Raw genomic sequence first — 144,179 nt, forward strand, 5'->3', positions numbered from 1 at the left:
CAAAATTTTTAGATAGCCTTTTTATTCAACGTAGTTGAAAGTTTTGTATATTTGGTCTTTAAGGATGAGAGCCCCTCCCCCCACAGGCCTCAGGGCAAGGGTTTTAAGTTATACCCTGGGGTTATATAAAGTTTTTATTGAAAACTTTGTCGTAGAACCTTCAAAAGGGCTCATTCAATTGGAAATTGAAAGGGCTAATGCCTTTTTTAATAGTTGAAAGTGATTGGATAGTGACTAGCGCCCTTCTCTCGCCCACCATTTTCCAAAACACAGCCAATCAAAATTTTGAGATATCCATTTTGTTCAACGTAGATGAACGTTTTTGAAATTAGGTCTTTTAGGATGATAACCCCTCAGAGCCCTCAGTGCAAGGGTTGTAAGTTATGCCCTGGGGGCATAAAAGGTGTATATAGAAGGCGTTGTCGTAAAAACTTCAAAAAATGCTAATTCGTTTGGAAATTCAAAGAGCTAATGCCCTTTTTAATAGTCAAAAGTAATTGGAGGGCAACTAGCCCCCCCCCCACGCCCATCATTTCCCCAAACACATCCAATCAAAATTTTGAGATAGCCATTTTGTTCAGCGTAGTTGATTTCCAGATAAAAAATATGTTTTCTAGGAGGACACTCCCCCACAGCCCTCAGGGCAAGGGTTTTAAGTAATGCCCGGGGGCATATAATGTTTTTAAAGAAGGAGTTGTCGAAGAAACTTCAAAAAAGCTCATTAGATTGGAAATTCAAAGGGCTAGTACCCTTTTTAATAGTCAAAGGTGATTGGAGGGCAACTAGCCCCCCCCCCACACCCATCATTCCCCCAAACACATCCCATAAAAATTTTGATATAGCCATTTTGTTCAGCGTAGTTAAGTTCAAGATAGAAAACATATGTTTTTGGGGAGGACACTCCCCCACAACCCTCAGAGCACGGACTACAAGTTATGTCCTGGGGCATATAAAGTTTGTATTGAAATCTTTATCGTAGAAACTTGAAAAAGGGCTCATTCGATTTGAAATTCAAAGGGCTAGTACCATTTTTAATAGTCGAAAGTTATTTGAGGGCAACTAGCCCCCTCTCACGCCCACCTTTTCCCCAAACACATACAATCAAAATTTTTAGATAGCCATTTTATTCAACGTAGTTGAAGGCTTTGGAAATTAGGTCTTTAAGGATGACAGCCCCTCCCCCCATAGCCCTCAGGGTAAGGGTTGTAAGTTATGCCCTGGGGGCATATAAAGTTTGTATAGAAAGTTGTTATATAAATTTAAAAGGGCTCATTGATTATAAATTCAAATTGCTCTTTTTAATAGTCGAAAGTGATTAGAGTAATTAACCCCCCTCTTACGACCACCATTTCCCCAAAAACATTCAATCAAAGTTTAGAGATAGCCATTTTGTTCAACGTAGTTGAAAGTTCTGGAAATTATGTATTTACGGATTACAAATCCCCCAGAACCCCAAGGGTAAAGGTTGTAACTTCTGCCCTGGGGGCATATAAGGCTTTTATAGATAGAATTGTCGTAAAGCTTCAAAAGGGGCTCATTCAGTTTGAAATTGAGAGGGCTAGTGCCCTATGTAATAGTCGAAAGTTATTGGAGGATAACTAACCCCCCTCTCACGCCCCTCATTCCTCCAAAAACATTCAATCAAAATTTTCAGATAGCCATTTTGTTCAACGTAGCTGAAAGTTTTAGGAATTAGGTCTATAAAAATGACACCCCCCCCAGCCCTCTGGGCAAGGGCTGTAAGCTATTCTCTGGGAGCGTATAAGGTTTTTATTGATAGTTTTGTCGTAGAAACTTTAAACGAACTCATTTGATTGGAAATTGAACGTGCTAGGGCCATTTTTAATAGTTGAAAGTGATTGGAGAGCGACTAACAGCCCTTTCACGCTCACCATTTCTCCAAACATATCCAATCAAAATCTTTAGATCGCCATTTTGCTCCACGCAGTTTAAAGTTCAGGAAATTATACCTTTGACCAGGACACTCCCCCTACAGGGCAAGGGTTATAAGTTATGCCCTGGGGGCATATAAGTTTTCATTGAAATCTTATAAAATAGAATATTGAAAAGAATAGTCTTCATTCTTTGGGCTGACTAAACGAGTCTGGAGAAGAACCTCCGAAGAATACAAGATGCAAAACCCTGCCGAAAATTCAGTCCAAAAGGAGGTATTTCCAAAGCTATTGAAGCTCCTCTGGGATGAGCTGGAGAAGGATGACAATGTCAACTTTCAAAATAGGTTCACAGCATGCTTTGACAGGAAATGTTGCATCGAAAAGATTCCCGATAGCCGATCAAATGACAAAATCTGTGATGCAGTTGGTGATTTTGTCATAACTTCCCTTGAGAAAAGGCGGTTTGTCACTGTTGGTACTGTGTCGCGAACCCTAAACGAATAGAAATTACAATAAATAACCGAGTCAAACTTAAAACGGGAAGAAATCAACATGAGTAGGGCTTAAACCCCATATGCCTTCCCAAGGCCAGAACAAAATTTGCACTTTACAGAAAAAAAATACAAATGAATGTGAATTGTCAGTTCAATATTTATATACTGATATTTAGTAATCAAAATGTTAGTATTACTTAATTTATTAAAGTTATGAAAGTAAAAACATTTATATTTTTTCAGTAAAGTGCAAACTATGTTCTGGCCTTGGGAAGGCATAGGGGTTTTAAGCCTTACTCATGTTAATTTCTCCTCGTTTTGAGTTTGATTCGGTTATTTATTGTAATTTCTGTTCGTTTTGGGCTTCATTTATTTATCGATGCTGGTTTGTGGTAGTTTTACGCTTGGTAGATAATTTGATTTTATTTTCGTTCATTTTTGGTTTAATGGAGTTCTTTACTTTTGTATTAAAAACTTATTTTGTGGAAAAAGTTTTGTTTAATTAATTCAAGGTAAAAGAGAATGTTCTTCAGCAGAGTGCCTGTTTCTGCAAGTTTATTTCTAACACTTTTGTCCCTGCTAAGGCCAAAATACCATCGAGGTAAAAATTATAAATAGCGAAATAACTCGAAACTATCAAAGATTAATTTGAATAGTATTCTAGTTTCAGAGGCCGTACCTCTGTGTGGTAGAGCATTTATCCCCTACCGTATATCCGGTCTATAAAATTTCAGTGTTTATTATCTAACGTACTAGCCAAAGAAAATGTCCGTCGACGGATGTAAAAAAAAGAAAGTAACCGTAAAGTACACTGCTTTTAGAGGACCGGAGTAAAAAGAATTAACCCTCTTTGTTAAAATTCAAAGTCTCTTTGCTGTCAATATGGGAAAACTTAAATTTTTATATCAATTCCAAACTTTCTAAATGATCTTAAATAGAGCTGTTTCCAAACGTCCTAAGACAACCTCTGTCAAAAGTCAAAGAATTTATGCGTGAAATTTCGGCACAACCTTAACTTTCTGACTATGTGCTGATTCTTTCGGGTGTCAGGAGTAAAGAAAAATTAGCTAGAGTTCTAAGGTAACACGGTCAGAGTAACTGTAACTATAATAAGAAAAACACATGAAGTAGCCTGTAGCACAAAGTACCGGGTCCAAGATCCAAACGCACTCACGGGACCCAATTTCGTGAGGATGTAAGTTGAACTCATGAACACCTTTCATCCTCGTGAAAACAACCATTTGTTTGACAAAAAGGTGGGCTTTTCTCTTCAGTTCTGCTCTGGTCTCAGTGTAGAATTCAACTAGATGTCTAATGAAAGCAAAAACACACAATCATTGAACAAATCCAGCTCGACAACACGGATTCAAGTAGACGCATGACTTTTATCCGGCTCTCTTTCTTGTGAAAATCGGCCCATGCAGTACTGACTGGCAAGCATTTTGAAAATGAATAACGTTGAACTAATGTGTATCAGCATTTTCGCTCTATGTATCTTTATCTTCAGCAATGCTGCTGACTTTAAAATACAGAAGTTAAATCTCGTCTGGGAAAAAGCTTCACAGGTTAGTTAGGGAACAATATCAATTTATGATTTGATATCTTAAGAAGCAATGGTCTTCCCTTTTCTACTAACCTAGGCTAATAGGCTAGCAACTCTCTCCAGAAGTAAGCCACTTGGTACCAAGATCACTGTATATGCTCTTCCTCCACTCTAATATGTGAAAAGCTTCACAATTTATAATTTCTGTGTAAATTTCATCTTCTGAGCTATTATAGCCTATATTGAGTTTAGATCTGAACTCAATCTTCTCACTAGAATGACCAGGTGTTTGGGCTGTGAATGGAAGTGTTCATTCTGCAAAGGTAGCACCAGACTGGTATTAGTGTGAAGCCCAAATTCAGAACATTGTCAGTAAGACACTAGAACCACTTCAGTCCACTATTGCTGCTTTACAGAACTTAGACACTAAGATCAAGGAGGCTAGGAAAAAATCTTTGGTAAATGTTTACCAAATCATATTATTGAGTTACAACTAAAGTGAATATATCTCTTGATGCCTTTTTTATGCTCTTTACAAATATATTAGGGGAATGGGGGTAATTGTATTTCTGATGTAAATGAAAGATAAGTTTAAACTTTCCACCCCCCCCCTAATGTGCAAATACATACCCTGGATTGGTATATATAGGAGTAGGGGCTAAAATTCATTTTTGACAAAAATGATTATTATATTCATAAAGAACATAAAAAAAAGGCATTGAGTAGTATATTCACTTTAGTCATAACTCAATAATATGATTTGGTAAATATTTACCAAATCGTTTGTTAATTTAAAGCTGTGTTAAAGAAAAACATCGACAAGAAATTCATAGATATTGATGCATGTGTTGCTTCCTTAGAGTAAGTATCTAGTGCCCAATTTAATCCTAATATGCTTTGTAAATTAGTTTGATCTGAAGTAGAGGCTTTAAAAAACAGCCTTAATGATCAATTAGAAAGCCAAGTTAAGAGGCTTATCATTGAGGCCAGAGATTGTCAAAGGAGAAAGTTTAATTTTGTGGTGTTTAGTGTTGCTTCAAAGCCAAATGATGAACATTTTATATTTGAGTTCCTGCAGCATAAATACAGTCTCCCAAATGTTAGCATTTTGAATGTGCACTTATTGATAGGCTCTAACAAACCTCCTGTATTTGGCACAAGTACCCAGAACCACTCTCCTATCATGTTCTCTGTTACTGCTTCTAGAACAACAGAAAATTATTTTTCAGAAATCTTATGAAAAAAATAGAGCTGGACAAGTACAGTTCTATAATGATGTTTCTAAGGTAGACCATATCAGAATAGCACTGCTTTATGTTGAACTCCATTCCAGACCAGCAAATGATAAATGTGATCTAGTGATTCAGGGAAATAAGTTTGTCTAAAAAAACTGTCTGCAGCATCAGCTGCAATGCAAATAAACTAGCTGCTTCTCATTTGCCTCTGTATAGCCCTTGTTCTAGTGTAACTTTCTTAGATGTTAGGGCCAGTGTTTATAATGGACAGTCAGAAGAAACTTATTTTGGTGCTAGACCACACACTCCTAATTCCAAAATATCCTTTCTAAATATTTCACTCATTGTCATAACAAATTCCCTGTAGGCCCTTAATGGGACTCTGAAATTGTATTTGTGTTGCCCTCTACAGAGGGAAACTTTTCCTCTAATCCATCTGAAGTTTTAATACAATATAGTCATTAGTAGCCTATAGGAATATCTAAAATTAAAAGAAAAAGAATTTGAAAAACATAATTTTTTCATTGGGGAGGGGGGGGGGGATATAGGTCTAGTTTATTTTAATTTTCAACTTTGCTCTTTACTTCCATCACAAAAACTTGTTGTTTTTAAATCAATTAGCTCAAAAGTAACATCCTAAGAGTAGGCAATAGCCATACATGTGCTAAGGTCTGGCCTATGTAGGTGAGCAGGTTATATTGTTTGTCAAAGAGAAGCAAAGATTACTACAAACAACTTGCCACAGCACCAAGCCATATGAGGCCAACACAGCTACACATGCTCCTCCTCCGTCCCAATCTATTCAAAGTCTCACTTTTTACACCCTCCCACAAAGTACCCATTTCCTTTAAATCTTTCTTTATGACATCCTCCCATCCCGGACGAGGATGACCTGCTTTCTGTTTAGCCCTAGACATTTAGCCAAAAAGAACAATCTTCAGCAATCTGTCATCCTTCATCCACACAACGTGCCCTAGCCATGCCCTAGTTACATTCACTCACATAATGTGAATAATGCATATCATTACCAGATACAAACAAGCAAGCAACCAGGTGAAAAATATCTCTAGAAAGATTTCTGAGCAGTATGAGGAGGCAATAGCTGCATCAGCTGAATCAAATCCTAAAAAAAAATCAGAATTATGCCTCAGATAAAAAGCCTGGAAGACAGTCAGTTACCCATCTGGCACATAATGGCTCTAAAATTGATGATCCCCAAGCAATAGCAAATTCCCTTAGTGATCAATTTGCCTTCATCTTCACACCTGTTGACAGTGCTCCTCTGCCAGGTCCCCCAAATATGACATCTTAAGTGTAATGCCACCTATTACCATCAATAAAGTTTACCTTGAAACCCATCTTAAAAATATGAACCCAAATAAATCAGTTGAACCAGATGGTATTTACCCTCAACTTCTCAAAGAAGTACATGCTGAACTGTCTCTTCCTTTTACCAAGAATTACCAGAAGTCTCTAAATTTAAATTGTATACCTGCAGAATGGAAGTTAGCACATATTACCCCTGCGCATAAAGGTGGTAACAGAGATAAGGCGGTTAACTACAGACCAATAGTATCACCTCTGCTGTGAGAAAAATACTCAAAAGCATAGTCAACTCTGTAGTCATTCAACATCTGACTCAAAATAAGCTGTTGTCCCCGTGCCAGCATGGTCTCTGTTCTGCTAGATCAGTTGAGAACAACCTTATTGATGCATATGAATATGTTGCTGAACATAGACAAGGGTTTCCCAGTTGTCATGATTTAGCTGGACTTTGCAAAAGTATTTGATAAGGTGGGCCACAGGCAACTGCATATTTAAGCTTGAAGCTATTGGTATTAATACATAAACTATTGAGTGGGTGATGCTTTTCCTTAGTAATAAAAAACAAGCAGTTAAAGTGTTTGGGAAAAATGGACAGTCATTTCCTCTCTGATGTTGTGGAGGTGAGATGTGGAGTACCTCAAGGCACAGTCCTGGGCCCAACTTTATTTAATTTTCATTAATGATACACCTTGTAACATCAAAAATAAAATAGGCCTTTATGCAGATGATTCAAAAGTAATTGGTTGAGTTGAATGTTCAGAAAAAATTGAAATCATTCAATCAGACTAAGACTCATTTACTTGCTGGGCAGGGGCTTGGAAGCTGAAGTTCAATGTCCAGAAATGCAAGGTTATCCACTTTGGTAATAAAAACTCAAGACACTAGTACTCAATAGTCAATTGACAAAACAAGGCAACATATTGTCAGTAGTCATGCTGAACATGATCTGGCTAGATAAGTTCAGAACAACCTTATTGATGCATATGAATATGTCACTGAACATAGACAAGGGTTTCCCAGTTGTCATGATTTAGCTGGACTTTGAAAAAGTATTTGATAAGGTGGGCCACAGGCAACTGCATATTTAAGCTTGAAGCTATTGGTATTAATGCATAAACTATTGACTGGGTGATGCTTTTCCTTCGTAATAGAAAACAAGCAGTTAAAGTGTCTGGGGATAATGAACAATCGTGTCTTTATGATGTTGTGGAAGTGAGAAGTGCAGGACCTCAAGGCATAGTCTTGGGCCCAACTTTATTTAATAATTTAATTGATGATGCACCTTGTAACATCAAAAATAAAATAAGCCTTTATGCAGATGATTCAAAGGTAATTGGTTGAGTTGAATGTTCAGAAAAAATTGAAATCATTCAATCAGACTAAGACTCATTTACTTGCTGGCCAGGTTGGCCTTGCTCAAGACACTGGCCTTGCTCAAGACACTAGTACTCAATAGTCAATTGACAAAACAAGGCAACATATTGTCAGTAGTCATGCTGAACATGATCTGGGTCTCTCAGTTGATGAACAGCTGAAGTTTAATTTGCATGCCCAGACTGTGGCAGCAAAGGCTAGCCAGAATCTCAGTATATTTGAGAGAACTTTCAGTAGTCATTCACCCTCAATTGTTTCAAAGCTCTGTAAAGGTTTACTTTGGCCTAAGCTAGAGTTTGGCATAATCATAGCCATCCCAATTAATAAATCTGACCAAGAAACTTTAGAATCAGTTCAGATGCATAAAACTGAATGCATCTGAGGTTTCTATAACATTCCCTACCCCTCCTGGCTTGAAAAATTAAATTTACCCTCACTGACCTATTGTCAAAAAAGAGGGGATATGAGTATGGCATTCAAGCTGCTCAACCATAAAGAACTTATCCTAAATGTCTCTTCAGGGACAATAGGACATGATCAAAAACTTTTCAAGAAGCATGCCAACTCAAGGTTATGTAGCAAATTCTTTTCTAATCAAGTGGTGAATCTATGGAGCTTGTTAGACCAGGAAACAGTATCTTCTGTCAGTATTGAGTCACTCAAATCATCAGTTGACAATGAATGGTACAACAAGCCTTGGCAATTATTTTGGGACTCACCTGATCAGTCAGTACACAATCTTCACTGACTAGCGACTACAGGATCATCCTATCACTGGCAAGTGCCAGCTATCACTGTTGCTATTAAGGTAATTAACAAATAAGCACTAAGCTACTATTCAACTCCATAACCTAGTATTAGTCTACAGTTAGGCCCACTCAGAAGGAAATACTATAAAATTTAGTGCAACAGGACTTTTTGTTCCAACAGGAAAACCTTCTGATGTAGCCTATGCCAAGTGGACTTGTTCTTTGTCACAAGAGGTGAGCTGCTATCATGTACCTTAGTTGTCAGTACCAGATCAAGTCCATGGGAAATAAAAAAGAATCTTAAAGGTACTTCAGACCTCATTTTGGATTAATTAAAGAAAAACTTACAAAACAAAAGTTTTTATATATAAAAGTAAATAGACATGCCAAACTTAAGACCAGTAGAAGTAAAGTCAAGACCAGCTAAAATAATTCCAACTTAAAATCACCAAAATTACAGTTAAAGGTTAAATTAAACCCAAAACAAACAGAAATTGAAATACACAATCATAAAGATGATTGTGTATATAGAGGAATAATTAAAGAGTAAAAAGAAAATTTAATATTCTAGTCAAACTTGAAACAAACAAAAACTACTTCAAGCAGGAGTTTAGTTACTGCCCTATTCTTTGTCCTCTAACCATAAAAGTTTGAAAGTCTATTGCATTGTTTGCGTTTTATTGAAAACTATTTGTATTTTAAACAATGTGCTCTGTTTTTCAAAACATGGACAACAAACAAAAATTAAATCATTATAATAATCAAGATAACTAGAAAGAACTAATTAAATAAACTGAATATTTACTTTATAATGATATTAGTCCCTTGAAAATAAGTCCCTTCTATATAAAGTGCCTCTGGAAAAAATAATAATATAATGTAGCCTAATGGCTCTTTACTATAGGCAACACTGTGCATTGCCTCTGATAAGAAGTTCTATCAATTAAAAATTTTCTTTGTTTTGACTTAGAATCTGACACCATGTTATTTAAATAAATCAATATATTCAAAACCCCAGAAAATTTTTTTACCTTATTTGCATAATTTACTTCACATTCTACCCTTGCATAGCTGATTAACACTACATTGACAAAGGGGATGCAAAGGCAGTCTAAGTGTCTATATGCAATTGGCTCACGCATCTAAAGTGTGAAATTAGCGGCATTTCAATGTTTTCCTCTGAGAAATGTTTGTGCCTTTAAGTGAATAAACCAAAAAAGCAGGTTTTTTCAACTGAAAGTAAGGATCAACATTAAAACTTAAACAAACAGAAATTATTACGATATAGGGAGGATACTCCTCGACAGTACCTTGCTCTTCACGCAAACGTTATTTAGAATGTTCAACAAGCTATCTTATTCTAATTTAACAAACTTTGTGTTTGTTGAGTTGCAACTGCTCTTTCTGTGATTTCATGATTTTATAATTTTTTTTATTAATAAAACTTTTATTTACAATAAAAAGTCTGTGTCATAGTATATTTCGATTTACTAGACGGATCTTCAATACGTAATCGTTTACGCAATGAAATATCTAAATCCAATGCTACCTAATATTTCATTAATTCAATACCTAACTTAACTTGTCTAGGTCATATTACATCATTTGAAAACAAAAGGAATGTAACAAAAGTGAAGAAAGCATAAAAATATGAACTAAGGAGGTGTAAAGTGAAGGCCATTGATAAAATTGCCGAGGATCTGGAAGACGCAGCTATATGGCATATTAGTAAAGTATTTTACTGGCGTGTTAATAAATTGAGAGAGAGTAGTCCATCTGGACCTGTCCCAGTTAAAGATAAGAACGGGGGCACAATTAACGATAAGGAAAGAGTTAAAGAGAAATAGGCAGATCATTTTGAGAATGTGCTAAACAGAGATAGAGTTGCAGGTAAAGATATAAAAGAAAATTAAAAAGAAAATTGTGATACCATGGATGTAAAGAAAGATTTTTTATGTGGAAGAATTAGCAACAGTACTAAAAGGATTAAAAATAATGAGGCTCCAAGTGCTGATAGTGTGGTAAATGAGTTTCTTAAGTAGGGCAGCTCTGAGGTTAGAGATAAGTTACTGAAGACTATGAATATAATTTTTGAAAAAAGGGAAGTGCCTAGCAATTTTAAGAAAACCTTAATTAAACCACTGTAAAAGAAAGCTGATAAGAGTGAATGTGGTAATTATTGAGGCCGTAGTCTGGCCTCTGTAGGTAGCAAATTACTTAGTAATAACATACTTATTAGACTGAGATATGCTGTAGACAAAGTTTCAAGAGAAGAACAGTGCGGTTTTAGAAAAGGTAGAGGATGTGTCTACCAAATTTTCACTCTTAGGTTAATAATTGAGAACTTTCTGAGTTAGCGAGCATTCTATGGATTATGAGCAAGTGCTTGATTTTGTTGAAAGAAGAACCCTAGTAAAGGTTTTATCCTTGTATGGTATCCCCCTTTATATGGATCATTTCGATGGATTTGTTGTAAGAAGCACAGGAAAGGCAATGGGAGACCTTGGAATCAAATGGGGAGGAGAAAATACCCTGGACGTAAATTACTCTGATGATTTAAGCATCTTAGATCGAAATGTTAGCAAAATGAATGAACTTCTAGAGGTTTTGCAAGTTCAGGGTGCTAGAATAGGTTTGAAAATAAATCTTAAGAAGACTAAGTTGCTTAGGCTAGGAATAAAAGAAGATGAAAAGATGACTTTGGGTAAAAAAAAAGACTGATCAGATGAACAGCTTCACTTACCTTGATAATGCTATTATTAAAGACAGTGGTAGCAGTGAAGATGTTAAAAGTAGAATAGCAAAGGCTCAGGTTTTTTTTTACACAGTTAAAAAAATTGTAAGAATAGGAAGATAAGTCTGCAAACCAAGATTGGAACATGAGAAGCTACAGTTATGACAGTGATCAAATATGGCTCGGAAGCATAGGCACTCCAAAAAGTGGATGGAGATTTGCTAGATATTTTTCAGAGAAATTGCCTACGGATTGTTCTGGTGACCCGGCTGGCTGATCATATTTCAAACAGAAGGCTGCACGAAAAGTGGTTCAATCCTGCTTTCTATGGCTATAATGAGAGAAAGCTTGAGAGGGCTAGGGCACGTTCTGCGGATGAAGGATGACAGATTGCCAAAGATTGTTCTTTTTGGCCAACCGTCTAGGGCTGAAAGAAAAGCAGATTCTCCGCGGTTGGGGTGGGAGGATGTCATAAAGAAAGATTTAAAGGAAATGGGAGCTTCCTGTGAAGGTGTACAGAGCAAGGCTTTGAATAGATTGGGATGGAGGAGGAGCGTGCATAGCTGTGTTGGCCTCTAGCGGTTTGGTTCTGCAGTGAGTTGTCAGTAGTAGTAGCGGTAGCATTGAATAATATATATATTTTAATAACAAATGCTAAAATATTGAAAACATCAGTGCTGGCCTAGAAGAATTACGGTTTATGTCAATTTTTCATGTGGAGGTGTCGCAGCGGAATTATCTGGGGGCTATTTTCCGCCCGTTTTGATTTCTGAGAAATAATCTCCACGGAAAGGGGCATTTATGGAGTGATCGAGAAACCAATTAGAGATTAAAGTCTAATTCAAATGAAAGAACGTTAAGGAGAATTTTCAGGTTGAATTGTCTGCAAGCAATTTTACTGGGAGGGGGGATTCTCAGCGAGGATGGATCTGTCTGGAGGGAATTTGACAGGGGGAAGGTTTACTTTACGTTGGCTAAATTTCACCGAAGGAGATTTCCTAGATGGGAAGGGTCGCCCCTACATATATGAAGAGTGTCCCCCTCCTTAATACTTAGCTCTTTATGCTAAAGTTTGACCGTTTGTCCCAAATTTTTAGACTGTTTACTGAAACACGGGGGTTCTTTAGTTAGAATAGGAAGCTTTTTTAAAAGTACTAACAGCTATAGCGCAAAGAGTAAGGTAATGAGGAGGAGGCAACCCTTCATATAAGGAATAAATCTTCCAAAATTAATTTGCAAATTTTTTTTTAATTTTTCATTAAATAAAAAAAGTTTTTTTTAACTGAAAGTAAGGAGCAACATTAACACTTAAATCGAACAGAAATTATTCCGTATATGAAAAGGGGTTGTCCCCTCCTCAACGCCTTACTCTTTACACTAAAGTTTTTATTGTTTAAAAAGTAGAGTTGTGACAAGAGTCAAAATTTAGTGTAAAGAGTGAGGCGTTTAGGAGGTAACGGCTCCTTTTATATACAGAATAATTTCTGTTCGTTTTAATTTTTACTGTAGTTCCTTACTTTCAGTTAAAAAACCTTGTTTTTTTATTTAATTCAAAAAAGAAAAGCCTATTGCCTATTGCTTAAAAATAACATTTGTTATTGGGAAGTAAACAGACATTTTTCGGGAGGCGAATTTTCTCTGGGGAAATTTTCAGTAGTGAGATGTTGGGGATGCCCCCTCTTAAATACTTTGCTCTTTATGCTAAAGTATGAGTTTGTATCCCAATCCTTTACAAACAAAAAGTGAAACGGAAAAATCAAAACGTGAAAAAGCTTAAAGGATAAAATATAAGCAAAAAGAACCCTGAAATCACAGAAAAACCGGTTAAAACTCGACAATTCAAAAACAAAACGTGAAAAAAACCTTATTTAGGATAAAATATAAGCAAAAATAAGCGTGAATTAAAGAAATGCGGGAGTCCTAGCAACCAGTTTCAGAGGGGGGCTTGTTATTAGAGATAAATTTAATTCATATTAAGAGCCATTTCTGAGAGACTTTAATGGAAATACCACGTTTCTTTGAGCCAAGACTATGCATATGAAATGGAATTGTAACAATATGTGGCTGACCCACCCCATAGTGAACAATTCCACCTAACATCCAATTCCACCGGGGGGCCTAGAAACCAAGTCTACTGGGACCCTAGTGAGCGATTCCAGCGGGGCCCTAACAACCAATTCCAACGGGGCCCTAGAAACCACTTCCAGCGGTGAGGGGCTTGTTATTAGAGAGACATTTAACCCAACTAAGAGTTATTTCTTAGAGGTTTTAATTGAAATTTTACGTTTCTTTGAGCCAAGGCTACGCATATTCACGCTGCCGTGACAATGTGCGGCTAACCCACCCTAGCAAGCAATTCTAAAGGGGGAGGGCTGTTATTAGAGATAATTTTACACCAGATTAAGAGTTATTCTTGGAAGGTCTTAATGAAAATACCTCATTTCTTTGACTGGAGGTTAGATTTCAGTCCAAGACATAAATCAAGATACATTGAGTTTCTTGAAGAAATAATCCACATACAACAAGTTTCACGAACAAAAATCAGTATGCATCATGTTTCACGAAAAAAAATGTCACGATAAATTAAGTTTGACGAAAGAATAAATCAACGTACAAAATTTTTCACGACTGAAAAAATCAAGATTAACTAAGTTTTACGAACAAAAATCATCTCGCAAGATGTTTCACGAGCAAAATCAGGTTCATAGGAGGAAAAATTAATATCTATGTCTCACGAAAAGGAAAAGCAACATGCTAAATATTTCATGAAGAAGAAATAAAAATATAGCAAGTTTTTCGAAGACTTAAATCAAGATCCATTAAGTTTCTTGAAGAGATAATCCACCTGTAACAAGTTTCACGAACGAAAATCAGCATGCATCATGTTTCACGAAGAAACAACCAACATGCAACAAGTTTCATGACGGTGTCAATTGCTAGCAGTCATCAAAAGAAACGCTATTGGGACTTTTACTTTAATTTTAAATGATAGCTGTTGGGACCTTTGGTTCTTTTGCTCAGATAAATGCCCTTCCCTGTTTCTTTTTTTTGGGTTCTTTAATTATTCCCTTTTCCTCTTAGCGGTAATTATTAATTTTTTCTTAACTTTGGCTCCATCATTTTTCTTTCCTTAATTGAGTAGGTTGTTAAAAACCACGAGGTTTTAATTGCGCAGTTTGGGATGATTCACCATCGCTAAAAGTTACTTTCAGGTAACAAGTCTGGTCCGAATTGTCGGGGGGGGGGGGGGGGTTGAAAGAAGGGCATAATGCCGATTCATTTGAAGTAATGTGGTAATTGGTAAGCGTTTGGATTGGCTGGGAAAATTTGCCTACCCCTCGCTGCAGACACGTGGTTGAACGCTCTAGGGGAAAAATATTATTTTGCGGATCAGTTCTGATATATGCGTGATCTTGAAGCCAGTAAGCTTTTTTGTACTATATAATCTTTGACTTTTTAGCCTAGGTGGAGTCCAAGGAGATAGTTAGAAATATTATTGGTAACCCAGGGTGGGTACCCTTGGCCTTAGAGTTTGGCCATTTGACCGTTTGATCACGTTATCATACCCTGGGGTAGGGTATATTGTAAATTGGGTATTAACAAACACTATATTTACAAAACCGCTGTGGTAAGCGTGGGCATCCCATTCTAATGTTTGGCACCACCAGGGGCTTTCCCCTCCAGTAAGTGGTGTAGCACCATTTTTGCACCAATAAGTGGCGACACCCGTACCTTACCACACGAATACTGGTGGCAGCGAAAAAGGAGCTATCAACAGCAGTGATGGCAAAAGATCAAGTGTGTCCGAAGATACTGGTGAAAATTAGCCTACAGTATAGGCTTTAGGCTGTAAAAGTTGGCACGGAAAAACAGAGTTGGAAGATTGCGAATTTAAAATTTGATGAGCCAGGCTCCTACCTAGGAACAACATAGTGCATGAGAAAGGATAGAGCCCCCTTTCATTCCCTCCTTTCGTCAAGGTTTGGGCTGAGCCTAAACGAAAATTAGAGAAAACGAACACAAAAATACGGCATTATGAAGATCTAAATGGGGTGTGCCTAGTTAGACAATAATAAAAAACAATAACGTGAAATTAATTGGGTATGAGTCAAAAGTAGGGGAATCTCCGTATTAGAAAGTATTATAGGGTTTAAGAACGGATAAGAAAAAAGTGAGTCGGGTTTGAGTGAATTGAGTGAATTTGAGTGAATTGGCGGACTTAGATATAATCTTCAGTGACGAAGGTTATAAGATTATTGAAGACGGCAAATTAGGAAATTTGTCAGTTTTGTGCCCACATTTGATAAGGAAGATGGAAGGCACTGTCCTATTGAGTAATCGGCCTAAGAGGAGATTATATTTGGAGTACGATCATCCAGGGAGGATACGTGATTTGTTTTACAGGGTAGTTCCCCTGTTTGAGTTTAGTCCAGCTAATTCACTAGTGGAATATTTGCGCGGTTTTTCAGTTTACTTTCTTGAAAACCCTTGTTAATTCGTTTTTCGGAGATATATTTCACTGGCGTAAAATTGCTTGCTGTGAAAGAAGTTGTTATTTCCTAATAGAGTGTAGATATTCCGGTTTTGAAAAATTGTTGATTCTCATTACACGGCGCTAATAGTTCATGATAGTAATTGCGTACCATAATTTTTACGTGTCGCAATTTTTGAACTCGCCACGATTAACTAACTAATTAAGAGATAATATAATCGGGAAGGAGTATATTCAGTAAAATAAAAGGGTACGAACTAAACAAGGAAGATATAATATATGAAAAAACAAGACGAAATCACCCCTCAGATGCTGTGTAAAATGAAGGGGAGTTGCGGGTAAGAGAAAATATGGATTAAGAACGAACAGATTCAGAAAATGAATTAAGAAGAAATAATGATGGATGGAATCAAAGTAGTCCAAATAGACGGAGCAGTGTTGAATCGAGATCCAGCAGGGGCTCACGAAAAAGTAGTCATGTAGATATGACACAATACATATTAAGTTTCATGAAGGAAGAAAAAATAGCTAGAGAGCAAAATGAAGAGGCTGATAGAAAAGCTAGAGAACAAAAAGAAGAGGCCGATAGAAAAGCTAGAGAGCAAAAAGAAGAGGCTGATAGAATAGCCAGAGAAAAAAGGAGGAGGCTGATAGAATAGCCAGAAAAAAGGAGGAGGCTGATAAAATAGCCATAGAAACAAGGAGGAGAATTATAAAATAGCTAGAGAGAAAGAAGAGATAGAGCACCAAGAGTTTAACAGACCCATGATAGGTCTAATAGAAGCGCGTTGGGGAATTCCAGAAACTGAGATTTTATCACATCTAACTTCTAGGCTATCGAATAGCCCTAATAATTTGTCTAAGAATCGATCGCAAGAAAAATGAAAGTTACCAGACATTAAATGCTAAGACGGAAAAATATACAACTTCGTTGGCTACAGGGGGAGGTGGACCGGCCCATAAAACAAATTGGGAGGCTGAGCCCCCCTGTCAAAAAAACGAAATGCTTGATACTCGTTTTCGAAATGTTTATAATCCACAAAAATGGGATGCGGAAGTAAAAAGACCACATAATATTGAAAATAAGACATGTGAGAATGATTTTTCGAACTTTTCATTTTTGAACTTTTATTTTATCGTCATGGAAAGGCAGTGTGGTCTCCGAAATTATCAACACCGTATTTGTTATAACTAGATTGTTATACCTACAAAATTGCAACAGTCCGTAGCCATTGCTGTTTTCTTTTCCTATACCAAATTTACCTAGGCTAGGATACCATCTATCCCTAACTCTACCGACTTGGGAGTTAAAATCTCCTAATTAAAACACCATGTTTCTACCTGGGACCCGGTCTATTTGCTTCTGTAATTGTAAGTAAAATTCATCTGAACCACTAGTATCTCCTTCAGTTGGCTCTACAGGAGCATATACTACTATAACTGATGCCCTGAACTTTTTAGTCATAAAATGAGCAATTAGTATTCATATTATTAATACCTTCCAAGCCTAAACAAAACTTAGCAGCTTCCTTATTCATCATGAGCCCTACTCCCTATCTATGTATCCCATCCTTCCTGCCTGAGTAAACAAATTCTATTTCACCTCATGCCATGCTTCCTATCCCTTAGATATGAGTTTCTGAAACTCCTAATAAGTCCAGTTCGAATCGTTTCAAGTTCTCAGTCAAAATGTCGATACAACAGTTATTTTTTAATGTCAAAACATTCCAAGTTCCAATTTTCGTGTTCTTTAAATCATTGAAATTATTTTTGCCTCAAGAAAAGCAATGACCCCGGACACCAATGCAGGACGGGGACCAACACATCTTCTCAAGTCTACACCGAGGCGCTTAAGCCGGCTTAGAACCGGACAGCAAGATGTCCCTGGGACCTCCAGTATGAAGGGAAGCTTTGCGCAATCATGGGCCTATTCTTTGTCACAACATGGTTTTCAGCGATGTTCTTCTATCAACAAGAGTCGAATTCCTGCACAGACAGTCTCAAGCCTATTACCTCCGACTCATTATATATCCATGCCTACAAATATTATGCTACTACGGGGAGGCAACCCATAGTAGATAAATTAGCTAGGAAGAGGTTTTTCAGCCTGAAAACGCCCAACAAAACAAACGAAGCCGAGAAGAACTGTCCAATAATCAGAATTCTGTGTTAATGATGTGTCGTTTATTTCAATACAGTAATCCTTTTATAAAATTAAATAGAAGAAGAAACAGTATTTCAGCTAAAAGTAAGGACCTACATTAAAACTTAAAATAAAAAAAAAAATTTTCAATATATGAGGGGGCTTACCCCTCTTAAACCCCTCTCTCTTTACGCTAAAGTTTTGTTGTTCCCCAATTCTTTAGAAAGACTTCATAAACATTAGGGCCGTTTAATTAGAATAAAAAGCTTTGTCAAAGCAATTTAGACGTTAGTTAGACTGAGGAGGGTGTAGGCCCGCTCATATATGGACTAATTTTTGTCTTTTTGAATGTTGTTCCGTACTTTAAGTTGAAAAAACTTGTTTTTAAAATTTTAATTTCTGATTGTTAATCAGATTATGCCGGAAAATCCGGCTCCCTCAAGGTGGTTTCAGGCACCATCCCCTCTCCCCACTCTGCATCCACCAACACTTTCATAACAGGTGACCGGAAATTTAAAAAAATCTTATTGTTCTTATTAAACCTCCATTGTGTTTCAGGAGTCATTCTTCTGGAATTAGGACAAAAAGTCAAAACTTTAGCGTAAAGAGTAAGGTCTTGAGGAGGGGGCAACCCCTTTCATACATGTAATGATTTCTGTCCGTTTAAGTTTTGATGTTACTCCTTACTTTCAGTTGAAGAAACTTTTTTAATATAATTTCTGATTGCTTTTAAATAGCACCGGGAAATCTAGCTCCTCCCGGCCTGAAAGATTCCTTAAATTTACGTTACCCACAGAAAAATTCCACCCTGTAAAATTTGTTTTCATGTAAAACTCGCCCCCCCCCTCTCCGGGGAAATTTTTCCAAGACATTTCCATTCTAGCTGAAAATTCCACCCAGAAAATTTTTTGCGGATTATCTCTGGTGAAAATTTTTTCTGAGCGCACTTTCATTTGAAAAAGACTTTAATTTCTGATTGTTTTTAAAATCATGTCGGTAATCCCCCCCCCCGTGGCGGAAAAGTTTCCCACCAAAAAGGCAGCAAAAGGGTATTTTCCAGCAAAGATTTTTTTGGCGGGAGGGGAGGGCTATTTTCTGTGGGTTATTTTCCGCGTGGAAGGGAGAAATTTTCAAGGGGATTAACCCCAGCCACCGAAAAAGGACAAGCAAAGATAAAAAAAAAAAGAAACGCTAAAATCTTTAGATGCGTCAAACAAGGCATATTTAATTCCGATAAAAACCAGAAAAGAACAGAAACGTCTAACAGTAAGGAAAAAAGAATTGCAACTAATCAAGTGAAGAAGAGAAAGGGAAAATCAAAATTGCTCGTCAATAAAACTAAAAGTTTTTAAAATCTAACCTGCACTAGGCTGGACTCTTGTTACCTGGGGGTTGGAGTAGCTTAAATACATTTGGTTTGCTTTTTTGTGCGGGAGGGGGAGGGGGTTCAGTTTTTTTTAGTTTTCCTTTATAAAAAAAATATTGTGTATAGTTTTCTTATCTCTTCTTGCACTGTTCTTGTGGTTCCATTCTTTTGGTTTTGTATTTCTTTCGTTTTTATTCTTTTGTTGTAAAAGAACAAATGAATAAATAAATCTTAAAACGAAAAAAGCTTTAATTAAATATGCGAATCAAGATTGAAACTAACAAAAATCCCTGCAGAAAAGAGTATGGGTACGGCCTCCTTCCCTAACTGTTAAAGTCTAAAACCTGCTACGTTATTGGTGCTTTACTGAAAATAAGATATATTACAAATATTTTATTACGTACTTATTACAAAATTAAAAATAAAACTACAGTAAAATTAAATTTTTAAATGATGTAATTTTCAGCAGCTGATATCACTAAATATCAAATATTTAGCTTAATCTTATTCCTTCCCAAAACTGTTCACGACAAATTTAGTTCCACTACAAACAAGAATTTAGCGAATGCCTCCGTCCCCAGCTGTATAAATCTAATGCTTACTGCGTCATTGGCGCTTCATTGAAAGCCAATTATATTACAAATGTTCTCTTTTCCAGTTGTTACAGCATTGAAATGAAAATAAAAATTACACCATTAAAATTTTGCTTATTCAATATTATTTATTATAAAAAAGAATTTACTTTTTCAATTTTATTTATTTAAATAGAATTAAACCTTTAGCCTCCTTATAGTATATTAAACGCTAAATGCATATTAAATGCGTTCAAGAACTAACGGTAAGTAAATGTTTCTCCTTGTACCATTAAATATTACATTCAGATGCCTACTGGGACAGAAATTTTAGCCGACTGCGCCACTGCAGGTGTGGGTGGTTTTAAGAGAAAACAAGGTGAAAATGTTCGATGAAATCAGGTTCCAACCTGAGTGTTTAGCCTGTAGTTAAAATGGGTTCTGACTATATCTGAAATTAAAAAAAAAAAAAAAAAAAAAAAAATATACCCCATAAAAGTTTTTCAGACAGGAAACATTCTGATGTTTGTATTGTGGACATGTTATTGATTGCAATGGGTGAACTGGTATTGAGTACTATAGTTGTCAGCAGAGGTGTCATGAATGGGGGGGGCAAAAAAATCAGGCAGTCAATGAAAGATGTTGTGTTGTTAAAATAGTAGCACAGTGCATCACTAATTTTAATAGCAAAATCATCTAAGTCAGTAAAATAACCTGCCAGTCTGAAAATCCATTGTCCACCACTGCCCCAAACACAGGGATAGTGATTGCCTCTGGTTGGTACCAGACCAGGTCCATGCAAAAGCAATCACTTGTACTACTCAGTTCCAGCCTGTTATTTCTGTGCACTTCCATTACAGGCAACCCTTCTACAGTTGCCACTAATTCATATTTTTGAATTATTTTCTTAACCATTATCTTACCCTGTTATTATAACTCAACCCCCCCCCCAAAAAAAAACACACACACAAAAAGAAATTTAAATAAGCAAAAATGTAAAAATTAATACTATAGGATATTCTATGCCATATGTCCTGCCTACATTTTAGAATATAGGTTGAATATTCCAAAATTCCTTCTTTTCTTCATTATTTTGACTTTCTATACTTCCCCTTTGGCTGTTCAGTTTTGCATGTGGGGGAATTTTCTGCAGGCGGTGGGGATTTTCTGGGGTTATATGCCTAGCCCCTGGATGGGAATAATAAGTGTTAGTTTTTGTTCTTATTTTAGCTAGTTCAGGAAAGTCAAAACTTTTTTCAAGATTACTGAAATTGATACAAAAAATAATGCCAGCCATCAAAACCAGCAAACAATTGTACATAGCCTAGGGATGTATCCAGGCATTAGATTGGGGGTGAGGGGCTTCATGTAATTGTTGATGGATTGGCTTTGTAAGACAGGAATCAGATAAAAAAAAATGTATTTTTGATTCCCCAATCAATGCTTTCCTGAATATAATCATTGCTGCCATTGCATGGTTGGCTTTATTTGGCATTATGAACCGACTTTTGACAAGAAATAAGCACAAAAATAATTCAAACCCACATAATTAGTACACTTTTGTATATCCAGCCCAACTATCGGACAGTGATTATTATTTTGGAAAGAGCATTAAATAGTATATTTCTTTAGTTTCTATTGGATCTCTGTCATTTATTGTAGCTTTAACTAATTGTCATGGTAGCAAATATTTTATTTGGAAAGATTTTTTAAATGGGAAAACGCTAGATGAATGAAACTTTTAGAAATTGATCCAGAGATTAAACTCTGTTCTGGAAAGGTGTTTTCATGCTCTTTTCTGTGTCTTCCCTATTTCTAGGGCATAGAAGATTGCTTCGAAGACCTACCTCAATTCTGTTGTTTGAAAACAGAGTTACAATAATTTTGAGTATTATTTTAAGCTATATGATTTTTTTATATTGAAGACATACTTTTAAATTTGTTAAATACCTATAAATAAGGATTTAGCTACAGTATAAAGTTCAAAACACTTTAGTTGTGCATCATTTGTGCTATAGATCAGAGCTTGTCCAAGTTCATTAAAGGTTATTACCCTTTAAAGAGGGAAGGTGAGGGGGCAGATTCTTTAAAAGACCTTTGTAGTGCAATTTAAGCTCTAGATCAGTTCTTGGAAGTTTCATTCATCTAACTCATTTGCTTTCCAATGAAGTGAAAAGTAGAATCTCGCTCAGTTTAGATTTGATGCAAAACAGTTTGCATGTAGAAGATGCAGCAAAAATGTGAGCTGGTCAGATCCAATTGGCTCATTCTATGTTTTCTATTAACTCTTCACGGACCTAGTCTTGAATTTCGGGTAGTTCAGTTGCTAGTGCTTCAAGATCATGGAACGCTTCTCTAAAATTCATTCTATGATCTTGTTATCTTAGCTGCATATAATTAATCTTCCTTAAGATTTCATATCTCAAATGAACTAAAGTTATGAAAATAAAAGTTAGTACATTTTGCAACAGAATTGTAGCTTCACTTCTGATATCACGTGTAGTGGTAGCGTCCTCTGCTAATTTTTCTAATATTTCTACTATATTCTCTAGCCCATCAACGATAACGCTAACCCCTCATGTCAATATCATGGTTATCCATGAGCAGAAGAGCTGTTCATTCAGAGGAGCAAGGCACATAATTTTGTAAGTAGTCAAAATAGCCAAAGAATAGTTGTGCCGTCATCCGTGTTTCCGAGCTTTGCACTAGCAACGGTCTTTGTTCCTGGTGGAGCACCACTCAACCTGGTGGAGCGCCTTTCCACGAAGCAAGTCCTTTCAATGATAAGGTACAGGGGAATAAAGCTCCCCATCGTATTGATTGTTCCGATCATTGTGTCTTTACTGTGATGTATTCACTCCTAGCTGCTTAGCCCCTCTAGAGCTCAGTGCCTTCAGACATTTCTGTCGAACATTTGATAAGCTCGTTCCATCCATTCTATAAATACGTTATAAATACTATAAATACGAAATGATACTTTTAGTATTCCAGCTGTTCATAGAATGTGGCAACCCCATGACGGCTAAAATCAAGGTTGCTATAAAGGCTTGTTCTTTCCAGTCTGTGCAGGGATATTCTAGCATGTCTCTTCATGAACCCCCTATACCATTAATTTGTATATCACCTGATTCCACCTCCCAGCTTGACCTTTGGCTTGAGTCGCCTGATGTACATTTGAGGGTACCCTGAGACACAATGAACAAAAAGTGTCCCAGGATACCCAGGAACACGTGTCCCATAGTAACCAAGCTGGAACCTTATCACAAAAGTTCAATTTTGTGTTACCAGATGGCAACTTAAATCAATCACTAAACAGTATTCTGGAGCCAAAAGAACTCATCTTCACGCAAAAAGACACTCATTGTCATACAATAAACGGTTCACAAGTCATATTATGAAAATCACATCCTCTTTTTTACTCAAGGAATAAAGAAAAACTTCTTATCTAAAATCTGTGATACAAATATTTTCTGAGGTCTTCTGGAAAACACGTGTATACTAACTGATAGAGTGTACTACAGATTTGCGCCATTCGTCTAAGGCAGACTTTTTGAATAAAACAATTTTCACAATATATATATATATATATATATATATATATATATATATATATATATATATATATATATATATATATATATATATATATATATATATATATATATATATATATATATATATATATATATATATATATATATATATATATATATATATATATATATGCTAAGTTTAAACTATGTTTTGCAGAAATCGATTATAACAAAAATAAAATTGTCCAGCAATTTTTCATTTGCAGACCATTTGGTGCCCTTTGTGTGTCGTGCCTAAGGTGTGATCCCCCCTCGCTACACAACTAATGAACAAACACTTATTTTAATAGCAAATTTCTTGGTAATTAACCTAAAACTAGAAAGTTTTTTCATAAGTTTTGAATTTATTAAATAGCCTAATTTCTAATAGGCTTTTGGAAGCATCTAGAGACTAACATCTTTCATTTTTGTTCCTCATTTATTAATGAACAGAGAGCAAAATTTTCATTAAAGTTTATCTGTAAACATGGAAAATCCCAATTATTTAAAAAGAGACAGCTTTATTACTTGTCTGAATAGCTGTAAAACAAAACTGAAGACAGAAAGCAAAGAGACGAAAATATATGGTTTCTTGAATCTAAGAAAGTAAAGGAACGAAAGTACTAATTTTTGTCAGAATCTGAGACTATGGGTGTTAAAATGTCATCTTATCTTATGGAATGCCCCTCTAATGAATATTGATAGCGTCAGCCTCTTTTAAGTTTTCAATACGTTGACAGTAGTCCCTTAAATAGAACAGTTGTAAGACTGTGCAATCTTGGTGATGTAAAAATCTAATTTTCATTCTGTTTACCGTAGAGATTGCCTGAACAGAAGCTGAAAACACTCTATAGTGACCTAAAAGTTCAAGAAAAGGAGGAAATTGTATTAAAGAGAGCTATTGCAGATGGACTTGATAAAGAGGGATTCAAAGAAGCTGAAACTAGAAGACGCCTGAAAGGTAACGTCAAAATTCCCTTTTAAGGTGACATGGAAGTTTTAGACAAACAGTTGTTGACTCAGCCTATCTGAATTAAGTCAGACGTGATTACTAAATCTCAACAGAAGAAAATGACCCCTTGAGAAAAAGAAGATTTTTTAAGAAATTAGAAATGAAAATTATGTTAACCGAGGGGTAGAATTTGCTGACTCGGCTAGCATATAGCACACTTTGCACGCTCTGGGATGGTAGAAAGCCACCTTTGCGGGCCTCAAATCAAATTGGAAGCTCAAGCTTTTGGCCTGAGTTTCCAGACAGTTTACCCTAAAGGTGTTGCTAAAAGTGTCATCGTATTTGTCTATTATCGGTCCAAGTCTCATTCATTTTATTCAGCCCCACAATGGAACTCTTTTTCTCTTTTTTTGGCACAAAATGTCTTGTTTTTAATCGGCCATTATAATAAGCGTCATTGTTTTTGTTTGTTTAAAAGTTTTTTTTTTTTTTATTGTATCTGTCACTTCTAAAAAATAATCGTTTTTTTTGCATGTTTTTTTTTTTTTTTTTTTTTTTTTAAGATGTCATTCCTATGTATGTTGTCCCCATATTTAATATGCTTCTCTGTTGAGGCTAAATCTTACCAACATTGATCAGACCCCCCTCCAAAAAATGCTCATTTCTTGTGTTCACCCCTCCCCCCCCCGCTAGAGAAAATGGTTCGATAAGGTGTAACACAGAGAATGCTACTAACGGAGTGGGGTAAGGAGTCCCCTGGTACATCATAAGGTTTAAAAATTGTCTTTAATTTACTAGAAGTTACATGTGTGTCGTTTGGTAATTTAACCCTCTTTCTGAAATAAATAATTTTGCTTTAGAAAAACTAATGCCTCCGCAGTGACAGTTATATTAAAAACAAATTTCCTAATTAAGAAGATAAAAAAAAAGAAGATTTTCCAGAGCCATTGCTAATGTAAAGGGCGTCAACAATTTTCTATGATTCAGTTGCCGAAACAGCTAGCAATCCTGTTACCCAACCATTTGGTAGCTGGAATCGAACCCCGAGCCCCGTATTGCTAAGCAGAGATCAAGCCACTGTGCTACCACAGGATAATTAAGAAGAAGGACATCATAATTTACTAGAGACATGACTGACTAAAAAAAAATACAAATGAAACTTGGTCGCATTGGACCAGAGCACGGTCTCGGAAATATAAAATGGGTTTGGTACAGCTAAAAGCAAAAATAAATCCGTAAGTATAAAGTTTTTCACTAGGAACATACCAAGAAGAGTCTTCGGGGTCCGGCTCTTTCCCCCGAAATTTTTAAATTTTCCAGAATTCCTGGGCACTGTTTGGTCAAATTAGGAAATATTTTTTTATCGTCCCCCCTAAAAAATATTCCTTCGTACGTGCCTGCTTTTTATATATAACTTCTAAATATTTTGTAAGGGCTATAATCAGCAGAGAGGATTTGCCTGCTAATATGGACAAGATTTGCTGTTGTATATAGAATTGTATGGAGTATTTTCGTTTCTAAATAACTGTTGAACACAATTTTTTTCAACTAAAAGTAAAGACTGCCATTTAAACCAGAATTAAATGATCATTATTCTGCATATTCTATGATGTGTTGGGTCTTGACCTCCCTCTCTTTTCGGTAAGTTTGGCTTGTCCTTCCTGTACTGAGAGGATTTTAGAATGTAACAGATACAAAGTTTCCCAATTGCCGTGCACTGTACAGTTTTTTCTAGAAACGCATATGAATATGGATCTTTTTAATCATTATTCGTAACAGCTGCTCAAGGGGTGGCCACGCCCTCCACTCTCCTCTCTTTACGCTGAACTCACTCTCCTCTGTCTTTACGTTTCATTTTTCATCATATTAATCTTGTCGTTTGTCAGGCATAAATACAAATATAATAAAGCACTTAGAGTATCTTATATAACTAAAAACTAATGCAACAAAAAAAAGACAACACTTCATATTTCGAAACTAAACTTAGGATCCTCGTATTCGAACGGGTAAAAATCATTGTTGGGTATTGAGTTGAGTACAAAGACATTTTTAAGATATTTTATTGGTTTTTAGGTAAACTAGGGGTGTTTCTGGGATTCCATTTGTGTGTGTAGGGGAGGGGGGTGGCCTAAGTAAGGAAAAGACCTCTGAATTAGCCCCCAAGAACACGCCAAAAACTGCCGTCCAGCCACCCAAAAAACTTTCAGCAACCCGGTGCCGCAAACGCTTTGGTGCGCTGGGGCGCAGCTACCAAGGTCGGCAACGGCGTGCCGCCGGAAATTCCTAACACCGAATGACAATGAGAGAATATCACCGAAAAGATGAGAAATAAGTTTGAGTTTTGCTTCTCAAGGGATGACCTCATAGTAGCCGCTAAACTTTTGGATTTCGAAATATTCCAGATAAATGGCATTGATAAGCATCTGAACCTTCTTAATGTTCCACTGGCAAGAAGGGAGTTCTTGTTGAAAATAGTCAAGAATCTAGTTTCTGAGACTGACGTAAGGCACTGTAACATGTCGCCTGTGAACCAAATTTGTCCAATCAACACTCCGGGTCCCTCCACTTCAACTTGTTGTGATCATGCTAATGTAGTAGGAATTCATTCGTACAAAGAGCAAAGGGCCATGAAGAGGCTGAAGAGGTGGCTGCAATCTCTGATGCTGTCAGCGGATCGGCTACCCAAATCAGTTGTGTGAATGTGGCTCCTGGATTTTAGCAAGAGTAGCAAGTATAAATCTCCGTATGACAACATATCAAATAAAGGAAGCTGCTTAATCAGATGATACTTCAGGGCAGTGATGATGCCGAACAGGATGAAAATGATGTTATTCGGCGTCAAGCAGGTTTGTATCTGTGTCGTGAAATCAAAAGATCCTGTCAGGGTTGATGCAAATCTAACCATTGCCTTCTGGAAATATATTCCATTCAGCTGCCGTGGATTACAGCTTTGGCAAGGAATTTTTGTCGTTGCCAGCAACGAGTGCGGCAGCAGAAAGGGTTTTCAGTGGTGTAGGACTAATAGTTACTGCTAAGCATTCAATGTTGGCTCCACACCATGTAAATAAGCTTCTACTTGGGGACTATAAGCTTGTCAAAACTTTAGGGAACTGCCTGAATTTATTTGTACCTAATTGTCTTGAATTTTTTATTTTGGCTCAGTAAGGCAAAATTGCAGGAAATAAGGAAAAAGCTTTTATGAAAGGTCTCAAAAATTAAAGAGAGGTGTTTTAGGTCAGATTATAAAATGTGACTGCCAGGTTTCGTTGCGGAGCTATTGAAGGAGATGCAATCGCAAAGTGGACATAAATATGTTGTTTGTTTTTTTCTGAGTAATGGACTGGAGAGAAGAGACCTCAAAGAATTGCCACATAGGTATAGGGAGTCAAAGAAGTGAAACGCTGGTTAAAACACCAGGAAATCCAGACATGGAGTAAGGTACTACCATCAGAGTCTCTTGAGGTTTTGTAAATTAGCCATGGAGATCTGGTGCAAGGAAATTTGTTTTAATTTCCTATTTAGTCGGATCAATCCAATTTTCAAGCACTTTAAGGTCTCACTGTCGGTCTGATGGCTCGTCCTTATTTTGTCTGAAGTTAGTTCATGGTAATGAAGCTGAAAAGGGATTGTGAGTTCCAAGAAATCTAGCCTAGAAGGAAGAATGAATTCTGATAAGAACTGATACCAATTTAGTTTTCGACATTTCTAAAAAATAAGAGCAAAAATGGTTACAAATAGAACAAATGGTGATCCATTAGCGACGCGCATGGCCATTGTATATTCCAAAAGTAAGTTTCTTTTCATTTTTATGTTCTTAGACCATCCAGTCCATGGCTACGCTATTGATTCCAAAATTTTTAAAAAATAAGAATAAAAATGGTTACAAATAGGACAAATGCTGATCCATTTTGCGCCGTGCATGGGCATTATATAGTCCAAAAGTAAGTTTTTTCTTCATTTTTGTGTTCTTAGACCATCCAGTCCATGGCTACGCCATTGAGTCGACTATTGACGTACGAACAGAGCCTGTAAAAAAGCCTTGGTTGTCTTACGACGATTTTCTGAAATACAAGCACTTCAGGAAGGCTCAAGATCATATGCGAATGTGTGTGCGATTTAAGTTTTTTATTTGGCGATCTGTTTGTTCAAAGCTAAAATATAAAATTTCCTTCTCACGAGACTTTTAACTGAGAAATAAAGTTGTTTTTTTTTTCTATTTTTTTTTTTCTATTTTTATTAAGTAAAAAAATAAATGAAAGTAAGGAGTAACATTAAAAATTGAAACGAACAGAATTCATGCCGTATATGTGGGGGGGGGCTGCCCCCTCCACATTCTCTTGCTCTTTACGCTAAAGTTTTTTAATACTCTAAAGAGCTCTTTATTCCAAGTAAACGACCCTTGTGTTCCAGGGGTCGTTCTTAAAGAATTGGGACAAAAAGTCAAACTTTAGTCTAAAGAGCGAGGGATTGAGGAGGGGACCCTCTATTATCCGGAATAATTACTGTTCGTTTTAAGTTTTAGTGCGTCTCCTTACTTTCAGTTGAGAAAAAACTTGTTTTTTTATTTAATTTCTGATCGTTTCTCAATTAATGCGGGTAAATCCCCCCTATAGAAAATTAACCCCCCCCCCACACACATACACAAAAAAACTTCCGCCATGAAAAATTCTAAAGAGCGAGGGATTGAGGAGGGGGCCCTCTATTATCCGGAATAATTACTGTTCGTTTTAAGTTTAGTGTGTCTCCTTACTTTCAGTTGAGAAAAAACTTGTTTTTTTATTTAATTTCTGATCGTTTCTCAATTAATGCCGGTAATTCCCCCTAGAAAAATTTATCCCCCCCACACACACACACAAAAACTTCCGCCATGAAAAATTCCATCTTCGTACCCCACACAGTTACAGTTCGGTACCATGGACTCGTTGATTTGTCTAGACCTTCTTTGGGCCTTTTTTTTCCTTTTTTTTTTTTTTAAGTAAAAACAATCGTTCTTCATTTAATGCTGTGTACGGGAAAATCGTAGCGAAGGAAACGATTTTGGAAACCGACCGTTCCGTGAATGTGATTTATTTTACTAGAAAGAAAGAAAACTGGCCACGCTTTGGAAAGTTCACTGTTTATTCTTTTCTAATGATAACTTATTGAATAAACTTTGATCAAGGTTTATTGACACGCTATGGATTGGCAGATAGTTTTGAAGATCCAGCAAATTCCCGCACCAACAGCATTCAGGACAAATTTTACGATGAAGCTTTCAATAAAGACCTATTTAAGGATAAGAAATTGCAAAAATTATGGATGAAAGCTGAAAAATCAGGCTTTACAGGTAATAGCAATTTTTCCTTTAGGTTTTTTTTTATGGCTGTTCGCTAATTTCAACTGCGGTACTCCTGTATTATTCAGAATTCACTCCAGAAGTGAAGTAAGGTAATCCTGATGAATATACCAGATATTATGAAAATATAATACCTTAGTTTATAAAATAATGTAATTTGGACTATATATTTGCAGATTAGAGGGATGTGGGGGTAACGTAACCTATCCTTACCCATCCCCACCCCTAATGTGCAAATATACAAGCCCAATGCATTCTTTCACCCGCTATTTGTCTTTGCGGCTATGAAACTGGTTTTCAAAGATCGTACATTCAGCAAACTTCTCGAGTGTGTTCTGAATAATACAGGAGTACCTTAACTGTGGTACAGATCCTTTGTCGCATTTCATGTTACGGTTTTTAGCTTAATATCTAACTGACCAAAATAGTCTTAGAATTTTCACCTCAAATATTTTGTTTTCAGTTATAGCCCATCTGTTTGTGCGCGATTAAAGCATAAATAAGTCTATGCTGCCATTTATAATTCTTTTAAATCGTTTTTGTTTTATGTTACAGTTTAAAATAGATATGAGAACCGTTGTTTCACTAATTATACAACTTTTAGCCTATTCAAGGCGTATTCAGTATTCAAATTAGTAATAAATAAAAAAAGGGTGTAAGTTTATCTCACGACTGGTATGGTCAAAGATGTAGAAAGCGGAATTACTTGCAGCAAAATTGTTGTCCAGTAAATACAAGTTCTCGTTTTATAAATGTGTTCCGTGCTTGCGATGTCAAACTTAGAGCAGCCGCGTAATTGAGATAACGGGCACATTTAATATCATAAAATTTGGCAAATTATATTGAACAAGTTGAGTCGCAAACTTAAAAACAACTAGTTTTTCCTTTATGGCTCATTATCATTGAAGCGGGTTTTTCTGTGCAATGCGTATACTCTTTAATTCTGTCGCTCAATTGCTCCCAATGCAAACCACCAGGCGGGGCGGAGTTATTTTTAAACGGGAGGGGGGGTATAGATAAAGGCAGATTGTATATTCTTTCTGGTGATTATTCAGAACAATGATTACAAAAACGGTCTTCAAAGAAAATATATATATATATATATATATATATATATATATATATATATATATATATATATATATATATATATATATATATATATATATATATATATATATATTAAAATCTAAAATGAGTAGAAACCAATTCATATAATAAGTCAAATTTAAACGAACTAAAATAGAAATGAATAATAAGTTCGAATTGACATATAAGTAATGCATGAACGAGCAATGAATGAGTAAATAGAACCTAAACCGAAGACAATGTAAATTGATTAATCAGTTCAAAATGAAATTGAACAGAAATTACCACAAATAAGATGAAGACTAGTCACCCTTCAATTTCCTCTTAGGGCAAGAGTCATATTTGCACACACACGCACGCACACACAGACACACGCACACACACACACACAAACACACCCATTTTATTTTGTTCGAGAATGTCTCTTTGATTTGTAGGGATCGGGGTTTAAAGCAAAATTTTCGTGAAAGTCTTGAAATAAAGAAAATCGTATTCAAAAATATTGCTTTGAATCGGGATACAGGTGAATTTGGGCTGAACTCTATCTATGATAATTTATTATTTCATTTGCAGACCATTTGGTGCCCTTTGTGTGTCGTGCCTAAGGTGTGATCCCCCCTCGCTACACAACTAATGAACAAACACTTATTTTAATAGCAAATTTCTTGGTAATTAACCTAAAACTAGAAAGTTTTTTCATAAGTTTTGAATTTATTAAATAGCCTAATTTCTAATAGGCTTTTGGAAGCATCTAGAGACTAACATCTTTCATTTTTGTTCCTCATTTATTAATGAACAGAGAGCAAAATTTTCATTAAAGTTTATCTGTAAACATGGAAAATCCCAATTATTTAAAAAGAGACAGCTTTATTACTTGTCTGAATAGCTGTAAAACAAAACTGAAGACAGAAAGCAAAGAGACGAAAATATATGGTTTCTTGAATCTAAGAAAGTAAAGGAACGAAAGTACTAATTTTTGTCAGAATCTGAGACTATGGGTGTTAAAATGTCATCTTATCTTATGGAATGCCCCTCTAATGAATATTGATAGCGTCAGCCTCTTTTAAGTTTTCAATACGTTGACAGTAGTCCCTTAAATAGAACAGTTGTAAGACTGTGCAATCTTGGTGATGTAAAAATCTAATTTTCATTCTGTTTACCGTAGAGATTGCCTGAACAGAAGCTGAAAACACTCTATAGTGACCTAAAAGTTCAAGAAAAGGAGGAAATTGTATTAAAGAGAGCTATTGCAGATGGACTTGATAAAGAGGGATTCAAAGAAGCTGAAACTAGAAGACGCCTGAAAGGTAACGTCAAAATTCCCTTTTAAGGTGACATGGAAGTTTTAGACAAACAGTTGTTGACTCAGCCTATCTGAATTAAGTCAGACGTGATTACTAAATCTCAACAGAAGAAAATGACCCCTTGAGAAAAAGAAGATTTTTTAAGAAATTAGAAATGAAAATTATGTTAACCTAGGGGTAGAATTTGCTGACTCGGCTAGCATATAGCACACTTTGCACGCTCTGGGATGGTAGAAAGCCACCTTTGCGGGCCTCAAATCAAATTGGAAGCTCAAGCTTTTGGCCTGAGTTTCCAGACAGTTTACCCTAAAGGTGTTGCTAAAAGTGTCATCGTATTTGTCTATTATCGGTCCAAGTCTCATTCATTTTATTCAGCCCCACAATGGAACTCTTTTTCTCTTTTTTTGGCACAAAATGTATTGTTTTTAATCGGCCATTATAATAAGCGTCATTGTTTTTGTTTGTTTCAAAGTTTTTTTTTTTTTTATTGTATCTGTCACTGCGAAAAAATAATCGTTTTGTTGGCATGTTTTTTTTTTTTTTTTTTTTTTTTAAGATGTCATTCCTATTTATTTTTTCCCCATATTTAATATGCTTCTCTGTTGAGGCTAAATCTTACCAACATTGATCAGACCCCCCTCCAAAAAATGCTCATTTCTTGTGTTCACCCCTCCCCCCCCCGCTAGAGAAAATGATTCGATAATGTGTAACACTGATAATGCTACTAACGGAGTGGGGTAAGGAGTCCCCTGGTACATCATAATGTTTAAAAATTGTCTTTAATTTCCTAGAAGTTCCATGTGTGTCGTTTGGTAATTTAACCCTCTTTCTGAAATAAATAATTTTGCTTTAGAAAAACTAATGCCTCCGCAGTGACAGTTATATTAAAAACAAATTTCCTAATTAAGAAGATAAAAAAAAAGAAGATTTTCCAGAGCCATTGCTAATGTAAAGGGCGTCAACAATTTTCTATGATTCAGTTGCCGAAACAGCTAGCAATCCTGTTACCCAACCATTTGGTAGCTGGAATCGAACCCCGAGCCCCGTATTGCTAAGCAGAGATCAAGCCACTGTGCTACCACAGGATAATTAAGAAGAAGGACATCATAATTTACTAGAGACATGACGGACTAAAAAAAAATACAAATGAAACTTGGTCGCATTGGACCAGAGCACGGTCTCGGAAATATAAAATGGGTTTGGTACAGCTAAAAGCAAAAATAAATCCGTAAGTATAAAGTTTTTCACTAGGAACATACCAAGAAGAGTCTTCGGGGTCCGGCTCTTTCCCCCGAAATTTTTAAATTTTCCAGAATTCCTGGGCACTGTTTGGTCAAATTAGGAAATATTTTTTTATCGTCCCCCCTAAAAAATATTCCTTCGTACGTGCCTGCTTTTTATATATAACTTCTAAATATTTTGTAAGGGCTATAATCAGCAGAGAGGATTTGCCTGCTAATATGGACAAGATTTGCTGTTGTATATAGAATTGTATGGAGTATTTTCGTTTCTAAATAACTGTTGAACACAATTTTTTTCAACTAAAAGTAAAGACTGCCATTTAAACCAGAATTAAATGATCATTATTCTGCATATTCTATGATGTGTTGGGTCTTGACCTCCCCTCTCTTTTCGGTAAGTTTGGCTTGTCCTTCCTGTACTGAGAGGATTTTAGAATGTAACAGATACAAAGTTTCCCAATTGCCGTGCACTGTACAGTTTTTTCTAGAAACGCATATGAATATGGATCTTTTTAATCATTATTCGTAACAGCTGCTCAAGGGGTGGCCACGCCCTCCACTCTCCTCTCTTTACGCTGAACTCACTCTCCTCTGTCTTTACGTTTCATTTTTCATCATATTAATCTTGTCGTTTGTCAGGCATAAATACAAATATAATAAAGCACTTAGAGTATCTTATATAACTAAAAACTAATGCAACAAAAAAAAGACAACACTTCATATTTCGAAACTAAACTTAGGATCCTCGTATTCGAACGGGTAAAAATCATTGTTGGGTATTGAGTTGAGTACAAAGACATTTTTAAGATATTTTATTGGTTTTTAGGTAAACTAGGGGTGTTTCTGGGATTCCATTTGTGTGTGTAGGGGAGGGGGGTGGCCTAAGTAAGGAAAAGACCTCTGAATTAGCCCCCAAGAACACGCCAAAAACTGCCGTCCAGCCACCCAAAAAACTTTCAGCAACCCGGTGCCGCAGACGCTTTGGTGGGCTGGGGCGCAGCTACCAAGGTCGGCAACGGCGTGCCGCCGGAAATTCCTAACACCGAATGACAATGAGAGAATATCACCGAAAAGATGAGAAATAAGTTTGAGTTTTGCTTCTCAAGGGATGACCTCATAGTAGCCGCTAAACTTTTGGATTTCGAAATATTCCAGATAAATGGCATTGATAAGCATCTGAACCTTCTTAATGTTCCACTGGCAAGAAGGGAGTTCTTGTTGAAAATAGTCAAGAATCTAGTTTCTGAGACTGACGTAAGGCACTGTAACATGTCGCCTGTGAACCAAATTTGTCCAATCAACACTCCGGGTCCCTCCACTTCAACTTGTTGTGATCATGCTAATGTAGTAGGAATTCATTCGTACAAAGAGCAAAGGGCCATGAAGAGGCTGAAGAGGTGGCTGCAATCTCTGATGCTGTCAGCGGATCGGCTACCCAAATCAGTTGTGTGAATGTGGCTCCTGGATTTTAGCAAGAGTAGCAAGTATAAATCTCCGTATGACAACATATCAAATAAAGGAAGCTGCTTAATCAGATGATACTTCAGGGCAGTGATGATGCCGAACAGGATGAAAATGATGTTATTCGGCGTCAAGCAGGTTTGTATCTGTGCCGTGAAATCAAAAGATCCTGTCAGGGTTGATGCAAATCTAACCATTGCCTTCTGGAAATATATTCCATTCAGCTGCCGTGGATTACAGCTTTGGCAAGGAATTTTTGTCGTTGCCAGCAACGAGTGCGGCAGCAGAAAGGGTTTTCAGTGGTGTAGGACTAATAGTTACTGCTAAGCATTCAATGTTGGCTCCACACCATGTAAATAAGCTTCTACTTGGGGACTATAAGCTTGTCAAAACTTAAGGGAACTGCCTGAATTTATTTGTACCTAATTGTCTTGAATTTTTTATTTTGGCTCAGTAAGGCAAAATTGCAGGAAATAAGGAAAAAGCTTTTATGAAAGGTCTCAAAAATTAAAGAGAGGTGTTTTAGGTCAGATTATAAAATGTGACTGCCAGGTTTCGTTGCGGAGCTATTGAAGGAGATGCAATCGCAAAGTGGACATAAATATGTTGTTTGTTTTTTTCTGAGTAATGGACTGGAGAGAAGAGACCTCAAAGAATTGCCACATAGGTATAGGGAGTCAAAGAAGTGAAACGCTGGTTAAAACACCAGGAAATCCAGACATGGAGTAAGGTACTACCATCAGAGTCTCTTGAGGTTTTGTAAATTAGCCATGGAGATCTGGTGCAAGGAAATTTGTTTTAATTTCCTATTTAGTCGGATCAATCCAATTTTCAAGCACTTTAAGGTCTCACTGTCGGTCTGATGGCTCGTCCTTATTTTGTCTGAAGTTAGTTCATGGTAATGAAGCTGAAAAGGGATTGTGAGTTCCAAGAAATCTAGCCTAGAAGGAAGAATGAATTCTGATAAGAACTGATACCAATTTAGTTTTCGACATTTCTAAAAAATAAGAGCAAAAATGGTTACAAATAGAACAAATGGTGATCCATTAGCGACGCGCATGGCCATTGTATATTCCAAAAGTAAGTTTCTTTTCATTTTTATGTTCTTAGACCATCCAGTCCATGGCTACGCTATTGATTCCAAAATTTTTAAAAAATAAGAATAAAAATGGTTACAAATAGGACAAATGCTGATCCATTTTGCGCCGTGCATGGGCATTATATAGTCCAAAAGTAAGTTTTTTCTTCATTTTTGTGTTCTTAGACCATCCAGTCCATGGCTACGCCATTGAGTCGACTATTGACGTACGAACAGAGCCTGTAAAAAAGCCTTGGTTGTCTTACGACGATTTTCTGAAATACAAGCACTTCAGGAAGGCTCAAGATCATATGCGAATGTGTGTGCGATTTAAGTTTTTTATTTGGCGATCTGTTTGTTCAAAGCGAAAATAGAAAATTTCCTTCTCACGAGACTTTTAACTGAGAAATAAAGTTGTTTTTTTTTCTATTGTTTTTTTTTCTATTTTTATTAATTAAAAAAATAACTTAAATTAAGGAGTAACATTAAAACTTGAAACGAACAGAATTCATGCCGTATATGAGGGGGGGGGCTGCCCCCTCCACATTCTCTTGCTCTTTACGCTAAAGTTTTTTAATACTCTAAAGAGCTCTTTATTCCAAGTAAACGACCCTTGTGTTCCAGGGGTCGTTCTTAAAGAATTGGGACAAAAAGTCAAACTTTAGTCTAAAGAGCGAGGGATTGAGGAGGGGACCCTCTATTATCCGGAATAATTACTGTTCGTTTTAAGTTTTAGTGCGTCTCCTTACTTTCAGTTGAGAAAAAACTTGTTTTTTAATTTAATTTCTGATCGTTTCTCAATTAATGCGGGTAAATCCCCCCTATATAAAATTAACCCCCCCCCCCCACACACATACACAAAAAAACTTCCGCCATGAAAAATTCTAAAGAGCGAGGGATTGAGGAGGGGGCCCTCTATTATCCGGAATAATTACTGTTCGTTTTAAGTTTAGTGTGTCTCCTTACTTTCAGTTGAGAAAAAACTTGTTTTTTTATTTAATTTCTGATCGTTTCTCAATTAATGCCGGTAAATCCCCCTAGAAAAATTTATCCCCCCCACACACACACACAAAAACTTCCGCCATGAAAAATTCCATCTTCGTACCCCACACAGTTACAGTTCGGTACCATGGACTCGTTGATTTGTCTAGACCTTCTTTGGGCCTTTTTTTCCTTTTTTTTTTTTTAAGTAAAAACAATCGTTCTTCATTGAATGCTGTGTACGGGAAAATCGTAGCGAAGGAAACGATTGTGGAAACCGACCGTTCCGTGAATGTGATTTATTTTACTTGAAAGAAAGAAAACTGGCCACGCTTTGGAAAGTTCACTGTTTATTCTTTTCTAATGATAACTTATTGAATAAACTTTGATCAAGGTTTATTGACACGCTATGGATTGGCAGATAGTTTTGAAGATCCAGCAAATTCCCGCACCAACAGCATTCAGGACAAATTTTACGATGAAGCTTTCAATAAAGACCTATTTAAGGATAAGAAATTGCAAAAATTATGGATGAAAGCTGAAAAATCAGGCTTTACAGGTAATAGCAATTTTTCCTTTAGGTTTTTTTTTATGGCTGTTCGCTAATTTCAACTGCGGTACTCCTGTATTATTCAGAATTCACTCCAGAAGTGAAGTAAGGTAATCCTGATGAATATACCAGATATTATGAAAATATAATACCTTAGTTTATAAAATAATGTAATTTGGACTATATATTTGCAGATTAGAGGGATGTGGGGGTAACGTAACCTATCCTTACCCATCCCCACCCCTAATGTGCAAATATACAAGCCCAATGCATTCTTTCACCCGCTATTTGTCTTTGCGGCTATGAAACTGGTTTTCAAAGATCGTACATTCAGCAAACTTCTCGAGTGTGTTCTGAATAATACAGGAGTACCTCAACTGTGGTACAGATCGTTTGTCGCATTTCATGTTACGGTTTTTAGCTTAATATCTAACTGACCAAAATAGTCTTAGAATTTTCACCTCAAATATTTTGTTTTCAGTTATAGCCCATCTGTTTGTGCGCGATTAAAGCATAAATAAGTCTATGCTGCCATTTATAATTCTTTTAAATCGTTTTTGTTTTATGTTACAGTTTAAAATAGATATGAGAACCGTTGTTTCACTAATTATACAACTTTTAGCCTATTCAAGGCGTATTCAGTATTCAAATTAGTAATAAATAAAAAAAGGGTGTAAGTTTATCTCACGACTGGTATGGTCAAAGATGTAGAAAGCGGAATTACTTGCAGCAAAATTGTTGTCCAGTAAATACAAGTTCTCGTTTTATAAATGTGTTCCGTGCTTGCGATGTCAAACTTAGAGCAGCCGCGTAATTGAGATAACGGGCACATTTAATATCATAAAATTTGGCAAATTATATTGAACAAGTTGAGTCGCAAACTTAAAAACAACTAGTTTTTCCTTTATGGCTCATTATCATTGAAGCGGGTTTTTCTGTGCAATGCGTATACTCTTTAATTCTGTCGCTCAATTGCTCCCAATGCAAACCCCCAGGCGGGGCGGAGTTATTTTTAAACGGGAGGGGGGGTATAGATAAAGGCAGATTGTATATTCTTTCTGGTGATTATTCAGAACAATGATTACAAAAACGGTCTTCAAAGAAAATATATATATATATATATATATATATATATATATATATATATATATATATATATATATATATATATATATATATATATATATATATATATATATATATATATATATATATATTAAAATCTAAAATGAGTAGAAACCAATTCATATAATAAGTCAAATTTAAACGAACTAAAATAGAAATGAATAATAAGTTCGAATTGACATATAAGTAATGAATGAACGAGCAATGAATGAGTAAATAGAACCTAAACCGAAGACAATGTAAATTGATTAATCAGTTCAAAATGAAATTGAACAGAAATTACCACAAATAAGATGAAGACTAGTCACCCTTCAATTTCCTCTTAGGGCAAGAGTCATATTTGCACACACACGCACGCACACACAGACACACGCACACACACACACACAAACACACCCATTTTATTTTGTTCGAGAATGTCTCTTTGATTTGTAGGGATCGGGGTTTAAAGCAAAATTTTCGTGAAAGTCTTGAAATAAAGAAAATCGTATTCAAAAATATTGCTTTGAATCGGGATACAGGTGAATTTGGGCTGAACTCTATCTATGATAATTTATTAAAATCTGACAGAGTAAAGTTCAATTCAACCAATGTAGTTGACTTTTGTCCAAATGTTATACCATTGAACCCTAATGAACCGATTCCATGTAGGTCAAAGAGGCTAGCTTCCGCCTTTGCTTTGAAAAGAATTAAAGATTTAAACAATATGTAGTTTTATGATTTCGTTTATAAGGTTCTGTTTTAAATTGTTTTAGTTTAGTTTTACTACTGATGACGGTCACTGTATATGTGACCGAAATATCTGGTATTTTTTGTGAATTTTCTATGCACTGTCTATTAAAAAGGATTTTATCCCTATTTTGAACTTTTATTTTATCATGACGCAGTAGGTTTTAGACTTTTACAGTGAGAGAAAGAGGTCATACCCAAACTGTTGTTTGCAGTGATTTTGCTCGTTTCAAGGTTGATTTGCATATTCAATTAAAGTTTCATTCGTTTTAAGATTTATTATATAATTTACATTAATATCTATTGTTCGTTTGTTTGCATTGATTGTTTATTTAATTTCTGTTCGTTTTAAGTTTCATTTATACTTCAGTAGGAATTTTTTTTTTTTTTTTTTTTTTTTTAAGCTTTTTTTTTATATTAAATATAAGCATTAGTCGCTTTAAAATATATTTATTAATTTATATTATTACTTTTTTTATTTTTTTGCTATGGTTGTTTATTTAATTTCTGTTCGTTTTGGCTTTCATTTATTCTTCAATAGTAATTTCTGGTCGTTTTGTTTTTTAAATATTAAATGAGTTTGTATATTATGATCTTAATTTTAAAAATGTCGTTAATTCTATTTTAAAACTTATTCTTCGGAATGTTTTTTTGAATTAATTTTGTTCGTTTTTCATTGCAAAAAATTTCAAATTTTTAAGAATTCCTTATTTCAAAATCAAAATTAAAAAAAAAAATCAAATATTCATCAAAGTATCAAAACTGGTATCGAAATAACAATATCAAAGTGAAAAAATGGGTTTGTGTCAACCTCGGAGTTTTTATTATCTGATGTTTGAACTATTTTTAACAAAATTGCTATATCAAAATATTTATCAGATAGGTTTGGAGAAAAAAGGCGTGGGGGGACTAATTAAGCTTCGCTCTCTTTTGAGTCTTTAAAGTGAATTAGAACTTTCTATTTTCAATCATATGAGCCCTCTCTGAAGTTTATACGAGTATCCCTTCTATAAGAACCATATATATCCCCAGAGTATAACTTACAACGTATACCCCTGGGCCCTGGGGGTTTGTGTCGACCCTGGAGTTTTAATATCTGATGGTTGAACTATTTTTGCCAAAATGGTCACCTCAAATTTTATCGGATGGGTTTATCCATCCGATAAGCCCAAAGGCGTGGAGGGGTGGAGGGGCTAGTTGCCCTCCGATCTTTTTTTACTCTGAGAAAATGAAATACAACTTTTAATTTCCATTCAAATGGACCCTTTCTGAAGTTTATACGAGCATCCCTTTCATAAGAACCACATACGGCCTCAGGACACAGCTTACAATGCCTGCCCCCGGGCCCTGGGAGGGGATTTGTCAACACCGGAGTTTTTGTTATCTGACCTTTGAATTATTTTGAAAAAGTGACTCTCTCTAAGTTCTTATCGGATGGGCTTGAGGAAAATAAGGCGTGGAGAGGGGGGCTAGTTGCCCTCCGATCTCTATTGACTTAAAAAGTGAACGAGAACTTTCAATTTCCAATCATATGCGCCCTCCGAAGTTTATGCGAGCATACCTTCCATAAGAACCATATATACCCCCAGAGCAATACTTATACCACCTGCCCCGGGCCCTGGGGGGGGGGTGTCTCGACACAGGAGTTTTTCTTATCTGACCTTTGAACTATCTTTAAAGTAATTGCCATACGTAAAGGAGTTTTTGTTATATGATCTTTGAACTATTTTTAACAAATCGGCTACCTCAAATTTTTTGTCAGATTTATTTGTGGAAAAATGGCTTGAGGGAGCAGTTGCCCTTCGATCCCTTTCGACTCTTAAAAAGGGCACTAGAACCCTCGATTTCCAATCGAATGAGCCCCCTTTGAAGTTTATACGACGACCCCTTCTATATGAAGTGCCTCTGGGACAAAAGTAAATGGAGTGTGGGGGAGGCTAACAGCCCTTCAATCACTTTTGACTCTTAAAAAGTGAATTAAAACTTTCAATTTTAAATCAAATAAGCCCTCTAGGAAGTTTACACGAGCATCCCTTCCATAAGAACTATATATGCCCCCAGGGCATAACTTACAACCCCTACCTCAGGCCCTGGGGGGCTTTGTCGACACCGGAGTTTCTTGTTATCAGAACTTTGAACTGTTTTTAAGAAAATGTCAATTTCAAAATTTTTATCTGATGTATTTAGGTCGTGGAGGAGGGGGGGCTAGTTGCCCTCCGATCTCTTTTGACTCTTAAAAAGTGAACAAAAACATTCACTTTCCAATCTAATGAGCCCTCTCCGAAGTTTATACGAGCATCGCTTTCATAAGAACTATATATGCCCCTAGAGCATTACTCCTAACGCCAGCCTCCGGGCCCTGGCGGGTTGCGTCGATACAGGAATTTTTCTTATCTGACCTTTGAACTATTTTTAATGAAATTTCTATTATAAAGATTTTATCGGATGGGCTTATTTATCGGATGGGCTTGGGGAGAAAAGAGTGTGTGGGGGGGGGGGCGAGTTGCCCTCGGATATCTTTTTGACTCTAAAAAATTGAACTAGAACTTTCAATTTCCAATCAAATGAGCCCCCTCTGAGGTTTATACGAGCATCCCTTTCATAAGAACCATATACGTTCCCAGGACAACACTTACAGCGCCTATCGCCCGGGCCCTGGTGGGAGTTTTTGTTATCTAATTTTTGAACAATTTACAAAAAACTGGCTATCTCAAAATTTGTAGCGGATGGGTTTGGGGAAAAAAGAGCGTGGGGGGCTAGATGCCATTAACTCTCTTGACTCTTAAAAAGTGAACTAGAACTTTCAATTTCCAATCAAATGTGCCCTCTATGAAAATTATACGAGCATCCCTTTCATAAGAACCATACATGCCCTTAGGGGACAACTTAGAATGCCTTCCCCTTGTCCCTGGGGGGTTGTATTGACACCAGATTTTTTCTTATCTGACCTTTGAACTATTTTTAACAAAATGTCTCTCTCAAAATTTTCATCATATTGGTTTGGAAAAAGAAGGCGTGGGGGGGGGCTAGCTGCCCTCGGATCTCTTTTGACTATTAAAAAGTGGACTCGAACTTTCAATTTCCAATCAAATCAGCCCTCTCTGAAGTTTATACGAGCATCTCTTTAATAAGAACCATATATGCCTCAAGGCTTGACTTACAACGCCTGCCCCCTGGCCTTGGGGGGTTGTGACGACACCTGAGTTTTTGTTATTTGACTTTTGAGCAATTCTCAACTTAATGGCTATCTCAAAATTTTATTTTGAGATAGCCATTAAGAAGTGACAAAAGAAGTGGGGGGGGGCTAGTTGCCCTCCAAACTACAGTTACTCTAAAACACTGCATCTGGGCTCTCGTCCCACGGTTAGATTGACCCATTCGTGGAGTTTTTACGCATATCCCTTCAATAAGAGCCATATATTCAAAAAGGGCACAGTTTACAACAGCAGACCATGAGCACTGGGGGGCTGTGTCGACCCTAGAGTTTTGTTATATGGTCTTTGAACTATTTAGAAAAAACTATCTCAAAGTTCTTATTGGATGAGTTTGAGGAAAAAAGGGCGTTGAGGGGGGGGGGCTAGGTACCCACCAATCTCTTTTGACTCTTAAAAAGTGAACTAGAACTTTCAAATTTCAATCAAATGATTCCTTTCTGAAGTTAATACGAGCATCCCTTCCATAGGACCCACATTTGCCCCAAGGGCATAAATTACACAGCCTGATCCAGGGCCATAAGGGGTGGTCTTGACACAGAACATGTTGTTATATGATACTTGAACTATTCTTAACAAAATAGCTATTTTAAAATTTTTATTGGATGCATTTGGGAAAAAAGGGTTTGGGGGAGGGGAAGCTGGTTACCCTCCAATATCTTTTGACGCTTAAAAAGTGACTTGAACTTTCAATTTCCAATCAAATTAGCCCTCTCTGAAGTTTATAGGAGCATTCCTTCCATAAGAACCATATATGCCCTCAGGGCATAACTTATAACCCTTACCCCTGAAGACTTTCTGGGGAGTGTCCTGCTCAAACATAATTTCCAGAACTTTCAACTACGTTGAACAAAATGGCTATATCAAAATTTTGATTGGATGTGTTTGGGGAAATGGTGGGCGTGAAGGGGTATCAGTTGGTTTTGAATCACTTTCGACTATTAAAAAAGGAACTAGCCATTTAAATTTCCAATCGAATGAACCTTTTCTGGAGTTTCTACGACAACGCTGTCTATACAAAACCTTATATTCCCCCAGAGCATGACTTACGACCCTTGCCCTGAGGGTTGTGGGGGGCTGTCGTCCTCAAAGACCTAACTTCCTGAACTTAAAACTACGTTGAATAAAATGGCTATCTCAAAATTTTGATTGGATGTGTTTGGGGAAAAGGGGAGCGTGAGAGGGGGGTTAGATGCCCTTCAGTCACTTTCGACTATTAAAAAGGGCACAAGCCACTCTAATTTCCAATTGAATGAGCCCTTTTGGAAGTTTCTACGACAATTTCTTCGATACGAAGTGCCCTCCTCTAAAGGACAAAAATAATAAATAATACATTGTGCCAACATCATTCTTATATGCCCTCAGGGCATAACTTAAAACCCTTGACCTGAGGGTTGTGGGGGAGTTTTCTCTTAAAAAACATGTTTTTAATGTGGAAATCATCTACGCTGAACAAAATGGCTATCTCAAAATTTTGATTAGATATGTTTGGGGGACGGAGGGGCGTGGGGGGGGGGCGAGTTGCCCTCAAATCACTTTTGACTCTTAAAAAGGGCACTAGATCTCCTGATTTCCAATCGAATGAGCCCCGTTTGAAGTTTCTACCACGACCCCTCCAATATGAAGTGCTTCTGGGAAAAAATAAATAAATAATAATAAAACATTGGAGCCGTATGGCCTTTATTATAGGCAACGCTGTAGCGTTGCCTCTGATCAAACTTCGTTTATCTGAAAGTAAGAGGACGCATTCGTGAAGAAGAGTAATTTCTAAATAGCATGGAAACCGAACCAGATGAGAACAAGTGAAATGAACCAATCTATCTAACTTGCTCTGTTTAAGGGCTGAAATTACTATAAATAACAAATGAAACCGAAAATCGTCAAAAACTAAAATGAATAATCCACTCAATTTAAAAACGAAAATAAGTTGCCGTAAATGAAAGTGTGATGTGAAAGCTGTCGTCGATCTTGGACACAAGCCCTTTTCTTCTTATTATTTTATATTTTGCAACCTCTGAAAAGAGGCTGTGTCACCTCGAGATTGTGTTTGCTTTCTCCTCTTCCACATGGAATTTCATCACAGCTCGTTCCTCTTCAAAATCATGATTGATTTAAATTGGCATAATTTGAAACTAGTGCTACTACTACTACTAAATACTCCATATAATATGCGGTCGACTGAGGCCACCGGTGCTACAGGCGCTCCTCCTGCATTTCACTCATACTAAAGCCTCCCTTGGTACACCCTCCCAGGGAGTTTCCATGCAACTTAAATCTTTCCGTAGTGCATCCTCCCACCCCTGACAAGGACGACCTGCTTTCCGTTTAGCCCTAGACGGTTGGCCAAAAAGAACAATCTTCGGAAATCTGTCATCCTTCATCCGCACAACTTGCCCTAGCCACCTCAACCTTTCTTTCATTATAGTCCTAGAGAGCGGTATTGAACCTCATTTTTCATGCAGCCTATTGTTTGAAATACGGTCAGTCAGCCGGGTACCCAGAACAATCCTTAAGCAATTTCTCTGGAAAACATCTAGCAAATCTTCATCCGATTGTCTGAGCACCCATGCTTCAGAGCCATATTTGACTATTGCCATCACTGTAGCTTCTAATATTCTAATCTTGGTTTGCAGACTTATCTTCCTATTCTTCCAAACTTTTTTCAACTGTGAAAAAACACCCTGAGCCTTGGCTATTCTACTTTTGACATCTTCACTGCTCCCATCTTCTTTACTAATAATACTACCAAGGTAAGTGGAGCTGCTCACCTGATAAATCTTTTCATTACCCAACGTCTCCTTTTCATCTTCACTTATTCCTAGCCTTAGTGGCCTAGTCCTCTTAACAGTAATTTTCAAACCTACCCTCGCTGACTTGTACAAAAAAGAGATACTGAACATGATGTTGTCCAGAGAACTGAAAAAACAATGAAGGATTGTATGGTGTGAACAAACACTTTATGAATTCTATCTGCCTGCTATAAGCGTATAAACTTCGTTTATGCGCTGACTTTGAATAAATTTTCTTTACGAATTAAAAGAAAAAAAAAATGCTAATACCGAAGTTTCAGTGAGAATTTTTTTTAGTAGAGTGTGTCAAATTGAAAATTTAGGCATTGTCAGTCATTTTCGACTGAGATAAAAATTATCGACCCAACAAATCCCCCTCCCTTTTCCTGAAACATTAAACTGTTTACGGTATTTTCAAAAACTGTGCATAATCTTCATGTACTCTGACTCTTTTTTCTTTTTTTTGTGCCTTTTGAACAAATTCTGCCCCTACCGACAGGATCTCCCGAGAGCATGCTTGACTGACGGCTTTGAAGTTTTTTTTTTCATGAAGCATGGAAAAGCCCACAAAAGTTTGTTTAGGGGTTAAAATGGCCATAAAATGTGAATTTGTTAGTTCTTTTTCTTCTTGAAGAATTTTCAGAGCTGCTTTATGCAATCCTTAACAATGAAGTAATATTTCTATTTTATTTGCCTTTTTAACTTTTCATTGAGTAAACTGCTTTTTCTATAGCAGGTCAACATTTTCTGATCGTAATCAACAAAGCACAAAATTAGGGTTTACAATGAAAGGTACCTTCTTCCAGAGACAGAGCTGAAAAATCTGAGAGAAGAATTTTTACATCATCAAGAGAAAATAGATGAGTATTACTCTGTACTTGAGAGGAATCAAGCTGAACAGGATAGAAATTTCAGTAAGTAATTTGGCAAAATTAGTCCGATAAGTCAGCTACTGAATTTTATGTTGGTGCATAGCCCTCTACTTGGGTATGTGCATAAAAAATATTTTGAAACCATTTTTTGGAGGAGGTTTGACTTTATTAAAACAGCAGACAAACCCATTCATGAACAAAATATTTCCAGGAAATGGGGGCATCTTTATCCGTAAAAGCAGGAACAATCAACCTTTTATGTAGGGATACTTTGTCCATCCACAGTGATAATGGAGTATTTTACAATTTCTTTCTTTTCTCTTAAAAAAGCTATTCTTTTTACTTATGTTTGCTCTTTTAACGTCGTATCTCGTGTCCCGTTTTAATCGGAAGTTCGTGATCTTTATGATTTTTATTGTGTTTTCTTTTTTCTTTGCTCAAGACGGCTTTTTATATATATATATATATATATATATATATATATATATATATATATATATATATATATATATATATATATATATATATATATATATATATATATATATATATATATATATATATATATATATATATATATATATATATATATATATATATATATATATATATATATATATATATATATAACTATCGTCGCTCTTTAGTACCAACTTTGTTAAGATACTCCTTAAATAATGCTATTATCCCATCCTTTTTTCAATAATTTTTTTAAATACTTATAGCAGAGTTCCTACGTCGTGTGGGTATTTTGGGTTGGAAAATGAATACATATAAATAAAAAATACATATAAATAAAAAAAAATTTTGCCTTAAAATTTGCAATTAGAACACGTGCTTGACTTCGGATTAAGATAAATAAAAAAATAAATCAACACAAATGAAAATACTGCCAATATTGTTGTTTACTTATCTTTTCTTTTTGAAAATAAGGTTTTGCAAATATTTAGATTTAAGTGACTGTAAATTTTACGGGTATTTTAGTTTTGCTATATTAGTAAATTAGATAAAAAAAAAAAATACAACAAAAATACCGATAAATAACATTATTTTTCTTATTTATTTTTCCTTGAAAATATGGTTTTGAAAATATTTGCATTGAAGTTTACAGTCTAAATACGGACTTGTTGCTACTAAGCTGTATTTTGGCTTTAAATATTTAAATTTTTTCTCGTAGAAAAGACATTTTAGTTCTCTAATATATGTATTATTAAAAGTGTATTATTAATATAATATATACGAAATGACATAGGCTATTGTTGCGTAATATTGCTATCACAGTTTATAGTAATCTTGTTATTAAGGGCACTATTGTATATTATTAATAAATAAGACATAATAACCCAGATTATCATGTTGTTTATTTATTATTACAAGAAGATGTATTATAAATAAAACATAGGAACTTGTGTATCTTACTTCATATAAATACAAACCTTTGATTTATATGTTTTGTAGTGTAATAACGATCTGCGTGATTTTTTATACAAATAAATACAGAGTACTAATTTCCACTAATAACTTGAAAGTTTGTAATCTACAGTTTCCCCCAAGTTTAACTGACAAAACATTCCAAGCCGTTGGGCCACTGGGACTTCTGTGGCTGAACCCATATTTCTCTGTGGTTGGACCCAATTTCAAGTCGAAAGTTCATTACGGCGTGTTGTGAAATGGTCAACGCAAATTCTTCTCGATTGTGTCATATCTTTATTGTGCAATGGTGAATTATGAACAGACATTTTTGAAAAATTGCTTAGACATATACTAATGAAACAGTGAAAATAAAATGTAGAGATTACGAAATTTCTTAATGACTTGAATATTCCTGATTTAAATTTCACACGGAAAGTTCATGGGTAAAAAAAAAAAAATACAAAAAAAAAAATGGAAGTAAGATATTCTAGGTATATAAATGGAAAATATGGGCACACATGTATGGACCCATATTATGTATAGATGGGGACCAATATTATGTATATATGGACCCATGTTATATATAGATGGAGACCCATATTATGTATGTATTAATTAAAAAAAGTTTTTCCACAAAATAAGTTTTTCAAAGAAAAGTAAAGAACTCCATTAAACAAAAAATGAGCAAAAATAAAATCAAATAATCTGCTAAGCGTGAAACTACCACAAATCAGCATCGATAAATAAATGAAACCCAAAACGAACAGAAATTACAATAAATAACCGAGTCAAACTCAAAACGAGCCGAAATTAACATAAGTTGGGCTCAAAACCCCTATGCCTTCCCCATGTTTTTACTTTTATAACTTTAATAAATCAAATAATATTAACATTTTGATTACTAAATATCATTATATGTATATTAAACTGACAATGAAAATTCATCTGTATTTTTTCATTAAAGTGCAAATTTTGTTCTGGCCTTGGGAAGGCATAGGGGTTTTGCGCCCAACTTATGTTAATTTCTGCTCGTTTTGAGTTTGACTCGGTTATTTATTGTAATTTCTGTTTGTTTTGGGTTTCATTTATTTATCGATGCTGATTTGTGGTAGTTTCACGTTTAGTAGATTATTTGATTTTATTTTTGCTCATTTTTGTTTAATGGAGTTCTTTACTTTTCTTTGAAAAACTTATTTTGTGGAAAAAGCTTTTTTAATTAATTTCTGTTCGTTTTATACTGACATAGTCTTTTCAGGTAAAAACGAAATAAAACTTTAAATCTTATTGTTTTTTTTAAGACTTTATAGTTTGGCCTGCTATTTGTATGCTGGAGAAAAATTTAAGCAACTTTTAACAACATACACCCTTTTAAAATCAGGACACAAATAGTACTGTTTAATTTAGTTTCATACCTCCTCTAGTTGACCTGAAATGGAAAACTTGAATACCATTCGCAAAAAAAATCCGTTTACTTTCTTTGATAGCTTGGATACACATACGCTATTTCGATTTGGTTAAATTTTAAGAGCAGAAGTAACCCCGACAGTTCGAACATAATACCCTCAGTCGTTCTTGGGATACTGCTGAGATGCCTTATTGGGAATTAGCATTAACACAGTGCATTTTGATTTAATCTTTACGCAGCATTTAGTTTTTAAACATAATGGACAAATGGGAGGGTGGGAGTGGGAGGGGGATTAGTTGCCCTCCAATCACTATCGACTATTAAAAAGGGCATCAGCCCTTTCTATTTTCAATCGAATGAGCCCTTTTCGAAGTTCCCACGACAATTCCTTCGATACGAAGTGCCCTGGTCTAAGCAACAACAACAACAAAAATAATACATTATACCCACTTCGATCTTTACTACAAAAATGTCGAGCCTTCCAGTCACTTTCGACTATTAAAAAGGGCACTAGACCTTTCGATTTCCAATCGAATGAGCCCTTTTTGAAACGACAACGCTTTCTATAAACACCTTATATGCCCCCAGGGCATAAATTACAACCCTTTATCTAAGGTCTGTTAGGGTGTTTGTCATCCTCTAAGACTTAATTTCCAGAACTTTCAACTACGTTAAACAACATGGCTATGTCAAAATTTTGATTGGATGTGTTTGGGGACATGGTGGGCGTGAGAGGGGTGGTAGTCACTTTCAAATCACTTTCATTTATTAAAAATGGCCCTAGCCCTTTCGATTTCCAATCAAATGAGCCCTTTTGACGTTTCTACGACAAAACTTTCAATAAAAATCTTATATGCCCCCAGGGCATAACTTACAACCCTTGCCCTGAGGGCTTGGGGAGGGGAGGTGTCTGTATCAAAAAACTAATTTGTAGAACCTACGTTGAGAAAACTGGCTATCTGAAAATTTTGATTAAATGTGTTTAGAGGAATGGTGGGTGTCACATGGGGGTTAGTTAACCTCCAATCTTTTTCGACTATTAAAAAGGGCACTAGCCCTTTCAATTTCCAATTGAATGAGCCCCTTTTGTTTTACGACAACTCTATTTATAAAAACCTTATATGCCCCTAGGGCAGAACTTACAACCTTTGCCCTGGGGGCTCTGGGGGGTTTGTCATCCTTAAATACATAATGTCCAGAACTTTCAACTACGTTGAACAAAATGGCTATCTCTAAACTTTGATTGAATGTGTTTGGGGAAATGGTGGGCGTGAAAGGGGGGTTAATTACTCTTCACTCACTTTTGACTATTAAAAAGGGCAATTTCCAATCAAATGAGCCCTTTTTCAAATTTCTATAACAACTTTCTATGTAAACCTTATATGCCCCCAGGGCATAACTTACAACCCTTGCACTGAAGGCTGTGGGGGAGTGTCCTTCTCAAAACATAATTTATGTCTGGAAATCAACTACGCTGAATAAAATGGCTATCTCAAAATTTTGATTGGATGTGTTTGGAGTAATGATGGGCGTGGGGGGGATAGTTGCCCTCCAATCAGTTTCGACTATTAAAAAGGGCACTAGCCACTCAAATTTCCAATCGAATGAGCCCTTTTCGAAGTTTCTACAACTCCTTCGATATATGCCTTCAAGGCATAACTTAAAACCCTTGCGCCAAGGGTTGTGAGGGAGCGTCCTCCTCAAAAACATATTTTCTATCTGGAAATCAACTACGCCGAACAAAATGGCTATCTTAAAAAATTTTTGATTGGATGAGTTTGGGGGAATGATGGGTGTGGGGGGGGGGGGCTAGTTGCCCGCCAATCACTTTCGACTATCAAAAAGGGCACTAGCCACTCCAATTTCCAATCGAATGAGCCCTTTTCGAAGTTTCTACAACTCCTTCGATACGTGCCCGGGTATGGAGAGAAAAAAAAAAATGATACATTGTACCAACATCGTTCTTTACTTAGGCAGCGCTATTGCGCTGCCTATGATGGACCCATATTATATATAGATGGGGCAGTGATTTTTGCTGGATAAGCTATAAAAGAAAGATTCTTGTCAATAACATTACCAAGTAGAAAAGGATACGGGGTTTTATCTCGACAAAAACACGGGTCTGCGAACCGAGGGGACTGAGGTCGAAAGCTGTACAACGCAATAAAACAGGCTAATTATAGTTAACTCTTGGATATATTAGGAGGATCAAAAGTAAATCGTAAAAGTCATGACACTTAGGTGGGTGACGGATTCTACTACCTATGTGCCTGTTCCCTTGCTAAGCCTATCAATATTCTAAAATTTATTTATAATACATTTATATTTATATAAATTTATTTATAAACCTGTACAAGACAAGCCACATCCGAAAACCCAGAGGAAAAAAGTGTAAGAAGATCGCGCCATTTCAGGGGGCAGAGTGGGCATTTTCACCCCCCCCCCGCCCCCCTTTCATAGATCCCCCTTAGCTTTTAAAAAAAACTTTAAGTATTTTCATCGAAAAATAACCTTTTTAAGTTTTATTGGAATAAAAACAAAATTGTCCCCCCCCCCCTAGATTTTGAGAAATACATTTGCTCCTCTCCTCCAAAATTGTCGTGAATTGGCATCAATGGTAGAAGATATCATAGGCAGCGTGCTAGCGCTGCCTAAGTAAAGAACGATGTGGGCACAATGTATTGTTTTTTTTTGGTTCTCCATACCCGGGCACTTCGTATCGAAGGAGTCGTCGTAGAAACTTCGAAAAGGGCTCATTCAATTTGAAATTGGAGTGGCTAGTGCCCTTTTTAATAGTCGAAACTGATTGGAGGGCAACTAGCCCCCCCCCACGCCCATCATTCCCCCAAACACATCCAATCAACATTTTGAGATAGCCATTTTATTCAGCGTAGTTGATTTCCAGATAGAAAATATGTTTTTGAGGAGGACACTCCCCCCCAACCCTCAGGGCAAGGGTTTTAAATTATGACCTGGGGGCCTATAAGGTTTTTACAGAAGGCGTGGTAGTAGAAACTTCAAAATAGGCTCATTCGATTGGAAATTCAAAGGGCTAGTACCCTTTTTAATAGTCAAAAGTGATTGGAGGGCAACTAGCCCCCCCCCCACACACCCATCATTCCCCCAAATACATCCAATCAAAATTTTTGATAGCCATTTTGTTCAGCGTAGTTGATTTCCAGATAGAAAATATGTTTTTGCGGAGGACACTCCCCCAAAACCCTCAGGGCAAGGGTTTTAAGTTATGCCCTGGGGGCATATAACTTTTTTATAGAAGGCATTGTTGTAGAAACTTCAAAACAGACTCAATCAATTTGAATTTCGACGAGATTGTACCCTTTTTAATCTTCAAAATTTTCTGGAGTGTAACTAGCCCCCCCCCCCCTCACGCCCTTCATTCCTCCAAACACGTCCAATCAAAATTTTGAGATAGCCATATTCTTTAGCATAGTTGATTTCCAGATAGAAATTTTGTTTTAGAGGACACTCCCTCACAACCCTCAAGGCAAGGGTTTTAAGTTATGCCCTGCGGGTATAAAAGGTTTTTATAGAAGGCGTTGTCGTAGAAACTTCAAAACTTCAAAACAGGCTCATTCGATTGGGAATTCAAAGGGCTAGTGCCCTTTTTAATAGTCGAAAGTGATTGGAGGGCAACTAGCCCCCCCCCCCTCACGCCCATCATTCCCCCAAACCTATCCAATCAAAATTTAGAGATAACCATTTTGTTCAGCGTAGTTGTTTTCCAGATAGAAAATATGTTTTTGAGAAGGACACTCTCTCATAACCCTCAGAGCAAGGGTTTTAAGTTATGGCCTGGGGGCATATAAGGTTCTTATAGAAGGCGTTGTCGTAGAGACATCAAAACAGGCTTATTCGATTAGGAATTCGAATGACTAGTATCCTTTTTGATAGTCGAAATTAATTATAGTACATTTAGCCCCCCCCCCACCCCCATCATTCCCCCCCATACAACCAATCAAAAATTTGATATAGCTAGTTTGTTCAGCGTAGTTGATTTGTCCATAGGAAATGTGTTTTTGAGAAGGATACTCGCCAACATTTGTCATAGTTAGGGTTTTAGTTTATGCCCTGTGGGTATATAAGGTTGTTAAAGAAGACGTTGTTGTAGAAACTTCAACAATAGCTCATTCAATTGGATATTCAAAGGGCTAGTGCCCTTTTTAATAGTCGAAAGTGATTGGGGGCAACTAGCCCCTCCCACACCCATCATTCCCCCAAACACATCCAATAAAAATTTTGAGATAGCCATTTTGTTCAGCGTAGTTGATTTCCAGATAGAAAACATATTTTTGAGGAGGATACTCCCCCACAACCCTCAAGGCAAGGATTATAAGTTATGCCCTGGGGGTATATAAGGTTTGTATTGAAATCTTTGTCGTAGAAATTTGAAAAAGGGCTCATTCGATGCTAAATTCAAAGGACTAGTACCATTTTAAAAAGTCGAAAGTTATTTGGAGGCGACTAAAGAACGTTTCACGCGTGCCTTTCCCCAGATCGTATCCAATCAAAATTCTTAGATAACCATAGTATTCAGAGTGGTTTACCGCTTTGTCACCTAAGTCTATGAGGATAATAGCCCCTCCCCCATATCCCCCAAGGCACAGGCTGTAAAATATGTCCTAGGGGCATATACAGTTGTGATTGAAAGCGTTATCGTAGAAACTTCAAAAGGGCTCATTCGACTGGAAATTGAAGGGATAGTACCCTTTTTAATAGTCGAAAGTGATTGGAGGGCAACTAGCCCCCCCCCCACGCCCATCATTCTCCACAATAACTCCCCTCAAAATTTTGATATCGCCAATTTTTTCAGCATTGTTTAAATCCAGCTAGATAATATATTTTTAAGGAGATCGCTTCCACACCTTCCTCAGGGTAAGCGTTTTAAGTTATGCTCTGGGGGTATATAAGGTTTTTATAGAAGCCATTATCGTAGAAACTTTGAAAAAGGCTCATTCGACTGGAAATTGGAGTGGCTAGTACCCTTTTTCATCGTCGAAAGTGATTAGTGGGCAACTCGGCCCCCCCCCCCACGCCCTCCATTCCCCCAGACACATCCAAGCAAAATTTTGCGATATCCATTTTGTTCAGCGTAGTAGATTTCCAGATAGAAAATATATTTTTGAGGAGGACACTCCCCCACATCCCTTAGGGCAACGGTTTTAAGTTATGCCCTGGGGGTATATAAGGTTTTTAAAGAAGGCGTTGTCGTAGAAACTTCAATAAAAGCTCATTCGACTGGAAATTCAAAGGAATAGTGCCCTTTTTAATAGTCGAAAATGATTGGAGGGCAACTAGCCTCCCCCATACCCATCGTTGCCCAAAACATAGAAAACATGTTTTTGAGGACGACACTCCCCCACAACCCTCAGGACAAGGATTAAAAGTTATGCCCTGGGGGCACATAAGGTTTTTACTGAAATCTTTGTCGTAGAAAGTTGAAAAAGGGCTCATTCGATTTGAAATTCAAAGGACTAGTACGCATTTTTAATAGTCGAAAGTGATTTGAGGGCAACAAACCCTTCTCTCACGCCCACTTTTTCATAGGCAGCGCGCTAGCGCTGCCTAAGTAAAGAACGATGTGGGCACAATGTGTTTTTTTTGGTTCTCCATACCCGGGCACTTCGTATCGAAGGAGTTGTCGTAGAAACTTTGAAAAGGGCTCATTTAATTGGAAATTCGAGTGGCTAGTGCCCTTTTTAATAGTCGAAAGTGATTGGAGGTCAACTAGCCCCCCCCACGCCAATCATTCCCCCAAACACATTCAATCCAAATTTGGAGATAGCCATTTTGTTCAGCATAGTTGATTTCCAGATAGAAAATATGTTTTTGAGGAGGACACTCCCCCACAACCCTCAGGACAAGGGTGTTAAGTTATACCCTGGGGGCATATAAGGTTTTATAGAAGGCGTTGTCGTAGAAACTTCAAAAGAGGCTCATTCGATTGGAAATTCAAATGGATAGTACCCTTGTTAATAGTCAAAAGTGATTGGAGGGCAACTAGCACCCACCCCCCACGCCCAATAATACCCCCAACACATCCAAGCAAAATTTTGAGATAGCAATTTTGTTCAGTGTAGTTGATTTCCTGATAGAAAATATGTTTTTAGGAGGACACTCCCCCACAACCTTCAGGGCAAGGGTTTTAAATTATGCCCTGGGGCATAACTTCAAAAAAAACTTCAAGGTTTAAGGTTTTTATAGAAGGCGTTGTCGTAGAAATTTAAAATAATGCTCATTCGATTCGAAGTTCAAAGAGCTAGTGCCCTTTTTAACAGTCGACAGTGATTGGAGGGCAACTAGCCCCCCCCCCCCCCCCATCATTCTCCCAAATACACCCAATCAAAATTTTGAGATAGCCATTTTGTTCAGCGTAGTTGATTTTCAGATAGAAAATATATTTTTGAGGAGTACACTCCCCCACAACCTTCAGGGCAAGGGTTTGAAGTTATGCCCTGGGGGTATATAAGGTTTTTATAGAAGGCATTGACTTAGAAACTTCAAAACAGGCTCATTAGATTGGAAATTCAAAGGGCTAGTACCCTTTTTAATAGTCTAAAGTGATTGGAGGGCACCTAGTCCCCCCCCAAGTCCATCATTCCCCCAAACACATTCAATCAAAATTTTGAGGTAGCTAGTTTTTTCAGCGTAGTTGTTTTCCAGATAGAAAATATGTTTTTGAGGAGGACACTCCCTCATAACCCTCAGGGCAAGGGTCTTAAGTTATGGCCGGGGGCATATAAGGATTTTATAGGAGGCGTTGTCGTAGAAACTTCAAAACATGCTCATTCGATTGGAAATTCAAAGTGCTAGTACCCTTTTTAATAGTTTAAAGTGATTGAAGGGCAAATAGCCCACCCCTCACGCCCATCACTCCCCCAAACACATCCAAACAAATTTTCGAGATAGCCATTTTGTTCAGAGTACCTGATTTCCAGATAGAAAATATGTTTTTGAGGAGGACACTCCCCCACAACCATTAGGGCAAGGGTTTTAAGTTATGCCCTGGAGGCATATAAGGTTTTTATAGAAGGCGTCGTCGTAGAAAATATGTTTTTGAGGAGGACACTCCAACACAACCCTCAGGGCAAGGGTTTTAAGTTATGCCCTGGGGCATAACTTCAATGCGTTGTCGTAGAAAATTCAAAACAGGCTCATTCGATTGGAAATTCAATGGGCTAGTACCCTTGGTAATAGTCGAAAGTGATTGGTGGGTAACTAGCCCCCCCCCCCCCCACGCCCATCATTACCCCAAACACATCCAATCAAAATTTTGAGAATGTAATTTTTTTCAGCGTAGTTGATTTCCAGATAGACAATATGTTTTTAGGAGGACACTCCAACACAACCCTCAGGGCAAGGGTTTTAAGTTATCCCCTGGGGCATAACTTCAAAAAAAACTTCAAGGTTTAAGGTTTTTATAGAAGGCGTTGTCGTAGAAATTTCAAATAATGCTCATTCGATTCGAAGTTCAAAGAGCTAGTGCCCTTTTTAACAGTCGACAGTGATTGGAGGGCAACTAGCCCCCCTCCTAAGCCCATCATTTCCCCAAACAAGTCCAATCAAAATTTTGAGATAGCCATTTTGTTCAGCGTAGTTGATTTACAGATAGAAATTATGTTTTTGAGGAGGACACTCCCCCACAACCCTCAGGGCAAGAGTTTTAAGTTATGCCCTGGGGGCATATAAGGTTTTTATAGAAGGCGTTGTCGTAGAAACTTCAAAAAAGGCTCATTGAATTGCAAATTCAAAGGGCTACTGCCCTTTTTAATAGTCAAAAGTGATTTGAGGGCGACTAGCCCCCCTTCTCCACGCCCATCATTTCTCCAAACACATCCAATCAAAATTTTGAGATAGCCATTTTGTTGAGCGTAGTTGATTTGCAGATGGAAAATATATTTTTGAGGAGGAAACTCCCCCAGAGCCCTCAGGGCAAGGGTTTTAAGTTATGCACTGGGGGCATATAAGGTTTTTATAGAAGGCGTTGTGAAACTTCAAAACAGGCTCATTCGATTGGAAAAATTCAAAGGGCTAGTGCCCTTTTTAATTGTCGGAAGCGATTGGATGGCGACTAGAACCCCCCCCCCCCCCACGCCCATCATTCCCCCAAACACATCCAATAAAAATTTTGAGATAGCCATTTTGTTCAGCGTAGTTGAAAGCTTTGGAAATAAGGTCTTTAAGGATGAAAACCCCTCCCCCCACATTCGTCAGGGCAAGGGTTGTAAGCTATTCCCTTGGGGCGTATAAAGTTTTTATTGAAAGCGTTGTCGTAGAAACTTCAAAAGGGCTCATTCAATTGGAAATTGAAAGGGCTAGTGCCTTTTTTTTTAATAGTTGAAAGTGATTGGAAATTCTTCAAACAGACCTATTTTATAGGGATGTTGTTCTCATGGACGCCAGTAGGGGGGTGATGCCCTCAGCGAAACAACAGACATCAAAAGACAACCTTACCATGTAAACTCGATGAAAACAAAGCGTCTGGTAGTACTTGGATTACTTGTAGTACTTGATACTTGGAGTACTTGGAGTACGTGAGCGAATAAATGGAAATAACAGAATAATGTTAACTCTCATGCTCACCATTTTCCCAAACACATCGCATTAAAATTTTGAGATATCAATTTTGTTCAACGTAGTTGAAACTTCTGGAAATTTTGTCTTTTAGGGTTATAACCCCCTAAAAGCCCTGGATGCAAAGGTTGTAACTTAAGCCCTGGTCGAATGCAAAGTTTTTATTGAAATTGCTGTTATAGAAACTTCATAAGGGCTTATTTAACTAAAAAGTCACAGGGCTAATGCCTTTTTTAGTAGTTGAAAGTAATTGGATAGCGACTAACGCCCCTCTTCAGCCCACCATTTTCCCAAACACATCCAATCAAAATTTTGAGATATCTATTTTGTTCAACGTAGTTGAAAGTTCTGGAAATTCGGTCTTTTAGGATGATAACCCCCTCAGAGCCCTCTATGCAAGGGTTGTAAGTTATGCCCTGGGGGCATATCAGGTTTACATAAAAAGTTGTTGTATATGATTTATAGAATAGATTTTAATCTTCCTCAATTCCAATTTTTATTTACAAGATATTCTACCTATTCATGAGGTAGAAACTTTGCAAGTTGCTGGCTGGACGCTGATCTTCTTCAGCAGTATCTCAGCATCTCAGCAGTATCTAAGGCATCTCAGCAGTATCCCAAGAACGACTGAGGGTATTATGTTCAAACTTTTGGGGCTACTTCTGCTCTTGAAATTTAACCAAATCAAAATAGTGGAAGTGTATCCAAGCTATCAAAGAAAGTAAACAGATTTTTTTAGGAAATGATATCAAGTTTTCCATTTCAGGTCAACTAGAGGAGGTATGAAAGTAAATTAAACAGTACTATTTGTGTCCAGATTTTTAAAAGGGTGTATGTTGTTAAAAATTGATGAAAATTTTTCTCCAGCATACAAATAGCAGGCCAAACTGTAAAGTCTTAAAAAAGAAAAGATTTAAAGTGTTATTTTATTTTTCCCTGAAAAAACTATGTCAATACAAAACGAACAGAAAATTAATTAAAAAAACTTTTTCCACAAAATTAGTTTTTAAAGAAAAGTAAAGAACTCCATTAAACAAAAAATTAACAAAAATAAAATCAAATAATCTACCAAGCGTGAAACTACCACAAATCAGCATCGATAAATAAATGAAACCCAAAACGAACAGAAATTACAATAAATAACCGAGTCAAACTCAAAACGAGCAGAAATTAACATAAGTTGGACGCAAAACCCCTGTGCCTTCCCAAGGCTAGAACAAAATTTGCACTTTACTGAAAAAATACAAATAAATGTGCATTGTTAGTTTAATATACATATACTGATATTTAGGAATCAGAATGTTAATATTATTTGATTTATTAAAGTTATAAAAGTAAAAACATTTATATTTTTTTTCAGTAAAGTGCAAATTATGTTCTGGCCTTGGGAAGGCATAGGGGTTTTGAGCCCAACTTATGTGAATTTCTGCTTGTTTTGAGCTCAACTCGGTTATTTATTGTAATTTCTGTTCGTTTTGGGTTTCATTTATTCGTCGATGCTGATTTGTGGTAGTTTCACACTTGGTAGATTATTTGATTTTATTTTTGTTCATTTTTTGTTTAATGGAGTTCTTAACTTTTCTTTGAAAAACTTATTTTGTGGAAAAAGTTTTTTTTAATTAATGCTTAAAAGAACGCTAGGTAAACATGCATTTAAAATATACGGAGATAGCATCCCTCCGGGTCTATCTCCTGCAAGTAGGTACAATCCCGGAAATCAGACCCATTGATTTCAGTTTCACGTAAGATTTGATATTATCAAAGCACAATTTTTTCAAACTTGATCATCTATATTTACGTCAAAAATGATTATTTCTGAATCAGTGTTTATTGGAAAATGTTCTTATGGAAGAGTTTCATAGAAAAAGAGCTTTTAAACTTTTGGTTACTATGGCCCGTTATTTGCTCTTTACTAGGTTTCAGCTGCAACCATGATATTGGAAACGCCTAAATTACTTATTAAAAAGCCGTTTTTTGTCTAGGGTTGACAACAATGAAGAAAATTAAGAATTATAAGTACCATTTAAAATTAAACTATTATTATATAGTTTATCATGTCTTGTATCTCGTGAGGAAAAATACAGTTTTTGCTCCTCTCTCCCAACGTTATCGCGGGGGGGGGTTATAATTTTATCGGCTTCTTGAATTTTTAAATTCAATTAACTAAAGTTTTACTGTTTGTGGCACCTGTAGTTTTTAGATTTTCTGTAACAGCTATGTGAAAGTGCAAAGATCCAAATTTCTTCAACTCTCATCTCTGTTGTTTACATTGTTTTACCACTTTATTTTCTTGACGGATTGAATTAAATGCTCTTCCTATCTGCAAAGACAGTTGCTTTACCAAGAAAAACATAACTAATCACATTTTTTCAAGTAGACAAAAGTTTATCTGTCCGTTTTTATGCGCTGGTTTTGTATTGATGTAAACTAATCTTCTATGATTCATCATTGCATTCTATGACAGACGCCTTACTAACTTCAAATACTCAAGTATACCGTTCGCTCACGGTTATTTTTACAAGTCCATCAGCCATAAGGCAACAAATACACGCAGGTTTTTAAACGTATGCAGAGCCGTACCTACGTGTTTGGTAAAACAGTTTGGTAAACGGTAAACGGTTTGGTAAAACGGTAAAATGGTAAAACGGTGATTTTGCTAGAATGTCAAAACTTAAGACATTTTACTACATTGAAAGACCCAAGATGATTTGAATTCCTTGTGTGTTGAATTTTTATAATTCTCTATGTAGCCTTTCAAGTCAGCTAAATAAATGTCAAGGCTACTTTGGCTAAATGTGGTTTATTCTGGTCAAAAAGAAAAGACGCGTGGAGATTGCTTAAAATACCTTTATTTAGTGTCTATATTTACCATAATTCTTTTAACTTTATGGAGAAATTTCAAAAACAATTTTGAAAGTTAACTTTTTTTTCAAACTAATTCTAAAATAATAGGCACTCTGAAACTCTTAAGACTACCTAAGAACATTTCAAAACGAAAAAGCTTAGATGGCATTAATACATATCATAACTTTGGTATCTCTTAAAAGGCGCTTGCTAGTTTACACTTGCCGTAATTTCATATATAAATTCAAACACTAGTGTCTTTTTTAACAAAATACTGACGATCTATCAAATGCTTTTTACCAAATCTTCCATGTCTGTCAAATGTCAAACTCAACTCAAGTCCGAGAGAGTTGTTAAGATAACATTTTGTTTAGTCTCTTAGAAGCTGACCTTAATTTGTATTCACAAGACAAGCATATTTGAAAGTCTAGTTACAAAATGTTAGGAAGAGAATACTAGAAGCAGGAAAATAATCAGTAGTGAAACTTTATTCTGGATGCGGAATATCATTAAATGAATTCGATACGATAAAAATCATTTTTCCAGTCTCAGCGTTGGCTGACAGTCTCAATGACGAAGAGCTCATTAACAAATTTTCCCAGTATTACAGAGAACTTCCGAAGAAAATATTGGTAAAAATTGATGGGGGTTCTTAAATGTGTCAACTGTTCGAAAAGCTAATGAGAGGCTAGTTCAAAACAAAGAAAATGCATAAGCTCTAATTAAATGTTAAGCACAACGCTGTCTATTCAACTTACATATAGCGCAAATAATGTGCATCCTGTGTCGGCAAAGATTCCAATCAAAGGGAACTATAGCCCAACAGGGAACTTCCAAAGCCGTAAAATTATGCAATGATACTTGTTTGAGCTGGTTTTAATGTTTTCCAAGCAGGTATGCAAGAATGATATTAGGGACCGCCCTTTCCTGAACTTTAGAAAGAAAATTCTACTCTGTTCAATCGAAAAAAAACGAAATTCGCGCTTTCTAATGATGTAAGTTTAATTAAATCTGAGTATTTCTACCTCCGGTACAAAACAGAAGAAGTTAGATGGTTTTTCTAAGAATCCTGGAAAATAGATGTCAGCTTTTAGTTTTTGGTCGTTTATTCGGATCTCTTATCAAAGCAATACAAGTTGCGGCAAGACCGCCCAATCAATTCTGAATTGCTTGGCCACACAAACTAAGAACATTTATGATGGACGAGATAGCGCGATCCTTTAAGGCATTGAATCCTCTTAATACTAATAATTTTCATCAAGAACAACGGAATGAAACATCTTTAAACCATCGGATACAGCCAATGATAACGAAAAAATGGCGGATTTTTCGATGCTACGTTCTCCTTAGGTCTTAACTCCTCCTATACCTCCAGAGGCACCCAAAGAACCTCCAAAGGCTACCAGAGATCCGTCACTAGCACCAGAAAAAAAAAATGAAGCGTTGAAAAACACAATAACTTAAAAAATTAAAACCAAAAACTAATAAAATATACAATCACTTAACTTTACAATTGAAGCTATAAACAATTGGCCACCTTCTGAACCTATCAGACTCCAGAAGGTACGTTTTGCATTGTTACGAAACATAAGTGTGTTTCTGCTTTTTTTTTTTTTTTTTTTTGCAGGATAGAGATTTACTGCCCTTTTAAGCTTTCATTGCTTATAGTCTAATAGATTCATTAGTATATAGGTACAGATGCTCTGGACAGGATCAAGAGTCTAGATATGGCTCTCCAGATAGATTCTTTTTACCCTTTGAGTAGGGTTTCTTTTTCTTTTTTTTTCTTCTGTTGAAAGTTAAAAACAGGGGCATTTTTTAAATTACTTCAAAACCGAAGTCAAAGCTTTTAAGTTGAAACCTTTAGAAAAGCGGGAACATAGTTTGAATATTTTTGAAAAAGGGCCAAATAATGGTTTTGATTTTATAGGTTCTCATTTTGAATGATTTTTGCTTGTCTAGTAATGTTTTGACTAAATTTTGTCGGTTTTAGTGGCAACCCTGGTTAGACGTTCGGCTAAGGTATTTTTCAAGAGGGTTGAAACTGCAGGTTAGTTCAAATCCAATTTGATGGCCCAAGATAAGATTTATAACTAAGTAAACTTTACATTGGATACACGGTACAAAATGGTTCTTAGGCCTGTAAAGGAAGGGAAAGACATACGTTCCAATCAAGCACTAAATCAAAAATAAAAAAGACGATAAAGATTATAACATCGCTCACCCCAAAAAAAAATATTATGGAAATTTTAAATAGATTCAATAAATTGAATAGTTAAAATAGAATACAATCAATCTTACACAATGTAAACAGAAAAAGAAAACCAAAAAAACGAAAAGCAAAAAAAAAATCCAAGAAACCAGAAAATTTAGAATTTTTTTTTATAAATAAGTTAAACGAGTGGTACCTTCTAGATGATTCCGGTGTCTTATTCCTTACAGTATGACTCGCCCTTATAGGATTGAAATCATAACTTTACTTAGGGAGTAAAAAGAATTTGAATGTGATTTGCAATGCGAAGATGATATTTTTTTTTTTTTTGGTTAGTGGTAAAAGACGGAGCATCACTAAGGGGCTGTGGGAGGTTATCCTGAAGCTGTGAAACAGTAAAACATGCGCTCGAAAGGATATGTACTGATTTAGGATCAAGCTAAGTGACAACTCCTGAATGGTTAGTTTCCTGAATGAGGTGTCTGGCTTTATTGTAAACCCTAAAAAGTGGTTCTAAAAGAGGAGGAAAAGTTGACATCCATATCACTGGACAATATGACACATAAGATAGGATTGGGTAGTGAAGAAGGATTTTCAAAATTGATCAAAATTATGCTTAATCTTCCTTAAAATAACGACACTTCTGCATATCTTCATTTCAGTCAAACCAAACTGACGTTTTAAAGACAGGTTTTCATCAATAAGAATACCTAAAACTCGAACATATCTATCCTTAGGTATACTAATATTTTCATTTGACAGATAGATTTCGGATAGCTGATGAAAAACTGTGAAACATGCAAAAAAATCGAAAAACTTGACTTGGAAGAATTTAAGGGAAGACAATTAGCATTAAACCACAGAACTACGCTCTCAAACACGTTTGCTAGATTTCAACTAAGCTCTGATTCGTTTCTTTCAGAAGTGCCAACATCAGCGAAAGAAATAGGGACATCTTTATTATATGGAACCCACTAATACATGCCCTTTGATTATATACATAGTATAGATGCATACATGTGATGTTAAATTACTGCGTTCATGTTACTTTCTAATTGCTTCTTTTTGTTCATTATATTTGTATCCTAAACTATTTCAAGTGAAAAAAAGCTAAATAATATGTTTTTCTTTTTAATTTGATTTAAAATTGCAAAGTTTGCAATTTCAAATTGCAATTCAATTTAAAATTGCAATTTTAATTTTTAAAACTTTTTAAATTGTCTCTTAAAAAGTTAATTGTCTTTAAAAAATTGTCTCTTAAAAGTTGATTGTCTTAATTGTCTTTTAAAACTTTTTAATACGTCTTTTAAAAGTCTCTTAAAAAAGAGACTACTTCAAGTTGTAGTCTCTTCAAGGTTTCCTTTTATTAAAGGTTCAAAAATGTAAAAAAGTTCAAACCAATCCATACTTTATCTCAGCGTTCACAGATGGGCTTCACAAATGTGGATTGAGTTTAATTAAAATACGAGTGTGGATTTGGTGACGATTTCTTGTTTCGAAATCAAATCTTTGAGGAATATAAATTATCCTAATTATACATCAGTTTTTCTTACCTTAACCAACTATATTCGATAAACCTCAATGTAAACAGACAATATAATTTCTTTTCCTTTCAGATAAGCTGGATAATAACATAAGCGAGCCTAAACCAGAAGAACTAATCAGGTATGAATATTATATATATATATGTATATATATATATATATACATATATATGTATATATATATATATATATATATGTATATATATATGTATATATATATATATATATATATATATATATATATATATATATATATATATATATATATTATATATTTATATTTATTTATATTTATATATATATATATATATATATATATATATATATATATATATATATATATATATATATATATATATATATATATATATATATATATATATATATATATATATATATATATATATATATATATATATATATATATATATATATATATATATATATATATATATATATATTACTACTGTTACTACTAACAACTCATTGCAGCACCAAACCGCCTTAGGCCAATAGAGCTTACACGCTCCATTGGCCTAAGGCGTTTGCTGCAATGAGTTATTAATAGTAATAATATATATATATATATATATATATATATATATATATATATATATATATATATATATATATATATATATATATATATATGTATTTATATATTTATATATTTATATTTATTTATATTTATATATATATATATATATATATATATATATATATATATATATATATATATATATATATACTACATGTTACTACTAACAACTCATTGCAGCACCAAACCGCCTTAGGCCAATAGAGCTTCACACGCTCCATTGGCCTAAGGCGGTTTGGTGCTGTAATGAGTTGTTAGTAGTATGTAGTAATATATATATATATATATATATATATATATATATATATATATATATATATATATATATATATATATATATATATATATATATATATATATTTATATATTTATATATATATATATATATATATATATATATATATATATATATATATATATATATATATATATATATATATATATATATATATATATATATATATATATATATATATATACTACTGTTACTACTAACAACTCATTGCAGCACCAAACCGCCTTAGGCCAATAGAGCTTCACACGCTCCATTGGCCTAAGGCGGTTTGGTGCTGCAATGAGTTTCTTCTGCTTTTGCGGCTGTTTTTTTTTTTTTTTTTTTCATCAGCGGTCTGTAGCTCCTAAGTGTATCATTAAACGAAGTAGAAAAGTTCAACGAAGTTTGTAACATTTTCAGTGATTTTTTTGAAAAATTTGAAACCGGGTTTTTCCTCATGTTGCACATGGTCCCAAGACCAAACTTACCGAGCTGGGTAAGTAAACATCTTCAGAACAACTCTCTCGTACTCCAGCAGAAAATCAAATTATCTCTCTGATAACGTGAGAACGAAATTCCGTATCTCTTCTAGATTTTTTAGAAATAATTCCGAAAAAGCCGATGTCGAATGCCAAATTCGGGATTTTCGGGTTGTTCCCTGAATTTTTTTTGATGCCTCTTTGTATTTTAATCGAGTAGAACTATGAAAAGGTCCTAGATGACATGAACTTCCTTATTTAGAAAATTGCTCCGTTCACTTAGAATTAATTCCCAAAGTTGTCATGATACATCAAGTTTTCTTACTGCCCTAGAGGTAACTTTTGTTCTAGACAAATAGAATTTTCCAACATGGATAGACATCTTCTGAGAACTGGAGCTGACATTGATTTTCCAAAAACAAAATTCCTTCTGTGACATTTTCTATTTTGAAGTTTTGATTTCGCAAATCCTCTACTGTTTGTCTAAGTGAAATGTCCTAGCTTCGAAGCTAAACTTTTTAGAAATCAAGTAACTTTTAATACTGATAGAGATTCGTTTTTATCACTTGGTAATACTGGCATAATTTTGTCGAAATTCTGGGGGATGGGGCAAATTTGAAGCCAATTTTCCCAAAGTAAGTGAAAATGACAGTGAAATCTGAAAAATGAGCCATATAGTACCATAAAGTGTAAATATACTAAAGAAAGTTGATCTGTTTCTGTGGATGCTTGAATTATGCAGGCTTATCTTAGTTTGGACAAGATTTTTGAAGAAACTAAATTTCAACTGGGGGGGGGGGGTGGTGCACCCCCCCCCCCCATTTTTCTCATCTCTTGAGGAGAAAAGAGCGATAGAGGTTTATGGCTAATTACTTCAAATATTCAAAGCATCTCAGCGATGAGCCCGCAAGTTATTTTTCTTTAATACTTATTAGTAATAATAATATAATGCGAAAACAGGCTTGTGCCTCTTTCTACAAAAATTGAAATAATCAAATGCTTTTTCACTATAATGATTGTCAATCTTGTTCTTAAATGCATTGACTGAATCTGAGTTGCCAGAGTCTGACGGTAGTGCGTTCCACTCGGAGACAATGAGATTGCTGAATGCCCATCTAACAACATCTCTTCTCAAACGTTCTTCGGTTAGTTTAAACTCGTGACCTCTCGGGCTATTATTCTTGAAGGTTATTATCTCTTCTTGAGGGATGTTGTCGTATATACTTCAATAAGATCTCCTCTCAAAATCGGGATGAAAGACTTGGGAGCGACAATTTTTTCAAACGGTCTTGGTATGATAAGTTTCTAAATGATGGAACAAATTTAGTGGCCCTCCTTTGGATTTTTTCTATTGCATTGCTGGCTTTTTTTAAAAAATGGTCTGGTTGTTGCATGACTGTATTCGGTAATTGGTCTCACTAACGGTTTGAAGAGTGTAGAAAACAGTGTTGAGTCAGTAAGAGAGAAATTTCTTTGAATAATTCCCAAGACTTGTGATGACTTAGAGATGATTGACTCGTTCTTGGTGAAAGTCATGTCACTGTCTGTTGTCACTCCCAAGTCTCGCTCTTCTTCTTGTATAAGCATCTGTTGTCCTTCAAAGCAGTAGTGCCGAGAAATGTGTTTTGGGCCTAGCTGAACATGACAACTTTTTTCTGTATTCACTTCCATGCTCCATTTTTTCATCCATTGTGCTATTTTTTTTAAGTCATATTGCACGAAAGATTTTCGTGTCATCTACATAAAGCAGTATCTCAGAATCAATGTTATTTGGGAGATCATTTATGTAAATATTGAATATTAAAGGCCCCAGAACACTACCTTGAACTATTCCACTTGTGACTTTTGTCTCATTGCTGCTAAAATATCCCTCCAGTCTCACTCGCTGAGATCTCCCTTTCAGAAAGTTGAGAACCCACTTTAGAATAGTATCGCCAACACCGATAGACTGTAGTTTTTGAAGAAGTTGACTTTGTGAGACTTTATCAAAGGCTTATTTTAGATCTATGCATAAAATATCTACCTGCATCCCACTATCCATAAATTTTCTCCAGGCGTTTGTAAGGACAAGTAGCTGGCTTTCTGCTGATCTCTTCTTTAGAAATCCAAACTGTGCTGGTGAAATGAGGCTTCTTTCGAGAAGGTACTGTAATATACCATCGTGGATTAAAGATTCTAGTATTTCACGTGTGATACAGGTTAAACTGATAAGTCTGTAGTTACTTCGACCTGATTTGCTTCCTTTTTTGAAGAGGGGTATCACCGTTGCTTGCTTCCACGTATCAAGCAGGTTCTGTATTTGTAGCGACTTGACAAAAATGTAGTGCAATGGCGCTGCAATATCCTGTGTCAGCTCTTTGAGTACTCTGGGATGTAGGCCGTCTGGACTTTCTGATTTGTTAAGGTTTAGATTTTTTAGTGTTTTGTAGACCATTTGTATTATCATTTCTGTTTCTTCAAATTTGTCTGTGGCTAGTGGCTCCAATTCCTCTTGACTTTCATCTTTGTCGCTATCTGTTGTAAAAGCTGTGGAAAACTGCTGATTTAGTAGGTTGGCTTTAGCTATTGGCTCACTGATTGTTAAATTTGTTGCTGCGTTTCTAAGATCGGGAGTAACCGGCTGTTCTTTTCTTTTTGAATTCACGAAGTTCCGAAACGCCTTGGGTTTGATCTTTGAGTTTTCAACTACTTTCCTCTCCCTTTCGCTTGATTCTTTTCTAGAGGCTTTCCTCACTTTGTTGGCGATTCTGCAATAATGTCTACGATTACTTTCGGTGTCGCTCTGCTTGAGCGTCTCCCAGGCTTGCCGTTTGGTTTTTATTATGTCAAGGATCTCTCGTTTTAGAGGCGGTCGTATAAATATTTTGACTATTGGTACATACTTCTTTGTGAGGTCTATGATTACGGATGCAAACTTTCTGTACATTCCATCTACTAGGTCTGTGTTGTTTAGTATTTAAGTCTAGTCAAAAACTTCTAGCTGCGTCCGCATTGTATTGTAATCACCCCTGGAATACATCCACTTCTTTTTTTTCTCATAGTTTCACAACTTATAATCGCCTCTAAGTAAATTGTAGCGCGGTCCGATTTTCCAACGGGAGGACCTATAATAAGTTCTTTTATTAGTTCCGTATTACTGCATTCCAAATTATAAGCTCATAAATACCTAATATCAGTCAAATTATAAACTGCATCTAAAAGGAGTAAATTTAACAAATTGAAAAATACATGATGAACACTTCACATGAGAACACTTCAATTACAATGAAACAAAAAATACTTCATGGTTTATTTGGTATGAAGAAAAATGAACTGCCAGATATTTTCTTAGGTAAAAAATGAAAAGCTCATCCGTTTTAAATGTAATTAAATGAAATAATATGCAGACTGAAGTAGCTCCGGGAAGATGTTGAGATTTTCACCCTAGTTCGTCACTTTTTATCCATGCAAAATGTTAGGACACTTAGTATCAGTTATTGAGTTTAAGCTTTGATTTTCAAATCCACACAAAAATTACCAAATTTAAGAAAATCGCAACAATAAGGCACCTGTGGTCAAAATACTCGAAGAATCCTCTTTGATCCCCACCCAGGCTCAAAGCTTCTGTTTTGGTCATTTCCATGGAAATCTCCAAAGAGTTTCTTTTTAAAATAGCTTTCAAGCGTAGTTAGGGGTATTTAGCCTTTTTTGCTTTTCTTCAAAGCTTTGAAGAAAGTGTTATAATATTCCAAATGTTACATTGTTATATTTGTGCATATTTTTGGTAATCATTTGTGGGGTGTCGAATTTTTTAAACCACTGTAGGTACGTAAAAACGTTGCAACATCTAGTACCCTCAGGTCATAAGACTGTCAAAGACTCCTCCTTGAACCTCCCAAATTGAAAGCTTTTATTATGACCTGGCCTTTTAATGTAACTTAGGCGCTGGACCACCTTGATTGGATGCCGTCTCTGCTTTAAATTAAAAGAAAATAACGTTTTGGGATCCCTGCTTTCAATAAAAAAATTTCGAGATTTTATCATTTAAATGCAATCATTTATCATTTAACCTCCCTACCCTCCCCCCCCTCTGGATATCACCTTGATAGGATACCGTCTCAACTTTCATTAGAAAAATAATTTACTTAATAATTAACTAGGTCACTATATGGTTCAAACAAACACACAAAATAACGTTAAACACCTTAGTGTTCCTTGAAAAAAAATTGAGGGTATGAGTAAAGGGGTACAAAGACAACAACAAAAATGTCGAAATTATTCAGATATACCTCAAATTATTGGAAAATAGATTCGCCGAGTCATAGATTCGCCGTGGCATTCAATAAGATCCAAAGAATCTAATTAAAAGGGAGCACACACAAAAGCCAAATTAGGCCAGTAGCCTATGAGAAATCGCAAAATACCCAAGACAATGAACAAGTCCTAGTGGGGGGCCCTGGGTCTATCAAAAAATTTCAATGGATTCCCAGGGAATTCGATATCATTTTTTCTGTCTCCACTTTAAATGAAAAAATAATTAGCTTTTTGGCATCCCTGCCGTCAATAAAAAAAAAATGAGGTATTATCATTTAAAAATTATAGCCCCTTATCCCCCCCCCCCCTATAGGCAATAATTTACAATTTATTTATGAATCATATTTTTTGGGGTAACTTCCAGTTCAATCTTTAATTCCCCATCCTTTTACATAGCTTAGTCTATAGCTAAATTTTGTCCCAATAGAAGGTTTTTTTTTGGGGGGGGGGTAAAAATGCTTCAGAAAGAAGATTGTATTTTCTATCAGGCGTTCAAAGATTGAGCATTAAACATTAAGAAAATCTTATCTAAAAAAAGAAAAAAAAATCTGCAAACTTACAATTCAGCTGTAGAAACAATCTGTCGGCTGTCAATTTCAAAATCCAACTGAAGGCTGAGACTGTATAGTAGTGAATGCGTTCTATAATTCTATTCAACTTGAAAATAAAATTCTTGACTACGAATGATGTAAGAAACAGCGGTTGGTAAACTGCATTCGAAATTATTTAAACTCATTTCATAAAGACGATACTTTTATTGTCAACATATGAAGAACTGTGTATATTGCAATATTTGCAATTGCATATTGCATATGTCTGGTTTTTATGCAAAGTAACAAAAGAGACGAAAATTTACGAACAAGAGAATAGTGAAGAATTATGGTATGCAAACTAATATTTGGCAGGGAAAGTCAATGGTGATAAATCGCTAGGGGTGGAAAGTCACCGTGATTGCGTGATTTTTGGGGATTCGGGGAACCAAATTTTTTTTCGGGTTGACGCTTAGATTTTGGGGTAAAGACCCGAAAATTTGGGGACAGAGCAAGCACTGCTTTATTTCTACGAAGAAAAATCAAAATACTACCCAACACGATAAGGACACGCTAACAGTTTGTGGTTGACGCAATAATGAATTGCCGTAAAAATAATTGAAAGTCGACCGAACGCCGCCGCCTCTGCCGGCGGTGGCGTGCCTGCGGCGCGCCGGTGGCGTTCGACTGGGCCTCTCGTCGGCGGCATTCGGTCGATCCGCCGGCGCGGCGCCGGGGTCTAATTGTAGTGTTGTGTGCTAATTTCATTTACTTTTTTTCTTTCATTTTTCTTATACTCTGCTGTTTTGATTTTTCTTTAGTTTAAGCAGGTATAAATGATTTTATTAAGACAACAAAATATATAAGTAATTACTACTACTACTAAAAAATTCGAAGTCACTTGAGCACTAAGCCTGCTGAGGCCAGCCTGGCCTCAGCAGGTACAATTATCAGGTTATATTAGGCATAATGAGCTGTCCATATTTGAAGTTGATTTTGGCTGAGTTCAGTATGTATACATGCATGTTTAAATTTATTACTCATCATCAATTCAAAATTACAAGACCGATGGGGTAATCAATAGAAAAAAGGAACCAAGAACAATCAATCAGAAATACAATCAGCAGAGAATAGTTCCAAAGGTGTCTTCACCATTAAACTGCTTCTGGTTCCTCCATTCAGCACAAATACAGCTTCAAGCGGCAGAATATTCTTTTGTTTGTCCCTTAGGAAAGATTTTGAAGTCAAGGCCAAAATATTTTCTGTATTTTAATATAATTTTAGAAGACCAACATGGCTTGATTTAACACAGACGCAGTTTCAAAGGCGAGCTTATGTTATAATTGTTCATGAAAAGAAAAAAAACGGGATGTAAAAAGTAGGTCATATTACTCAGATACCTTCGATCATATTTATTGACCCCCCATGTGAGGGGGCCCTGAGCCTGTCTGTCCTGGCTGCTCTTGTGTCTTTGTCATGACCAGATCAAGTGTAGTTTCTTAATTATTCTATCATTCCGTACAAATACAGCTTCAAGCAACATCTTTTTTTCTTTGTCCATTAAAACCACAGTTTATTAATATTAGACAGTATGATCGTCCCCTATCTCACCCATTATAAAAACCCGGACCGAGGTGCGAGTGCTCCGGAGAACGTAAAAACATAAGCGACATTGGATCTTTTCACAGGTGGACAAGTCAGATTTCTCTTGAACGCAAAACTTGGCTTCAACTTTGGAACACTAAATTTTAAAGAATCTAATTTTAAATTAATTTATTCCAATACATATATAAAAATCGGTAATTAGTAGTGAAATATTATTTTTAGATGTTTTTAGGAATTACAAGTAGGTTTCGAAGTCTCGAGTTGGTTTCAAGGACATTTTGAGAAAGTTTCTGCCAAAATATGTGTTCCAGGGTAATTGGACTGCTGATGGCAGATCAAATGAGAGGAGCTGTTTGTACGCGCTAGTGAAAGAGAATGTGGGAGGAGCTGTTTGTTCGCACCGAGAATGAAGAGCCAGAAATCATCTGCGGTAAATTTACTGCTCATTATCTTTATACAGTGATTAAAACATACCTGAAGTGAAGGGTAATATATTTTCTGTATTTCAGTATAACTTTAGAAGGCCAACATGACATGAATCAGCACAAACGTAGTTTCAAAGACGAACTCCTGTTTTATTTTCCATAAAAAAAAAATGGATTTAAAAATGGGTCCATATCCTTCAGTTACCTACTATAATATTTACAAGCCCCCCTGTGCGAGAGGACCCTGGGCTTGTCGTTGCTGGTTGCTCTAGAATGTTCCTCACGATCAGATCAAGGGCAGTTTCTTTGTCAATAAGGCTTTCTCCCCTTTCAGTTTCTGAATGTGACTTAGTTCACTATAAATGCAAATTAAAATGAGAAACTTGTGTTTTATTTTCCTCTTGTAAGATTGTAGCAATCCTCAGAGTCGCTTTAGGTGCTTTAACCGTTGTGCTGTCATTAGTTACAATTTTATCAGACATAGTTAAGAACAAATTATTATCTCTTCTCCACAAAGTCGCTTTAAAATATAATTGTCGAGACATTTAGATCGAGAAACTATTTTGAAACATATATCTGTATGTTTAAAGGAATTAGCACTTGACTACTACTGCTACTACTACAAACAGCTCACCGCAGCACTAAGCCACCTGATGCCCACGCAGCTACGCACACTCCTCCTCCATCCCAATCTATTCAAAGCCTCCCTTTTTACACCCGCCCATGAAGTTCCACCCGCCCACGAAGTTCTAATTTCCTTTAAATCTTTCTTTATGACGTCCTTCAACCGCAGATACGGGCGACCTGCTTTCTGTTTAGTCACAAAAGATTGGCTTAAAAGGACAATCGTTGGCAATCTGTTATCTTTTATCCGCACAACGTTCGATAGCCACCTCAATCTTTCTTTCATTGTAGCCCTAGAGAGCGGTACTGAACCACATTTTTCTTATAGCCGTCAGTCATATGAAAAACGGTCAGTCAACCATGGACCCAGAAAAAACCTTAAGCAATATCTCTGGAAAGCCTGTAGTATATCTTCATCCACTTTTCGAAACATTTATGCTTCCGAACTAGATTTAACCACTGTAACAACTGAAGGTTCTAATATTACTAATCACGTTTTGTAGACTCAAATTCCTATTCTCCCAAACTTTTTCTTAACTTTGAAAAAAAACCCTAAACCTTGGCTATTCTACTTTTGACATCTCCACTGCTCGCACCATCTTTACTAATAATGCTACCAAGGTAAGTGAAGCTGCCCACCTGATCAATCTTTTCATTACCTAACATCACCTTTTCATCTTCACTTACTTCTAGCCTTAGTGACTTAGTCTTCTTAACATTAATTTTTATTTTTTCCTTCATCTTCACTTGAAGGAGGGAATAATGCCAGTCTCAGCGTTGTTTTTACCTGAAAGCTCTAATAAGGGATTACCCTAGTTTGAACCACAATGTTTTGTTTTTTTTAAGTATAAAATATCTGGACTTTTAAATTAGAAAACGGCTTTAAATTTGTTTTGTAATGTTTGTGGCCTTTTTATCTTCGAATTTGATATAACTTCATAATTACAGGCAGAAGCACCGATCTATTAAAGATAATTACAACCGATTGCACAAAATGTCTCTGTCCGGGCCAGATGGCAAGGAGTTTGTGGAGCCGAAAGTTCAGGCCCTCTGGAAAAGTGCCCTTCAGGCTAATTTTTCATCTGAAGAGCTTGAGTCTCTTCATGTAAGTGATTAATAATTAATTGAAGAATTCATATTGAAACAGTTAACACGAATAATGGATCTCGCAGCTATACCAAGCTAAGGCCTTTTGTCATCTGATAGCATATTTATTTATTTATTATCTGCACATACAAAAAAAGTGTAAAGGTGGAGGAACATTAAGAAACAAAGAAAACACAAAAGTAAAAAAACAAAAATCCACGAAAAAATCGGGGAAGATTCGAATCGGATATAGACTTTTTACTCTTAATTTTGCACCTTCAAAAACAGATGCCAAAAATGTAGATTAATATCCTATTTATAAAAAGTGTCTTTGGTACTAAAAACTAAATACTTTTTTGAAAGTCAATTCGACCAACTCTATGTTGGAATGCACAACTTGATATTGCAGGCTAAATTGTTTTTGGGTATTGGGTAACACACAAACACATTGGTAAACAACTTTTTTACCCAGCAGGTGATTGTGTCATCATAGACAAAATCAGTAATGTATCTTCTATATCACTTTTCTCCTCTATGTTTTCTTGAGTTTGCGGATTAACTAACTGAGGTGCTCAGTTAGGACTATTTGTGTACTGGACACGATATTTCAGTTACAACCGAAGTTCGTGACTTCATGTAAGACTAGAAGTTGACAAACAAATTTATTTTTCATACTTATTTAAGGGGTTTGGATTTTGGGGACCCTCTGTAAAAAATATGGAGCGGGAGCACAGAAAAAAGAGCAATTCAAAAAAAAAGATGAATACAAACGACCAATTAAATTTCCTTTTGAAGGCAAAAATTTAACAACCATTCAAGTGCTTTGCTACTAAAGCCTCAAATATGTTAAAATTGTAGTTAATAAGTTTATCTTCGATAGCTTCACGTTTACCATATTTAAGTTTGATACCCTTTTTTAAGGAGGAGAGGGTATTTTATCTTCAATAGTAATACTTTTACCATAAACAACACATTTTACACAAAATCACTTTTGATAAACAGCTTTCATTTTAGAGGTACAATTTAAAAGTCAATGAGTGCTTTTTAGCTGAAGGCTCAAAAATGTTAGAAGTATAGTTAATCGGTTCGCTTCAGAAAAGCTCAACTAGAAGTGGTTTATACTACATCATTTAATAAGGGATAATGGGGACCTTTAATAATGAATTAAATAAAAAAAAACAGGTTTTTCTTCAACTGAAAGTAAGGAGCAACATTAAAACTTAAAATAAACATAGATTATTACGTATACGAAGGGGGTTGCCCCCGCCTCAACACCTCGCTTTTTACGCTAAAGTTTTTTAGTACTTTTAAAAAAGTACTGAAGTACCCTTGTGTTTCAGAAGTCGTTCTTAAAGAATTGGGGCAAAATTCAAACCTTAGTGTATAGAGCGTGGTGTTGAGGAGGGGGCAAACCCCCTTCATATACGTAATAATTTACGCTTGTTTTAAGTTTTAATGTTGATCCTTACTTTCAGCTGAAAAAACTTGTTTTTTTATTTAACTTCTGATCGTTTTTAAATAATGCCAGGAAGTTTGGCCCCATCTCCACGGAGAAATCCGCTCCCCACGGAGATATCCTCTAGACCAGGCCTTCCTAAACTATGGGTCGGGACCCCAAATGGGGTCGCGTAGCAAAATCATGGGGTTGCAAGAGATTTTGAAGTTTAATATTTAAATATTAAAGTCAAATATTCATAATATACTACAGGAAAAGAAATATATTGTAAAGTTTATGAATTTTTAATGACTGAAGGTCTAGAAGGCAAAAATTGCTGTGGAAAACATTGGTTTTAAATCATTTTTTCAAGCTACTCACTATGACTATATAACTTTTGCAAACTGCCTAATTCACCGAGAGGCCCTTGCAGCAAAAAAATTGGCACCATAATTGAACGATGTGCTTCAGAATGCCGTTAAGATTATAAATTTTATTAAGAGCAACGCCCTTAAAAGTGACTTATTTTCAAATCTCTGTAAGGATATAGATTCCATCTATACAACTTTATTATTACATGCAGAAGTAAGATGGCTGTCAAGGGGTCAAAGTTTAAGAAGCTTATTATTATTAAAAGACGGAATTGAAATAGTCTTAACCGAACGAAAATGTTAACCTGCTGCTTCTCTTCAAACGACTTATAGCTATCCAAGCTGCGTTATTTGTCGGATGTCTTTGCGAAATTAAACGATCTCAACTTGTCTCTTCAAGGAAAAAATTGCGATTTATTTTCCTCTAATGATAAAATTGAAAGTTTTATCAAAAATATTAAAATTTGGAAAGATTAGGATAGAGAAAAAAATCGTTCGAAATATTCTCCAGTGTCGACAATTTTATAATCGACAGAAATCATTGTAAATCTTTTATTGCAAAAAATGTTGTAGATCACTTATAAGCGCTAGAAACCCAGTTCCGTACATATTTAATATTAAATATTGATTTAAAAAAGGTAGCTTGGATTCAAAATCCAATTTGTATTGATTTAACTGGTCAAACGCCACTTAAAATTAAGTGGTGACCACTGATTTAAGTGGTCACACGCCACTTAAACCTCAAGAGGAATTTGCTGAGCTTTTGAGTGATTCACACTTAAAACAACAATATCCAAAAAAGTCCTTGACTGAATTCTGGATCAGAACTAGAACTGAATTCCTCACAATCACAGATATGGTAGTATATGTTCTTCTGTCATTCAACACCACATATTTATAGTACAGGCAAACTAGCCAAAAATATGGCAAATTGCCCCAAGCAAATTGCAACAGAAATGATTTTCAAACCATGTTGTAGAAAAAAAAAAGCTCAACAACATGCCCAAAGTTGCACATTCTAGGTTGACGCAAAACTAGTTTTTTTTGGCTTTTCGTATCAATTTTTTCAGTTTTTTCTAGAAAAAAATTAACTGTTGGTAAATGTTCGTTTTTTTGTATATAAAGTACCGTCCCGATGTGAAATGAAGAGCTGAACCCGAAAACGAAAGTAAATTTCATGTACAGTGTACCAGAAAAAGTTTCATTACCATCAATATGTTATTTTACCCTTCTCATCGTTGTGACCTATTTTTCACCCTACTATCAGAAGGCAACCATTCTGACATAAAATGATGAGCTGAGCCCAAAAATCAAATTAACCTGATGTACTGTCTACTAGAAAACCCATTTCATATTCATCAATATGAACTTTTTTATTTTCATGTGACATGTTTCTTTTTGCACTTATTGTCCACCAATTCGTCGATTGTTTGTAAAAAAAAAAAAAATAAGTAGGCTGATAAATTATGGTTGACTCGTTTAGAAGACCAATTAACGCACAGAAGGTAGCTACACCACTTTCATTACCTTCTTCTATAATAAATTATATCAACGTTTCGTCCCACGCTTTGTCCAAGTGATTTCTCGGATAAAGCCGTAAGCTAAAAAGTCATAATTGAAAATTAACCCGAGTAATCATTTATTAAGCTCCATGTCTGGAAAGATGGTTGCTGATTTTGTGTTTCGAAGAAAACAACAGGCAGTTTAAATTACTACGAAGCAGAATCCAGGTGGAGATTGCAAAAGACTGGACCCCACCCTCCTTTTTCAGAGGTTTATCACGCTAGCAAAGAGGATCAATCTTACGGAACCTGAGTACTTTCAACACGAAATATGTTCCTACCCGGCATCACTTTTCGACAGTTCTTCCATGCTCCGGTCTCCGAACAAGCCAGAGTTTGCCAAAGCTATAGCACAGACTTGCAATCTTGAGAAGTGCTCTTCTCCCCTTCCCAAAGGCATTCGATATATCATCGACGGTGGAGCTTTTCTGCACAGAATTCCATGGGCCAAAAACAAACGATACTCCGAAATCCTTGACCATTATGGTACTTACGTGACCCAAAAGTATCCGCCGTCGGCTACGATAGCGGGACTACCGGAAAGGATATGGATCAGTCGAAAAGAAGCTGTATAATCGGCCGTGAGATCTTCTTCACAGCTGATATGCAGTTGAAGGTAAAAAAGGATGAGTTCTTGTCCTGCAAGAATAAAGGCCATGCTTATCTGCGCGTTGGCTGTTTATCTCCGGTCAAAGGGCTTCGTCATAATCCAGGCACCAGTTGATGTAGATGTCCCGATTGTGCAAGCTGCTGTTGACTCTTCCCGGTATTACAGCATTGCCGTCATTAGAGATGATACTGAACTTTTGTTTCTATTGTGTTATCGTGGTGACCTATCCAGCAAGAAACTATTCTTTGCACCTGAGCCAAAGTCGAACAAAGTTCCCCGAATATGGCTTATTCACAAATTGAAAAAGAAGCAGCTGGGCCAAGAGACATGCCATCTGATTCTTTTTTTTCACGCCATATTAGGCTGTGACTCTAGTTCAAGGATCCACAGTGTGGATAGGCCTTGCCCTGAAGAAGCTACTTACTGATGTTAATTTTCTTACAGAAGCTGCACTCTTCAGGCTGAGTCCAGTTTCAAAGGAGGAAGTAAGGGTTGCTGGAGAAGACGCTCTGCTCATGATATATGGCTCATCAAAAGGGGGAAATCTGAATGAACGCTGCAGAGCAGTTTATAAAAAGAAGGTGACTACTGCTAGCACGTTCGTCTACCAAGCTCAGGTATGGAGTGGAGATCCTGATTCTAAACTTAAAGCCGAGGAATGGGGTTGGAGAAGTAAGGATGACTTCTTGTATCCGTTGACAACTAACGTCCTACTAGCCCTTTGTCTACTTCTGAAAATAATAAAGTGCTTCAGTCAAATGGAATGTAGCTAAACGAGATGTAGTTGCTTTAAAAACGGCCTAGCTTGTACTGCAGCGTATAAAACGTGCAAAGGGACAGTAGCTTCTTCTTCTTTAAGAATCGATAGCTATATATATTAAGAGAACGTCTAAGTTAAGACGTTCTAAGCTTAGATATCTGAATTAAAAGATAGAGTTGCAAATGCTAGTTAGAGTATGATTCTGTGTTTCAAATGTTCATGAAGTTGATTTGATAATATTATCAGAAGTGAAGACTATTCAGTGTGTTGATAATACTTTATTCTAAGAGGGATTTTATATGTCGACTGCTGAAAACTAGTTGTATAGATGATTTTCCTTTCCTAATATATTTCATGTTTTAATAAATATCCTGCAATTACTTTTTTTAGGCCGACCCATCAGGTGATGGAGCCAGTGACGATCAGATTCAGGCTAACTAATTTATTCGATCTCAAAACCGACAATTTAGCCAGCGAAAGGTGGTCTGCTAAAAAAAAGGGGCCACGACGACGAGAAGTCTAAAAATGTCATTGATGATTATGAAACTTTCTTATATACCGTACACCAAATTTGACTCTATTTTCGCACTCATCTCGTCTTTTTACATCGGAATAATAATTCAGTTCAAGAAAAACTAACAATTACCGGAACTTTTTTTTTTGTCAGCAAAGTTAGAAAAGTGGCACGATACGCAAAAAAAAACTAGTTTTGTGTCGACCTAGAATGTGCAACTTTGCATATGTTGTTCAGCTTTTTTCTCTCTAAAACATGATTAAAAAAATCCTTTCTGTTGCAATTTGTTTGGGGTCAAACTCTAGTTTGCCTGTACTATTATGTGAAGTTATTTTCTGAGCCGTAACACATATCAACCGCAATATCGTTCATCGCTAAAAAATGTTGAAGAGGTCATACGTTCAGCAGTGTTAAACATTTTGCCAAGATTTAATTTTTTGTCCAATAAAAAACAGGCACATCCATCTCACTAAAGTTTTTCCTTTCATTTTGGTTTAATATTTATCACCCAGCGATTGTGGTTGAATATATTCGATTGAACTAAGACGGTCGGAATTCTCTTTTATTTATGTTATTGCAAAAAATGCAATTTTGATGCAAAATAGGGCATTTCATTCTTGTAAGCTTAATAAAGACAACTTTTCAACTTTTGTGGCATTTTTTATTTTAGATTTTTGTATGTTTCTAAACGAACTCTAAAACTATATACTTCCATGTGAATATGTATATTGTTACATAATAAATGAATCATCAGAAAATTTTTATTAGTCTTTCAATTATATTTATATGGGGTTGCCATGCAACTTGCAATCATAAATAGGTTCGTGAATGAAAAAAAGTTTAGGAAGCCCTGCTCTAGACAATTCACTCCCGGTAAAAATTTACCCCGACAGTTAGTCTTAACAACTCCGCGCGTAAAATTGAGACGGGAAAGAGAAAGCAATGCATAGGAAAGATTTTTGTTGAGGAGTTCTTGGAAATTCCCGAGTGTAAGATTTCCCCTGACAAGTTCACCCAGTGGAAACTTCCCTCCTCATGGAAAATTCTCCCTTGGAAAGACCCCAGTAGAAAATTCTTCCCCTCCCCCACCGTAAAATGTATGCATACTTCAAAATAACAAATACTATGCGTAAACAATGTGAAATGTTATTACTAAAATGCCTTTCCCCTGGGTCTGTGGGGGGTCATGTTGCATCTAAAGGCATAGTTTTTGGGCGTTTCAACTATGATGAATAGAATGGCTATCTCAAAATTTTGATCCGATGATTTTGGAAAAAAAGGGTGGGGTAGGGGCCTAGTTTCCCTCCAATATCTTTGTCACTTAAAAAGGGCACTAGAATTTTTCATTTCCGTTCGAATGAGCCCTCTCCCGATATTCTAGAACCACTGGGTCGATACGATCATCCCTGGGAAAAACAAACAAATAAACACGCATCCGTGACCTGTCTTCCGGCAAAAAAATAGAAAATCCACGTTTTTACAGATAAGACGCTGAAAGCTCTGAAACAAGGTTCTCTGATGCACTGAATCTGATGGTGTGATTTTCATTGGGATTCTTCGAATCTTGGGGGTTGTTTCCCCCCTGTTTGGAAAATCAGGCAAATTTTCTCAGGCTTGTAGCGTTTGATGGGTAACACTAAACTTAATGAAACTTATAATATTCGGAATCAGCTTAATATGCTGAATCTTTTGATATATCTTTCTGTATCAAAAATTCTGTTTTTTAGAGTTTCGGTTACTATTGAGCCGCGACGCTCCTTACTTACAGTTCGTTACCACGAACTGTTTGATAATGGATCCCTTTTGTTTTTCTAAGGAATTCCACAAAAGCCTGATAAATATATAGTTTTAACAAAACGGTTTAGTGATTCTAGTAAATGGTTCTTTAGCTGCCTTGAATCAACACATATCTTTCGCGAACATCAAGTTTTGAACAGCTAAAGCTTGAACCTACTAGGCTATATGAAAAATGGTTGTCTCAGTTTCCTCAAAAGGAACTATCTAGGAAATTATCATCCTTTATCAATCGATACAGCAAAGTTGATCTTGATGGGATTATTATTCCTCTGAATTTGAAAATAGGCAGTTGAATCTTCAGGAGTATAACGAATATAATTCATGAGGCTAATAACAGGATCAGGAAGTATACTTCTTTGAGACACTCTGGGATTGGGTACCGAAGTTAACAAAGTATTACACTGAATTATGGTAAAAACAGAACCGACTCGGATACCGAAGACCCGAATTTAGTTATACCGGGTACTCTGGTTGTCAATGAATATTTCTATATGTGACTCATTGAGGACAACTCTTTAGGAACAAGGATGCACACAAAATCCTCCAGTATATGATACAACTAACCTTGACGCCAAAGTCCCTTAATTTGCTCAAAGCATCCTTATATGGTAAATGCTATGAAAAGCGTGTGTAAGAAGAAGTTGAATATAACTTCATTCAGACAGAAACTCTAGCTATTCCTGGTCCTGCGTAATCAAACCGTCATACGTTGAGCATTTTCTATCAACCAATATTTCTATCTATCAATTAATATGTTTATCAATATTTTAGATCACAAACTCAAAGTATTTGTCAAATAGATTATTCAGTGTCCATTTAAATGCTTTCACTATGTGAGACAAAAGACTGGCAGGTCAAAATGATCAAGTGTCAGAAAAATTGGTCTCTATTTTAGTAATTTGTGGGAACTGTGTAACCTTCTCAAGTTACAACTTTGATAAATTCTGCAAAGCAGAGCCGAAAGGGCTGGCGGGTTTGGAAATGCAGCTTTTAAGGGATAGACTTGAAATTAGATAATGTTCCAATACCAGGTAGGCCGTCTTAGATAGCTGGAGCTTTTATGATTCTTTCATTCTTTTGGTATATCAAATGGTATAGTTGAATAAAATCAAAGTTGCTGAATGTTCGATTTCTGTTCATCGTAGTTGAACTATTAATTTTCATTCGCAGTGTCATTGCTAGTGTCATGATAACACAGTTTCATTATTATTAGAGTAGAGATAAAGAAGAGAGCTTTTGGCTCAGGTTCTGGTTTCTACATATATGAATTCCGACATAGGAATGTGAATTTTCTTCATTTACAATGCTTTTTGTGTTCATTATGTCAAACAACATAGTTGAAAATTATTGGATATAGTTGAATGGGCTTACTATTTAGCATAGTCAAATTGTAACAGTCATGCGGAGGGGAAGTTAGGAATATTATTTCTATTATAAGTATTCGTTTTCGCTTCGATAGACTAATATGTAAACTCTCCCCATTTCTAGCAGTTGATCGGTTTTTAGTTGATTTAAAGAGAACGAGAACCTCCTAACAAATCACCACCATTGCAAGCGTATGCTCAAACTTTGTTCATATTGGACCAAACTGACAGAACCTTTAAAGATATTCGTAGGTAACCCCCTGTTTCACTAGATTTGGAATTTTGTATAAAGCATCATTCAGATTCCCTTTGTATTAGCTTTTAAGTAAATGCAGAATTTAAACTAAAAGGGTCTAGATAAATAGGTTAATGGGGTTTTTGTATGATTGATGGAGATTGGTCGTTATTTATGGCGATTGATGGATCAATGTAAATCGATCCTTGGATATTCATGGATCAATGGAGATTGATGCTATTTGGTTTGAGAAAAATTGAATTTTAGGCTTTGGAGATACCATGTATACTTACGTTTATTATTTTCTGTGGCTAATAAATCAATGTTGAAATTCGTTTGTTAAGAAACAAAAAATCAAATGTATTTCCTCCTGAACACTCCTTAGGTATTGAATAAATGTCTCATTTATTGCTCTTAATACGTGATTGATGACATTATTTATGTCCACTATTTCAAAAAATACTTGGTTTTTATCATTTCAGACTGAGCTGAAGCATTATGAAAACAGAATCATAAAACTGCACTATCTGGAAGGCCAGTCGGCTGCTTTGAAAGAGAAAAAAATGGATAGTATCTACAGCGATAAAGACCTGAAAGGGAAAATCAAAGACCTTGAAAAAAGAGCTGCTAAACTACATACGGATTTTGAATCACGTATCATCCAGAAGCGAATAGAACTATGAAAATACTCCAGTGGTGCCGCGTTTTTGTTATTAGATTAACTGAGCTAAAATTGTCTTGACAGAATTTCTTATGGATTTTAGTCTATCAGTCTAGAGTTGTTTAATCTTCCTTTAAAGAGTTAAAAAAAAATGTCCAGCTGGGAGTCAAAACCGTAGATCTTGTTGCTTTAAATTTGGGAAATCATCGTTCCTACAGTCTTAAGTTGTATTTACGATTCAAAGGTATAAACTAACCTTTGAAGGTATCCACCGTTTTTACGGCTGAGTGGTATAAATCCATCGTCGCAAATTCTTGGCCAGATTGCATACTAACATACTGGAATGATCTTTAAAGGTATTTTACCATTGTGTAGAAAATACTTATTTCTGACACTTTCAAGGGTCCTTGGCCCGCCCCCTCAAGATACAATCTTAATATTTATTTATTTTTAATACTTGATCTTAAGAATTCAGGAAATTTCACTGGTTGTGCAGGCAATAGAACTACTTGATCAGCTTAAGAAATTTTCCATTCTTATTTCCCCGTCTTTTTATCATTTCACTTATGACTATTCGGTGTAACAGTAACAAATTTCTATAACGTCATTGTAATGAGTGTGTTATGCGTGTCAAGGGGAGGGGGGTATTCACCTCTTCCCCTATTTCTATGTATGGAAAATGTGTTTCGGCCTAAATTCGTTTTTTCTTGCGAAAATTTCTTAAACAAGGGGCCTTGCGGACATAAATTTCTCTGTTTCACTGAGAATACTACTATCAAATTGGAATTTTTATCAACCTAAAATAACTAATTAACTGGTGAAATTAATTCGGTTAAATTGGGGGGAACTTATTGGAAAGGGAACGCGGCCTTCAGTCTTTAATCTGCATACATCTTTTTCTTATAGTCTGAATTCGAATCTCATTTGAACAAGCAGAGGAGAAAAAACGCCGTATTTTTATCGGTTTTACTTAACTTTTGTTTGTTTATGTGCCTTATCTTTCTCTGGTGCAATTATTGCAGTTTTTATTAAAATATATTTGTATGTAAATATTATTTCAATTATGCTGTAGTAATAGTATAGCATTCAAAAAATATGACAGAAAATGAGGTTCTCCTGCTGAAATAGTAATTGATTAACTACGATGATGAACGTGGAAATTATCAACACTTTGCTAGTTTTAGAAGGTAATTGTCTCTAAAAAAAGGAAAAACACACACACGTTTTTCGTGTGAAATGTCTGATTTCCTGTCAAGTTTACAGCTGGATCTTTAGATCCGTTAATTTCGAAGCTGTCTTTACCGAGCTACAAACGTGATAACACGGAGACTTTTTCTTAGTGAATGATCTGAACTTACTTTAAAAAACTGAAAATGTTTCCATTCTATTTTTTATCTATTATATTTCAATTTATAGTTTCACTTTTTTTTTCGACAAAAATCAGGCCGAATTTCAAAATGTAATTTGATAGATAAATAAAGTGGAATCTAAGCTACTGAATGATAACGAAATTGTCGTCTTACGTTTAAACATTAAAGCCATGAGCCAGGAGAAAGAAAATTTCTAAAAACTTGACACATGGAATGTAAACCTTATTGGCATTAATTAAGACCTATCAAATGAAAATAAGGATTGTCATTAAAACTTAGAATGAAGGGAACTACATATATAAGGGGGTTGCTTCCTTGTCAACTCCCACCTCTTTACTATAAAATTTGACTTTTTGTCCCAATTTTTTAAGAATGACTGCTCAAGGAATAATAAATGTTTTCAAATACAATAAAACTTTATCGTAGAGCTGAGGGTTGGGGAGGGGGGCAGCTCTCCTCCCTCATGTACAGAATAAATTATTTTCGTTTTAAGTTTAATGTCAGTCCTTACTTTCATTTGAAGAAAAGCTGTTTTCTTTTATTTAATTTCTGATAGTTTTTTTCAAATCATGTTTAGGTTTATCTAAGATACATGTGGGCTACACCTTCCTAGATTCATAGCGTAAAAGTTTGTCTGAGGATTACCACAGTTTCTGTGGCAACTAATTTATTTTATGTAGTAATAAATGACGAAAGCAATTGAATGCATGACGAAAGCAATCGAAAAAACAATGAATGATAGAAGATCAGCTGGGGTAAATTTGAAACTGAATTCAATTCACGAATGAAAGAAAATAGTTGCGAAGGTATTTCACCCATTTTTTGTAAACAGGCCACATTTTCTCAGCGGCTCTGAACTTTTGTTAGATAACTTAAAACTTAACGAATTTTATATCTTTAGAATTAAGATTAAAAGTCGATTCTTTTAATGTGTATGTTGCCGTCGAAACATTTTCTAAAAGTTCTGATTACTATAAGCGCTCCTAAGTCGCTCCTAACTTACAGTTCGCTACCGCATAACTGATGATATGTAAAAACTAAACATAAAACCAATTTGTCCACTTAGACGTTGAAAAAAAAATGTTCCTGGCAACACTTGCCTCCCTTTTGGGAAATTCCCTGATGACGTTCAAGATGCCCCTTCACTTTTGCGCTGGAAAATATACGAATATAATCTTATATGTTACAAACGAAACTTTTTTGAATAAGAAAGGAGATATCAACCTATAACACCTATAATCAGTATTAACCGAAATGAAGGCACATTAGAAATCAATTTTACGCCCCTCCCTCCTTGACCCTACTCTATATTTACCTGAATGCTCTAGGAAATTTAGAAAATGTGGGTGTAAAAATGTGCTTTTTGAGGAATCACCCCGCCCCCACCCCCTATGCAATGACCGGTTGTCTCTCCTCCGCTATAACTGATATGAAATTAAATATCACTAATTATAATTTTTATCAGACATCAACTGAATCAACTTGGTTAAATAAAGCTTGAAAATAAGTGTTCATATTAATTGTTTGTTTAATATGGACTACTTTACTCTTTAGGAACGAATGCTCCGTCGTGCGGCACCACTGTCGCTGAGACTGGGAAGCTTAGTATACAGTTTTTCAAAAACCTTAAATTACTTGACGATCTCAGAATCTTCAATCGTAAGCAACTTTGCCCTCTTTGGATAAAAATTGTATTTCGATGTCACAAAATGGCAGGAAATACCACTTTGCTGTGGTACAATCTTTTTATCTGAATAAGGCCTCTCCCGACTTTCCAGGAAAATTGGTTTAATACGATGATCTTTGCAAAAAAAACTGATAGACACGAATCAATGATCTTCCTTCTCGAAAAAAAATATGCAAAATTCCACAGTTTGTGGATAGGAGCTTGAAACCTCTACATTAGGGTTCTCTGATGCAATGAACTTGATGTAATTTTCATTAAGATGACGTGCTCTTTCAGGGTTGTTTTCACCCTCCCGGGAAAATCAGGCAAATTTTCTTTGGCTCGTAGCATTTGATGAATAATTTTCAAAACTCTTCTTGAATGTGTCGTTTACTATTCCCTCTGGTTGCTCCTTGCACACGCTTAGTTACATTAACTATTTGGTATTCAATTGACTAAATAAACGAACCTGCTCAAATGAGCAAATCAAAACAAAGTAACATATCTAATATTCGAAATTAAATGCAACCATTACCTAGAAAGTCAGAAACAAAAATATGACATATTAATATTTGCAAAACTGAAAAGGTATATTGAACTGAAAAGGTATATTAAGAATTTTCCTGTTTAATTGGAATCAGTTTAATAGGAAGTGCTTTTAACAGTGCATTATCACTCAGCAGGACCAGATGAATTCAAAACAAGGGTGATCTATTAGGATTTTGACTTCAGTGAAGAATCAAAGTTTATTTGGATCAAAACTTTCTGAAAGTTGGCTTATTCTTATGTTCTGAGGTTTATTCTCTCTTTGCAGGCTTTAGTATGTCATTTTTTGGTATATATGTTATGTATTTCAGTATTGATGTATTTGTATCTTGGTATATATTTCAGTATGTTGTTATGTTGTTTGTATGTTTCATACTGTTTGTATGTTTCAACGTAAGACGGTAAATCTGCTAGCTGATAGCTGAGATTTAGTTTTATCAAGCTACCAAATGATATTTGTGAAAGTAGGTTCGGAATTGTATATATATATATATATATATATATATATATATATATATATATATATATATATATATATATATATATATATATATATATATATATATATATATATATATATATATATATATATATATATACATATATATATATATATATTTGGTTTGGTGAATGGATAGATCTGAAACTAGCGAATCTAATGATAGAAGTATCTTTTGCTTTCGGTGTAAGTTATAGCTGTGGACTGGTGGTATATTCGTATGTTTCAGAGGGAACATAGCCTTTAAAAACTATTTTTCATTGGTTTTGCCGTAGCTAGAGCTATGTTTGTATCCAGATTATAAGTTAATATACACAAACCTACCTATTGAGTGTTTTGGGCAAAAGTGGTTCTGTTATTTTGGCCCATTTTAAAATAAAGGTAAAAAAAGAGACTGAAGGAACAAATAAAGCAAATATTTAAACTCAATTTGTTTGCTTATTTTATGATGATATTGGGTAATGATAGATGGCTCTCGTTCCCGTACCAATCTTTAGATACACTAAAAAAACAACCGGTTAACCGGTTAATTAAAAAAGAAATCTAAACATAAATACGCGCTGTTCTTTAAGACGTTATGTTTTTAATTAAGTCTTGGTGATTTTGTTGCACCATTGGAAACTATAAACACACCTTCCCCAAAGTACCAGACACAAGGTATGCACGTGAGTGCAACAATTTTGAGGCCGCTATACCCAAACGTTGTATATTATTTGTACGAAGGCTATTTTGTACTTAACAAGTTCAGTTACCGGTCTTAGTACACTCAACCATGGCTTTTCCCCTTCGTTAACTGTGCCATCCATGCAACTGCTTCTACTATCCGTGAATTTTTCAGTGACCCAAAATAAAAATTGGGCTCTCTTAAATCTTCCTGAAAATTAACATTCGTTAGTACACAATTGTTAACATGAAACATCGTTAACCCTTTGGAGCGTTAACCAATCATAAGATACATTCTGCTCTTATTTGTAATTTACTATATTTATTTGACTTGATTGACACTTTTTAAATTACGCGTCATAGATTGAGACTATCCCATAATCAAAATTCAGTAATGCATAGCTAAACAAGCGTTAATTTTGTTAACGTTAATTTATGGGAAGATCTCAGAGAGCACTTTTTTTTTCTCTGAGACAGTTGAAAGCATTGATCCATTGCGTTCTGTGTTTGCAGGGTTGTTAAGGATTAGGACTTTCCACTACATGAAGTCGTTTAGATAAAAAAAAGTTAATGTTTACAAAAAAAACTAACCATTTAAATAGAAAGTTGATAATCGAGTAAAATTCGTGACTGAAACGGTTAATGACGTGTTTTGTTAAACCCCATACTCTGGATTGATTTTAATAACGTTTTACGAATCTGTTTTACCACTTAGATTGTTTTCAAAGTAAACCGATTTAAGTGGATAGCAAATAATTAAAAAGGAAAACAATAGCCAGGAAAAAAGCGGGATGTATTTGAATATACAGGTAGTATCGAAAGGCAATGAGCAGCATTGAGCGGAACAATAAGACATTGAAATTAATTCCTGGAAGTCCTGGGTTATAGACAGATAGATAGATCGATAGATAGATAATTTATTTAAAAGCCAAAGCCCATATACATGAATAATTAAACAAGTAATCAAAAGTAACGAACTTCAACTAAACAATTAAAACAAGGAAAACAAACTCATACAAACAACTAAATTATTCTTCTCCTTACTTTTTTAATGTACACTTTTCCATAGAGTCAAAATTTCCTTATGGTAGCTGTGAACAGCCCCCATTATAGATTTTGCCGTCGACTGCAGAATACCAGGGAGAGAAGGGACGTCCTTTTCAAAAAAAAACTCTCTCTTAGGCTTGAAAGCTCCCGGCACCGTGTCAGAAGATGGTTTACATCCTCAACACCTTGATAACAAAAGGGGCAAGAGTACTCCGAATCCGTTAAACCCCTATTTATATCAAATACTTTCCTATGACCATGCAATGTAAGACTATTCGCTCTGATCTGGAACCACATCCCAAGGCACTTAGCTGGTAAATCTATATGGAAATAAATTTCAAGGCCAAAAACTAGTTTTATTTCTTTATAGAACCTAAGGGTCTCTGATGACTCTACAGAAGAGAACACAGCTGTACTTCTTGGTGTTCTATAATTTTGCTAACCTGCTCTGCTATATCTGTAGGCAGGCCCGGTGCACCTAATCCTTCATTCAACAGGTAGGATAGGCCTACCTCATTTCATATATGGTGTATCTGAAAAGGTCATGCTTTTTTCTTCCCTAACTAAACTAATTCTAAATATGCTAGCTTTACTACTCTATCATCCGGCAGCTCTATTACCTTCCTCCAGAACCGGAACATCTGTCCTATTCTATATTTCCTTAGAGAAAATAGCCCTATGTTCCCTCTTACTGCTAGCGTGTTAGTTGTCTGATGAACTGCGATTACTCTTTTATAATACTGAACCTGGATACTCTCGAACTGCTTGGCAGCTTCGTAACCACACAGCCCCGCCCCATAATGCATTACTTTCAAAACTTTAGTGTTGAAAATCTGCTAATGTATTTTTATATCTTTAGCGCTTATCAAAGTTTTATTCCTTAGTAATGCCGATGAGCCAGCCTTTCCTCTCCTTATCATTTGTTTTATATGCTTCTCCATCAGAGTTACTCCTAGATACTTAAAACTTGATTTTTGTTGAAATTTCCTTTCCTCTATAATAAAACTTCTGGTCCGTCTGACAACTCTTATTACCCTTTGCAAATACTACTAGTTCTGTTCTCTTAGCATTTAAGGTTCTTTTCTTTTCCTCAACATAATCGCTTAGAACATCTATTAGCATCTAAAGGTCACTGGGGGACTTAGCTACCGAGACCAAGTCATCCGTAAAAAGCGTTACCGATAAAGCATGCGTTCTCGACATCACCCTTGGTGGCCAGTTTTTTCTAAAATATTCTACAATATCATTAATATATACACAAAATAATTCTGGAGACAAAGTAGTACCTTGCTTGACTCCTCTTTTAAATTTAAACTCTTGTGACAAACTCTTAAGCCCTTACTTTAACTATCCCTTTTGTATCTAGATACATTTCCGTTACTATCTTAACAAATGTTTTCGGTAGGCCTGCTTTCAATAATTCTAGACATAGTAAGACTCTATCAACACTATCGAGCACCCTCTCAAAGTCTAGAAAAGCTACATGAAGTCATCTTTTCCTCTAGCATATTTCTCTATCGACCCTTGTAGTATTAATACTCTATCTGTTGTTCCATATATCTCTCGAAATCCCCCCTGCTCCTCCACTATCAATTTATATCTTTTCAAGCCACCTAGCTAATCTACTACTACTACAAACAAATCACCGCAGCACCAAGCCGCCTGAGGCCAACACAGCTACACACGCTCCTCCTCCACCCCACTCTATTCAAAGCCTCCCTTTTTACACCCGCCCACGAAGTTCCCATTTCCTTTAAATCTTTCTTTATGACGTCCTCCGACCACACTAGGGCGGGCCCCGGAGACGCGAGTAATCTCACCCCTTTCCCTATCCTTACCAATCCTCCCATTTTCGTACACAGTGGCAGCAGCTTTCACCCATAAACATTCAACTTCCTTTTAGCGTCTTTGCTGCTCCGTGGTACTCCACAAGCTGGAGGTACTAAATCCTCCTCTCCTCTTGCCACCAAATTACTCAGTTCTCGTTCTGCTCCTGTATATGCATTTAAATCACCAACTAACACAAAATAATCATCAGGGAATTTAATACGGTACTCCGATAATTCACTTTCTAATATAAACCAAGAATCTTCTGACCTATAAGAACTATTCTATGGTGGGATATAAAGGGCTCCTAAAAGTAGATTCACTTCTTTAGTAATCACTAATCTAACCCAAATAATATTCTCTGATTTGCTTATGAGCCTAGTATATCTTCTAAAAATACTTTTTTTTATAAGCACCAGGACCCCTCTATATGACCGATTGTTCGACGCGAAATCACGCGAAACCTCTAATATATGAAAACCACGAAAAGTTGGTACGTTTGAAGAAGAATGCCAGGTCTCTATCAACACAGATACGTCAAACTCACTTATATCCCATCGTAGATGTTCTAGTGATTTCAATATTTCTTGCACGTTCCACGAAATGAAGCACAAGAGCTGTACATGGCCTGACGCTTCCTATGCTGGTCTGTTTTCATTTTCGGTTTCACTTCACACAAATGGTTCTCGTTCAGTCTCCATTTCACGATTTCTATCCGTTCTACCAAATTCAGTTGCTTCTCCCTGCTCACTCTTGTAGTTTAGCCACTAATAACTTCTAGTCATGACGCGAGGTGGCGCATCCGAGGATGCTCTCGTTTGGAAGGATGGCCGACCTCGTACGTTGTGATAACCAGCACGACTTTTGTCGTCCGGGCTTATAATCTCGCTCCTTTTCCTCTTAGCTGGCGTTCTGGAACTGTTTCCCCTACTGAAAAGCGATGGTGAAGCTTCGACAACTGTGTCAAGGCTATCGTCACTTTCAGTTTCGGAAACGTCTGATCGGTGCTGGTTCACAGCATCCACTTCCGCAGTTACACTTTTGCCTGCAGTTGTTCCTAGTGCATGACTTTCGTAGCTTGGTCACACCGGAGTTGGGAGGTTTAAGTGTTCATTCCGGGCCTCGGAAGGCAGGTTGGGTATCGGTTGTTGCTGGACGGCTTTAACTGACTTCACTCTTTTGTCCTTTGGATCAAAAACGAGGAGCAAGCTCTCGATGTACAATTTATCACCTCGTAATTTGACGCTTTTACCTTCTTCGATTGCTTTTTTCATGATCGGTTTCAGGTGTTCCAGTGCCTCGCGCTGAGCTCGTGTCTGATCAGTGGAAACTCCGAATCTTTTCAATTGCCTGTTTTTTCTTAAAAATCCAGTCTCTTGTTTCCATGTCGCACAACTTGACGATAATGGAGCCTGATCGAAGCCTGTGCACATCTCTTATATGTGTCCTTTCGAGCTGAAGGACAGGTAGGGCGTGATTCAATAAAGCCAGAACTTCATCTTTTAAGCTCTGCAGTGGAGGGCTCCTGCGTGCCAAATTGTAGAGAATAATGTTGGCTCTCTTCAGCTCCGCTTCAAATTCGTTCCCTCTTAGGTTCTAGAGAAGTAGCTGCTGTCGGAGATCGCTAACCTCCGAGGACAAGGATGCATGTGGAGCACCGTAACCCGAGATATCTCCTTGAACTTTATTCATCTGCTGCTGAATGGCTGACACGTTCAAGACAAGCCCGTGAATTGAATCAAGATTTGGCAACTTCGCATGAATGTCTTTTATAACTTGAGCCAGATATGTCTGGTTAACTGTCGTAGATTCCTCGGTTAGTTGCATGCATGTCATTTGACTCCATATTTTTCTTGCATTTATTTTGCGTATTGTATATTGTCACAATCGATCACTCTCTCATACATTTCTCTCATTCTTCTTTTATAACGCAAAAGTCACTTGTGCGTCAAAGTCTTTTCTGTAATCCAAAATCAGTCCACTATCGTTCAGACTTTTTCAGGCAAAATGCCGAAGCATCAAATCGTTTTCGTAATCCAAAATCAGTTCACTATCGTTCGGTCGTTTCAAAGCAAAATTACTGTCCTACCTTAAGGCTTTTGCAATAACTGTGCTCCGTTTGATGTTCACTGCTTGAGCGCTGAATGAATACTCTTTCAAATTTCTGCTTAGCAAAAAACACACTTAAATCACAATAGACGTGGTAGTCCAAAAGGGTTTATGTAATAAAACATATGATAAACAGTCATTTTCTGGAATGTTCTGCTGTTCTGAAATTTGAAATGTTCTCAAATTTCTCTTAGAAGTGACAGTTTTTTTGTTAGCAGTAACAAATTTCTATCAAATTTCTCCTAGAAGTAACAGGTTGCATTTTGGTCAGTTGAACATCCCTCCCCGACGGTCCTGGAAGTTTCAACTTAATACAATTAGCTAGGACTGCTAGAAATAAACTTCAGAGATATCTTGCCTAAACAATACAATATTGCCATATAGTTAACTATATAGTTAGAATCCTGGAAGTAGCCTACCCTTCATAAATCAATTATCCTTTTTGTTGTCCCATTATACATGGAAAGTATTTTCCTTATTATTTTGATAGTTGATACTATTTTAACTGAAATCCGTAACATTAGCCTCCCATCTACACTATCAGACCCTTTAATCAAAACTTTAAATCTTAAATATAAACAATTTTGCCCTAAATATACCAATTTAATTATAAAAAAATGAATATACAGTATTCGTTCGGCGCTCAAGCATTGATCATTAAACGGATTATAGTTATTGCAATAGCCTCAAGGCATGACAGTACTTTTGCTTTGAAACGACCGAACGATAGTGGACTGATTTTGGATTACGAAATAGATTTGATGCATCGGTACTTTTCCTGGAAAAAGACTATACGATAGTGGACTGATTTTGGATCAGAGGCAACGCTATAGCGTTGCCTATAGTAAAGGCCATACGGCTCCAATGTCTTATAAATTTTTTTTCCAGAGGCACTTCATATGGAAGAGGTCTTCAGTAGAAAGGGGGGCGCTACTCCGACGCGAACCACGTGGTTTATGGTTTTTGTCAGTGAGAATAAAAAAACAGAATTTTTCTCACTTGAAAAAATAGGAATTTTCTCACATTCATGGTTGTTTCTTGGACGGTTATGTGTGTTGGTCAATTTATTTGATGTTTTTCATTGATGTCAAAATTAATTTATGTCTGTTTTATGGTTTTTGTCAGTGAGAATCAAAAAACAGAAACTTTCTCACTTTAATGGATGTCAACAGCAATTTATGTCTGTTTTATGGTTTTTGTCAGTGAGAATGAAAAAACAGGAATTTTCTCACATTAATGAATGTCAACAGCAATTTATGTCTGTTTTATGGTTTTTGTCAGTGAGAATGAAAAAACAGGAACTTTCTCACTTTAATGGATGTCAACAGCAATTTATGTCTGTTTTATGGTTTTTGTCAGTGAGAATGAAAAAACAGGAATTTACTCACATTAATGAATGTCAACAGCAATTTATATCTGTTTTATGGTTTTTGTCAGTGAGAATGAAAAAACAGGAACTTTCTCACTTTAATGGATTTCAACAGCAATTTATGTCTGTTTTATGGTTTTTGTCAGCGAGAATGAAAAAACAGGAATTTTCTCACATTAATGAATGTCAACAGCAATTTATGTCTGTTTTATGGTTTTTGTCAGTGAGAATGAAAAAACAAAGAAACAATTCTCCAGGAATAGATCCAAGTCATTAATACTTTGCCCCGGAAACAATTCTAAAACTTCGCCTTGAAACAATTGTCCAGTAATAGATCCAAGTCATTAATGTCTTTGCCTCGGAAACAATTCTACTGGTCGAACTCCAAAAGATATTAATAAACATTGCCATGGAAACAATTCTCCAAGAAACATCTGAGCGATGAATAGATTAACACGGGAATCAGGTTTCTTAGTAATTTCAAATGTGACAGCGCAGAGATGCCAAAACAAAAGGAACACGCTGAAATTACGATTAGGGGTTATTTGGGCGAAACGGTTTTAGACATTTTAGGGAATTATTTCGGTGAGAACAGTTAGAGACATTTTAAAAGATGATTTTAAAAGATGATTTTAGAGGAGGATTTGAGGGTGAAACTCTTTGGTCGTTATACTACACAAGTTCCATTTGAACAGTGTTGTGAGGTCCTCTACCCCAACCCCGAAGGAAGCCCCCGGTCCTCAAAGGTCCCCCAGGCTCCCAAAGAGCCCCCGGATCCCCAAAGGCCCTCCCCCGGTCCCCAAAGGTCCACCGGGCTCCCAAAGGACCACTCGGCCCTCAAGGGCCCCCCAGACCCCCAAAGGCCCTCCCCGGGCCCCAAAGGACCACCGGGCTCCCAAAGGACCACCCGGCCCTCAAGAGCCCCCCAGACCCCCAAAGTCCCTCCCCTGGTCCCCAAAGGTCCACCGGGCTCCCAAAGGACCACCCGGCCCTCATGGGCCCCCAGACCCCCAAAAGGCCTCCCTGGGGCCCCAAAGGCCCACCTCCGGTCCCCAAAGGTCCCGCGGGCTACCAAAGGACCACCCCGCCGTCAAGGGCCCCCAGACCCCCAAAGGCACTCCTCGGGCCCCCAAAGAGTCCCCTCTCCATCTTTTAATACTTTTTAAGACCATTTCAGAGCAAGTTAATTTCTGATTGCCCCTCAAAAATTCATCTTCAGACTTGTATTAATTATGTTTTTCATCCACAAATAAACTTTACAGCTCATAGGATAAATCAACACAAGGAAGTAAAATTCAAATACAAATTCTTTAACAGATCAAAAATACTAGTCCCCTCATCAACAAATTATCAAACTTGAAGTACTTATCTTTTTCACCCAAAACTATACTTTACAGCTTTTAGCATACCTCAACACCAAGAAATACTTTTCAAAGACCATTTCAGAGCAAGTTACTTTCTTAATGTCCCTCCTAAACCCATGTTGAAGGACTTATATTTTTAAACCAAAACTATACTGTACAGATTTTAGGATACCTCAACACCAAGAAATACTTTTCAAAGACCATTTCGGAGCAAGTTACTTTCTTAATGTCCCTCCTAAACCAATTTTACAAGTACCTATGTTTTTCACCCAAAACTATACTTAACAGCTGTATAGGATACCTCAACACCAAGAAATAATTTTCAAAGACCTTTTTAGAGCAAGTTACTTTCTTAATCTCCCTCCTAAAACTAAGTTTAAGTAATTATATCTTTCACCAAAAACTATAATTTAAAGCTTTTAGGATACCTCAACACCAAGAATACTTTTCAAAGACCATTTCAGAGCAAGTTACTTTCTTAATGTCCATCCTAAACCCATGTTGAAGTAATTATACTTTTAACCCTAAACGATACTTTAAAGATTTTAGGATAACTCAAAACAAAGAAATACTTTTCAAAGACCATTTCAGAGCAAGTTACTTTCTTAATGTCCCTCCTAAACCCATTTTACAAGTAGTTATCTTTTTCATCCGAAACTACACTTTAAAGCTTTTAGGATACCTCAACAACAAGAAATACTTTTCAAAGACCATTTCAGAGCAAGTTACTTTCTTAATGTCCATCACCCATAACTTTTTCACCCAAAACTATACTTTAAAGCTTTTGGATACCTCAGCACCTAGAAATACTTTTCAAAGACCATTTCAGAGCAAGTTACTTTCTTAATGTCCCTCCTAAAACCAATTTACAATTTGAAGTACTTATCTATTTAAAACAACACAATACTTATCATCTTTTAGGATAACTCAAAACCAATAAATACTTTCTAAAGACCATTTCAGAGCAAGTTACGTTCTTACTGTCCCTGCTAAACCCATTTACCAAGTTGTAGTCATCATCTTTTTCACTCAAAACTATACTATAAAGCTATTAGGACAACTCAACACCAACAAAAAATAAAAAAAGAACATATCATTGACCGATATTTTCATAATGTCCCTACTAAACACATTTTACAAGTTGAAGTACTTATCTTTTTCACCCAAAACTATACTTTACAGCTTTTAGGATACCTCAACACCAAGAAATACTTTTCAAAGACCATTTCAGAGCAAGTTACTTTCTTAATGTCCCTCCTAAACCCATTTTACAAGTTGAAGCACTTATCTTTTTCCCCCAAAACTATACTTTACAGCTTTTAGGATATCTCAACACCAAGAAATACTTTTCAAAGAACATTTAAGAGAAATTAACTTACTTAATGTCCCCTCCTAAACCCATTTTACAAGTTGAAGTACTTATCTATTTCACCCACAACTATAATTTACAGCTTTTAGGATACCTCAACACCAAGAAATACTTTTCAAAGACCATTTCAGAGCAAGTTACTTTCTTAATGTCCCTCCTAAACCCAAGTTGAAGTAATTATATTTTTCATCCAAAACTATACTTTACAGCTTTTAGGATACCTTACCACCAGTAAATACTTTCCAAAGACCATTTTAGAGCAAGAGACTTTATTAATGTTACTCCTAACCCATTTTTCGAGTCTCTATATTTTTCAACCAAAACTTAACTTAACAGCTTTTAGGATAAATCAACAACAACAAAAACTTTTCAAAAAACAATTCAGAGCAATTTAATTTCTTAATGTCCCTCCTAAACCCATTTTACAAGTTGAAGTACTTATCTTTTTTCACCCAAAACTATACTTTACAGCTTTTAGTATCCCTAAACAACAAGAAATACTTTTCAAAGACTATTTCAGAGCAAGTCACTTTCTTAATTTCCCTCCTAAACCCATTTTACAAGTTGAAGTACTTATCTTTTTCATCCAAAACTATACTTTACAGCTTTTAGGATACCTCAACACCAAGAAATACTTTTCAAAGACTATTTCAGAGCAAGTTACTTTCTCAATGTCCCTCCTAAACCCATGTTACAAGGACTTATCTTTTTCACCCACAACTATACTTTACAGCTTTTAGGATACCTCAACACCAAGAAATACTTTTCAAAGACCATTTCAGAGCAAGTTACTTTCTTACTTTCACTCCTAAACCAATGTTGAAGTACTTATCTTTTTCACCCAAAACTATACTTTACAGCTTTTAGGATACCTCAACACCAAGAAATACTTTTCAAAAGGCATTTCAGAGCAAGTTACTTTCTTAATGTCCCTCCTAAACCCATTTTACAAGTTGAAATAATTATCCTTGTCACCCAAAACTTTACAGTTCTGATTTTTGTATAAATCAAAACCAATAATTACTTTTCAAATACATTTTCAGGGCAATTGCCTGTCTCAATTTAACTCCTTAATCCATTTTGAAATACTTATATCTTTCACCCAAATATATATTTTACAGCTTTTCGGATACCTCAACACCAACAAATACTTTTAAAAGACCATTTCAGAGCAAGTTACTTTCTTAATGTCCCTCCTAAACCCATTTTACAAGTTGAACTACTTATATTTTTAAACCAAAACTTTACTTTACAGATTTTAGGATACCTCAATACCAAGAAATACTTTCCAAAGACCATTTCAGAGCAAGTTACTTTCTTAATGTCCCTCCTAAACCCGTTTTACAAGTTGAAGTACTTATATTTTTCACCCAAAACTATACTTTACAGCTTTTAGGATAACTCATCTCCAGTAAATACAAGTAAAACACCCTTTCAGAGATATTTTATTTATAAATGTAACTCATAAAACCAATTTACATCTTGAAGTAATTATCTTTTTCACCAACATCTTTACTTAACAGATGTTAGTATACCTCAAAACCAAGAAATACTTTACAAAGACCATTTCAGAGCAAGTTGCTTTCTTAATGTCCCTCCTAAAACCAAGTTGAAGTACTTATCTTTTTCATCCAAAACTAGACTTTACAGCTTTTAGGATACCTCAACACCAAGAAATACTTTTCAAAGACCATTTCAGAGTAAGTTACTTTCTTAATGTCCCTCCTAAACCCATTTTACAAGTTGAAGTACTTATCTTTTATCATCCAAAACTATACTTTACAGCTTTTAGGATACCTCAACACCAATAAATACTTTTCAAAGACCATTTCAGAGCAAGTTACTTTCTTAATGTCCCTTCTAAACCCATTTTACAAGTTCAAGTACTTATCTTTTTCACCCAAAACTATACTTTACAGTTTTTAGGATACCTCAACACCAAGAAATACTTTCCAAAGACCATTTCAGAGCAAGTTACTTTCTTAATTTCACTCCTAAACACATTTTACAAGTACTTATCTTTTTCACCCAAAACTATACTTTACAGCTTTTAGGATACCTCAACACCAAGAAATACTTTCCAAAGGCCATTTCAGAAAATGTGACTTTCTCAATGTCCCTCCTAAACCCATGTTGAAACACTTATCTCTTTAAACAAAAACAATACTGTAAGCATTAAAGAATACCTAAAAACCAAGAAAAAATATCCAAATAAAATTTAAGAGAAATTTACTTTATTAATGACCCTCCTAAAACCATTTTACAATTTGAATTACTTATCTTTTTCAAACAAATCTATAATTTACAGCTTTTGGATACCTCAACACCAAGCAATACTTTTCAAAGACCATTTCAGAGCAAGTTATATTCTTAATGTCCCTCCTAAACCCATTTTAAAAGGTTAAGTACTTATCTTTTTCACCAAAAACTATTATTAAAATCTTTTAGTTTAACTAAACAAAAAGTAATAAAGTTCACAGACCAATTCTGATCAATTTTCATTCTTAGTATCTATCCTAAACTCATTTTACAAGTTGAAGTACTTATCTTTTTCATCCGCAATTACGCTTTACAGCTTTTAGGATAACTCAACACCAATAAATACTTTCCAAATATCAATTCAGAGCAAGTTCTTTCTTAATGTCCCTCCTAAATCCAAGTTGAAGTACTTATATTTTTCATCCAAAACTATACTTTACTGCTTTTAGGATAACTTACCACAAGGAAATACTTTTCAACGACCATTTCAGCGTAAGTGACGTTCTTAATGCTACTCCTAAACCCATTGTACAAGTATTTATATTTATCACACACAACAATACATTACAGCTGTATAGGATACCTCAACACCAAGAAATACTTTTCAAAGACCATTTCAGAGCAAGTTACTTTCTTAATGTCCCTCCTAAACCCATTTTAAAAGTTGAAGTACTTATCTTTTATCACCCAAAACTATACTTTACAGCTTTTAGGATACCTCAAAAGCAAGAAATACTTTTCAAAGACCATTTCAGACCAATTTTCTTTCTTAATGTCCCTCCTAAGGCCATTTTACAAGTTGAAATACTTATTTTTTTCATCCAAAACTATACTTTACAGCTTTTAGCATACCTCAACACCAAGAAATACTTTTCAAAGACCATTTCAGAGTAAGTTACTTTCTTAATGTCCCTCCTAAACCCATGTTTAAATTACTTATCTTTTTCACCCAAAACTATACTTTACAGCTTTTAGGATACCTCAACACCAAGAAATACTTTTCAAAGACCATTTCAGAGCAAGTTACTTTCTTAATGTTCCTCCTAAACCCATGTTGAAGGACTTATATTTTTCACCCAAAACTAGACTTTACTGCTTTAAGGATACCTCAACACCAAGAAATACCTTTCAAAGACAATATCAGAGCAATATCCTTTCTTAATGTCCCTCCTAAACCCATTTTACAAGTTGAAGTACTTATCTTTTTCACCCAAAACTATACTTTACAGCTTTTAGGAAACCTCAACACCAAGACATGCTTGTCAAAGACCATTTCAGAGCAAGTGAAGTTATTATTGTCCCTCCTACAACCCTATTACAAGTTGAATTTCTCATCTTTTTTCACAAACATCTATAATTCAGATATTTTATTATACAACAACAGCAATATAAAATCATAAAAGACCATTTCAGAGAACTTCCTTTTATAATTTTCAATCATAAAAAAATGTTAAACCTTGAAGGACTTATATTTTTAACCCAAAACTAAACTTTACAGCTTTTATGATACCTCAACAACAAGAAATACTTTTCAAAGACTATTTCAGAGCAATTTACTTTATTAATGTTCCTCCTAAACCCATGTTACAAGGACCAATCTTTTTCACCCGAAACTACACTTAAGAGCTTTTTAGGATACCTCAACACCAAGAAATTCTTTTCAAATACAATTTCAGAGCAAGTTACTTTCTTAATGTCCATCCTAAAACCAAGTTGAAGTACTTATCTTTTTCACCCAAAACTATACTTTACAGCTTTTAGGATACCTCAACACCAAGAATTACTTTTCAAAGACCATATCAGAGCAAGTTACTTTCTTAATGTCCCTCCTAAACCCATTTTACATGTTGAAGTACTTATCTTTTTCACCCAAAACTGTACTTTACAGCTTTTAGGATACCTCAATACCAAGGAATACTTTTCAAAGACCATTTCAGAGCAACTTACTTTCTTAATATCCGTCCCAAACCCATTTTACATGTTGAAGTATTTATATTATTCATCCAAAACTATACTTTACAGATTTTAGGATACCTCAACACCAAGAAATACTTTCCAAAGACCATGTCAGAGCTAGTTCTTTCCTTAATTTCCTAAATACACACATTTTACAACTCGAAGACCTTATATTTGAAAAAAACAAAAATTATTTTAATATATAATTATACATCAACAAAAATAAATAATGTTAAAAAACAATTTAAGTGCAATTTACTTTATTAATTTCCCTCCTAAACCAATTTTACAAGTTGAAGTACTTATCATTTTCAAGAAAAAATTTTCTTTACAGATTTTAGGATACATCAAAACCAATAAAGACTTTCCAAAGACAATTTCAGAACACGCCATATTCTTAATGTCCCTTCTAAGCCTGTTTTACAAGTTTAGATAATTATCTTTTTTCATCCACAACTATACATTACAGCTTTTAGGATACCTCAACACCATGCAATACTTTTCAAAGACCATTTCAGAGCAAGTTACTTTCTTAATGTCCCTCCTTAACCCATGTTGAAGTACTTATCTTTTTCACCCAAAACTATACTTTACAGATTTTCGGATACATAAACACAAACAAATACTTTTAAAAGACCATTTCAGAGCAGGTTACTTTGTTAATGTCCCTCCTAAACCCATTTTACAAGTTGAAGTACGTATGTTTTTCAACCAAAACTATAATTTACATCTTTTAGGATACCTCAACACCAAGAAATACTTTTCATAGACAATTTCAGAGCAAGTTATTTTCTTAATGTCCCTCCTATCCCAGTTTTACATCTTTATGTTCTTATGTTTTTCACCCAAAACTATACTTTACAGCTTTTAGGACACCTCAAAACCAAGAAATACTTTTCAAAGACCATATCGGAGCAAGTTACTTTCTTAATGTCCCTCCTACACCCATTTTACACGTTGAAGTACTTATCTTTTCTACCCAAAACTATACTTTACAGCTTTTAGGATACCTCAACACCAAGAAATACTTTTCAAAGACCATTTCAGAGCAAGTAACTTTCTTAATGTCCCTCCTAAACCCAAGTTGAAGTACTTATCTTTTTCATCCAAAACTAGACTTTACAGCTTTTAGGATACCTCAACACCAAGAAATACTTTTCAACGACCATTTTAGAGTAAGAGACTTTCTTAATGTTACTCCTAACCCATTTTACAAGTATCTATGTTTTTCACCCAAAACTATACTTAACAGCTTATAGTATACTTCAAAACTAAGAAATACTTTTCAAAGACCATTTCAGAGCAAGTTACTTTATTAATGTCCCTCCTAAACCAATTTTAAAAGTTGAAGTACTTATCTTTTATCAGCCAAAACTAGACTTTACAGATTTTAGAATACCTCAACACCAAGAAATACTCTTCAAAGACCATTTCAGACAACGTTCCTTTCTTAATTTCACTCCTAAAGACATTTTACAAGTTGAAGTACTTATCTTTTTCATCCAAAACTATACTTTACAGCTTTTAGGATACCTCAACACCAAGAAATACTTTTCAAAGACCATTTCAGTGCAAGTTACTTTCTTAATGTCCCTCCTAAACCCATTTTACAAGTTGAAGTACTTATCTTTTTCATCCAAAACTATACTTTAAAGCTTTTAGGATACCTCAACACCAAGAAATACATTTCAAAGACCATTTCAGAGCAAGATACGTTCTTAATGTCCCTCCTAAACCCATTTTACAAGTACTTATCTTTTTCACCCAAAACTATACTTTACAGCTTTTAGGATACCTCAACACCAAGAAATACTTTTCAAAGACAATTTCAGATCAAGTTACTTTCTTAATGTCCCTCCTTAACCCATATTGAAGTACTTATCTTTTTCACCCAAAAATATACTTTACAGATTTTAGGATACCTCAAAAACAAGATATAATATAAAAAGACCATTTCAGAGCAGTTTACTTTCTTAATTTCCATCCTACACACATTTTACCCATTGAAGTAACTATCATTTTCAAACAAAACTATAATATGCAGATTTTGGATACCTCAACAACATGCAATACTTTTCAAAGACCAGTGCAGTGCAAGGTATATTCTTCATGTTCCTCAACATCCACTAGACCAACTAGTTTTATTTAACTTTTTCACCACCCAATATAATAAAAATAATATGGTAAAATAACCACAAAGAAATAATTTTAAAAGACAAATTCTTTGATCGAAAAATTATAAATGTCCTTACTCCGAAAATTTTAAAAGTCGTGCTACTGATCTTTTTAACTAAAAACTATACTTTACTGATTTTGAATAACTCTACACAAAGAAATACTTTTCAAATACCATTTCAGAGCAGGTAACTTTCTTAATGTCCCTCCTAAGTCCAAGTTGAAGTAGTCATCTTTTTCATCCAAAACTATACTTTACAGTTTTTAGGATACCTCAACACCAAGAAATACTTTTCAAAGACCATTTCAGAGCAAGTTACTTTCTTAATATCCCTCCTAAACCCATTTTAAAAGTTGAAGTACTTATATTTTATCACCCAACACTATACTTTACAGCTTTTAGAATACCTCAACACAAAGAAATACTTTTCAAAGACAATTTAAGAGCAAGTTAATTTCTTAATGTCCCTCAAAAACCCATTTTACAAGTTGAAGTACTTATCTTTTTCACCCAAAACTAAACATTACAGCTTTTATGATAACTCAAAACCAAGAAATACTATTCAAATACCATTACAGAGCAAGTTCCGTTCTTAATGTCCCCTCCTAAGCCAAATTAACAAGTTTTAGTACTTATCTTTTTCATCCAAAACTATACTTTACAGCTTTTAGGATACCTCAATACCAAGAAATACTTTTCAAAGAACATTTCAGAGCAAGTTACTTTCTTAATGTCCCTCCTAAACCCATGTTGAAGTACTTATCTTTTTCATCCAAAACTATACTTTACAGCTTTTAGGATACCTCAACACCAAGGAATACATTTCAAAGACCATTTCAGCGCAAGCTACTTTCTTAATTTCCCTCCTAAACCCATTTTACAAGTTGAAGTACTTATCTTTTAGCACCCAAAACTATACTTTACAGATTTTAGTATACATCAAAACCAAGAAATACTTTTCAAAGACCATTTCAGAGCACGTTACTTTCTTAATGTCCCTCCTAAACCCATTTTACAAGTACTTATCTTTTTCACCCAAAACTAGACTTTACAGATTTTAGGATACTTCAACACCAAGAAATACTTTTCAAAGACCATTTCAGAGCAAGTTACTTTCTTAATGACCCTTCTAAACCCATTTTACAAGTTGAAGTACTTATCTTTTTTCACCCAAAACTATACTTTACAGCTTTTAGGATACCTCAACACCAAGAAATACTCTTCAAAGACCATTTCAGAGCAAGTTCCTTTCTTAATGTCCCTCCTAAACCCATGTTACAAGTACTTATCTTTTTCACCCAAAACTATACTTTACAGCTTTTAGGATGCCTCAACACCAAGAAATACTTTTCAAAGACCATTTCAGAGCAAGTTACTTTCTTAATGTCCCTCCTAAACCCATGTTGAAGTACTTATCTTTTTCACCCAAAACTATACTTTACAGCTTTTAAGATACCTCAACACCAAGAAATGCTTTTCAAAGACAATTTCAGAGCAAGATCCTTTCTTAATGTCCCTCCTAGACCCATTTTACAAGTTGTAGTACTTATCTTTTTCAACCAAAACTATACAATACAGCATTTACGAAACAAAAAAAAAAATAAGTACAATTCAAAGACCCTTTCAGAGCAAGTTACTTTCTTAATGTCTCTCCTAAAACCATTTTACAAGTTGAAGTACTTATCTTTTTTCTCCCAAAACTATACTTTACAGCTTTTAGGATACATCAACACCAAGAAATACTTTTCAAAGACCATTTCAGAGCAAGTTACTTTCTTAATGTCCCCTCCTAAACCCATTTTACAAGTTGAAGTACTTATCTTTTTCATCCAAAACTATACTTTTCTTCTTTTATGATACCTCAACACCAAGAAATAATTTTCAACGACCATGTTACAGTTATAGATGTTCTTAATGCTACTGCTAACACGTGTTACAAGTACTAATCTTTATCACCCAAAACTATACTTTACAGCTTTTAGTATCCCTCAACACCAATATAATCTATTCAAAGAACAGGTCAGAGATATTTCATGTCTCAAGGTAACTCCTACACCCATGTTGAAGTACTTATCTTTTTCACCCAAAACTATACTTTACAGCTTTTATGATACTCAACACCACGGAAATCCTTTTAAAGACCAGTTCGGGACAGTTTCATTTCATATTGCTTTTACTAACCCATATCACACATACGTATCTTATTCACCCACATATGTACTTTATTGCTTTTGGCTGACGCAACACCATCAAAAACTTTTCAAAGACCATTTCAGAGCAAGTTACTTTCTTAATGTCCCTCCTACACCCATTTTACAAGTTGAAGTGTATTTGTTTTTCCCCCAAAACTATACTTTACAGCTTTTAGGATACCTCAACATCAAGAAATACTTTTCAACGACCATTCCAGAGCAATATACTTTCTTAATGTCCTTACTCAACCCATATTACAACTTTAAGAACATATATATATACCCAAAATCTAGACAAAACAGATATTATTACTAATAAAAAACTAGAAAAAATTTTAAAAGACCATTTAAGAGAAAGTTACTTTCTTAATGTCCCTCCTAAACCAAATTTACATGTTGAAGTACTTATCATTTTCTACCCAAATTATACTTTACATCATTTAGCATACCTCAACACCAACAAATACTTTCCAAAGACCATTTCAGAAAATGTCATTTTCTTAATGTCCCCTCCTAAACTCATTTTACAAATTGAAGTACTTTTATTTTTCATCCAATACTATACTTTACAGCTTTTATGATACCTGAACACCATATAATAATTTTCATAGACCATTTCAGATCATGTTACTTTCTTAATGTCCCTCCTAAACCCATTTTACAAGTTGAAGCACTTATCTTTTTCACCCAAAACTATACTTTACATCTTTTAGGATACCTCAACACCAGGAAATATTTTTCAAAGACCATTTCAGTGCAAGTTACTTTCTTAATGTCCCTCCTAAACCCATTTTACAAGTTGAAGTACTTATCTTTTTCACCCACAACTATACTTTACAGCTTTTAGGATACCTCAACACCAAGAAATACTTTTCAAAGACCATTTCAGAGCAAGGTACTTTCTTAATGTCCCTCCTAAACCCATTTTACAAGTTGAAGTACTTATCTTTTATCACCCAGAACTAGACATTACAGCATTTAGGATACCTCAGCACCAAGAAATACTTTTCAAAGACCATGTCAGAGCAAGTTACTTTCTTAATGTCCATCCTAAGCCCATTTTACAAGTTGAAGTACTCTTCTTTTTCATCCAAAACTATACTTTACAGCTTTTAGGATACCTCAACACCAAGAAATACTTTTCAAAGACCATTTCAGAGCAAGTTACTTTCTTAATGTCCCTCCTAAACCCATGTTGAAGTACTTATCTTTTTCATTCACAACTATACTTTACAGCTTTTAGTATACCTCAAAACCAAGAAATACTTTTCAAAGACCATTTCAGAGCAAGTTACTTTCTTAATGTCCCTCCTAAACCCATTTTACAAGTTGAAGTACTTATCTTTTTCACCCAAAACTATACTTTACAGCTTTTAGGATACCTCAACACCAAGAAATACTTTTCAAAGACCATTTCAGAGCAAGTTAATTTCTTAATGTCCCTCCTAAACCCATTTTACAAGTTGAAGTACTTATCTTTTTCATCCAAAACTATACTTTACAGCTTTTAGGATACCTCAACACCAAGAAATACTTTTCAAAGACCATTTCACAGCAAGTTACTTTCTTAATGTCCCTTCCTAACCCATTTTACAACTTGAAGTACTTATATTTTTCACCCAAAACTATGCTTTACAGCTTTTAGGATACCTCAACACCAAGAAATACTTTTCAACGACCATTTCAGAGCAAGATACGTTCTTAATGTCACTCCTAAACCCATTTTACAATTAATTATATTTTTAACAAATAAATAAACTTTACAGCTTTTAGGATACCTCAACACCAAGAAATACTTTTCAAAGGCTATTTCAGAGCAAGTTACTTTCTTAATGTCCCTCCTTAACCCATGTTGAAGTAATTATATCTTTCATCCACAAAAATACTGTAAAGCTTTTCGGATACTAATCTCAAACACAGACTTTACTATGACCATTTCAGAGCTAGATACTTACTAAATGTCCCTAATAAAACCTTTTTCAAAGTGAATATAGCTATAATATTCACCAACCTATATACTTTACAGATTTTATGATACATAAACACCAATGCAATACTTTTCAAAGACCATTTCAGAGCAAGTTACTGTATTAATGTCCGTCTTAAACACATATTAAAATTTGAAGTACTTATCTTTATCATCCAAAACTATACTATACAGCTCTTAGGATACCTCAACACCAAGAAATACTTTCCAAAGACCATTTCAGAGAACGTTACTTTCTTAATGTCCCTCATAAAAACATTTTAAAACTTTAAGGACTTATACTTTTCTCCCACAACTAAACTTTACAGCTTTTAGGATACTTCAACACCATGAACTACTTTCCGAATACCATATCACAGTCATTTTCTTTCTTAATGTCCATCCTAACCCCATGTTGAAGTACTTATCTTTTTCACACAAAACTATAATTTAAAGCTTTTAGGATACCTCAACATCAAGAAATACTTTTCAAAGACCATTTCAGAGCAAGTTACTTTCTTAATGTCCCTCAGAAACCCATTTTACGAGTTGAAGTACTTATCTTTTTCAACCAAAACTATACTTTACAGCTTTTAGGATACCTCAACACCAAGAAATACTTTTCAAAGACCATTTCAGAGCAAGTTACTTTCTTAATGTCTCTCCTAAACCCATTTTACAAGTTGCAGTGTATATCTTTTTCCCCCAAAACTATACTTTACAGCTTTTAAGATACCTCAACATCAAGAAATACTTTTCAAAGACCATTCCAGAGCAAGATCCTTTCTTAATGTCCTACCTTAAACAATTTTACAAGTCGATGTATATATATTTATCACCAAATTATATACTAAAACTATCTAATTACAAATAACAAAAAAGAAATAAATTTCTAATAACATTTAAGAGCAAGTTACTTTGTTAATTTCCCTCCTAAACCCATTTTACAAGTTGAACTACTTATCTTTTTCAACCAAAACTACACTTTACAGCTTTTAGGATACCTCAACAACAAGAAATACTTTCCAAAGACCATTTCAGAACAATATCCATTCTTAATGCAACTCCTAAAAACAATATCAACTTTTAAGTACTTATCTTTTTAACAAAAAAATTAACATATAAGATATTATGATAACTCAACACCAATAAATAATTTTCAAATACCATTTCAGATCAATTTACTTTCTTAATGTCCCTCATAAACCCATTTTACAAGTCGAAGTACTCATTTTTTTCGTCTACTTCTATACTATTTAGCTTTTAGCATAAACGTTAACCAAAAAATACTATTCGAAGACCATAGCAGAACACGTTTCATTCTTATTTTCACATCTATACACATTTTACAAGTTGAAGTACATATATTTATCTCAAACAACTATACTTTTCAGCGTTTAGGATACCTCAAAACCAATAATTACTTTCCAAAGGCCATTACAGAACAAGTTACTTTCTTATTGTCCCTCCTAAACTCATTTTAAAAGTTGAAGTACTTATCTTTTTCACCCAAAACTATACTTTACAGCTTTTAGGATACCTCAACACCAAGAAATACTTTTCAAAGACCATTTCAGATCAAGCTACTTTCTTAATGTCCCTCCTAAACCCAAGTTGAAGTACTTATCTTTTTTATTCACATCTATACTTTAAAGCTTTTATGATAACTCAACACAAGGTAATAATTTTAAAATACAATTTCAGATCAAATTCCTTTTCGTATTTTTCCTCATAAACACATTTTAAAACTTGAAGTACTTATCTTTTATCACCCAAAACTATAATTTAAACCTTTTAGGATACCTCAACACCAAGAAATACTTTTCAAAGACCATTTCAGATCAAGTTACTTTCTTAATGTCCCTCCTAAACCCATGTTGAAGTACTTATCTATTTAATCCAGAACTATACTTTACATCTTTTTGGATACCTCAACACCAAGAGATACTTTTCAAAGACCATTTCAGAGCAAGTTACTTTCTTAATGTCCCTCCTAAACCCATTTTACAAGTTGAAGTACTTATCTTTTTCACACAAAACTATACTTTACAGCTTTTACGATACCTCAACACCAAGAAATACTTTTCAAAAAACATTTCAGATCAAGTTACTTTCTTAATGTCCCTCCTAAACCCATGTTGAAGAACTTATCTTTTTCATTCACAACTATACTTTACAGCTTTTAGGATACCTCAAAACCAAGAAATACTTTTCAAAGACCATTTCAGAGCAAGTTACTTTCTTAATTTCCCTCCTAAACACATTTTACAAGTTGAAGTACTTATCTTTTTTCACCCAAAACTATACTTTACAGCTTTTAGGATACCTCAACACAATGTAATACTCTTCAAAGACCATTTCAGAGCAAGTCCTTTTCATAATGTCCCTACTAAACACATTTTGCAAGTTGAAGTACTTATCTTTTCAATAAAATACTATTCAGATTTTTGGATATCTCAACACAAAGCAATACTTTTCAAAGTCAATTTCACAGCAAGTTACTATCTTAATGTCCCTTTTAAACCCATTTTACAAGTTGAAGTACTTATCTTTTTCACCCAAAACTTTACTTTACATCTTTTAGGATACCTCAACACCAAGAAATACTTTTCAAAGACCATTTCAGAGCAAGTTACTTTCTTAATGTGCCTCCTAAACCCATTTTACAAGTACTTATCTTTTTCACCCGAAACTAAACTTTACAGCTTTTAGGATACTTCAACACCAAGAAAAACTTTTCGAAGACCATTTCAGAGCAAGTTACTTTCTTAATGTCCCTCCTAAATCCATGTTGAAGTACTTATCTTTTTCACCCAAAACTATACTTTACAGCTTTTCGGATACATCAATAACAAGAAATACTTTTCAAAGACCATTTCAGAGCAAGTTAATTTCTTAATTTCCCTCCTAAGCACATTTTCCAACTTGAAGTACTTATCTTTTTTACCAAAAATAATGCTTAATATATTTTTGGACACATCAATACCAAGAAATACAGTTCAAAGACCTTTTCATAAATATCTATATTCTTAATGTCTCTACTAAACCACTTTTCCAAGTTGAAGTACTTATTTTTTACATACACAACTTAACTTTACAGCTTTTAGGATACCTCACCACAAAGAAATACTTTTCAAAGACCAATTCAGAGCAAGTTACTTTCTTAATGTCCCTCCTAAACCCATTTTACAAGTTTAATTAGTTGTACTTATCACCCAAAACAAGACTGGACTTCTTTTTGTATACCTCAACTCCAAGATCTACTTTCCTTTGGCTAGGATAGGGCAGTAGCCTTCATCAACGTCCCTCCTCAACACATATTGAAGTCCTTATCTTTTTCGCCCGCCTCAAAACTTTGATTATTTTCGGATACCTAACCACAAATCAATAATATCCAAATACAAGATAAGAGAAAGTTATTTTCTTAATGTCCATCCTAAACCCATATTCCAGCTTGAATTATTCATGTTTTTCACCCAAAACTAAACTTTACAGCTTTTAGTATACCTCAACACAACGAAATACTTTGCAAAGACCATGTCAGAGCAAGTTACTTTCTTAATGTCCCTCCTAAACCCATTTTACAAGTTGAAGTACTTATCTTTTTCACCCAAAAACTATACTTTACAGCTTTTAGGATACCTCAACACCAAGAAATACTTTTTAAAGACCATTTCAGAGCAAGTTACTTTCTTAATGTTCCTCCTAAACCCATGTTGAAGTACTTATCTTTTTCACCCAACACTATACTTTACAGCTTTTAGGATACCTCATCACCAAGAAATACTTTTCAAAGACCAGTTCAGAGCAAGTTACTTTCTTAATGTCCCTCCTAAACCCATTTTACAAGTTAAAGTACTTATCTTATTCACCCAAAACTATACTTTACAGATCTTGGATACCTCAACACCAAGAAATACTTTTCAAAGACCTTTTCAGTGCAAGTTATTTTCTAAATATCTCTCCTAAACACATTTTACAAGTTGAAGTATATATCTTTTTCACCCAAAACTATACTTTACAGCTTTTAGGATACCTCAACATCAAGAAATACTTTTCAAAGACAATACCAGAGAAAGTTATTTCCTTAATTTCCTACATTAACCCATTTTACACGTCGAAGTACTGATCTATTTAAAAAAAAACTATACTTTAAATATTTTAGTATACACAAAAAACAATACATAAATTCCAAACACCATTTAAGAGCAAGTTAATTTCTCAATGTCCCTCCTAAACAAATTTTACAAGTTAAACTACTTATCTTTTTCAACCAAAACTATACTTTACAGCTTTTAGGATACCTCAACACCAAGAAATACTTTTCAAAGACCATTTCAGAGCAAGTTACTTTCTTAATGTCCCTCCAAAACCCATTTTAAAAGTTGAAGTACTTATATTTTTCACCCAATACTATACTTTAAAGCTTTTAGGATACCTCAACACCAATAAATAATTTTCAAAGACCATTTCAGTGCAAGTTAATTTCTTAATGTACCTCCTACACCAATATGACATCTTGAAGTACTTATATTTTTCATCCACAACTAGACTTTACATCTTTTAGCATACCTCAACACCAAGAAATACTTTTCAAAGACCATTTCAGAGCCAGGTACTTTCCGAATGTCCCTACTAAAACCATTTTACTAGTTGAAGTACTTATCTTTTTTACCCAAAACTATACTTTACAGCTTTTAGGATACCTCAACACCAAGGAATACTTTTCAAAGAGTAGTTCAGAGCAAGTTGCATTCGGAATGTCCCTATTACACTAAAAGTAGCACTAGTAGTACTCTTCTATCCAACCAAAAACTATACTTTACAGCTTTTTGGATACCTCACCACCAATGAAATACTTTTAAAAAACCATATCCGAGCCAGTTACTTTCTTAATGTAACTCATAAAATTATTTTACAAGTGTAATTACTTATCTATTTCACCCACAACTATACTTTACAGTTTTTAGGATACCTCAACACCAAGAAATACTTTTCAAAGACCATTTCAGAGCAAGTTACTTTCTTAATGTCCCTCCTAAACACAAGTTGAAGTACTTATCTTTTTCACCCAAAACTAGACTTTACAGCTTTTACGATACCTCAAAACCAAGAAATACTTTTCAAAGACCTTTGAAGAGTAAACTACTTTATAAATTTCACTCCTAAACCCATGTTAAAACTGGAGGTACTTGTCTTTTTTCTCCCAAAACTATACTTTACAGCTTTTATGATACCTCAACAACAATAAATAATTTTCAAATACCATTTCAGACCAAGTTACTTTCTTATTGTCCCACCTAAAGCCATTTTACAAATTGAAGTACTTATATTTTTCATCCAAAACTATACTTTACAGCTTTTAGCATACCTCAACACCAAGAAATACTTTTCAAAGACCATTTCAGAGCAAGTTACTTTCTTAATGTCCCTTTTAAACCGATTTTACAAGTTGAAGTACTTATCTTTTTCACCCAAAACTATAATTTACAGCTTTTATGATAACACAACACAAAGAAATACATTTCAAATACCATCTCAGAGAATGTTAAATTATTAATGTCCATCCAAAACCAATTTTCAAAGTTATTATCTTTTTCACCCAAAACTATACTTTACAGCTTTTAGGATACTTCAACACGAAGAAATTCTTTTCAAAGACCATTTCAGAGCAAGTTACTTTCTTAATGTCCATCCTAAACCCATGTTGAAGTACTTATCTTTTTCACCCAAAACTATACTTTACAGCTTTTCGGATACCTCAACACCAAGAAATACTTTTAAAAGACCATTTCAGAGCAAGTTACTTTCTTAATGTACCTCCTAAACCCATTTTACAATTTGAAGTAATTATATTTTAAATAAACAAAAAAACTTTAAATAAATTAGTACAACTAAAAAACAAGGTTGTCAATATAAAGACCAGTTCAGAACAAGCTACTTTCTGAAAGTCCCTCCTAAGAAAATTCACCCTGTTGACAGCCTTTAATTTCTCATCCACATATATGCTAATCATACATAAGGGTAAAATAAAACCAAGACACACTTTTCAAAGACCATCTCAGAGCAAGTTACTTTCTTAATTTCCCTCCTAAACCCATTTTCCAACTTGAAGTACTTATATTTTTCACCCACAACTATAATTTACAGCATTTTGGAAACCTCAAAACCAAGAAATAATTATAAAAGAAAAAATATGATAAATATACTTTATTAATGTCCATCCTAAACCCAAGTTGAAGAACTTATCTTTTTCATCCAAAACTATACTTTACAGTTTTTAGGATACCTCAACACCAAGAAATACTTTCCAACGACCATTTCAGAGCAAGATACGTTCTTAATGTTACTCCTAACACATTTTTCAAGTATCTATCTTTTTCACCCAAAACTAAACTTAACAGCTGTATAGGATACCACAACACTAAGAAATACTTTTCAAAGAACATTTCAGAGCAAGTTACTTTCTTATTGTCCCTACTACAGCCATATTAAAAGTTGAACTACTTGTCTTTTATCAGCAAAAACTATACTTTAAAGCTTTTAGGATACCTCAACACCAAGAAATACTTTTCAAAGACCATTTCAGAGCAAGTTACTTTCTTATTGTCCCTCCTAAACCCATGTTACAAGTACTTATCTTTTTCACCCAAAACTATACTTTACAGCTTTTAGGATACCTCAACACCAAGAAATACTTTTCAAAGACCATTTCAGAGCAAGTTACTTTCTTAATGTCCCTCCTAAACCCATGTTGATGTACTTATATATTTAAACCAAAACGATACTTTACTTATTTTAGTATAAATAAACAACAATTAATAATTTTAAAAGACCATTTAATAGATAGTTATATTATTATTGTAACAATTAAACAACTTTTCCATGTTGAATTAATTATCTTTTTCTCCAACAACTTTACGTTACAGCTTTTTGGAAAAATGTTAAAAAATATATACTTTTAAAAGAACATTTCAGAGCAAGTTACTTTAATATTGTCCCCTCATAAACCAAATTTTCAATTTGAAGTACTTATCTTTTTCACCAAACACTAGACTTTACAGCTTTTAGGATACCTCAACACCAGGAAATACATTTCAACGACCATTTCAGAGCAAGTTACTTTCTTAATGTCCCTCCTAAACCCATGTTACAAGTACTTATATTTTTCACCCAAAACTATACTTTACAGCTATTAGGATACCTCAACACCAAGAAATACTTTTCAAAGACCATTTCAGAGCAAGTTACTTTCTTAATGTCCCTCCTAAACCCATGTTTAAGTACTTTTATTTTTCAAACACAACTAACCTTTAAAGCTTTTAGGATACCTCAACACCTAGAAATAATTTTCAAAGAACATTTCAGATCAAGTTACTTTCTTAATGTCCCTCCTAAACCCATTTTACAACTTGAAGTACTTTTTTTTCACCCACAACTATACATTAAAGCTTTTAGTAGACCTCATCAACCTTAAATACATTCCAAAGTACATTTCAGTTAAATTTTCTTTATTAATGTCCCTTCTAAAAAAATTTTCCATCTTGAGTTACTTATCTTTTTCACCAACTTCTAAACTGAACAACTGTTTATATAACACACCACCAAGGAATTATTATCATTCAACATTTAAGAGTTCGTTACTTTCTCAATGCCCATCCTAAACTCATATTACATGTTGATATACTTTTTTTTTTCATCACCATTACGTCTGTAGTGCTTGTGGGAAACTTAACACCAATGAATAAAGTTCAAAGACAAAATAAGTGCACGCCACTGCCTTATCGGCCTTCATACAACCCAAATACAATTTGAAGTACATTACAATGTCACAACATTAAAAAATTAAAATCTTTTAGGGGAAATAAGCACACAGAAATAAATTTAAAATACCAATTCAGATCAAGTTCCTTTCTTAATGTCCCTCCTAAACCCACTTTGAAGTACATATCATTTTCACCCACAACTATACTTTACAGCTTTTAGGATACCTCAACACCAAGAAATACTTTCCAAAGACCATTTCAGAGCAAGTTACTTTCTTAATGTCCCTCCTAAACCCATTTTACAAGTTAAAGTACTTATCTTTTTTCACCCAAAACTATACTTTACAGCTTTTATGATACCTCAACACCAAGAAATACTTTTCAAAGACCATTTCAGAGCAAGTTACTTTCTTAATGTCCCTACTAAACCCATTTTACAACTTGAAGTACTTATTTTTTTCATCCAAAAATATACTTTACAGCTTTTAGCATACCTCAACACCAAGAAATACTTTTCAAAGACCATTTCAGAGCAAGTTACTTTCTTAATGTCCCTTCTAAACCGATTTTACAAGTTGAAGTACTTATCTTTTTCACCCAAAACTATACTTTACAGCTTTTAGGATACCTCAACACCAAGAAATACATTTCAAAGACCATTTCAGAGCAAGTTACTTTCTTAATGTCCCTCCTAAACCCATTTTACAAGTACTTATCTTTTTCACCCAAAACTATACTTTACAGCTTTTATGATACCTAAACACCAAGAAATTCTTTTCAAAGAACATTTCAGAGCAAGTTACTTTCTTAATGTCCCTCCTAAACCCATGTTGAAGTACTTATCTTTTTAACCGAAAAATATATTTTACTGCTTTTAGGATACTTCAACACAAAGAAATACTATGCAAAGACCATTTAAGAGCAAGTTACTTTCTTAATGTCCCTCCTAAACCCATTTTAGAAGTTGAAGTACTTATCTTTTTCAACCAAAACTATACTTTACTGCATTTATGATACCTCAACAACAATCAATACTGTTAAAAGACCATTTTAGTGCAAGTTATTTTCTTAATGTCCCTCCTAAACCCATTTTACAAGTTTAAGTACTTATCTTTTTCATCCAAAACTAAACTATATAGCTCTTAAGGATAACTCAACTCAAAACATTATAATTCACATACCGTTTCAGAGCAAGTTATTGTCTTAGTGTCCCTCCTAAACCCATGTTGAAGTACTTATCTTTTTCAACAAAAACTTTACTTTACAGCTTTTAGGATACCTCAACACCAAGAAATACTTTTCAAAGACCATTTCAGAGCAGGTTACTTTCTTAATGTCCCTCCTAAATCCAAGTTGAAGTACTTATCTTTTTCATCCAAAACTATACTTTACAGCTTTTAGGATACCTCAACACCAATAAATAATTTCCAAAGACAATGTTAGATCAAGTTACTTTCTTAATGTTACTCCTAACCCATTTTTGAAGTATCTATCTTTATCACCCAAAACTAAACTTTACAGCTGTATAGGGTACCTCAACACCAAGAAATACTTTTCAAAGACCATTTCAGAGCAAGTTACTTTCTTAATGTCCCTCCTAAACCCATTTTACAAGTTGAAGTAATTATATTTTATCATCCAAAACTATGCTTCACAGCTTTTAGGATACCTCAACACCAAGAAATACTTTTCAAAGACAATTTCAGAGTACGTTACTTTCTTAATGTCCCTCCTAAGCCCATTTTACAAGGAATTATATCTTTCTCCAACAACAATACTTAACAGCTTTTTAGGATACCTCAACACGAAGAAATACTTTTCAAAGACCATTTCAGAGATAGTTGATTTCTCAATGTCACTCCTAAACCCAATTTTAAGTACTTATAAATTAAACAAGCATAAATTATATACTTAATTTTGTATGACTAAAAACAATTATATACTTTCCATAGAAATTTTAATAGCAATTTACTTCCTTATTGTCCCCTTATATGACCATTTTACAACTTGAAGTACTTATCTTTTTCTCCGAAAACTACACTATACAGATTTTAGGATACATCAACACAAAGAAATAGTTTTCAAAGACCATTTCAGATCAAGTTACTTTCTTAATGTCCCTCCTAAACCCAATTTACAAGTTGAAGTAATTATCTTTTTTCACCCAAAACTATACTTCACAGCTTTTAGGATACCTCAACACCAAGAAATACTTTTCAAAGACCATTTCAGAGCAAGTTACTTTCTTAATGTCCCTCCTAAAACCATGTTACAAGTACTTATCTTTTTCACCCAAAACTATACTTTACAGCTTTTAGGATACCTCAACACCAAGAAATACTTTTCAAAGACCTTTTCAGAGCAAGTTACTTTCTCAATGTCCCTACTAAACCCAATTTGAAGGACTTATCTTTTTCACCCAAAACTAAAATTTAAAGCTTTTATTATAAATCTGAAACAATAAATACTTTCCAAATAAATTTTAAGAACAAGTTACTTTCTCAATGTCCCTTCTAAACCCATGTATCGAGTTGAAGTGATTATCTTTTTCAACAACAAATATACTTTACAGCTTTTAGGATACCTCAACACCAAGAAATACTTTTCAAAGACCATTTCAGAGCAAGTTACTTTCTTAATGTCCATCCTAAACCCATTTTACAAGTTGAAGTACTTATCTTTTTTCACCCAAAACTATACTTCACAGCTATTAAGAAACCACAACAACAAGACATACTCTCCAAAGACTATTTCAGAACACTTCATTATCTTAATGTCCCCTTCTAAAGCCATATTTAAATCTGAAGTAATTATCTTTTCTTCCACAACAATACTATTCATATTATATGATAAATCAATACCAAGATATACTTTTCAACGACCATTTCACAGCTAGAGATTTTCCTAATTCTACTCCTAACCCATGGTACAAGGATTTATCAATATCACCCGCAAAAATACTTAAGAGCTTTTATGATAACTCAACACCAATAAAATCTTTTAAAAGAAATATTCAGGGAGCGTTACTTTCTAACTGTCCATCCTAAACCCATCTTTAAGGACTTATCTTTTTCACCCAAAACTATACTTTACAGCTTTTAGGATACCTCAAAAACAAGAAATACTTATCAAATACAATGTCAGAGAAAGTTAATTTATTAATTTCACTCCTAAACCCATTTTCCAAATTGAAGTACTTATATTTTTCACCCAAAACTATACTTTACAGCTTTTAGGATACCTCAATACCAAGAAATACTTTTCAAAGACCATTTCAGAGCAAGTTACTTTCTTAATGTCCCTCCTAAACCCATTTTACAAGTTTAAGTATTTATCTTTTTCACCCAAAAATAAACTTTACAGCTTTTAGGATACATCAACACCAAGAAATAATTTTCAAAGACCATTTCAGAGCAAGTTAATTTCTTAATGTCCTAACTAAACCCATTTTCCAATTCTAAGGAATTATATATTTATTCAATAAATATACAATACAGATTTTATTACACATAACAAACACGAAAAACTTTAAAAAGACAATTTCAGAGCAAGTTACTTTCTTAATGTACCTCCTCAACCCATTTTACAAGTTGAACTACTTATCTTTTTCAACCAAAACTATACTTTACAGCTTTTAGGATACCTCAACACCAATTAATACTTTTCAAAGACCATTGCAGTGCAAGTTACGTTATTAATTTTCCTACTAAACCCATTTTACAACTTGAAATACTATCTTTTTAACCTAAAACTATACTTTACAGGATTTAGGATACCGCAACACCAAGAAATACATTTCAAATACCATATCAGAGCAAGTTACTTTCTTAATGTCCCTCCTAAACCCATTTTACAAGCTGAAGTACTTATCTTTTTTACCCAAAACTATACTTTACAGCTTTTAGGATACCTCAACACCAAGGAATACTTTTCAAAGACCATTTCAGAGCAAGTTACTTTCTTAATGTCCCTCCTAAACCCATTTTACAAGTTGAACTCCTTATGTTTTTAACCCAAAAATAGACTTTAAAGCATTTAATATAAATAAAATAAAAGAAAATAATTTAAAAGAAAAAATAAGTGCACGTTACTTTCTTAATATCCCTCCTAAATCCATTATACAATTTGAAGTACTTATCATTTCCACCAACATCTATATTTCACAGCTTTTAGGATACTTCAAAACCAAGAAACGCTTTTCAAAGACCAATTCAGTGTACGTTAAATTCTTAATATCCTTTCCTAAAACCATTTTACAAGTTGAAGTACTTATCTTTTTCACCCAAAACTAAACTTTAGAGCTTTCGGGATACCTCAACACCAAGAAATACATTTCAAAGACCATTTCAGAGCAAGTTACTTTCTTAATATTCCCTCCTAAACCCATTTTCCAACTTGAAGTACTTATCTTCTTCACCCACAACTATACTTTACAGCTTTTAGGATACCTCAACACCAAGAAATACTTAGGTTAGGCTAGATTATATTAGGTTAGGTTAAGTTAGGTTAGGCTAGGTTAGCCGACGGTACCGGGCGGTCGTAGGCGTACCTAGCCTAACCTAACTTAACCCAACTTAATCTAGTCTATCCTAACCTAACCATTCACCTAAATTTTTGCCTGTCTTTCACCTAACCTAACCTAAGTGAAGCGTACGTAGGATAACCTAACCTAATCTAACCTAATTTAATCTAGCCTAACCAAAGTATTTCTTGGTGTTGAGGTATCCAAAAATCTGTAAAGTAGGGTTGTGGTTGAGGATGATAGGTAATTCAACTATTAAAATGGGTTTCAGAGGGAACAGTAAGAATGTAAATTGCACTGAAATGTTCTTTGAAAACAATTTCTTGGTATTGAGGTATCCCCAAAGCTGTAAAGTATAGTTTTGGGTGAAAAAAGACAAGTACTTCAACTTGTAAAATGGCTTTATAAGGGACATTAAGAAATGAACTTGCTCTGAAATGGTCTTTGGAAATTATTTAATGATGTTGATGTATCTTAAAAGCTGTAAAATTTAGTTTTGGATGAAAAAGATTCTACTTTGCCAATGGGTTTCGGAGGGATATTACGAAATAATATTGCACTGACCAGTTCTTTTAAAAGTATTTCTTTTTGATGGTTTACCCTAAAGGAAATAATTGTAATTTTTTTGTGAGAATGTTCCGATCTTAATATTGAAACATTTGTAGAGGGTTGACAGAAAGAAAGTATCTTGCTCTGATAATTTCATTGAAAGGTCTTTCTTGGTGTGTATGTATACTAATATCTATATCTTTTATAGGTTGATGAAAAGAATAGCAACAAAACATGGTATATGGGTTTAGGAGGGACTTTAAGATTGTGGCTAGATAAGAAAAGGTCTATGAACATATATTCATTTTTTAGTTGAAAACTAAAAAGATTTACTGTTTAGATGAGTGTGTCAATGATAAGTACATAAACTTGTAAAATGGGTTTAGGAGGAACATTAAGAAAGTAACTTGCTCTGAAATGGTCTTTGAAAAGTATTTCTTGGTGTTGAGGTATCCTAAAAGCTGTAAAGTATATTTTTGGGTGAAAAAGATAAGTACTTCAACTTGTAAAATGGATTAGGATGGACATTAAGAAGGGAACGTGCTATGAAATTGTATTCGAAAAGTATTTCTTGGTGTTGAGGTATCCTAAAAGCTGCATAGTATAGTTTCGGGTGAAAAATATAAGTACTTCAAGACGGAAAATGGGTTGAGGTGGGACATTAAGAACGTAACTTGCACTGCAATGGTCTTTGGAAAGTATTTCTTGGTATTGAGGTATCCTAAAAGCTGTAAAGTATAGTTTTGGGTGAAAAAAATAAGTACTTTAACTTGTAACATGTGTTGATGAGTGAAATTACGAAAATATCTTGCTCTGAAATTGTCTTTGAAAAGTATTTCTTTGTTTTGAGGTATCCTAAAAGCTTTAAAGTATAGTTTTGGATGAAAAAGATAAGTACTTCATCTTGAGTTTAGGAGAGACATTAAGAAAGTAGCTTGATCTGAAATGGTATGTGAAATGTATTTCCTGGTTTTGAGGTATCCTTATAGTTGTAAATTATAGTTTTTGGATTAAAAATATCAGTCCTTCAACTTGGGTTTAGGAGGGACATTAAGAAAGTAACTTGCTCTGAAATGATCTTTGAAAAGTATTTCATGGTGTTGAGGGATCATAAAAGCTGTATAGTTTTGGGTGAAAAAGATAAGTACTTCAACTTGTAAAATGGTTTTAGGAGGGACATTAAGAAAGGAATTTGCTCTGAAATGGTCTTTGAAAAGTATTTCTTGTTGTAGAGGTATCATAAAAGATGTAAAGTATATTTTTTGTTGAAACTGATAAGTACTTAAACTTGTAAAATGGAATAGGAGGGACATTAAGAAAGTAACTTGCTCTGAAATGGTATTTGAAAATTATTTCTTGGTATTGCGGTATCCTAAAAGCTTTAAAGTATAGTTTTGGGTGAAAAAGATAAGTACTTCAACTTGTAAAATGGGTTTAGGAGGAACATTAAGCACGTAACTTGCACTGCAAAGGTCATTGGAAAGTTTTTCTTGGTATTGAGGTATCCTGAAAGCTGTAAAGTATAGTTTTGGGTTAAAAAGATAAGTACTTCAACATGTTTTTAGGAGTGACATTAAGAAAGTAACTTGCTCTATAATGAATTTAGAAAAGCATTTCTTGGTGTTGATGTATCCTATACAGCATTTAATTTTAGTTTTGGGTGATAAAGATCGTTACTTGTAAAATGGGTTTAGGAGTAAAATTAAGAACATCTCTTACTCTGAAATGGTCGTTGAAAAGTATTTCTTGGTGTTGAGGTATCCTAAAAGCTGTAAAGTATAGTTTTGGGTGAAAAAGATAAGTACTTCAAAATGGGTTTAGGGGGCCCGGGGCGGGCCTTTGGGGGTCGGGGGGGGCCTTGAGGACCGAGTGGTCCCTTGGGAGCCCGGTGGACCTTTGGGGACCGGGGGAGGGCCTTTGGGGATCCGGGGGCCCTTTGGGAGCCTGGGGGACCTTTGAGGACCGGGGGCTTCCTTCGGGGTTGGGGTAGAGGACCTCACAACACTGTTCAAATGGAACTTGTGTAGTATAACGACCACAGAGTTTCACCCTCAAATCCTCTTCTAAAATCATCTTTTAAAATCATCTTTTAAAATATCTCTAACTGTTCTCGCCGAAATAATTCCCTAAAATCTTTGGGGACCGGGGGAGGGCCTTTGGGGATCAGGGGGCCCTTTGGGAGCCTGGGGGACCTTTGAGGACAGGGGGCTTCCTTCGGGGTTGGGGTAGAGGACCTCACAACACTGTTCAAATTGAACTTGTGTAGTATAACGACCACAGAGTTTCACCCTCAAATCCTCTTCTAAAATCATCTTTTAAAATCATCTTTTAAAATGTCTCTAACTGTTCTCGCCGAAATAATTCCCTAAAATGTCTAAAACGGTTTCGCCCAAATAACCCCTAATCGTAATTTCAGCGTGTTCCTTTTGTTTTGGCATCTCTGCGCTGTCACATTTGAAATTACTAAGAAACCTGATTCCCGTGTTAATCTATTCATCGCTAAGATGTTTCTTGGAGAATTGTTTCCATAGCAATGTTTATTAATATCTTTTGGAGTTCGACCAGTAGAATTGTTTCCGAGGCAAAGACATTAATGACTTGGATCTATTACTGGAGAATTGTTTCAAGGCGAAGTTTTAAAATTGTTTCCGGGGCAAAGTATTAATGACTTGGATATATTCCTGGAGAATTGTTTCTTTGTTTTTTCATTCCCACTGACAAAAACCATAAAACAGACATAAATTGCTGTTGACATTCATTAATGTGAGAAAATTCCTGTTTTTTCATTCTCACTGACAAAAACCATAAAACAGACATAAATTGCTGTTGACATCCATTATAGTGAGAAAGTTCCTGTTTTTTCATTCTCACTGACAAAAACCATAAAACAGACATAAATTGTTGTTGACATTCATTAATGTGAGAAAATTCCTGTTTTTTCATTCTCACTGACCAAAACCATAAAACAGACATAAATTGCTGTTGACATCCATTAAAGTGAGAAAGTTCCTGTTTTTTCATTCTCAATGACAAAAACCATAAAACAGACATAAATTGCTGTTGACATTCATTAATGTGAGAAAATTCCTGTTTTTTCATTCTCACTGACCAAAACCATAAAACAGACATAAATTGCTGTTGACATCCATTAAAGTGAGAAAGTTCCTTTTTTTTCATTCTCACTGACAAAAACCATAAAAACAGACATGAATTGCTGTTTAAATCCATGAAAAACATAAAATAAATTGACCAACACACATAACCGTCCAAGAAACATCCATAAATGGGAGGAAATTCCTGTTTTTTCAAGGGAGAAAAATTCTGTTTTTCCATTCTCAATGACAAAAACCATAAACCACGTGGTTCGCGTCGGAGTAGCGCCCCCCTTACAACTGTCGTCGTAAAAACTTCAAAGGGGGCTCATTCAATTGGAAATCGAGAATTCTAGTGCCCTTTTTCAGGGTCAAAAATGATTGGAAGACAACAAACACCTCTTCTACGCCTACCATTTCCCGAAACACATCCAATCAAAATTTTTATATAACCATTTTGTTCTACGTAGTTGATTTCCAGATAGAATTTATGTTTTTGAAAAGGACACTCCCCCACAGCCCTCAGGGCAAAGGTTGTAAGTTGTGCCCTGGGGGCATACATGGTTCTTATGGAAGGAGCGTTCGTATAAACTTCAGAGAGGGCTCATTTGATTCGAAATTGAAAGTTCTAGTTCGCTTTTTAAGCGTCAAAAGATATCGGAGGGTAACCAGCCTCCCCACATCCTTTTCTTCCAAATGCATCCGATAAAAATTTTAAATTGATATTTTGCTAAAAATAGTTCAAAGATCATATAACAAAAACTCCGGTGTTAACACAACCCCCCAGGGCCCGGGGCAGGTGTTGTAAGTTATGCGCTGGGTGCATATATGGTTCTTATGGAAGTGATGTTCTTGTAGCGATAAAAAAGATTTGATATTTGTAGCGATAGAAATTTCTCCGATAGCGCCGCTTATAGCGCTGGAGATTGTGTCAACTAGGCTAGCGCCGCTCTCAATTAATGAGAGAAAATTGAATGTGTAGACATATAAATGTGGCCTCTTTTTTCTCGAGCTATCTGGAGATCAGATTCCTTTGGGAACGTTTACCTTGGAGACATACGAACTAATTTCCTATTATTAGACTAGACGCAGACATATAAATGAAATAAACACAGATGAAAAGGCAATAGATTTATTGACTTACATATTTAGGTGCACAGCAATAGGTCACTTCAAATGACAATAGTGGTGACCAAGATGAAAGAGTTTAAGACTTCTATCAGAATGGTCCTGCTTCAACTTTACGAATAATCTCCAAAAGCACACCTACCCCACTATCAAAACATAGCTTTTCAGTCCTGCGCCATGAGGACTGGCTCACCAACGGCTTAAGAGGACGAAGGATGTAAATCTTTTGTCCAATAATTCCTTTTAAATATTCCTGATGATTCAGGCGTTTACACTGTTTTTCCATTTAAACTTCTTTAAAAATATCGTACGTAGAATCTTTTTTTTTTCTCACTCTCTTAGCAAAATCTTAAGCCTGGATAGTGATCTTATTTGTCAGGGTTTATTGCACTTTTTCTCTTTCCTGATTAAGGACTTCATTTTCGAAGCTAGGTTTAACTTAATTATAGAATACGGAATTATCTTTAGAAAGAAGGAACTTTATTTTGGTATTTTAAATACACCGCATCTTACTCATGGTACATATAACCCTTCCCATCAATTAATGACGCCCTGTCATGAGTAACTGCTCAGTGGGAGTGCTACAAATTTTCTCTATTGTTTTTCTTATTTTATTGTACATCCCTATCTAAGATTCATCTCCCGGACTAAGATAATTTATAGTTCTAGTTTAACTACTGTCCTAAGGATTTTTTTTCTATATCTAACACTGATTACTTTTACATATCCAACAAGGTTGGGGCTATTCTACCTTTATATTAGTTTTTTCTTTTGAATTCACTTTTTTTTGTCTATATGGTACACTACTTTCTATCTACGCTACATTAAATGAATAACTTGACAACGCTACACATAACTATCTGGTTATCTAACAATACATACAAAAGCGATTTAAAACACACAATATTGTGTTTACCATGTTCGCTGGTAATTTTAAAACACTTTCACTATTGGGATTCTTGAATTATCAAAGTTATTAGGAAGTAGAATATGCAGATTCACATATAATCATCAGCTTCGAGTCTTTATTGTACCTAATCCGTCTGTTGTAAGTTTTTGTCCTTCACCTTTATTGTCTTGTCAAAAATTTTGAAGCATTTACATTATGGTATGTTCATGGAAAAGTTAGAGCCTGCATGTCTTTACACGACAAGTTTTCTCTAATAGTCAACTGGGAAAGGATGCATCCCAGTACAGGTGTTGGTGTATTTCTTCTTAGTATATCATTTTTTAGGATTTTTTGAGGCACATAGAGAATGTGTTATCGTGTACAATTGTTCATTTGTGCCTTTTATATAACTGTTAGCTCATGTCTTGCGTCAATTATTAGCCTTTGCGGTGATTCCTAGGTTAATCACAGAGTAATTGAAGTTTGGATTTGAAACGGGTTGTCGTCATACTATAGTGACTCTTTTAATATATTGTCTTTAAATTCAACTTCAAACATCTTCAAATATCATTTAACTTCAAATATCGTTAAATATCGTTTATCTTGTATTGATCGATGGGGTTCTCAGAATTAAACTTCAAATTGTCTTTAACTTCAGCTTCAAATATCTTTAACTTCAAATATCGTTAAATGTCATTTAACTTCATCCTTCCACCTGTTCGATGGGGTTCTCAGAATTGAACTTTAAATTGTCTTTAACTTTTACTTCAAATATCTTCAAATATCTTTAAATATCATTTAACTTCAACTATCGTTAAATATCTCGTACGGATCTGGTATTGATCGAATTGGATACTAAGATTCAAATATAGTGTTACCTGATACGTAATATGGTTCATGGTCGAAGAAGCGACGATCGAAGGTAACTGTTGTTTTCGTAGACGAAGCTGGGATGAAAATTGTCTGGAGTCTATGGTGAGTACTCTTCATTGGTTGGGATATGATGAAAATAGATGCTACTCGGTTGTATCTGTACTGGGCAGCTCATTGTAATGCTCAATAACCAATGTGTCCATTTACTTCCTGTAATAAAAATAGCAAGGCAGAATCACACGTTCTTTAAAGTAAACAATCATAGTACAAATAAGTCACGTATTGATTGGGTACATTAATTTCTACGCAATGAGAAAGAATTAAATAAATACACTAATATTAGTACTCTCAACGAAAATCTAAAAATTTAAAACAGAGATGTTTTCAAATTTGTTTTGAGAACGGAAATATCGATATTAAATAAACATAATTTACCCTACATTATTAAGTTTGAGGTCTAATTTTACAACATATTTCATGCCTGCATTGTTCACGCATGTCCGTGCTGTATGAGAAACGCATGTGCAGCGTCATAACCACACGGTTTTACGTAAACGATACTACAATGAGGGAACAAGACATAACAAGGACGAGTGGAGACCTCAATACCAACTCGTTTTCTGATGTCTTCCCTATTTCTTGGCTTAGACGTTCTCATGGGGTTCCGGGTTTAACCTCAGCTGAAATGCAGAGGTGTTCTTTGTTTCCCCGTGTTCTTCTCTTGGATTTTCCGTAATTACAAGTCAACATTGGTGCCTCATATTCGCCTTTCAAATAAGGTCATTAGATGCAGGATTCCAAGCTTGCCCGCGTAGATTCCAGTTGATGCTTGGCAAAGAATATAAGCGTAATGAAGAACTGACATCAATATCTTTTTAGAAGGCTATTGTTTGAGCAAATCTTTCAGTACTAAATAAATAAATATGATATTAAAGTCTCATTAGAATCCGTTAAGCGAAAAACACCTTTACATTAATTGGGAATTCCTTGTGGGTTTTACTTAGTCGCCATTGGACATACACAGGGTTTCAATCCATGTTTCTTAATTGATCAAATGGTTTTAAAATTTTCCATATTATTAGTGAGATATAATTCTACATCCACCGTGAAATTTTACATATAAACTTACCAATAGCCAAATGTTGGTACATATATTTCTCGAGTAAGAAACATTATATTTCTCGAGTAAGAAACACATGAATAAGCAAACTTGCAGCACATATTTACACTGGTATGCTGTTTTTATGTGTAGGTCTAAAATAATTATAATCTGCACTAAGATAAAGTATGTCATATGATTAGACGATTCTGTACGGGTAATTTCTTATTTTGGATAATATCCATCTTAGTTAGGACAAGGGTCGATTTTCTCATAGAAAATCCGAGGAGACCTGAGTCAGTATAGGTAAGATATAACGTGACTGACTTGCGAAAATATGTCACAAAATTTAGAGCACAAGATATGTCATAGATAAACCAATGAAATTAAAGAACGTTTTTGTCACAGAACTATAGAACAGTGATCACTCTGTTATTGTATACGTCATAGATATAAACTAATGAAATTAAAATTTTCACCAAGGAGCTAAAGACATTAATGGCTCTGTTTCTCTTTGGAAGTAATGTTTGACACAGAGCTGTAGGACAGCATACGTCATATATATAATATAATGAAATTAAAAAGTTTTTTGTTTTTGTTTTTTTTTTCTTCGGACCTATAAGAAAGTAAACTCTCTGTTTCTCTTTCAAAGCTTTCTGATCCAAAAAACGAAAACTTAACTAGTTCACATAAGTTTTTATTAAATCTTTAAGTATAGTTTTGACTCGTCCGGATTATCATAGAAACGCTATTTTATTACACTTGAATGACTGAAAAATATCTCTTTCTACGGTCGTAAAAAAAAAACTAAAAAAAACCAACAAGGGCCATTAGTTACTCCCCTGGCTTCCCACAAGACGTGGTCCAACGCCAGTTGTCGTTTTCAGTCGACCACGATCTTCCTACCTTTGGTTATTTTCTGTTCCAACCTTTCTCTCTGATCACCAGTGTTTTGACATTACTTGTATTATTTTTTTTTTAATTAGTACTGACTTGGTTAATTTTAGTTGCACTCTGTTGAATTTATTATGTTGTTAAATGTAACATATTTGAAATTTTTCTTTACATTAATTAGGGATATTTCCATCTGTCAGGTTTTTTAACAGTTCTACTTGACTGTGTCGTGATTTTATCCTCTGTTTCTTGAGGTTTTTTCTTTTTCGGTTTTTCTAAAGAAATAAGGTCAAACTTTTTGTATTGTTTTTTCAAAAATTCTTGCCCTTTTAATTTCGTTTGTTTCCCGTGTGCGGCTGCTGAGGTCTGTCTTGCTTTCCCTATTTCTTTAACTACTATATGGTCTGATTCGCCGTCGGACTCTTTGGAACTGGTTTCCGACGAATCCAGATTAGAACCTTTAGAAGTGGCACTTTTTGAGATATCACCTTCCCTTCCTTCGTAAATTTCCACTCCTCTAGAGGTAGAAGGTTTATTTCTCTAAGTCCTCGCCTTGAGTTTTCAACTTGGGGGATTTGAAAGATTCTTGAGAGCTTTGGGAGGAATCAATAGTTTTTGGGGGGTTCCTCCATTGTTTGAAGGCCATGTCTTCAGGGGGATGGGGCATTCTTTGCACAAAGGTTTCTCTCCATGAAGTCCACTTTTTAGGTTTGACCTTGGACACAGTTATATCATGATCTTGACCCTGCTGGTCATCCTTGGGAGTTTTATTCCCGGGCAATGTACTTTGACTCTTTTTTATGGGGAAATTAATTAAATCCATAGCTTCTCGCTGGTTTGTTTTAATTAAATCTTTGAGAGGAGTTTTCTTTACAGCAATGCCGGGGGTTTCTACAGCTCTGTTTAATTCCTCCTGGAAAGACAGGGGCCTTTCTATCGGTGTTGCAGGGGAAACCATATCGTCTGGAAATCTTTTGGGGGGACATGGGGTCGAAATTCTATCTGGGAAAAATTGGGTTTTTGGAGATATTGTATAATCTAAATCTCCTGCACTCGCCGATGAATAACTTTTTGGACTTTTTGGCGTTTTTATTCTTACTGGTGTTAGGGATTTTTCCTCTGGAATAACTAAATTTTCCACAGCTATAAATTCATCAAAATTTTGTCCATCACTATGATTCTCGAAATAGTATTGCTTGAAATTAAAGGGTTTTAGCTCTTCCAATCTTGATTTAGGGGGCTCATTTTCCGAATCTGACAAATCAGTAGAAGAGGGATGTGACACCCATCTTTCTGGAAATTTGGCTCTTTTTATTCGGCTAACATGCACCTTGTAAGTTTTTCCACTATCGGGGTTTTCTATTTTAAAGGTATCTACATTATAGCACTTTTTGACTATTCTGTACAGTCCAAAGTATTTGCTGGAAAATTTTTTTCCTTCCGTTTTTGCTTCGTTCTTTAGGTACATGAAGTCTTTTACTTTGACATTTATGTTACCCTTAACTTTAGGTTGGTTTCAAAGCTCTTGGTTTATTTTACATTTTTCCAACTCTTGCCTAACTATTTTATAAGTTTTCCTCATCCTATTTATGAATTCTTGTTTGTATTCTTCCGAGCTATTATAACACTGCCGAGATGCAATAATCTCATTATACGAGATTCTGAAATCACGACCAAAAAGTAAATAAAGTAGATGGTCTCTGGTTGCTTCGGAATAGGCGGTGTTGATTACGTTAGTTAAATAAGGTAAGAATTTATCCCAGTCGCTCCTGTTGTATTTCGTATAAATACTTAATACGTTCGAGAATATTTTATGCCTGTTTTCTATTTTGCCAGTAGCTTGTGGGTTATACTGAACTGTCACCATTTTATCTCTATTAAGAAAACTAATTAAATGTTTTTTTACTTTTGCAACAAAAATTACTCCCGTTTTCACTAAAAATTTTATCAGGAATTCCAAATTGTAAAAAAAATTCTGCAGATGTCTTACTTGTGGCATAAGCAGCTTGATTTTTTTAAGCTTTTACAAAATTAAATCCAGAAAAATGATCTATAGCCGAAAGGATACAAGTATTGCCTCTGCTAGAAACAGGTAAGTCTCCGCTTGTCCAGTATAGGTCAAATGAGATAATATCGAAGGGGTACTTTGCTACCGGGATCCGCCCCATTGGAGGATTTGGATAAGCTGGGGGGATTTTTCTCAAGTTACATGCTTCGCATGTACTTACAAATTCTTTAAGTTTTGTCAGTGCAGATTGTACGTAAAAATATTGTTTCAATTTATGGAACGTTTTCATTACCCCTAAATGTCCACCTGTCTCTGAATGAAAATATTCAAATGCAGGCCCTATCAAGTTTTGTGGTAACACAGGTATTATCGAGGTTTGGTTTCTATTTGCCTCAGCGGTCACAATTCTAAACAGTATTTCTTCATCAAGATCATAGTAAAAATTATCTATTTCTTTTCTAAGAGTTTTGAATTTATCCGGTAACGCATCATCATTCGCAAAATAATCAATTAGTGCTGCACACATTTCGTCCTTTCTTTGCTTTGTTTTTATATTTTCCAAAGACAAGGGACAATAGTTAATCTTATTTTCTTTTACTGCGTCTTTGACTTTGTTTTCTTACATCCATGTTTGCTCATAACAATTATGGCGTTAACTTCATTTTCTTCAGCTTCCGATTGAATATTTTCTGGGTATCTACTTAAAAAGTCGCAAGCTGCGTTTTGTTTTCCCTTTAAATGTTCAAATTCGTATTCCACGTCTTGGTTTTTCATAACCCATGTATCTAGAATCCCCGTTGGTTTTTTAAGTTTGAGTAGATAGTGCAAGCTTTGATGGCCTGATCGTAGCATCAATTTTATTACAATTAAATAATATCTAAATATGTCTAAGGGGCAGATAATAGATAATAATTCTAAGTTTGTTGCGGAATAACTACTTTCGCCTTTTGATAAAGTTTTACTTGAATAGCATATAACTTTTTCTATTTGTTTAGGCGTTCCCTCAAGAGGATTGGGGTTTTCTCTAAAACACGGCTAAATTTGATTCAATCAAATTACCAAGCTCAGAACAAACGGGTAATCTCTTTCACTCTTAGGCGGTATCTTCCAGGTCATTGTCACTCAGTAAATTTGGAAACTGAGCGCCAGAAGTGGTGCCAGGTTTGGCTGATCTTACTCTACTCCCAAAGTATAGCGTGGATGAAGCATATCGAAGTTTCTTACAGATGGATACCTGGAGTTGAAAAAATGCTTCCTCATCTCATCACAGAGAACGATAAAAAATTTCCTACGCTGTTTTTAAACTCAACTGCAGCAGATATAGATGCCTTTTTTGGGCCAAAATCAACTTCCACTTGGCTCCCACATTCCACGTCCTTGACGTAGTGGCTTGTGTCATGTGGGTTCATGAGGCGGGAATCACTTTCTTCGATATAACTAGGCAACAAAAAGTTGGATGTTGTTGTCTTGTAAGCTTTAGAAAAACAATTATTGACAAGACTAATCTGGGTGTCCTCTGCCTGAAATTGCTTGTTTAGGTCTTCGATATACTTCACAATATACACCAGGGAGGCAAAGTAAGCCTTGAAAACCGCTGAAAGCAGATCTTTTCGTATGACAGTGGCCTTTCACTGCTTGTTGGCCTCTTTCAAACTTTCTGCACGGAAAAATATGGTCATGAAATCCCACTCTTCCAAATATCAAGCTACAACGGCTTGTCTAGACAACCATCGAGTTGTTATATGTCTCAAAATTTGATGTTCTTTCAACTCCATTTACTTTTGCAATTCCAGAATCTCTCTGGCCCGTTTTGGGCTGCGACAAAAATAGCTGTATACATCCTGACAAAATCTTCAATTTCTTTTGGCAATTGTTTGCCGGCAATACTAGCACGCATGTGAATGGAATGAGATGAACAACCAAGTATAAATAAACTGGAGCAGTCTTCTGACAGTTTCGCCTAAACACAACCTTGTTGCCCCATCATAACCAACACATTGTCTGTAACAAATCCTATTAGGTTTGCCTTTGGAGCTCGAATTTCTTAAAAAAGTAGTTTTTTAGTTATTGCCCGGTAAATATTCTCAGCTGTACATTGCTGAACTTCCATAAGTCTCAAGAAGGAGTCTCTTACAGGAAAACTGTCTTCTCGATCAACACCATTCAGATCAAGATGGCGAACATCTATAACCAGCCTCTTTTTGTTACTCAAGTCTTTGCTTTCATCAACTATTATCGAGAATGTGTGCTTCTTGATGATTTCGCACAGATCTTTGAAACCAACATCACCAATAACGGTATTGACGAGATGTGAACGATGTTAAAATTTGGATTGTACCAAAAAAAATTCAAATGTACCGCATTTTACCAGGACCTCTAAACTGTACCAAAAACGGTACAATTGTACCGTGTTGGCAACGCTGGCAACTACTCAATTTCTGACAGTCGAATAGTGTTTGCTGTCTAATTGTCTCACAAACAAGTTTTTCACCCAGCTGCTTTCAAGACTGGTCTTTGTTTCGTGAATATTGTCAGTGCTTTCAGATTTCACGAGACCATCATCTGATCATATGCCATTTACATTTTTTCTTCTTGAAAGATTTTTTGTGTCTTCTATTAAAGCACCTTAAGGCCCTCTGTTAGAAGATTGGTCCACATATATAGATAAGATAATTCCAAAATATTTTAAGCAAGCTTTATTTTAGGTACTCCTGGGGGGGGGGTCAATATGGTAGGTGCAGTTCTACAATAGTGCGCACACGGAACTGCTACGATGTGCTCTACTTCAGGAGTAGCAGTATGGCGAGTGTATTTCATCGGCTTAAGTCTGCCAGCTAGGAGCTTCGAAAACTCCACGGATGAAGGATATGGCATATGCTTCAGAGTACAAATTTGGACATCACTTGAAAACGTTCCCGTAATGGCTGGAGGGGGAAACTGGTAAAAGCCAGATGCAGGTGCTATGATTTTTCGATTTTCAATTTGCTATTTATTTCTATTTGCTCTATTTTTATTTTCTATTTGTGATCTTTTATTTTATGATTTAAAGTCGATGGAAAAAAATAATGTGAAGTGAAAAGTAAAGAGGAAATGACTGCTTTATCTTTTCATTTCTATTCTGTGAAGCAAACAAGAGCCAGTCATCATTCAACCATTCATACCATTCCCCTCTGGAACAAAATTCTCGTGTACGCGCATACTAGGCCCAATGTTTCATTTAAGAGCAAAATACTAACTTGTGTAATATGAAAAAGTAAAAAAAAGAAACAATCAAATTAGAAAAGCGAAAGAAAAGAACTGTTTATAAAAAGGAAGGAAGGAAGAAAAAACAAAGAAAGAGGGGGAAAACGAAAACTAACAATCGTGCATATTACTTACCTCAACTTTCTCATTTTTCCGAATTGTGCTTTCTGAATCGGGACCACCTTCTTTAGCTGCTATGTCACAAACGCCTTCGTCAGGATTCTTTGGTAAGTCTACGCCTTCTTCAAAACGTTCTTTCTATTCTATGAAGAAAACAAGAGCCAATAAATATTTTTAGGACTACTTTTTTCTGGGCTGACTAACAGGAATGTCAAACGGCCAACAACAAAGATTTTCACTACAAATGTATTTAGTACAATCCAGGGACGTACACGGAATGGGGGTGGTTGAGGCTTTTGCCTCGAAGTGAATTTGCAAATGAGCCTCTTCTAAAGTTAAACAACCATCCCTTCCATATTTAGATTATTTTGAATAGAATGGCTGTCTCAAAATTTTGATTAGATGCATTTCGAGATAATACAACGTGGGTGTGTGAGGGGAGGAGTAGTCACCCTCCGATCACTTTGACTCTTAAAAAAAGCACTAGAGTGTCTGATTACCAATCCGATGAGCCCCCTCCAAAGTTTATATGGCCAAGCTTTCTATAAAACCTTATATGCCCCCAGGGCACAACTTACAACCCTTGCCCTGAGGAATAGAGGAATTTGATATCATGAAAGACATATTTTCCAGACATTTCAAATACGTTGAACAAAATAGTAGTTTCAAAATTTTGATTGGAAGTGTTTGGGGAAATGATGGGCGTGGGGAGGCATTCTCCGTCCGATCGCTTTTGACTAATAAAAAGGGACCAGCTCTCTCAATTTCCAATCGAATGAGCTCTTTCTGAAGCTTCTATGACAAAGCTTTCTTTAAAAACCCTAAATGACCCAAGGGTATAGCTTATTAGCCTTGTACTGAGGGCTATGGAGGGATGGAGGGGGGGGGTTTGTCATCCTCAAAGACATAATTTCCACACCTTTCAACTACGTTGAACAAAATGGCCATATCAAAATGTTGATCGGAAATGTTTGGGGAAATGATGGGTGCGGAGGGGGGGGGCTGATTCTCCCTCTGATTACTTCCGACTACTAAAAGGGGCAATAACCCTCTCAATTTCCAATCGAACGAGCTCTTTTTGAAGTTTTTACGACAATACTTTCTATATATGCCCCCAGGGAATAACTTAAGACCTTAGCCCTGAGGGCTGGGGGGGGGGAGAGGGTTGTCATACTCAAAGACACAATTGTCAGACCCTTCAACTATGTTCAACAAAATGATTATATCAAAATGTTGATGGGAAGTGTTTGGGGAAATGATGGGCGTGGGGGGCGGTCGCCTTCCGATAGCTTTTGACTATTAAAAAGGGCACTAGCATTTTCAATTTCCAATTGAATGAGCTCTTTTTAAGTTTCTACGACAGCACTATAAAAACCTTTCTATAAAAACCTTCTATGCCCCCAGGGTATAACTTACAGCTTTTGCCCTGGGGGCTTTGGGGGGTTTATCATCCTCAAGGACATAATTTACGGACCTTTCAACTACGTTGAAAAAAATGGCTATCTCAAATTTTTATTGGATTTGTTCAGGGAAATGGTGGGCGTGAGAAGGGGGTTAGTTGCCCTCTAATCAGTTTCGACTATTAAAACGGGCACTAGCCCTTTCAATTTTCAATTGAATGAGCCCTATTTGAAGTTTCTATGACAACATTTTCTATAAAAACATTATATGTCCCCAGGGTACAGCTTAAAAACCTTGCCCTGAGCAAGATTTCTATAGAAATCTTATATGCCCCCAGGGCATAACTTACAACCCTTGCCCTGAGGGCTGCGGAGGGAGTGTCATCCTCAAAGACATAAATTCCGGAGTCTCTTTCGGCTATTAAAAAGGGCACAAGCCCTTCTGATTTTCAATCGAATGAGCCTTTTTCAAAATTTCTACGACACTCCTTCGATACGAAGTGCCCTGGACTAAACAAAACCAAAAATAATACATTGTGCCAACACCGTTCTTTACTTAGGCAGCGCTATTGCGCTGCCTATGATAGAGAAATATTTTCATATATTGAGAGAGTGATCACCGCCAAATTTTTTACGGTGCTGCGTAATTCGTTATAAGTGGGTGCAATACGGTTGAACTGAGTAGAAGCTTATTAATAATGGAACAAACTAGCGAAATTTAATTCTCTATGGAAGCAAGAGTCATTTTTTCATAGTAAGGGACATTTTTGTTACCCACTCCCCCAGATCAAAAGATTTATTGAGAAAATCAGTGTTAGTGCATAAACTTCTTTAAATTTAAAACTCTCTTCCAAAATTTGAGTAGCTGTAAGCAGTCATTTTTTTAAAAACCAAGTATTAGAAAGTACAGCAAACATTTTATAGATATAATAAAATTGCTGAGAAGCTCAATCTTGAAAAAACAAAAATTCGAAGTGGCAAAAAGTTGGCTACAAAAAAATAAAGTCACAAAACATTAAGCTGCAAGAAAATAATTGAAAATAAAGAATTATGCTTTAGAAGCTGTAGTTGTATATAAGTAAAAAAAACCGTCATAAATACTTTATTTGAAACATACGATACTGAAGAGGAACAAAAATAGTCACAAGAAATTGAGGTTCCAGAAATGTATGAAAACAATTACTACAATTTTTTCTGGCAAGTTTCTCCATAAATTAGAATCAACAATAAGCAAATAGTCTTTATTTATTTATATCTTAGTAATAAAGATAATTAGATACGATATATTTACTCCAACACTATAATTTTTGGGGACACCAAAATCCATATTACCCGAAATAGATTATATATTTTCCGCTTGTAAATCAATCAATACACTAGGAATATCTATTTAAATTTTAGAAAGTCCCAAGATAACCCTAATTTTCCTATTCAAAGCTAAACACCAGCTAATCAAAAATATATTTATTCACATCAATATATTTCTATAGGAAAGCTCGGGATTATAAAATAAACATACGTTTAAATTCATGCTATGAAAATTCATGCTATGGGGGCTATAGAGGGAGGGTAAAAAGGGCACATGAATGGGCTTTTGTAAGCTATACGGGGCTATTTTGTAGCTTTGAAACCCTCTCTAAAACATACTTTATCAGATATTACATAAATTACAATTCCTGCAATTTTAACGGTTTAACTTTGTATTTCAAACAGTGGCCGATGTTTACCCCCCCCCCTCCAGCAACTTTAAAAATACCCCCATCGTGGCTGGTTGGCTTCCAATCACTTTCGACTTATAAAAACCACTAGAACTCTTAATTTATGACCTAATGAGCACCCTCCAAAGTTTCTGCGGCCACGAGCTGGAGGTGTGGATGAGGACTGGGCAGTTCTCCTCTTATACGATTCTGCTCATTTTGGGGTTTAATGCTACTCTTTACTTTCATAATAATAGCGTAGACCAGAAATATTCCCAGAAATCATAAGGGAGTAGATATCTATTTCACATTTTAGATGCGTTTTTAACTTTTCTTTTGTACCCCTCCCCCGAAAAAATACCTCTACCTCCAAAAAATGCTCATTATGGCCCTGGGGACTATACATCAATTTCTACCTCCACCCTCCTCTCGTCTCTCCCTTAAACCTAATTTTGAATATATTTAATGTGTCAATGGGGCAAATTACAAAAATTAAATACACTTAACGCTCTACAATGAGGTTCTCTGATTTTTTTGTAGTTAGGGAGGGAGGGAGATGCCTCAAAGGGTAAATTTTAATGCCAAAACATCCCAGCTCTTATTGAGCCTTCAAAAAAATACATAATTAGTTCTAAGGGAGAGAAGAGGGGAGAGTGAAAATACAAATTGATCTATAATCCCCAGGGAGCTCTACTTTTTTTTATATACAAGTCAAAAGTGATTGGAGAACAACCAGCCAGAAGGGGTATTTTCCGGGGGGGGGTGTATTTTCCATGGGAGGTATTATCGACGGGGGAGAATATTAGTAGAAAGGGGGGTCCGACTCGTGACAGGACATAATTTATGCATGTTTTTATGGTTTTCTCAGTGAGAATGAAAAAACAGAATTTTTCTCACTTGAAAAAACATGAATTTTCTCACTTTTATGCATGTTTTCTTGGATGGTTATGTGTATTGGTCAATTTATTTGATGTTTTTCATAGATGTCAACAGCAATTCATGTCTGTTTTTATGGTTTTTGTCAGTGAGAATGAAAAAACAGGAACTTTCTCACATTTATGGATGTCAACAGCAATTTATGTCTGTTTTATGGTTCATTGTCAGTGAGAATGAAAAAACAGGAACTTTCTCACATTTATGGATGTCAACAGCAATTTATGTCTGTTTTATGGTTTTTGTCAGTGAGAATGGAAAAACAGGAACTTTCTCGAATTTATGGATGTCAACAGCAATTTATGTCTGTTTTATGGTTTTTGTCGGTGAGAATGGAAATGGTCGACACGAATGTTATGACTTTCCCGGAAATAGCTAGATCACGTGTTTCCTTCTCGGTCAATCGGTGAGTCGGTTACATCCCCCTACTCAGCCAATCAGAGGGCGGGCTACATATTAACATTGGTGGGACTTTAAGGAAAGGGTTTTTTGCTAATGGTCTATCAGTCTGTGAATAGAATTCAAAGGAGTGAGAAGAAGAACAGTTTGACTTTACTCATTCGGATATATATTTGTGTTGATGGCGATGAGTGGAATGTTTACCCTATTAGAAGCTGATAGTGGAGTTAATGATGATAATACAAGAGCACAGAACATTGCGGTGGAAATCACGAAAGGATCACGTCTTTGTCTGGAATGGGATGCAGTATATGCAAGATATGTGATATCCTTGAGCAAATTTAAAATGGAGGATCAATTATGTTTTGCCGCTAAAGTTGATATAGCACATGTGAATAGACTTCAATTTGCTTTAAGTGCATTGGTGAAATAGTAGAAAGGCCTTATTGACTCCCACGAGGACCACGTGGTTTATGGTTTTCTCAGTGAGAATGAAAAAACAGGAATTTTCTCACTTGAAATAACATGAATTTTCTCACTTTGATGGATGTTTTCTTGGATGGTTATGCGTGTTGGTCAATTTAATTTATGCTTTTCATGGATTTCAACAGTAATTCATGTCTGGTTTATGGTTTTTGTCAGTGAGAATGAAAAAACAGGAATTTTCTCACTTGAAAAAACAGGAATTTTCTCACTTTTATGGATGTTTTTTGGATGGTTATGTGTGTTGGTCAATTTATTTGATGTTTTTCATGGATGTCAACAGTAATTTATGTCTGTTTTATGATTTTTGTCAGTGAGAATGAAAAAACAGGAACTTTCTCACATTAATGGATGTCAACAGCAATTTATGTCTGTTTTATGGTTTTTGTCAGTGAGAATGAAAAAACAGGAACTTTCTCACTTTAATGGATGTCAACAGCAATTTATGTCTGTTTTATGGTTTTTTTCAGTGAGAATGAAAAAACAGGAACTTTCTCACATTTATGGATGTCAACAGCAATTTATGTTGTTTGGCTAGCCTAACCTGAGAAATTGATTTACATAATCTGCGGGGGAATTACTGGTTCACGAAAGGGGAATTAAGAAACAAAGATTGATTCATTGTTGTTTGGCTAACATAACCTGAGAAATTGATTTACATACTCGGCGGGGGAATGTTTTGAGTCAAGAATGGTTAATTAAGAAACAAACAGTGTTTCTTTTTTATGTATGCGAACCTAAGCTGAGAAATTGATTTACATAATCTGCAGGGGAATTATTGGTTCGCAAAAGGGGAATTAAGAAACAAACATAATGGCTTATTTAGTCTTAGATCTTAGGTAAAAACGTTCTTTAGGTCAGAAGTACAAACTAAAATTCTATTTTTAAATAGGGCTTCATTGATCTTTAGTGTCAGGAATTAGAAATGACATCACTTGTTATCTTGGAATTATGCGGGAGTCTAAAGATATAGAAATTCTATTTTTAAATACGGCTTCACTGAGCTTTAAGTCGGAGAGATAAATTTATATTCTAACGAAACCTTAATAGTGTAGCTAGGAACATTTATGAGATGAAGAGATTAACGTAGGAAAGGGTTTCCTAGAAATTTGAAATGTGACAGCGCAGGGATGCCAAAAACAAAAGGAACACACAGAAATTACTTTTAGGGGATTATTTGGGTGAAACGGTTTTAAACATTTTAGGGAATTATTTCGGCGAAACAGTTAGAGACATTTTAAAAGATGATTTTAGAAAAGGTTTTAGAAGAGGTTTTGAGTGTGGTCGTTATAGTAAACAAGTTCTATTTGAACAGTATCGTGAGGTCCTCTACCCAACCCCAAAGGGCCCCGATCGCCCAACCCCCACCCAAAGGGCTCCGAACCCCAAACCCCAATCCCGAAGGAACCACCCGGGCCCCAAAGCCCCCCCCCCCAGACCCTCAAAGGCCCTCCCCGGGCCCCGTCTTTCGTTGATGTATGTTGTCTGAAACCTATGATTTGGGGTGTGTGGGTTGCTATTTTTGACTTTTCTGTGTTGGATTTCTCAGTCTTTCATAGGTATGTGTTGTCTCAAACCTATGATTTGGGATGGATGGTTTGCTATTTTTGACTTTTCTGAGCTGGATTTCTTAGCCTTTCATAGGTGTGTGTTGTCAGAAAATTATGATTTGGGATGTGTAGTTTGCTATTTGGACTTTTCAGAGCTAGGATTCTTAGTCTCTTATAGGTGTTTGTTGTCTGAAACTTCTAGTTTCTGATGAGTAGTTTGATATTTCAGACTTTTATGAGCTAGGCTTTCCTAGTATATCATAGGTGTTTGTTGTGAGTAAATAATGTTTTGGGTTATATAAATTTCTATTTCGGACTTTTCTGAGCTAGTTTTCTTAGTCCCTCATAGGTGTTTGTTGTCTGAAACCTATAGTTTGGGATGAGTAGTTTGCTATTTTTGACTTTTCTGAGCTAGGTGTCTTAGCCTTTCATAGGTGTGTGTTGTCAGAATCTTATGATTTGTGATATGTAAATTACTATTTTTGACTTTTCTGAGCTAGATTTCTTAGCCTTTCATAGGTGTTTGTTGTCTGAAACCTATAGTTTGGGACGAGTAGTTTGCTTTTGGACTTTTCAGAGCTGGATTTCTTAGCCTTTTGTAGGTGTGTGTTGACTGAAACTTATGATTTGGGATATGTAAATTACTATTTCGGGCTTTTCTAAGCTAGATTTCTTAGTCTTTCGTTGGCTTTTTGGACTTTTCAGAGCTCGGATTCTTAGTCCCTCATAGGTGCTTGTTGTCTGAAACCTATAGTTTGGGATGAGTAGTTTGCTATTTCAGGCTTTTCTGAGCTAAGGTTTCTTAGAATTTCGTAGGTGTGTGTTGTCTGAAACTTATGACTTGAGGTGTCTAATTTGCTATTTCAGGCCTTTCTGAGCTAAGGTTTCTTAGTATTTCGTTGGTGATTGTTGTCTGAAACTTATGATTTGGGATATGTAAATTACTATTTCGGGCTTTTCTAAGTTAGATTTCTTAGTCTTTTGTTGGTGTGTGTTGACTGAAACCTATGATTTGGGATATGAGGTTCTTAGTCTTTCGTTGGTGTGCGTTGTCTGAAACCTGTGATTTGGGATTTGTAGTTTGCTTTTTGGACTTTTCAGAGCTAGGATTCATAGTCCCTCATAGGTGTTTGTTGTCTGAAACCTATAGTTTGGGATGAGTAGTTTGCTATTTCAGGCTTTTCTGAGCTAAGGTTTCTTAGTATTTCGTAGGTGTGTTTTGTCTGAAACTTATGATTTTTGGTTTGTAGTTTTCTATTTCAGGCTTTTCTGAGCTTATGTTTCATATTATTTCGTAGGTGAATGTTGTCTGAAACTTATGATTTGGGATATGTAAATTACTATTTCGGGCTTTTCTAAGCTAGATTTCTTAGTCTTTCGTTGATGTGTGTTGTCTGAAACCAATGATTTGGGATGGGTGGGTTGCTATTTCTGACCTTTCTCAGCTGTATTTCTTAGCCTTTCATAAGTATGTGTTGCCTGAAACCTATGATTTGGGATGGTTAATTTGCTATTTTTGACTTTTCTGAGCTAGGTTTCTTAGCCTTTCATAGGTTCGTGCTGTCAGAAAATTATGATTTGGGATTTGTAGTTTGTTTTATAGACTTTTTAGAGCTAGGATTCTTAGTCCCTCATAGATTTTTGTTGTCTGAAACATATAGTTTGGGATGAATAGTTTGCTATTTCAGGCCTTTTTGAGGTAAGGTTTCTTAGTATTTCATATGTGTGTCTTGTCTGAAACTTATGATTTGAGGTATGGTATTTGCTATTTCAGACTTTTCATAACCAGTTTTCTTAGTCTTTCGTAGGTGTTTGGTGTCTGAAACCTATGATTTGGGATGTGGGGGTTGCTATTATTTGACTTTTCTGAGCTGGAATTCTTAGTATTTCGTAGGTGAAGCTTCCACGTCAGTTTTAAGTTCACCAAGACATAAAAAATTTAAAGTTCAGTTCTAAATTTTTCCATAGAAGATAGGAAAAGTTATACTATGATTTTGATTATTTTCTATGAAGATAGAAAGTTTCACTTTAATTCTAAATTTTCTTAAATTCAGTTCCGACTTTTCTCAAAGAGATTAAAAAATTTAAAGTTCGGCTCCAAATATTTTCCACGTCAATTTTAAGTTCACCACGACATAAAAAATTTTAAGTTCACTTCAAAATTTTTCCACAGAAGATAGGAAAAGTTATACTATGATTATGATTATTTTCCATGAAGATAAAAAGTTTCACTTTAATTCTAAGTTTTCTTTAATCTTAAAATGACATGAAATATGCTTACGGCTCTACCAATCGTACTCTGTGCTTGTTCATAGACACGACGCGGCTTTTCCGCTGATACTCTATGGCAGGTTATCGACATTACCGAGTTTATTGCATGCGTTAAATCAGTATTTTTTACGCAGTGGAAGGATCAACACACAATTCATATCTGTAAAAAGTGAAGATGAATTATTTGACTAAAGAAAGTTCTTATGAAAAAATCATCATCTTGTTGAATGCTGACAAGGAGAAATACCTGAACTATGAAACGCGTGCAAGAAGAGATCTTATTCGAAATGTAAGCATACTTTGTCATGATAGCGAGGAGTTAAATTCCATTGGTGTACCCACAAACATCCATCATGAAAGTGGTGGATATGCGTGAGTAACATTACCAGAGAAATTAGTAGTCAAAGAGAATGTCAACTTAAAAATAATACTTGATGAAGAGGGACAACTTCTAGCTAATGGTTCTGGTAGCATGTTAGCCATTGATAGATCTTATCGCAATCTTTCCGGTGTTAGCATTCGAATGAAAGCAAAAGGAAAAAGAAGACATGCATACAGCTGCATCAACATCATAAATAATATCATGTCAATGTGCCAAAACTGCTATCTATGTAAAAATAATGTGAGAATAGACAGTGAAATCGCAGGCAGAATAAAAAGAACATTAGCAGACAATATCATCAATGAATATAAAGATGAATTGACGGAAAGTGAAGCGCAAGTGTACTAATAATGTATAATAATGTATTTAACATATTTTTATATTAATATTCTATATGTCTTTATTTCATTAAAAATATCTAATGCATTATTTCGTTAAGTGTTCATTATTTTAGGGTATGCTAGAACGTCAAACGTTCAGAATATCTATTAAAAAGGTCAGAGATGTAAGAAAAATAATTTTAAGAGATAATGATACTACTAGCACGCTCTATTTTTTATAGAAGATAGAAAAGTTCATGCTCTTTTCTGATTTTCACCAAATTACACAATTCAATTATTATTTCACAAGATAAAATAAAAAGCTTACAATTATTTTTCAAGTTCACAAAGACATAAAAAATTGAAAGGTCACTGCTAATTTTTTAGATAGAAGATAGAAAAATTTATACTCTGATAGTGATTAGTTTCAATGAACATAAAAAGTTTCACTTTAATTCTAAATTTTCTTAAATTCAATTCCGACCTTTCTCAAAGAGTTAAATTTAAAGTTCTGTTCCAATTATTGCCCCGAAACAAGAAAAGTCCCAAGACATAAAAAATTTAAAGTTCACTTTTAAATTTTTCCTTAGAAGATAGCAAAAGTTATGCTATGATTATTATTATTTTCTATGAAGATAAAAAATTTCACTTTAATTCTAAATTTTCTTAAATTCAGTTCTGACCATTCTCAAAGAGATGAAAAAATTTAAATTTCTGTTCCAAATATTTCCCCGGGA

General features: G+C 35.2%; 1 protein-coding gene across 1 annotated transcript; it reads left to right on the forward strand.

Annotated features, from left to right (window-relative positions):
• Positions 1–3,784: 3,784 nt before the first annotated feature.
• Positions 3,785–84,501, forward strand: LOC148952342 (alpha-2-macroglobulin receptor-associated protein). The gene is made up of 7 exons (XM_089089794.1): positions 3,785–3,954; positions 24,315–24,456; positions 29,609–29,773; positions 46,148–46,255; positions 64,296–64,344; positions 74,000–74,156; positions 83,268–84,501. Exons 1-7 carry the CDS (start codon positions 3,838–3,840, stop codon positions 83,466–83,468), a joined length of 939 nt encoding a protein of 312 aa, XP_088945920.1. The 5' UTR covers positions 3,785–3,837; the 3' UTR covers positions 83,469–84,501.
• The last annotated feature ends 59,678 nt before the right edge of the window (positions 84,502–144,179 follow it).

Source organism: Artemia sp. Qi Xiang Cuo, chromosome 5 (genome assembly GCF_049724085.1).
Source record: "Artemia sp. Qi Xiang Cuo chromosome 5, ASM4972408v1, whole genome shotgun sequence".
NCBI classification, from domain to species: domain Eukaryota; kingdom Metazoa; phylum Arthropoda; class Branchiopoda; order Anostraca; family Artemiidae; genus Artemia; species Artemia sp. Qi Xiang Cuo.

What these genes read in the sequence shown, in the direction of transcription:
- LOC148952342 (XM_089089794.1), top strand. Translation starts at nt 3,838, where the DNA reads ATGAATAACGTTGAACTAATGTGTATCAGCATTTTCGCTCTATGTATC. An exon ending in TCTGGGAAAAAGCTTCACAG is followed by an intron (nt 3,955 to 24,314) that starts GTTAGTTAGGGA and finishes TGTTTACCGTAG; the next exon opens with AGATTGCCTGAACAGAAGCT. An exon ending in TGAAAAATCAGGCTTTACAG is followed by an intron (nt 29,774 to 46,147) that starts GTAATAGCAATT and finishes ACCTTCTTCCAG; the next exon opens with AGACAGAGCTGAAAAATCTG.